The sequence below is a fragment of the Bactrocera tryoni genome, chromosome 1, assembly GCF_016617805.1.
Source record: "Bactrocera tryoni isolate S06 chromosome 1, CSIRO_BtryS06_freeze2, whole genome shotgun sequence".
Classification (NCBI taxonomy): Eukaryota; Metazoa; Arthropoda; class Insecta; order Diptera; family Tephritidae; genus Bactrocera; species Bactrocera tryoni.
The window spans coordinates 3,220,564-3,364,742 of NC_052499.1; the positions used below are offsets into that span (position 1 = coordinate 3,220,564).

Here is a 144,179-nt window from a genome sequence, read left to right on the forward strand (position 1 = left end):
TGCAAAAAGTTAGAAAATCAAGCTGTCTTCATCTGTTCTTGAAATTAGTTTGATACAAGCTTTGTCTAAACACCAGTAAAAATTGCTGACATTACCGCTAATAGTATCAATTTGACCTTTAAGTCCCGTAATCGGTTGGCTTTTAGCATTGAAATATAATTTATTCAAATCTGTATCGATAATGACTTTTTAATAATGCTTATTATAATTAGTATAATGACAATGCGATTATTAAAGTGGGCTTTAAACGCCAGTATATCCAAAAACAATTTCGACTCGCAATTTATAGAACTTCTAAATACTTTTTAATAACGATTAGATACTAAGTTACGAATTTTAGAAATAAAAATATTATTCTTCACTAAAGTAGTTAATGTTTTTCAAGAAGCTTTCTGAAACGCAACCTTAAACTACCCTAAGAAATATAACAATACCTTCTGAAATACGAAAAATTAGCAATTTTCGAATTTTGAGGATATACATACATATGTATGTATATATTATTAATCAGATATTCAAACAACTTGTGCACAGTTTTCATCGACGTATTTAATAGATAACTAAAAAAAATAGTTTTATGTGTCCTCTTACGTTAATAAGTTCGAAAATGTAAAAGCTTTCCCTTGTAGTATTCGACTATCTCGAAGTCCGTGCGGTTCTACTTTACATCGCACCACAAAAAGTTGATGGGCGTTTATTTTTCGCCCGTAATTTCAATGCACTAGCATATAATCAGACTCGCCATGTCCAATTATTATATTTTTAATTGTGTTACCAGTTGTTTGTTGTAGTGGTGTTACTGCGCTGCATGGCGGTATCAGCAGTCATCACTGCTGCTCGGTTGTCGTGTTTTGCCAGGTAATTACCTGCAGCTAATTGAATTCAACACACTTGTCTGTTGTAAATCACATATCAGATATGGATTTCTGTTTGCCAACAATGCAAATTCTCTTTCACGCAAACACAAGCATACTATACATGCGTATGTATGTAAATGGGTATGCGTCGAAATCTATACGCGTGGAATCACGCTCGATTAAACGGAGCGCTGCACCCCACAAAGAGTGTAGGACACTGCCTGGCTGTGATATCCTTAAAGCCTGATGCGAGCACAAGCAACTGCCAACTTGACAGCTTATAAATATTATTCAATGGTACTGTGTGCATGTACACCAAGCGACAGCTTAATAGAAACGCTTGTACAAAAACTTTTGGTTTCGGTTGATAATAATATAATTCCCTCAAAATAGTTTAATTGCAAACATGTTTCTTTATATTTCTGTTTTTTTTTTTTGTTTTGTTATTTTTATATCGTCATCAACGATTTATGAGTCGAACACAGCTACTCATTATAAATTTTGCTAAGGCGGGATGATGTAATTTCTAAGTATCGTTACTGCCCATTTTGGATATGTCACATTGCTGTCGTTTAGGCGGGTGTGGCTGAAGACCGTAATTTGTCGATTCCAAGACGTTCTCAAGAATTGGGATTTTCAAACCACAACCTGTCGGATTTTGGGAAAGTATTTGGGATCCATTGAAAATTGTTCTCACTCAAAAACTGAAGCCAAACAGAATAGTCTATAAATCCAGTTAATTTTATCTCAAAGTCAATGTTCCCTGCTTCACAACCCGCCATATTTATAAACAAAGTTTCTCAAGGATTCATATCTTTAAGAAGCCTTTACAAGGCTACATATTTCTACTTCGGTTAGGCATTTCTCTGCCTTTATTTCTGCAGTTTGTTCAATGGAAAAGCTGGGATTTCACATCGAAATTCATTTCCCCACTTTTTATTTAAGATTTCTATGGACACAATTAACAATTAAAGTCTCTGAAAAGGATGCAAATAAGAAGTATATCATCGAGACTCTTCAAATGTCCTAAAACTTAATATACATATTTTCTCTCGAACCCAAACTCAAGGATAAGTGATATATTCGTAAAAATGTTAAACACAACACATTTCTGTGCAGATAATGATCACTAGCAAACTCTTTATATCCACCGAGAACGTGCAGTGCGTCGATATTTGAACTGCGTCCAAACTCAAGCTAACATTAATGTACAATGTGTCTCTAATTATTGGTCCGTATGTGTATTTACACAATTTTTTGATTTTACTTTCCATCCTTAACATATGACGCTGTGACGACAGTGCTGCATCACAACTGTAGTGAGCAGCAGCATGTTGCCACTCAGGCAAGCCACCATTAATATTTGCACAGTCCACCATTTAACTGGCAGCAAGCAACAATAAACGCTGCAATTTTCATGCGCCGCTGCACGACGTTCTGTTGCTGACAGCAAAGTGTTGCTGTCGTTGTTTGCTGCTGCCTCTACGGACACGAGTGAGCGCCACACGAGCACGCGAGCGCCAAACTGCACTCACACAGGCATCGTAGCCAAGTTGGCACAATAAGCTGGCGAATAGCTCACCGCTGCCGTTAGTTACTCTCAGTTTCGATTTGAGTGCGAAACGCGTCGGTGGTGAACAAGAAAAGTGCGCGCATTCGCTGGCCTAACTCGACCGCCCTTTAAAAGTTAAATATTTTGAGAAACAATAAAAATTTCTACAAAAACTTTGAGTGCAGTGAAAAGGGGAGAAAGAAGCAGTAAACCACAGCGGCGGCAAGGCTTCATTATAACCGTTTGTGTGTAATTTATGAAAAAAAATTAAATAAAATAAAATAAAAGTAAAACAACAAAGGATATTAGAGCAGTGCAAGCGCAGCTGTTGAACAGTGTTGTTTCTGTTGTTTTTTTTTTTCATGTGAAAAATTAAAGTTCGGTTGCTATTGAAGTTCTGCGAAACGAGCGCAGCGAAATTAATGTAAAAATTTTATGTTAAGTGTAAAAAACGAGCGAAAAATAAATTCTAAAAACAAAGCAAGCAAAGCAGCGCAGCACAGCAGCAGTTGCAGTTGTAATTGAATTTGTGTGGTAGTCTTTGGCATCAGCAGCAGTTGCAGCCGCATTCCCTACAGTCGCTGCATAAAATATAGAAGGAAAAGAAGCAATATTGCCTGCAACAGCAATGCAGTTGGACGCCTTTCGAGCAACCGACAAGCGACGCATTTGATATGCATGTATGTATGCGTGTTTGTATTGCACACTTACACACACACACACAAGGTTTCGATCGCACACGTATACTTACAAAGTCACTACATTAAAGTGAAGTTTAAACAAACGTTCAAGTAACGGCATCACAGTCCATCTTACGGACGTGCCAACACCAAAACCAACAACAGCAACAGCAACAAAATTCAATTCGATTCAATTGAATTCTACTTTGTTTTTCTTACTTTCAACTCGTTCTCAGCGCTTAATTGTGTTGACTTTGTTGAAATTGTTGATTTTTTTGCTTGCGCTCTGCAGCGCAGCCCCCATCTTTGCCCCCATCCATTGCTCTTGCACATTGCCAGTGCCGTTGAACTTGCTGCGAACTGCGTTTCCTCGAAATATGCTTGCATGCGTGTGCGTGTATATGTGCATGTGTAACGAGCAAAGCTGCGTATATGGATAATTGCCCAGTTTTTCTTTCGTCCCTGTGGCTTTTTTGGCATACACTTTTTTCTCTCCCTCATGCTTTGCAAAACATTTTAAAATTCCTGGTGTTATTAGGAATCTTGGTGCAGAAACACAAATATTTTGTTGCTCAGTGCAGCTCAGTATGAGCACAAAGCGATTCCATTTGAAATGAGAAACTTACAAGAGTGCAATTTTATTCTGAATTTGTGTTGAACTCAACAGAATATTAATTAAAAACTCAATGAGTTTTTAATTTTTGACTATTTACATATTTAAAAATTGTAACTTTGACTAATTTGTATTAGGTCTAGTAAACAAAACAGTAACTTAAAGGCTTTGTTTAGTTCGATAACTTTTGATGTCAATTATGATAAGATTCTCTTGCGGCGAAACCAAATCATTCGAATTAGACAGGAATAGATAGTAGTCACTTTGCGTGAGATCTGGACTAAAAGCTGGATACATAAGAACATTCCATCCAAACTCCCTGAAATTACGGCGAGTCACAATCGATGTGTGTGACCTGGCGTTGTCCTGATTGAACCCGATTCCTCTTCTATTGTTCAAAGCTGCACACTTCTGGGTATCTACCACCCTTCAGACGGTCTAATTGTTTACAGTATATGTCCGAAATACGAGCTTCGCTGTTGGAAAATACCTCATACCCGATGATTCACTATCAATCCCACCAAATGCACAGCAAGCCCTTGACTGTCAATCAATCCTGGCTTAGCCACCGCTGCAGCAGGAATGCGCCATACCAAGCTACTTCTGGGAGGGTACAATCTTGCAAGGTTTAAGGAAATGATCAACCTCCCCCGATACAAATTCCGCTTCCTTGTCGCGCTCTATACAAAGCACTGAAGGGTTAGGAAGCACTTGTCCAACATGGGCATAGTCTCTTGCGCAAACTGCCGGTTCTGCGACATAGAACAGGAAGCTCCGGAACACCTCATTCCGGATTTCCCAACAATTTGCAGAAGCACGCTCGAGGCCCTACGTTCCATCTGCATGGACAGGGATCACATCGAATCAGTCGCGCCCAGCAGGCTCCTGGAATAGTTCGGGATGCTGGACCTTTGTGACCATATGTGATATAAAGGAGGGCACAATGGACCATAGGTCGCAGTACAAACCCTCAATTTTACTATTTGTCTAGCCTAGACATTGTCCATTGATGTGTGTTTAATCACTGGAAATCGATTCGTCTCTTATCCTTCTAACGCCATATTGCGTAACCCTATCGCACTTATACAACTACGCGAAATACATATTAAAGTCATTAATCGGAAAACTAATAGATTTATTTTTGCAGGTCGGATAACAAAATCTGCCATACAAACTGAAAAATCAAAACTAGTAAAGTGTTTTCCTTTGGATGAAAACCATTGGCTGGTTACGTCTTTAGATTTACTTAAACACATAGTTACTAACAGAAATGCACCTCTGTTTTTGTTTTAATTTTGTCATATTCCAAAGAAAATTTACCTAACCAAAGCAATATCCAGAAATTGTATGTTCAAAGTTCAATAATGAGTTCTAGTCAAAATATTTCTGAACCTTTTTGACGTTGTAAAAAATTTCCCGAAAAACAATTCTATCTGAATCACTCGATATTAAAGTCGAAACTTCCGTACCATTGACCAAACCATATACTATCTCTTTCAGTCCATTTTACATTTATGTATTATTCAAATTTCTAGTGCGCTCTGAATGGTAGAGAATATTCCCACTACACTTTGCCGGCCAACAACTCATCAAAAATCAAAGCCATGTATTTCATAAAATAACTTTCAACAGCAAAGTGCCAACACACTTGACTGGCTGCGCAGTGATTTCTTGATACGCCAGATTGCTGCTCTCCCCTTTTCTTTGTCACACATTATTGATTGGTTGGCCCTGGTGTGGACGTCGCTGTGCTTCTTTCCATTGACTTTATTTAAATAAAGTTAATATTTGTTTTTGTGTTTTATTTTTCCTTTTTGTTGCTTTTGTTGTACATTGTGTTTGCGCTTCTCACGTTTAAGTACTTTTGTTATTATTTTTTGAAATTTCGCTGCGCCTGCAAAATGCCATGGAATTTTGTGGGGGCACGTGTGGACGAGTTCATTTAAATGTGTGGGCCGCCTTAATCTGTGACAAGACTAAAGAGCTCATTGCCTGACGCTGAACAGATACCTATAAATATATATAATATATATATATATGGTTTTGAAATTCAGCGGAATTTTCGTTGTGTTGTTTGTGTTTCAAAAGTCTAAGCGAACACGTTCCTTCTTCAGCCAGTCGGCCAGGCTCACTTCCCACGCCACTGCATGGCGCCTCCGCTTTGTGCTATCGATTTGCTAATAATAAATTTGTACTTGCTTTTATATTGTCGACGACAGCACTCTTTATTTTACGCTGGTCAAACTTTCCTTTTTCATTTTTATTTCCATCGTCACGCTTTGTTATTTTAGGGCAATACATTTGTGTTCAGCCATCAAATATTCAGTGTGATCGCGTTTTTCTGTCAATGGCGCTTGTTAAGCGCTCAAACAAAGCATGAAAATTATTGTAATGTCGAATGAAAACGAATTTTTTATCTATCGTCTGGAGCCAAATTATTTAATTAAAAAGCTCATTGATTAGTTTTTTGCCTTTCTAAATGAAATGAAAACAAAGTAGAGCGTGCAGTCGGGGCAAAAAATATGTATGTATATGTAGTATATATTCAAAGCCTCGTGAACTAGATGCATTGTATAACATGTATCGATAAAAGCATATTAGATATTTTTATGACGACATTCAGGGTCACTAAATATACGATTGGGCCGGATGATCACCTTAGCATCAAATATATGCATGTGAAAAGGTTCCAATTATGGATCATAGTTTTTATAATACAATACAGATCACTAAAAGGTTCTTGTTTATTTTGTGTGGTCTTAACTGCCAAGCTTTCCAGTTGTGAGGGAAACGAAATTTTATTCCATGAGAATGACATACTTGTACGTTGCAAATTCTTATTGTTAGAGGTAATTTTCCTCTGATTTACGAAAATTAATGTTTTTTATATTTTTTACCAATCCACCAACGTTTAGCAAGTTACAAACGAACATCAACTTTGATAAAACTTCCGAGGAAAAATATTTAATTATAGTGGCAATGACATGCATCGCCATTTCATTTGCTTGTAGATTTTTGAGAGATTTCGACTGCAGCTGTTAATTAGTTTTTCACGAAACACAGTAAAGGTTTCAATTCTGATTTGAAGCTTATTTAACTTCTTTGATAATATATCGGTAGCTAAATTCGGATGAATTCAGAGCCAAAAAGTTGGTGGTACCCACCAATATAAAGAATATGAGTTTAACGAAAGCAATTATGACAAACAAAAGCTTCTATAACACATCTTTATTATCAAAAGTCCAAAACGAAACTTAATTCTGATAGTTAAATGACTATATCCTACTCTAATTATTATATATTTAGTTTGACTCTTTGTATATGTATGGATATGTGCGTTGAGAGTTTCAGTTGCCAGCAAATAGCCTAAAATATTAATGACATGCCATATATGTATGACATATGACTGACACGCCTGCAAAGGTTATTGTCTGGTCTGTTGGTGGCAGCATAATATTAGAGATGTAATTAAATATTTGTTTATTGCTTCCAACACCACACCAATATAACTGAATATCTTTACACGTGCATATGTAGGTGAATATATAACGGTGCACTTTCAAATCGTCACACATTGTTGCCGCACTCACTCTTGCAACACGATTTTGTAAAGGAAGGTATGTAATTCTATCCAGCAATGTAATGTCGTCTTTGAATGACTTTTATATCGTCAACCTGGCAGTTGGCGAAATTCTACATTCACCTACTTGTACTTCCGGTCATTCAACCTTTCTTTCTGAATATGAATATGGTCACATACATATACATATGCATGTATGTATATATAAATATTTGACTAAATATGTTATATATATGACACAAGCCATTAGCAACCGATAATAATGGAATTTTTAATGAATAGCTCACGATTTTTCGCAAACAAGCGCTATTTTAATAATAATTGTAATTAAATATTAATTAAGTTATCAATTTGTCAGTATTGTTGGACTTTGATGTTTGGTTAGTTAATTAGTTAGAAGTGCATCCAAATAAATCATGATTGTTATTAGAGCATGAAAAGTAAAGGAGCTCATTTGTGTAGAGTACAGTATTTCTATTGGTGAAAATACGTACGTAAAGTCAGTAAGGTCCTTCTTTCGATAAAACTACAAGCAATATATTACGTATATTAGTAAATTTAATCTCTCTCCTCAATATCTTCAATGACATATATTTCAATATATTGGCTTTAAAATCGTCAGTATTAGATTTACTTCCTCCCTGTATTTACAAGTCGTAAATCATTTCAGAAGGAAAGTCTTATGCTAAAAGTTTCATCATTTGGCTCCTTCTGCGTTGATACAGCGCTGCCAGCGTGATTTCCAAGCATTGAAGGCGTCACGGAAGGCATTCTGCTTGGATCCCCTCTGTCGTCTCAGAGTACTCATTTTTCATTAGCTTTTTCAGGCAAGGAAACAAAAAAAGTCCAGGGGGGCTGTAAGGCGGCTGCGGAAGCGTTGGGATGCCGGCCTTGGTTAGGTAGCTGTTCACAAGAAAGGGGTGTGAGCCGGAGCGTTGTCGTGGTCCAACTTGACCCTTCGTTTGAGTTTCTTGAGGACTTCCACGTAAAACTTGGCGTTGACGGTTTGTCCAGGAGGAACAAATTGATGGTGAACGATGCCTTTGATGTCAAAAAAGACAATGAGCATCGTTTTCACTTTGGATTTGCTCATTTTTCCCTTTTTTCTTCTTCTTCATCAGCAAGCTCTTCTCGGCCCTCCACTTCTTGCTAAAGCAACAACTGTGTAAGCCTGCTTGATCATATCAAACGTCTCTGTCACAGATTTATCGAATTTCACAAAGAATTTAATTGCGTCTATCTGCTCTAACGAACTGAATTTTCGGCTTGCACCACTCACAGAAGCACGTCGCGCGAAAATGTTTGTCCTGACTGTCCAGGTGCTCGGAGACAACTGACCAGCCGATCCTTCGTTAGCTAGGAATGCTCTCGACCGAATCGCACGGTCCGAAGTGCAGTCGTGGGGGATGAAAATCAGTCCTATTACTTTCCGGACAAACCCTGTAAAACCACCAACTTAGACTTAAAGATTTTGAATATTACTTGAAGCTTTTTTAATGACAAAACTAAACTTCGGTCTTAAGCATATCGCGGAGCTAATGCTATTATATAATTGCTTTCTAAACTGGTCTAAAGCATAGAGAACATTTTCATTATCACAGTTTTAAAGCACACTGGAGCAAGGAGCGTTATAAATTCGTTTTCACTTCGACATATAATCATTTACCAAGCCAAATTGCTTTGATCTCAGCGGCACGAGCTCAGTTATGCATATCAGTGAAGTTGTTTGAATGCAACTATATCTAAATTACTGCGATTTTATGAAAAAGCCGCAACATTAATGGAAATCTATTAAAAACAGCTCAGCCAGAGGCTAGCATAATATACACACAGAGCCCAGCTCTGCTCCTGACTTGCATAAATCATTTTCAAATTGCACGTCTCCATCAACCCATTATTTTGGTTCATCCATCTGTTTTGCCGACTAAATGGGTAATTTTAGTGCCGATTCAGCAATTAAATTTGAGTCGAATCTGGCTACTGTTGCACGCCCGCCAGGATGCTGTGTGAGTCCGTTAAAACAACAAACGCCATGACTAAACAGCTTAGCCAGCATTGCATCGACGGACGACCACCAGAGGTGCAATTGTGCGGCTATGCTGAAATGCGACTCCCCGCTTATTGTTATACAGCGTAGTATTAATGGACTGCGAGAGAATTAGCAAGCATTTAGTTGATGTATACAATCAGCCTGGTATATACTTACATATGTATATACTTTATGTATGTATCGGTTTATATGGGCTTATGGCTGCCGCCGGCTTAGCTGGGTTGTGTCGTATGGGTGGCCAGCAGTCTTTTGCTTGTCGTTTCATGGTACGCTTGCGTAATTGGTAATATCACGCTAATTAATCCACATCGTAACGAAAAGTTTTTTTCAGAAAGTGTGTAAATTTGTTTGAGGCAGAGGTTATTGTATGTACGTAAGTACTTTTTAAATTGGAAATATGTACTTTGCATTTTGTGCAATTATGGTAAGATGTAACAAGTAATTTGCGTGTTGCCGCAGGACTCTAAGCATGAACTTTAACTTCCATATTTAAGTCATTTAGGAAGTGTGCTCGTTACGGAGTTAATGTACAGCCCGGTTTCGAAAATATTGATATTTAGCCCTTTTTTATTACATGCCATGCTCACCGAAATATTCGATCTAAAATTCACTGCTGGAATGAGGCAGATTATATACGCTAATAGTGAAAATATGGACCGATTTCAGCCAATTTTGCAAAAGCGTTATACAATACCCCCGGGTACCAAGTCAGCTAAGTTTTAATACAATATTATTTTACAATCGCGGTCGTTCGGACTGAGACAAACTAAGGCTAAATTATAAGAGCAAGATTAATATATCCTAAAATATACATATACATACCCGATGACATCTATATAAGGATACGATGAGTGATTGCAGCAAGAGCCGATTACTTATGTCTACACATACATGTATGTATATGTTCATATGTACAGAAATACATACACACTTAACTAAGCCACTTTATTGTACACCCATTTTTTATCATTTTTCGGTATTTTTTATTTTTTAGACTTCTTAAATTATGTGAGAAAAATTTTAAAACAGCATAACGGCCGAATTTCCTTTTTAGCAATAGCGGCCTACTATTTCAATTGAGTGCTAACCAGCATGTCTCTCCATTTCGGTGCAAAATGCCATTAACAGAATGTCCATAAATGTTGTGTGCGGAATATTTGCGCGTTCGATTCGTATTTGCACATAGTTAATTAAATTTGATTTTTCATATATATATATATATACTGGTTATTAACCAGTTATAGTTTTGTAACTCTTATCAAAGACTATGTTTTAGTCATAGGTACGTTCACTATGGCTAGAATATGGCTCTCAGTTTGCTCCATGGCGTGCACAGATACTAACTTATGACTTCTCCAAAACCTAAAAACTAGAAGAAATCAAAAAAATTCTCACAATTTGGTCGGCAAACTTTTGAGGTCGTTGTACTGGCACAGGCGTTAATTGATCAATTACCTGCCGTTTGTTCGATTTAAGCAGTAATTTAGATCGATTTACCATCAAAAATAAAAATCTTATTTAACTGCATTAATTTTTATCGAATTCAATAGAGTTGGAATGCAACTCTGCGGGTTGCTGTCCACACTGTAAATTTGGTTGTGTGCATTGATAAAATCAGTAATCAGCTGATGAATTTTAGTCATTAGAAAAAAATACAAAATGAAGAACACAAGCAAGTAAAGTATTTTTATTCAGTATTCTTTGGCATTTAATCGTAGAAAGACTTAAGTCTGAACAACGTTTACAAATCGTTCAACTTTATTACGAAACTTCACGTTCGGCTAAAAATGTGCTCGAGCGCTTCGCTCAATTTTATGGTCAACATAATCGGAATGTACTATTCGCAACACCATCTTGACCCAGCATTCATTATTTGATAATTTCGACCGAATAGACCACGTCCAGCACGCAGCCAAGAAAATATAGCAGCCTTAGCTAAGAGTGTACATGAAGACCGTGGAGAGTTGATTCGGCGCTATTCGTAGCAACTCGAACTGACGTCCGGCGCATTTGATGCCGAGATCTTAAAATGAAAACGTACAAAATACAGCTTTTGCAAGAACTGAAGCCACTTGACTTTCCCAAGCGACAACGCTTCGCTCTATAGGCTCTTGAAAAGTTCCGAGAAGATCCGACGTCTGTCATTCGCCAGTTACCAGTCGAGATGCTCGAACGAGCCATCGAAAATTGGACTTAACGGATGGATAATCTGAGAAGTAGCCGTGGCAAACATTTGAAAGAGACAATCCTCAAAAAATAAATGCCAAAGAATGATCTTTTGAATGATAAAAAAAAACTTCCCCTTTAAGTTTGAAGTTTCTGTGTTTTTTGGGCGAATCCTTCGTTTGTTGTAGTTTGGTTGCCAACTAGTTTTTGATACATTTTGTTATTTTAAATCATGAAAATTTTTAAATTAAATTTAAAATTTTTAATTAAATTTTTAAATATAAAAGTGTGTTTACCTCAAATTTCGTCATCAACATTCGGTGTCATTACGTGCATAATGCCTTTGCCGACACTAATTACATTCGAAGTCAACACTTTGGCCCGCTGAGAGCCGTTTGCTTAAAGCTCTTGGCTGCTTGTCAATGAAGGTTTAAAAGCTCGTCGATTTTTTGTCGTCGCTACGATTTTGAAGACTTTCGTATTAGAATTATGTTTAGTGGAAGTGACAGCTAACTACAATATTGTTGCTGTTATTGTATAATACATTCTTCCACTTCCTGTAAAGCGTTATTTTGCATTTCACCAACCATGGCGTTTCAACTTTGTGCAGTTGAACGGTTAATTTGTTATTGTTTGCATAATACACAGTTAACTCAGTGTGCTAGTACGTAGTACGTGCTGTGACAGTCGCCTGCTCGGGCATAGGTAATTTATTTATTTATGTTTTCCTTCGTTTTTTGATTTTCTTTGAACAAACCATGCACAAAATGACGAAAATGCAGTTACAATCTGCATGAACTTGGCTCGTTGGCCAACTGGCCCTGGCAGCAGCAGTAAACAACACACACACAAAGTGCCACACTACAACACTCACAATCACATTGTTGTTGTTGTAGGTGGTAGTCACACCGTCGGTATTGGTAACAATGCCGGCTTAGCGTGACGAAATGACTACCAGTCGGCCAAGCAATGCTTCGACAACAAGCCAACCCAGTTGCATGCCCCAAAAACCGTTGCAAGAACAACAATCAAGCCATAATCATGGCAATAAAAAACACAAAAGGAATAGTAAAAATTACTTTATGTTGGCAGCTTTGAGTTGTTGCTGTTGTTGTTAATTTGTATTTGTTATTCACCAACGGAAAATTCATAAACGTTTGCATAGTAAAAGCCATCGTTTATTTGTAGCCTCCATTGTCGGCGCCACTCCACTTTTTATTGCTCAATACATGCTTCGCCCGCCGTGGTTGGTCGGAATATGCCGTTTTATATTTTTTAAACCCTCACAACATTTTCCATAGAGTAAAATAACTTTGTTCACTGAACTATTGTTGTGAACCTCATAAAGTAATCCAGATGGATAAAGGGTTATATACAAATATATTATCAAAATTATCAGAATGAAGGTAAGAAAGTTAACGAAATTCGTCACGCCCAAATGCATATATAACATTACTTCGATCTGCTGATGATCAATTTTGAATGATCCATTGTTATACCCTGAATAAAGTATATTATGTTTTCCGAAGTTTGTAATACCCAGAACAAAGCGTTAAATACCCCATAAAATATATATGTATTATAAATGATCGGCATGATGAGCTGAGTCGTTTTATCCATGCCCTTCTGTCTATCTGGTATATACGAAATAGTCCTTCAGTTTTTGATATATCGACATGAAATTGTGTTCCTGTCCTCTTCTCATCAATAAGCTGCTCATTTGCAAAACAGTCGATATCGGACCACCATAGCATTTAGCTGCCGTACAAACTGACCAATCAAGTCTTTGTATAAAAAACTTTTTCATTTGACGAGATATTTTCACGAAAATTAGCATGGATCATTGTCTAAGGCAATATAGCTGCCTTACAAACTGAATATTAAAAGGAACATTTTGTATTTGTGAAGGGTATTATAGCTTTGGTGCAACCGAAGTTAATGTTTTTTTCTTGTTTTGTTGAAATTTAATCCAAAATTGCTGGAGTACTCTGAATAAATTGTGGTTAGAAAATGTTTTTATTAAACTACCGCTTGCAGTTTGCAGTTTTCTGAAAACTTGAGAGTCTCTCTTTTTTGCGAAGAACATGAAGAACCACATCACTAATATTGAGAATAGCTCTTTCAAAAATCCTACAGAAATGTAAGCCTGAATATATTTGTTTTTGTTTTGGCCCCTTCTAATCTTAGCCCCGCTTTACTTATTACCCTTTAAAAGCATCTGCAGCCATAGGAATCATCAAAATTGAAAATAATTTTCCACAAGCGAATAATAAAATATTGCTGTGTGCGAGCTTGTAGTAGCAGCTATTGTATCCCAAAATTACGAAAATTTTAACTAAATTAAACGAGTTTTCAGCGCAAAAAAGCGAAAGAGAAATACAATTTCCACGTTTTCCCGCAACAGTTATGAAAGCTACAATTTCGGAATTTATTTTTATAATTTGTTTTATTAACGTTGGTTATGGCTTTTAAGGCTTACGTGTGTATGTATGTATGTACATACTTGGAAATCGTAATTACAGTTGTTATTCCGTGTCACTGCTTGCACCATGGAATTTATATGACATATGTAGGTGTATACATATCTAGGTATGTAGTACAAAAATAGTGCAGTTAGTTCTAAATTGCTTATGGACAATATTTTTTTTATGATTTCCATGAAATTTGAAATTAGTTAGGGCAGGTGGGTGGCGGAAAAAGCGAGGGTTAGTAGTAAGTTTGATAACTATTAGAAAAGCCACTCTGCACTTAGTTGATAGATGGTAAATTTATTGATTTTGCGTTAATCCGTATTTCAAGTTTTTATACAAATATTCGATAAATCTGAACAATCGAGAATTTAAAGGTTTTTTCTGATGTGTTTTTCTGTTTTGTATTTATTCGATATTTCCTAAAAAGAGTTGGACTTCACGACCACTTCTATAAAATATTCTTCCTTTTGGAACCCCAAAACTAAATTTTTAAAGCGATTTTCGAAAATGATCTCAGAATATAGAACATGCAAGATTAAATTAGGTCAGCACAAAGAGTTTGAAAATTTGCATCTTGTAACTATTTTTTTCTTGTAAAAGGGGGAGAATGCAGTCGGTTTTTAAAGCATTACACAATCTGTTTCCAATTCGTCATTTAGCTGCCCGCTTCTGCTATCTTGAGTTAAACTGAGGCAAAAGAGTGGCTACCAAGTTTTATTTTGCATATTTTAGATCAGATATTGTTCCGTGGGTGCACGATATTTGCTTTCGGAAATTTTGATACCGTCACGAAGTTTGTAACACACAGAAGGAAAGGTCGACAACCCTATTAAATATACATATATGTAAGTATAAATGATCGACATGATGAGCTAAGTCGATTTAGACATGTTTGTCAGCCTGTCTGTATATATATGAAGTAGTCCCTCAGTTTTTGAGATATTTTTCTGAAATTTTGCACACGTCCTCAACTTTACAAAGAAGCTAATCATTTGTTGGAACCGATATCGGACCAATGTAACACATAACAGCCACACAAACTAAACAATGGGAATAAAATGATTGTATGGAAAATTTTTTCATTCGAAGAGAAATAGACAGAAATTGCAAGGATTATTGTCTCAGGCAACGGTGCAATATCCGAAGTAATAGTTTAGAACGAGTTATGCTATAGTTAGTATAGTTATACTAGTTGCCATACACACTGACCGATCAAAATCAAGTTCTTGTAAGGAATTTATTTTTGTCAAAGGTATTATACAGCTATGTTTGCTTAATGTTTTTTCTTGTTTTTATTTTCGGTAGAACTTTAAATACCTATTTTCAGCCCTTGAGCTATCATAAAATACCGCTACATTAGCAAAATGATGCCGATTTCCTGTCTGCAGTTCAAGACATGAACATAATCAAGCACATAATAGTTGTTTTACCATAAAACACTATCAAAGCTCATATCACCACATAACCATTTAATGATCATAGATAAGTAAGTTTTGGTGTTCACTTTGAATTTGACATTAAAACAAACAATACTTAACAACTTAATTCACAGTCGGCTTGAAAAGACCGAGAGCCAACGGACCACACCGTGGGAGAGGAAAAGGCTATAAAAGCACGCAACATTGACTGTTGAAAAAACAACCGGCATTAGGCTTGATAGAGCACTGATTGCACTGTTACACTGACGGCCACAAATAATGAGAATCTTGAGAAATGTCAAATTTGATAACTAAAAAACTAAAGTACCTTGCTGTATAAAAAAAAACGGATGAGAATATTCGTAGGCCATGATTTTGTGCCACTATAAATTTATAAATTTGTAGCTTTGCACAGAAGTGGAGAAAACATTTCTTGCGACCAAGCTGTTGCTCTATATTTTTAAATCAGAAAAAAATTCAGTTACGTTTCAGTAAAAATATATTATGTTTCAAATCGAATTATTCGATGGAGTAATATTTATTGAAATTTTTAGGTTTTATAATTACAACACCGCCCTGAGAATTTCGAGTTTAGAAATTTAGTAATACAGGTCTCTCTAGCATACGAAATATTTTGAATTAAAAATACGTATAGACGCTGTCAAAACTTAATCTTTATTTTGAAAGACTTAATTTCCAAACCGACCGAAAACTTAAAAATCAAAATTTATCATTCTTACTTCGAAAATCTCAGTATAAAGTTTCTAAATTGGTTGGTCAAAAACCAAAATGTTCGTTGAAATAAAAAACATTGATCAGAAGCACCACTTGGTCAACTATTTTTTTTTTTAAGTTTTGCAAACTCGCTTTATTATATTATATTAAAAAATGGGAAGTATTTTGTAGAAATATGAGAAATATGGACTTAATAGTTGCAATTGAGGCCATCAGTTTCATAAGCCTGAAAACGTATAATTTAGTAGTGATTTATCTATGAAGGAGACGCAATTTAGGCCTAGAGTTTCCTCAGCCTGAAAACATATCATATTGATTCCTTCTTATATGTACATATGTATGAAGGTTTCGCCCATTAAAAATTTGTTGCCTTATAAAAACCTTATTAAAATGTAAATTATATAAAATAGTATCAGAGCAACTTTAAGCAGGGTAGGATGACCAACTTTCTAGAATGCTGAAAAATATTTAGTTGGATTTATATTTTTGAATAGATTTCAGCCATAAAATAATAATTCTTAATATCTTTGCTTTATAACTCATTATAAGCCACTCAAGTCTACAAAAAGAACCTGCCGTTATTTATCTGTGTCCACCAGTGTAAAAGTAGCTGAGAATAGCAAAAAATTATTGCCATTCACGTTTTTAAAGCCATTAATTTTATGGTCATACATTTTGACTATAAAAGCACTCAAGTGATAAAACATCCAGGCGGCCGATCCGCCGGTTCACTGCATGTTTGCTTGAGCCAAGCCTCAACCAGTGCACTTACACAGCCATAGGTACAAACGCAACAACAACACAGCCCTGCAGAAGCGCAAAAAAGCGAATTTGACAATTTAAAGAGTAATTTTTGTGCAATTTCATTTACCAGCGATTGATAGTTTCACACTTTTACTATTTCACTATTATTTATGCGCCATATCCTGTCTAATGCACGAGCAGCCAAACCGGCGAACCGACTGCTGTGACCAGGAAACGCACGAGGGGCAACTTTTTATGGACTGGCGGCAGTTCGGAGCTCTCAGAGCGGCCTGTGTGTTGGCTCGATGGGTACATTAAGTCGTTGAAATTAAATTATCGCGTGCATTGTTGAGACGGTTTTTATTGCACGGTTTTGCCTGTTTTTGTTGCATTTCGGCGAATATAGTTGCCAATTATATAGCAACAAAGAGCATTGCCACTACTGCTACTGCTACTGCACAACAGATGGTGGTAATTAAGTGTTAAATAATAGCGGTGGTAAGCAAATGGAAAAAGCAGAAATTGTCAACGTTTAATTTGCTGTAATTTCATAAGCAAAAAGTCAGTCCTCGCAGAGCATGACAAAAAACGCAAATATTGCGATTATAGAGTAAAAACAGTGCGCATGCTGTAAATTGATGGTAAATCATCGCGTTTCGTTGGCACGACACAAAAACATTCACGCAAACGCTGTGCAGTGGGCATTAGGGTGGCTCGATTCCGGACTTTTTTCGATTCGGGTTTTCTAATAGTGCGGAAAAGTTGCCTTAGTACTCCTTGATTCCAATGCAACTTTTTGTTTTGAGATCGGATTGCATCTTCAACCCCAACTCCTGCCTTGAAATTTCGGAAATTCGCCTAAAATCGTCAAATTGTCTACCCAGCGCCTGAAATACGCATCTCATGGCAAAATGTATAAAACAAAAGTTATTTGTCACGTCATTTGCTACCGAAATGGTATGTGTGATCATGGCCGCAGGACGAACCGTTCCCGAGATACGAGCGAAAAGGCGGCGCGCCACAGCGCAAGGTGAAAATTGTTGCAGCTCTCAGCTAACCTGTATTGGTCACCCAGAACCCACCGCGTGGAGGTGCCTGCTCTTCGGGTTCCTCCCAAGCCCAACCCAACCAACCAACCATATGTCAGGCTTGTTTTAGTCTGAATCTGTGTAAAATTTATTGATAAAATCAGATTTTGTACTAAACTTTGGCACTTGTTGCCTAGATATCAGTGTAGAGCGTATAAAACGATCACGAGATTGGGGGCCAATAACTTTAGAAGATGCCTCTGTCACCAGTTAATCATATCGTAATAATTATTAGCTTTGAAAGTCAGGTTTGGCACTTTATTACATCTAAACCTTCCATTTACAGTGTCAGACTCTGCTTCTCTGGCTGCCAGAAGACGGTCAAGGGCCAACTTTCTGATTGAACTGTTGAATCTTATTGAGAACCACAAAGGTGAGTAAACTGTAAGTATGTACTTGGCCAAAATCTTTATTTCCTTTGTTGGTTTGTCAGTAGAAATGTATAATCTCAGAATTCTGCTTGCACATGTTACCTGGATACATTGACGCTAAATCTGAGGAACATTGACCGGAAATAACAGCTTCTGATATTTTATAGAGATAAGCTTGGTCTGTGCTAAGTTGGATCGGATTATTAACCTCAGAAGGTAATTGGTAGGATGGAAAGCTTTCAAATTTGACAACAGGCAACTTCTCACAATCAGGGAGCAGTTTACCTATGTCGCCAGAGAATGTATTTGGACTTTTTGAGACACCATCTATGTGTTCGAAAAGAGCACGAAATGGAAGTTCGTTGAAATGTAGAAGACAAACAACCCACTGTAATGGCCTACCTATTCTTTCTTCTAGTTTCCGAATGATTCCACCTTTCCAACCTGTGTTCGTATTGGTGCCATCAGCACCGACAACTTCTAGATGTTCCACATCAACTGAATTGTTTTGTAAATGTTGCCATATAGTTTGCGTCTCATCCTCAGCTGACCCGGAAGCCCATATAAAGAGTCAATACTTTCGATGTTTTGGAGCTTAACTCCAACACTTTTTTTGCCGGACTAATCTTGCATTTCTCAGTGACAAAGCTAGCCTGATCCTCTGTTATCAAACCTGCTTTTTTGGCATCCAGAAAAGCAGATGAAACAATCAAGGCCGCTGCTCTATCACTTACTCCAAATCTTTGGGCAGCTAAAGCAGTGTGTTCTAATACTAGTGTGTTTTGTTTGGTTTTAGAGGATGGAAGAGAAAATTCATCATCAGCATCGTTTTAGGAAGAATCCATGTGCGACGCACCTACATTGTTGTCGTCTGTATGAGAGTCTGGCTGATCTGAATGGTCACGTGTTCTAGCTGATACTTTTCTGGTAAGTGTTGATGTTGAATGACGTTTTGAAAGCTTTTCTTTACGTTCATTTTTCTTTGTAATCTTTTTTGTTTCGGGTAGATCAACACTTCCAATGCGACCAATTCTTCTGGTTCCCTGGTCCAAGAGAAATGGTTGTTCATTGATAGGAACTTTCCTTTCCTTTGGACAAGTGCAAGAATAAATGCATTTACAAGCAGCGATGTCAAATAATTTTCCAGCAGAAGAGACAAAGTCGTCTCTTTTAGAGCTCAAACCTATTGGGTTCCTTAAAAACATTTGTTTAAGAGTCAGAAATCTATAATAAAAACTATCGGAATAGATGACTTTTTGAAAGTATTTTCAACCTTTTTTGCAACTATTTCTGTAACCTCTTTACTCCTAGGTTCATAGTTGTCGCCTCGGAGTCGCCCTATACGAAATCTTTCAAACTGATAACACAAATGAACATCCTGGTAAGTAGGTAACTGGGACTCATCAGAGATTGTACGGATATATGCCAAACACAGGACATTTCTGTCTAAATTTAAATTTAGATACAGACATTTTGAGTTCTGTGTTCTGTTGAGAGAATATAAGTGATAGCACTCGGCGAAATCAACGACAAGAGGGAAGCAACTCGATGAAAAAATATTTGTTTGGAAACCTATCCGAACGTGTCCTTTGGCGTAGGTGAATGAATGTGAGTGATAGCACTCGGCGAAATCAACGTCAAGAAGTGTGGCCGCAAGCCGATTTTCACCTTGCGCTGTGGCGCGCCGCCTTTTCGCTCGTACCTTGGGAACAGTTCGTCCTACGGCCATGATCACGTATACCATTTCGGTAGCAAATGACGTGACAAATAACTTTTGTTTTATACATTTTGCCATGAGATGCGTATTTCAGGCGCTGGGTAGACAATTTGACGATTTTAGGCGAATTTCCGAAATTTCAAGGCAGGAGTTGGGGTTGAAGATGCAATCCGATCTCAAAACAAAAAGTTGCATTGGAATCAGAAAGTACTAAGGCAACTTTTCCGCACTATTAGAAATCCCGAATCGAAAAAAGTCCGGAATCGACCCACCCTAGTGGGCATAAAGGCGCAACCGCTGCTTACATGCACACACTTAACTCTAGCAGACTGCTAGCGCATGCAACAGCAAGTGAATAGAAAAGTGAAGTCTAAATATATTGAATGTATATATATATATATATATATATATGTACATATATACAGTGACCCCTTGTGCAACATTTATTAATAACAAGTCAATTGAAAAGTCCGCGGCGCTACTGCAATTAAATCCATATGATTTTTAGTTAGTCCTAACCTTCAAAAGATGCGTGTATAAATTTGACAACAGTCAGTTTGTGAATTATATCATTTTGAGTGAAGCAACTTTTGGGTAAAAAGGAATTTGGCATCTGGATAAAATATTGCTTTTTGAAGGGAAAAAATACAGTTTAAGCAAACACTTGGGTTGATGACGAGTTTCCGGACAGTGCCCCAGGAAAATCAACCATAAAGGACAAACTTCAAAAAAGTCGACAAAATAACTTTGGGTGAACGTAATAGGAAGTTGTTTGAGATAGCAGGCACTCTAAAGTTATCAACTGAGCATCTACATCACATCACTCACTGGGTATGAGAAAGCTCTGTGCAAAGTTTGTGCCGTACGAGCTCACTTTTAACCAAAACCACGACCAGTTGATTATTCGGAGCAGTTTTCGCGTCGATATGTGAAAATGGATGAAACATGAATTCATCATTTCACCCCGAGATCCCATCGACAGTTACAGGATTAAACCGCTCCAAAGCGTGGAAAGACGCAGCAGTCGGCTGGCATGGTTATGGTATCTTTATTTTGGGATTCGCATCGAATAATTGTTTTTGACTACCTTCCAAAAGGAAGGACCATCAACTGCGACTAATACATAGCGCTTTTGGACAGCCGAAAAACGGCCTCATTCAAAGTGGTAACGGCCTCATTGAAAGTGCTGTTCTACCAAAACAAAACACCATGTCACAAGTCACCGTATTCTCCAGATCTCCAGCAACTATTTTCTGTTCTCAAATCTCAAAAGAATGCTCTCAGAGAAGAAATTTTCACCTGCACCTTCTAATCCTTTAGAGTCAGATTTCATAACACATTTTTGTGGGCATCATGTAACTATGATAAACTGTAAAAACACCATAATGTATGACAGCAAGATAGTCGGTTCTAGGTAGCCAGAAAAGATCCGGACTCTCCATTCGACAGCATTCTGCTAAAATGTGTGGACAACATTCACTTTACACTTCCTAACTGGTTTTAATATCACTAAATAGACACCCGCTCCTTTTAAAATAGTTTTTAGTGAAAGCGGTCGTAATCCTCAGTTGAACAATTTTCACGAAATTGTGTTTTCATGTAATAAAGACTTACCCATTTATATATATGTACGTACTTCTGACGTTTCATAACACATCAATTAAAAATTGACAGCTATAACATAAACCCACTAATTCCATTTACTTGAATTTATTTTCAATTTCCAGATAAGCCCTCTGACAGCCAAAATGCGGCGGTGCCACAGTTGATTTTTAGATGAGCCCAATAGACAAGCGGAAAACACCAGGCATAAAGTAAATTGCAACTGCAAATGTTCAATTGAGCAACCGGCGCTGCCAATCCGAAATAGCCACAAGCTCTGCGAACGTTCGGCGCCTAAATTAGGTTTGATATGTAACAATGTCGGTGGTGACGCTAGAATTGCATTGGAAACAATAAATAGGAAATCTCACACCCTTAAGGGGGGGAGCGAAATGAATGTTTTATGCAACTAAAGCAACACAGCAATCGAAATCGAAAATCCAATGTCAATCAACGTAACAGAACGACGCAACGAACTCGAAAACGCCCAGTTAACTAACCTATACTTCGCTGTCCGCCAGGTATCTACAGATATTTGTAATACAGAGGGCGGGTAAGTAGTGCAGCGGCTTAGCAGGCGAATTAAATCGAATTAGACGGGAAGCACACTGCACAACTTCGGGCAGCGACAATTGACTAACACCACGGTGTTTGATCACAAACCAGCGAGCACATCGAATGCAATCAAATTAAATTGAGAAAATCATTGAAAAAACAAAAACAATATATGCATATGTCGATAATATGAAAGGAAAATATACAAATTTGAAACAAGAATAATAAAAATAGGCAACTATCGTAATTAATAAGCCAAAACAAACAGCAGAAAAAACAAAAACGTCACAATAACTGTCCGCCTCACATCAGCACCTCCGCAGAGCCACTGACAAGCGCCGTCACGCAAAATGACATTTAAATTATTTCGCCGCGGCTCGGCGCGTTGCTTCGGTCTACTGTCCGCGTTCATCACGATCTTAATCTGCCTCTACTACATATCCATTGGCCAGCAACAAGACGAAGCGCTGCAGTCGGGCAAAGACACGACTGTTGCGCTGAGCAGCGGATTCGGCAGCGTAGTGGCGACCAGTTTGAATTCAGTGCCGCAGCAAATGCACAAAGTGAATGTGCATAATGCCAAAGTCAGAGGTATGCGTGGCGATGGCGAGGAGAAGAGTGGCGCGCAGAAATCTGCGACTGGTAGTGGCGCCAGCGCAGCGCAGTTGTCGGCAGGCACAACAACCATGGACGGCAGTGGCAATGTCGATGCGTATAATGGCGTCGACATGACCGCAAATGGCGCGCCCACCAAGAATCCTGATTGGGGTGATGTTTGCTATGTGATGGATGAGAGTGACACGAATATCACAACGAACGAGGAGTATGGGAAATTTGATTTCCAGGTAATAAATTACACTTAAGTTTGGTATTCGCACGGAAATTTATTGTACATTCAAATTTAAGTAACGAGCGCGCATGTTACCGGTCTTGTTATGAAGAAAATTTAATTAGGTTCGGAATATGTCATGTCATATGTGGACTGCATTGAGTTTTGGGCTCAAATTATTATCAGATATACAGCTAAAGCCTTCCAATTGCTTTAGTGTGTATAGTATAAGCAGGTGCTCAGTACTGATCATATATGAAGGGTTCCTGATCATTGAAATGTATTATCTGTAAGGGTTACGGTACTAGAGACGCAGCGCCACAAAGTGAGCCTACTTTTATCAGCTAAAAATTTCCAACTTCCCTTTGACTTCTCGAGTACTTTTTCATTAGATTCAGATATCAATCAGGGAAAAAAGTCTACAATTGAGCTTCGTGTTGTTCCCACATTTTGGGAATATGAACAGTTTCCTTTTATATACAAATTCGGTGAAATATAATATGTCCAAAAATATGTGAAGAAATAAACGTATAAAAAGGGAATTTCCTTTGGAAGCCAAGCTTATATGTATATCCAGACAGTTTTGGTTAGATTATTATACCTACATATTTCATTATTTGCAGCCTGAATGGATTCACACAAAGGAATATTGGGATCGTGGTTTTGAAGAACGATTTGAGGCACAAAAGAAAGACTACAAACGACCGCCATTGAAGGTTAGTAAGTTGTTGCGCCTCAGTAACTATTTGAGGTTATACTATAAGTGCTTTAAAGAAAATTAGGTCACAGATGTGTGGAAATGGTCCCTTAATTTTTTTTCCTTTGCAGATCTTCGTCGTACCACATTCGCACAATGATCCCGGTTGGCTGAAGACTTTCGTTAATTATTTCCAATCTGATTCGCGACAGATACTTAATTTGATAGTAACAAAAATGCAGGAGTACACCGACATGACGTTCATTTGGTCCGAGATCAGCTTTCTACAACTGTGGTGGGATCAAGCGCATCCGACGAAACAGCGTGCTCTGAAAAAACTTATCAAATCGGGACGTTTCGAAATCACAACCGGCGGTTGGGTGATGACCGACGAAGCCAATGTGCATCTATACGCCATGTTAGATCAGCTTATTGAAGGACATCAGTGGTTACGCAACAATCTGAATGTTACACCAACCGTCGGCTGGTCAATCGATCCCTTCGGGCATGGCAGTACAGTGCCGTATTTGCTGTCTGGCAGCAACTTCGAAGGCGCCATAATACAACGCATACATTATGCCTGGAAACAGTGGTTTGCGCGTCAACAGAAGGGCGATTTCATGTGGACACCTTATTGGCAGCAACGCGGCAAGGCACCAACGAAGCGTGGCAGGTTGTTAACACACAATATGCCCTTTGACATATACTCGATTAAGGGTTCGTGTGGTCCACATCCATTTATATGCCTAAATTTCGATTTCCGTAAAATACCAGGCGAGTATACGGAATATTCGGTGAAGGCGCAATTTATAACCGATGACAATGTTGAATCGAAAGCGCAAGTATTGTTGGAACAATATTCACGTACTGCTTCGTTATTTCCGCACAATGTAGCGCTTATACCAGTCGGTGATGATTTCCGTTACAATAAGGAGCGCGAAGTGGATCAGCAATATACGAATTATAAGAAATTAATCGATCATATAATGGCCAATAAGCGTCTCTATAATGTTGACATCTCTTTCGGTGAGTTTGGGTTTTTGAAAATTTAGTTTATATTCTTCAACAATTAATTTTAACTTAAAAAATAAATTACTCATTATTTTCAATTATTTTCACCTTCAAAAGGCACACCACGTGACTACTTCAACGAAATTCGTCGTCGCACCAGCTCCTTCCCAACGCTCAAAGGTGATTTCTTTGTATATTCAGACATCTTCTCCGAAGGACGGCCTGCCTACTGGTCCGGTTACTATACCACACGTCCGTTCTATAAGCTGCTTAGCGCCGATTTAGAGCATAATCTGCGCTCTGCCGAAATACTCTTCACCGTGGCTTACAATACCGCACGACAGGTCCATCATGTGAATGCCATCAAGATCTTCGAGAAGAATTATGAGAAAATGATACACGCACGTCGCAATTTGGGACTCTTCCAACACCATGATGCCATCACAGGCACATCAAAAGCGGCGGTAATGCGCGATTACGGCATGCGTCTGTTCGAAAGCATACAAGATGCGGTCAAGATGCAAGAGTCTACTATTGAAATGTTGCTGCAAGCGGGCAGCGAGCGTCTTAATTTCCTGCTGAGCGAATTAGAGCGTGATAACTTCAGTAAGCTGGCGCGCAAGACTCCCATACCAATCAGTGGTAATGGTATGGTTGATGAATTTGATGACTTGAATGCAAATGCCGGCACAGCTTCGTTTGTCATCTTCAATTCGTTGGCGCAGAAACGTTTGGAAGTGATTACGTTGCGTTCGCCAGTGCCGAATGTTAAAGTGTTGAATGAGCGCGGCGAGGAGATACGCTTAATGCAAATCAATCCAGTTTGGAATATAACCGATGTTTATGAGATGGGGATGGGTGCCGGTGTGGGTACTAATAGCGCTATGGGACGTATACGTGTTTCTACACGTCAGTATGAAATCATGTTTATAGCCGAATTGGATGCGCTTTCACTTGCGACCTACAGCCTTGTGGTTGTAGATGAAAAGAACTTTAGTCAACCGACAATGGCGACTATTTATTGCGATGGCTGCACAGATGGGTCAACGCCGAACCCACCTAATACCAGCACGAATTTCGTGGTCAAAGCCAAGCCATCAGGTATAATCTATATTTTTACCTAAATAACCAACTTAATATTCATGCATCACTTTTAGGTGACATACAACTCGAAAACAATTTCATGCGTCTGCTCTTCGATGAGAAGACTGGTTTCCTCAAGACCGTTACGCGTAAGAGCGATAATGAGCAAGCGCTCAAGCCCATGCAATGCGCTATAAAATTCGCTGCCTATCGCAGTGCACAGTTCCACTCAGGCGCCTATCTCTTCAAAACCGATCCCGAGCAAAATGAAGCCGAAAAAGATGTACTCGATCAGTATGAAGACGTGCGCATTATTATTTCATCGGGTCCGATTGCTAGCGATGTTACGGTTATTTATGGTCCATTCTTGGCGCATACAGTACGCATTTTCAACACACATACTCACCTAGATGCAGCCATGTATATTGAGAATGATGTTGATTTTGAGCCGCCGCCAAAGAATCGTGAAACTGAGCTATTCATGCGTTTCGTCACAGACGTAGATAATATTATAACAGTAAAACGTGATGATGTGCTAAAGGAGGCGGATACTGTAGCGGAACTGCCGGTGTTCTATAGTGATCAAAATGGTTTCCAATACCACAAGTAAGTCAGATAATTACAATTTTTATAAAACAAGCTTTTAAGTTTCCTTAGCATACGCTTCAATCATTATTAAATACTTAATTTGAATTTAAATTTATTATTGTCCGTTGCAGACGCATTAAAGTGCCCGCAATCGGCATTGAAGGCAACTACTTCCCCATCACAAGCGGTGCCTTCATACAAGACGCGCGCGTCGCTTCACCCTACTGACCACACATGCACAGGGTGCCGCCTCCTACGAACCGGGCCAATTGGAAGTGATGCTCGATCGGCGCACACTTTACGACGATTATCGTGGCATGGGCGAAGGCATTGTGGACAGCCGCCTCACACGGCACAAATTTTGGGTACTCATCGAAGATATGCCAACGAAAAATGAAAATGCCTACCAAATACCCAGTCTATTGGCCAACCAGCTAGCGAACGGCCTACGTTATCCACCGAACCTGTACTTTGTAGAGACATTTGATGCGCCAGCTGTACAACTGAAACCGAAAGTGGCATTGCTCGATCATGGCGCGCTGCCATGTGATGTACATCTGTTAAATTTGCGCGCGCTTTCCGAAGAGCAGCTGCAGCTCTTCCCATCGACATCGGCTTTGATGGTGCTGCAGCGTCAAGGTTATGATTGTGCCATTGGTCAAAATATCGATATAACGCGTGTGTGTGCTGCATCGGCAAGCGGTCTGGGTCCGGTGGGTTTCAATAAATTGCATATTGCGCGTTTGGAGACGACGAGTTTGACCGGCACGCTGCATGAGAGCGAACGCAAGCGACTGAAATCGTTTGCAGAGATCACACTGGATCCCATGGAAATGCGCACTTTTAATGTGACGTTCAAATTTTAAATTACAAATTAGTTAATTTATCTATTTATTATTATTATTTTTTTTTTTGTGAAAAATTCCTTTAAAATTTAAGTTGTGTGATTTTAGTGATAATTTTAAGGCGACTTTTCGGCAGAATTCGTATTTCGTATTTTATTTTTTTTTTTCGTTTTTCTCTAGGTTCATGATATAATGTGGTAACTGTTATTTATATATTTTATTTTAGAATGTATTTATTAAAATTTACATTTAACCGCGATAATATTTCTGCAGGAAGCCTCACGCAATTGACATTTCCACTCAACTTTGAATACAAAACTGCCTTTGACATTTCCCTACTTATAACAAAACAAGCAAAAACAACAACTAGGTTTCAGAAGCACATTTATTGCATTGTATTGCTAATAAAATTAAATAAATTTCAGAAACTAAAATATAAAAATGTCAAACAAAAAGTGTTTGTCAATTTTTCTTTAAGAAATTATTTACTTTCCTTAGTAATACAATGCGATTTCATAGTACTTTGTTACCCTTTTAAACACTCGCAACCACTATAGTACAGTTAAAGCAAAAACCATTCCAGCAGCTATAATATATTTCAACTATTTAATTTCTCAAATACGCTTACAATAGTTTAGTGAAATATTTTAGCAATAGAAAGGATAATTTTCTTACTTACACAAACAACAAAATTTTTTGTTCATTATTATGTACTAAATGTTTTTTAAAACCAAAAACTGTTAAATGAAAGCTTAATCGAGCTTTATTGATTACTGTAGCAATATTTTTTTTGCTAACTTGTACACAGCTACCTGTTAAACGGTCCCTCGCCACTTTCGTCTTTTGTCGAAGACACCAGTATTTTTGCATTACTTTCAAATAAATAGTTTAATTGTAATATTATATGATAAATAGCGTTTATTACCAGCTGATATTCATTTTGCGAACTCATTGCTTTCAAACATTTATGTTTAGCATTATAATTTCTTATATTATATACAATATGCTAAGTCATGCGGGGTTCACTTTTTCCTTCAAGCGCAGGCTATTTTTATTTCACTTACTCAGGCAGCTCTTAGTTTTCATATATTTGGAAAAAGTAAGCAGCATTTCAGCATTAAAGACAAGATTTGAATGTAAAAAACAAAATCGGTTTTAAATAACGGTAAATTATATGCAACACATGCGAATATAAAACAAAAATACCAAACACTTAATAGTTAATTTTAGTGAAATGCACGCCATGCACCCTAGTTAAGTTAAGCAGTTAATAATGTTTAGGCATAAGGCAAGAAAACATGCTAAGACACCATACTTAGTAAGTATTTATGAAGGTGATGGAATGTAATGGAATGTAATCATGCATTGACAACTGATTGTTGCTCCTTTTCGTTTACTTGTCATTACGGCTTTGAAATTTACTTAAATACAAGTACATTTGCAGTTTAACTTGAAAACATTTTCAACCAAACAAATAAAAAAACATTCAATAACAGTTCTTGAAGCCAGTGACGCGAGCTTATTAATGCTAAAATGTCGTTACTTTGCAGTAATAATTGAGTAGTCGAAATTTGGACGCAACAGTTGAATGTGTGGAAATAGTCTGATATTAGCTATCGAATATGAGTGTGTATACAATAAGCTTAGATTTTTATATAGCTACAAATTGATTTAAGCGTTTTTCTCATTAGCGAATTTAAAAAGTTGTGGCGAATATTTGGCAACGATTTTAATGAAAAAAAATAGAACGGAAGAAAAACTTGAAGAAAAAATTAGCAAAATTAAAACTGATTTATTTTATTTGAAAGAAAACAAAATTTTTTCGCTGTTTTGCAGTTTCTTTTCAGACTGAGTAGCATAAATGTACAACAAAAATAAATTAGCGTTTAATTTTATATGTAAGTAAAAAGTGTTTTGTTAATTTATGTGTTTTTTTTTTACGCTCTTCTCTGCATATATGTATGCATAAGTGGTGAAAAATGGAATTATATTTATATTTTTATGTTTGTATATAATATATGTATATATGTATGTCCTGATTATATTCGATTTTGCAGCAAAAAAACAATAACAAAAATCAAATATATTTTAATTTTAAATAAATTCTAAAATGTAATTGAATGTATTATATAATATTCTGAAAAATTTTAACGAACAAATATTTTTATATTTAAATTAAAATATGGCTATTTTTGTTTGAATCTTAATAAGAGAAACTTTTGAATCTCACATTTAATTCTTATAAACATTTTTGAGCAACTTAAACGAAACCCTACAATTTTGTGCATTTTATAAATTATAAAAAACGAACCAAACTGATTAATTGAACCGTTTCAAATGTACGAGGGCTATGGTATGAACCCCAAGGGTCCATAATTGAAACTTAACGGGACTATCTATCACTAAAGAAGTTCACTAATAAATCAAAACGTACAAAATTTCCATGTTTGTTCGATATTACACACTGGCTACACGTAAAGGGATAAATTCATGAATCATGGATAAATTTTTGGAAAAATATTTGCACCTCGGCTTTTCGGGGCACAGTCGATTGGAATTTGTTTTTTAATTAATACCTCGCCATATAGCGGATTCAAGCACCACAGAATCATTAAAGAAATAATAACTTTTGATTGAAGACAATTTCAAGCGCATATTAAATCGCTGGCAGAAACCTCGAAAGGAAAATAACCTAATTTTACAGATATTCACGATTTCTATTTCATTTGGAAAACACTAATGCGGGTTATAATGAGTTAATAAATTATAAAAATTTATAAGATATAAGGTATATAATGTTTTTATGTTTATCTAACGCACAGAATTAGTGGGTTTATTCAGTTGAGACACCGCGTTCTAACCAAATTTTTATTTAAGATCAAAAACCACTATTAGTATACATAGGCCTTACTGTAGTAATCATTTATAACCTGCAAATTTATGTTCTCAATTTAAGTAAGCCACTGTACAATGGGTAGTAAAAAGAAATAACGAAAATAAAATATATTGATTTTAATATAGTATGTAGTTATTGCAAGTTATTATAACCAAAACAAAAAAAAAAACAAAGACGCGTATAAAATTGTAAAATCACCTAAACAATTCAATGCACCGAATGTTGTAATTACTTGAAGAGAAAAAAATAAACGAACAAATATTGTGTATTAAATATTATCAAAAATTTTAGAAATGAAATATGAACTAGTATTAAGAGCTAGCAGTGGAATGTTAAGTATTAATGAAAAAATAAACATAAACTGAACGGTAATTGTCCGTCGTAGCCGACGTTGCGGGAGAGAAATGTATGAATTGTAGTTACTATAATGAATGCCTAGAATTATACATAAATTAGTAGCGAATGTGGTTATTGAATAGTTAATTTAAACTGATGTAGCATAAAAGACATTGTACTCTTATTATTAAGTAAAATAAATTATACTTCACATGTGTAATATTTGTGAAGAGGAATGCATTGAAAAGTTGGTATTGTATTCCAATAAAAACACACGGAGAATATATGTATGTGTATTTCCAAAATATATAAAAAAAAATATTTAAAAACCAAGAAAATTGACTTTTGTCTTTTTGATGATTAAAAGAGATAATAATTTTCTCCTGACTTGCTTAAGGGGGTCCTCTTAAAATTTCTTTAAAAAATCGATTTTTTTTTTATTGTACAAATCGAAGGCTTAAATTGTCTAGAATATGTTGGTGAAATGTTTTTTCGATCCGTAAATTAGTTCCGTCGCAACACGACTTTGAATGGAACTATGTCCTGAGCATTGACGGACGCTTTGAAAATTTGACACGCGTTTCCTCGAAACAAGCTTTTTCGAATCTGCGGGCATTCTCGTTTTTGTACCATTCAACCAATTATCTTCGCGTTTTGCCCGCCTAAAAGAAGACAAAATTCTCCGACGCTGTAACCTAAAAAATCGCAATATTTTGATTATGAACGATTTTTTACAATAAGTCAAAGTGGAAAAATCATGCGAAAAAACGATACTTTATTTTCAAGTGGCCGCCATTTTGTTTCTATAACGAATTTTTTCATGTTTTTTAGGTTGGGACGTCTCTACAGAATGTTATCATTAGGATTCGTTTGAATTTGTGCTTGTAGACAACGAACTGCGGCATGTAGCGTGCCCCCTAATGAGGTCGGTTTTCAAAACACCTTTTGCTGGAGCCGCCATTTTTGACACCCGACGCTCAAAAATTCTGATTTTATAGATGAAACTTGAATAAACATATTGCAGAATATCGCACATGTCTAAGTCAGTTTACTTCTTCAAAAAAAGATCAAATATTAGGTACTTTTTGCACAATTATGTAAGAGGACCCCTTAAGAGGTATGACCACGGAGCATCGAGGGCATTAGTAAAGAAAAAAAATGTTTAAAGAATGTTGCTATAATATTTTTAATGATGCTATAATAATTTGTGTAAAGTTTTGCTGAGCGTTTCTCAACAGACGAATGTCATGCAATATGCATTGTGAATGCGAATGCGAATAAGTCCTGTCTATATTGGATTTGTCAACTACGCCAGATTTGCCTATAATTTTGCACGTTTTGTGTAGCAATCAATTTCATTTCAGCATTTTCGAACAACTTTTTGTCTTTAGACGTTTCAGCTCTAGTGTTTGTGTCATTAACGTAACTAAGTATATAATCGAGACGTACTAGGAAAGTTTAGCCGGAAGTCTCGTCACTACCGCACCTTTATTCATTTTGGATCTATCGTTGTATATTCAATACAACGTGATGAATATAATATATAGTATATCTACTAGTAGATCCGACCACGCGGTGCTGTGTATACTTTTTATACTATTATTCATATAATAAAGTATTCAATACAGTGAAACTTTTAGTTATGAATAAAGGCGAAAACGTTTTCATCGGTATAAGAATCGAAGGCATTGTATTTGGGGTTTAATTTTGAATATGTTCATACATAAAAATTTCATTGGAAAAATAACGAATTTAAGGCTGCTTTCTCAATGTCTGGTTACCAGCCTTTCTGTCCAGTTAATAGAGTTGTCCGCTGAAAAGATTGTACTTAATAAACATCAACAAATTGTGAGACCGGCAGAGACAAATATCAAATTAAAATGTATTCAAGAATGTGTATTTAAACTTAAAGTCACTATTTACATATCTGATGATATAGAAAATTAAAGAATATGGTCATCTTACATCATATTTATATGTATATTAGCATAATTCAAACATAATAATACACATATTCATATCAGCGGCTAATCGGTCATCACTTCATACATATTCGGACCCTTCTTCAGCAGGTAACCCTGCAGGTTCACCATTTCCACCAAATTGCTAACGCCACACGAGATCCCGGCTCGTCCCGCCATATCCTTAATTTCGTCGTAGTCGAATATTCGTCTGCCCAATGCACTGGAACGCAACTGCAGCATTTGTATGAATTTCTTCACCGTACCCCGTTGACTGGTGGACGCGGTAGCCGTGGCTGGATTTCTATCGACATAATCGCTCAGCGCCGTATCCGCTATACTGTGCCGTACGATGCAGAGAACGTCACGTACGTGAAGTCTCGTAACTTCTTCGGAGAAATCGACACGCGCACGTGCTTGTGCGAGACGGATTAGACCCTCAAGGTGGCTGAAATAAACGTAATAGGTTTAGGTGTAATTTATTTAGCGATATACTTGTACACATTTCTATAGTAATGACAAACCGAAACCGAAACTAGTTTGAATAGCTCTCTAGAATGCTGAATTAGTAATTCTTGCGGTCCTTGTTAAAGCTTATCTTCTTCGACGTGCGTTTAAGATTGTTTTCAATGAAAATTCATTTTTTTATGCTCAATTGGCGAAAGGCGAAACTTTTTAAAGGCATTTAGGCATGTTTATATTTCTGTTAGTAAATATTCTCTTAAAAGACGAAAAAAATATCAACGAAATCAACACTAAATTTTTTGATAATTTGACTATGCAAAATATCAACAGGCCATTCAAGATAATTTAATTGAATATTTTACAAAATTAGCATCTTGAAAAAATGCTGATTCACCATAACAAAATAGTTAAAACAATAACAATGAAAACTAATGAGTACGAGTTTAAATGATAACACGTGGTTGCCGAAATGTGCGTGTGTGTAACATGAAATAACTGTGCACTGGGAATATATCAACACTTTAAATGCTTGTTTATTAATGAAATATGTATGGGAACCCCTCTTTACAACCGTTCTTCTTCAGCAACTTTTCAGCTCGCAAACTTAATCTTTAATCATACCAGCAAAAGCTTGTAGGATAAAAAAAGAAATTCACCGAAGACGCCAAGTGGCTTCTCGATCTGTGCTGACGAAGATGCTATATAAGATGAAGATACTATTTCGGGATTCGAGAACAAAAACAAATTTAATCATCGAAAATCGCTTTATTGTTTTTTTTTAATTTTTTGTATTGTTTTTTTAAATGTTCGCCATAAAGATCTATAAAATTTTTCATGCCTTTGAAACAATTGTCGAAGCACTTTTTCCACTCTGATTGAGATTCTCAAAAACATGCATCCAAAACGCCATATAAACGCAAATGCAGTTATTTCAGTCGATGTGTGAGAGTTCGCATTGTCGTAGTGAAGAAATTTGTTTTCCTGGCAATATTGGTTTGTGCACAGCATCAAAGGTTACCGGAACAACGCAATTTGGATCACCTTCACGAAGTCCGTCTTTGAGTGATCTACGACCTCGATTGAAATCACCATACCATCGATAAACACTGGTCCTTGATGGAGCTTCATCGCCAAAAACGGAATTAAGCTCTTGATGAGTTAATCAACGCCGAAAGTCGTAAAAAATAATCACGCGACAATGTTCGCGTTTAAGAGAAGAACATTTTAAGTTACTGTGAACAGCACAAACAGCGCTTGTATGTCAAAACGTTCTGAGTATCTATAACATCAAAATTATCAAACTTTACGATAAAGTTGTGAGTTGCCGGATTGCAACTTTAGGGTTGCCAGATCTGGAAATATAAAAGGCAACCTTCGTAAAATTGGTAGTGATTGTTTTATATTAACTCTGAATTGAGGATCTGTTTTGCAAGCGAGAATAAACTGATTTGGTTCCCTTTCTACTACTACTACAATATTCTCCTAAATATTCGAGTTGATCCCAGTAATAGTTTCGGAGATACAGCATTGAGAACTTGTGCGCTCCAGGCTAACTAGGCCAAGTGCGCCATCTTTAAACGCGTTTTTCTCGATACTGTGGTTTTGAAGTCGGTTGGCAAGATTTCTAAAAAACTACTCAATCGATCTTAATGAAGGTTAACACATGTTTTTGAGAAACAATTCCTAAAAAATCGCGAAATTTTAATTTTTTTTGTAAAATTGCCTGCCAAAATTTTATTTTTATCATTATCATATTTTTTCACTTTAGATGAGGAGTTTAGGAGTTTAAAATATTTTGTTCCAAAAATTTCAGAATTTCTTTGTTAATAGTGTATGTTTGTAACAATAAAAAATTCTAATAAAATACTTCTTTTTTTTATATGAAAAAAAAATTATGAAAAAATACTTTTTTTACCCAAGTAAACCCATATAACCCCTTTAGAGTAGTTAAAAAAAAAGTTTAGCTAGAAAAACACTTTCATTTTGAAAGACAAGTTACCAGACAAGAACATTCTTGGATACTACTCACAGCACAACTTTATATAAAGATACAATTAAGTCATTACCTAAAAAAAGGCGCAAATTTATAAAATGATTGTGTTAAAAACTGAACTACCATACAACTACATTCATGTGTATATATATAAGCCGCTTATTTTTGGGTTTTCATATTTAGATTTGGGGATATACAAATTTGCATTGATTAGCGCTAAAAAAAACCAAAAACTCGCCTATTTTTTGTTTTGGTTTTCATAAAAGCCTCACGCATGATAATTAACCGCTTTTACCACAAATCAGCTTGGTGCGAACAGCATCAACACATCAACAGCAGAAGCCATAAACAGCAGCGGCGTGTAATATTTTCGCCAACAATATCAACTGGTTCGATGCTCATGAATACGTGTGTATGTATGTCTGTAAGATTAACATGGCTAGAAGCGACAGAACGCAACCAACCTCAGCTAGACGAAAGTTGTCGCCTCATCTCGTGTGCTCATTCCTTTTGTAACAGCCGAAGCACGCGGTCGCCCTTCCCTGACTTTTAAACAAAACCGCTAGAATTTAGTGGGTTCATTTATTGTGAAAGTAAAAGGAAGTGTTGAGATGTGGGGGTGCAAATAATGGAAAATGAAGAACAAAAAATAAACATATAAAAGTGCATATAAACGTTATAGTGAAATTAAGAAATTGTGTATTGAAATAAAAGAGAAAAACAGAAAGAATAATATTATAAAAATTAAATTTAAATATGGCAATGTTTTGCAAGATATCCTTGTGGTTTATCACGCTGGTATGTTGTCTTGCGCGGTTGGCAAGTGGCTACGAAATGAATAGTAAGTGGAACGGATAATAATTTTACTAAATCTCTCGGATATGCATATAACTATGAATTTTAATCATTATTTGCTTCTTCTTTTTCGTAAATTTTTTTTTTTCAAAGTATTTTTAAAGTGAAAATAATGATTGCAGGACTCTTTTACACACTTATTAGTAGTATCATTGTCAAAAAAAAATATGTGTGTGTGTTTATACATATGTGAGAAATGTATTCCGAAGCCGTAATATTAAAGCCAGGTAATATTCAAAGCGTTTATGCGACCTTGAGTATCCAAGAAGGAAGTGTTTACAATAATCAAAGAACCCAAGCGTGTATGTTCATATGTACAGCTATAACTACTACATATGCAAGTGCAGCTGTATGGGCAAGTTTGTTGCTTAAGTCTTTTGTATTTTAAACGCACTAGAACACTAGTTTACAGCCATTTTGCGACTGTGAGGTTCGTGGCTGTTTCTTGCTAAACTTGGGTTGCAAAAGCCGATAATAATAGATAGAATTTGCTAACACATAGGATTTTTCGTGTTGCAGTCAAGTGCTGTAGCGTTTAAATCATTTACTAAAATTACCAAAATAGCTGTGATGAAAAACTTTTTAACTCAAATTCGTAATCAGGATACGTCCAATGCCCCACAGAGCTCCTAGCACATCAGTAGCAAATTTTCCCTTCAGATTTGTTGAGTAGTGGCGATTCTTTTATACTACACATACATATGTACATATAAAGTACGCATATGTGTTACCCATGCCGATTTACATTTATAAGGCTATAAAATTTCCATTCGAATTCTTCCCACCAATTACAGAATATAAGCAATTTCTAGAATTTCGTAGGATGTCTGATACATACAAAAATACATATACATAGCTATATTTTAAATACACACATACATATGTATGTATATATATCACTTAACAGCTCCTTGCAGAAGAAATCGAATGCTGAACTTGAACTCGTTTGCCCTTCTCTTTAATGTAGCAAATTAAATTCAATCAAAATGCAGAAAATGCAAAAATGGAAAGTGATCGAAACGATGGCATTGGAAACTTGTATCATTAAACCGGTAAATGTAACGGACATTTATTGTGAGTCAGTGGCAACAAGGAAGAATACTGTTGAATATAAGGATTGCAAAATATGCAAACAATAAGCAAAATAAAAATCAAAAAATAATTAAATAACGAAAAAAAAATTTAAAAAATATAAAATAAAAAAAGAATATAAAATAAAAAAAAGTATTAAACAAAAAATGAAAAAATTGTTAAAAATTGCTGCCAGCATTTTAATTAATTTCACCTTCCTCTTTATTCAAAGTCATGGCCGAACTTATTTACTGAAAGCTCATATGACGTATTACACCTGCAGGAGAATGCTCAGCAGGAACTCTGGTCTGAAATCGAATATAGTCATAGGGAGTGGAGTACTGGTTTGGTGGCCAGCATTAAATAAACAATATAACAGCAGAAAATTATATGGATTCAAAAGACGACGGGTTTAACGCAATGTTTAAGTCATGTCCTAATCTAAATAAAGCAGGCTATATTCTCTCAAGGTTGGGCTACAAAAGTGACTTCCAGGCGAGAATAACCTCTAAACGTGAATGGAGGAGAGATTAAGTAAGGGAGAAGAATACTATCTCAATCTATAAGGACGGGTCGAAAATGGACTGCGATGTAGGGATGCGGCTATACTCCGAAAATCTTGATATCTCTCTATCTTTCCGTCTACCAAACTCAGCAAAAATCTTCCTAGCGGAAGAGCTAAGCGTAGAGAGCGCTTGTGGAGTTCTACAGAACATTCACGGGAGGATACAGAAAGCGACCATTTACACAGAATGTCAGAAGCCTTTTCATCGCCGAAGATCAACAGCAGCTTAGTAAACAAAGCAGGGAAAGGCGTTAAATTCACTAGCATTCAACGAAAATACAGACAAGCTGTCTCAGTCAGGAGCCTCTGTAGATGATTCCGAGGCAGAGACAGTACCGTTTCCGCTAAAAGCGAACAAAAGGGAGCCAATTTGAACAAATGGCGCAAAACAGATGGCAATATAAAACCATATGCATAATATAATATAACAGCACCTGCCATAGCGGCAAGCTCGAAGGGAGTGAGAAAACGATTCTACACTTCCTTTGTGACATAAATTAGAAATCGAACCTTACATCTTGTATACCAGTTAGCTTTAGTGTTGAACGCCATACTCACTAAAGCTCGCATGCCGACATGAAAAGCTCTAAGGCATGCGCCAACTACAAAATAATATTACCACAAATAAGTTGCGATATTTTGGCAAATGTTTATTTTGGAACGTATTTTATTTTTATATATATCTTCTATTATGCCAAAGACGTTTCGTAATGTCTGTTAGATGAAACCCCAAAAGCTCAAAAACTGTCACATCAATTCAAAAACAAAAGACGCACACATGTCAAGTTCGTTGTAAGATGATTAATAAGGTTGTTGATCTTAAATATGACTGTTGCGATGGAAAAACAATGGCTTTTCGAATGACTTATGTAATGTCAATGGAAAAATATACAAAATAAATGTTAATATTTACGAACAAAAAATGCTCAACTTGAGCCGATTTAACAGATAGTCATATCACTATGTCATGTGTCACACCGATTTCGAGCACAGTAATATTTTTGTCAAAATTTATAAAAACCGTGTCACATTATTTAGGGATTTAGGCTTTTGAAATAACAGTTTTAAACAGCTCACATTTTTTTTTATTTAAAATGGTTACGTGACCCAACAGAACACACATTTTAGTTATACTCACATTGGAGTTTTTTTAATTCTATAAAATTTTAACACATTTCGCTCAATACCAAAGATTTTCGATAATCAGTTATTTACATTTTCCATGCAACTTTTTTGTACTAGAAAAAAAGAAGCAGCGTATTTTTTAAAGATTTCAAGACTCACTAAAGTTAAATAAGTCTTAAGAGCCAACTTTAATTTTTTAAGTGACTAACGAGTGCCCTTGCAGATTTCTAATATTATTTATCCATTATGTGTATTGTGCATAGGACATTGAAATTACGACTACAATAAATTAACGAACTATTTATCTTCCCACGCTAACTTGCAGTGACCGAGTACTTTAAAATGCCGAATTTGTATGACTTTGACGATTACGATCGTTGTTTAGAAGAGTATAAAAGCCAACAAACATATTGCTTTGTGCGTGCCGAGGTGCTGCCGCAAGACGACTCGGAGGCTTGGCGGGCGATCACCGACATATCGAAATACCACAAACATCACTTCGATCACAGGCACTTGTACTTTGGTCTATGTCTGCGCTGGTGCGAGGAGGACTTGGCAGATGTCAAAGCGGATGTGGTCAAAGAACTTTACGCTGGTCTACTCACCAACAACAGCAAGGTATGGCTAACTAAGCACGTGATTGAACTTTTCGAGATTTCATTTATTTGTTATTTGTTTTTGTTTTTTTTTTTTTTTGCCTACCTTTCCTAATTTGCATATGTAATGTCATTAGCATATCTTTATTGTTACTCACGGGTAGCTTGAGAAAAAGTCGCAAAAGCTGTCTGGCGCGTGCTTGGCTGCTGGGCGCAGAGCATTTTCTGTTTTTGCTTACACTCCGTGCTTTACAAGCATGCTCGTTTTTTGTTACTAAAAGTGTAAAAATGAACTAAATTAATCGATTGAGATCCAGAATCAGATTGTTGGGCTTCACAGAACATTAACGCACAAATATTTGAATTTTAAATTTTTGTTTATGTGTTAGCTGTGTATGCTCGCCGTAACGGTAGTAGGTTGTGAGCCTTAATTTCAAAGCGTATGTTGCCGAGCGGTCACATAGTAAAAAGGGAAGATTGTGGAGAAACCAGTTGATATGTAGATTTCTTGCAGAATCATGGAATTAACATTTAGTTATGTATCGAAAATGCTGTTTTTATTGCTGATTCAGTTTCAAAGTAAAATTTTAAATATAAAAATATATTTCGTGCTTAATTACAGCTCAATACATATGTTAATCTGTTCAGCGCCGAGGGGACGAATCGCCAGCGATATAACACCTTATTGAACCAATGCATTAATTTGAAATTACAACAAACACATGGACTAAAGGCGCTGAGCATGATTGAATATTGCGAAACCAATTATAAAACTGTCGAAATGGGTGAGTGATGCATTACTAGTGTTATTAATGTCCCAACTGAGCAAGCTATTATGTAACAGTTCATTGAAAATGTAAACAGATATTAAGGGATATTTCGAGTGCGATCACGTAGTGGCCGTAAGGCATTCTAACATTTCCGTATAAATTTCGCTTTTAGCAAAATTACTGTATATGAAATGACTATTGCACTACGATTTGCAATAACAATTGAGATTTAGGCATAAAAACAACAATAATGCGAAATTCGCCTGAAAACAGTTATAATCGTTATTTTATTTATATGTATGCAGATACGTGGAATCTCACCTTCTACACAACCACTTTGGTGTTGATTTTTCTGGTAGCCGCCAGCAGTTTATTCGACTTATACTGCAAGTACACGCCTGGGGATAAGGAAATATCCAAAGAGGATCACTACAAAAGCGCGATAACGGGACGAGGTAAGTCTCTTTTCTCACTTTGCTTAACAAACATGAAGTTTTTACTTAATTTAAACGCAATAGTGAAGCGTTTGTGTGTGAGCTTCTCAATTGTGCGCAACTGGTATCGGCTGAATCAGGAGCCGGTCGGCAAATTGGGGCGCGATCTGCGCTTTCTGGATTGCTTCAAATTCTTCTGCATGTTCTTGGTGGTTTTCGCACACACCAATTGGATACTGTACGAAGGCGCCATGAGTAATCCACAGGACAATGAGCGTTTGCTGCACACAGTTGCTGGCACACTGCTGATATCGGGCGGTTTGATTACGATCACTTTCTTTGTGTTTAGCGGCTTGTTGCTCACCATCAATTGGATAGAGTTGACGAAAAATAAGAATGACTTGAGCAATCGAGAGTATGTGGAGGTGTTTATTAAGTTCAACATATTTCGCTATTTGCGGTGAGTTGTGAAGGCGTTAGGTGTGCTTGAATTGACTTTATGCACTCCTTAATTGCAGTTTGACCGTACCATATGCTTTTGTCATCTTATTGAGCGGCGTGTACTTTGAAAATCCTGGTGGGCCACTTTGGCGACACATTGTGGAGCGCGAGCAGCTCGCTTGTCGCAAAAATTGGTGGGTTAACCTGCTCTATATCAATAACTACTATCGCAATAATGAGAAGGTGAGTAAAATAGCGGGAACTAAGACTATGTTCGCAAGAGGACTCTTTTGTCGCCCAAATCTACATTTTTTTGGCGACGGAACGACGAGAAAAGACGAAGGAAACGCGCTGGGGTGACACGCTTCATGTTGTTGTGCATAACAGTGCCTAACTTGAAATTATTTTCAAGGTTGCATTAACGCTCGGTTTCAACGGAATATTTACATTATGTTGCAAATTTTGAATTTTATTATCAATTTTTGTTTATATAATGTAGAAATATGTATACAAATATTCATAATATGTGAGAAATGTTTTTGAAAAGGTTGAATAAGTGTAAAAATTAGCTAATCGAAAATATTTTTGTGCACTTCGTACATGAAACGCACAAGAATTTCAGAATGTGATATGAAAATTGTCCGACTCAAGTTTTTGGACTCGCATCGCTCGTGTGAACACGACACCAAGGGATAATTTGCCGATAATGAGCAACAAAAGAGTCCGCCTCTGAACGTAGTCTTATTAAGAGCGATTATGAGGATGATTAATAAACATTTTAGATAAATTAAACACATTAGGGTTGGTTACATAACTTGCAATATATTGTATAAAACTTTCTACATTACAATTAAAACTCATCCTTCTTAGTTCGCACTAATCATGCTCTCTTTTCCCTGCCTACAGTGTATGCTCCAGAGTTGGTATCTGGCTTCCGATACTTTCTCATTTATGATATCATTGCTCTTACTGATTTTGGCGCACAAGTAAGTGTCGTACAAATCACTTGATACACAGGAAATTATACAAGTAATTTTTTACGCCCACAGATGGCCGCACATGCGCAACTGGCTGTTTGGCTGTGTTGGCGGATTTTTCTATGTGCTGCCCGGCTTTATAGCATACTTCGGCGACTACGATCCCTTCTTTGTGCCATCGCCACAGTTAGTTCAAAAATTTTATAAATTATTCCATTTATTTCTGTATATTTCCCTCCCTTAAACAGAACGCAAAAGGACTCGTTTATAGACGATCGCGAATTCAGCGATTTCTATGCGCCGTTTCACATGAACTTCGCCTGCTATTTTTGCGGCGTGCTTGCCGCCATCGCATATAGTGAGATTTCGGAAAAACAATTTAAATTGCATAAAAACAAATTGTTCCAATGCCTTTGGTACGCCCTCATCCCGATTGGTGTGCTATGGTTGCTATCGGCGCATCCCATTTATCAGCACTACTACGAGGAGCAACCACGATTTTGGAACAGCGTTTATGCTGCCATACAACGCAACAACTGGGGGCTGGGTCTGGGCGTATTTGTTGTGGGCATGGCTTGCAAAGTTGGCGGTAAAGTCAATAGCTTTGGTGAAGTTGAGAAGTAAAGTAGAATTCATGAATTCCAATTGCAGGTTTATTCCGCAAGTTTTCTTGTCTGCCTATCTTCCGTATTTTGGGACGTCTTACATACGGCGCCTTCGTAATACATATATTCGTGTCACGCGTTGTGTTGGGCACTTTGAGAACGCCGCTCTACTTTGGCACTGGCGTTATGGTAAGTGATTGCAGTGTTTTAAAATATTTTTATTTTAACAATTTTATATTTTTTATTTTCAGTTCTACTTTATACTCTCCACTATGGTGGTTTCTTATCTACTATCTCTGGTATTGGCTGTTTTGGTTGAATTGCCCACTTCTGCACTGCTGAAGCTCATGCGTTGATTTTAAAAATTAATTGCGCTTGCCACAGTTGCCCAACTAATGGAAACAGATTGCCAATAATGGTTGTGCGAAAGACTTATCTCATAAAATCAATCTGCCTATCACTTGTATTACTTAGTTTGACTAAGGAGATTTTTTATTTATAAATATATACATATATTTTTAATATTTGAAATACTTTTGTTTAGTGCAAAGAGTTCAATAACTGAGTAATATTACATAAGATCGAAAACCGAAACTTTTCCATTATTGGTTAAAAAGAACTGTTCCCCTTTAGATAAAACCCTGTTATTAAATGGGTTTAGCTAGAACAATCTCTATTATAGTGAAATCAGCTTCCAATAAAAAAAAGGAGTTCTTAGAATAGCAAAGCATTGCGAAACAACTTAACATTATTTCCAGGACAGTCGGAGCGAACCTGAATCGAATTTAATTTTTAATCGGTCAAAGATAATTAACTCGGCAGAATCCATACCCACGACGATCGGCTCTACATAAACGGAACGGACCCGGAATTTTTATCCAGCAAAGGACTGTCAACTCGGTAGAATTTTGTCACTACAACTCTACAGTAGTCCTTAAAATTACTTAAGTGTTCACATACATATGTATGTAGAACTTGTTAACCGAACCTAACCTCAAATTCTAATTTTACATCAGTTAAGTAGAAAAATTATTAAAATCTGAATTACCTTGTTGATACACTGTAACTTTGCTCTTCGTCTACTTTGTCACGCAAGCTCATATAAAAGGTTTTAAGCGCTTCGGCAGCTTCAGCGTTCAATAAAGGACGCAATTGTTGGCGTGCATATGCTGTAAGACCATCAGATGTTCACAATTAACCCGTCAAACAGGAAGTCATTTACTGCTAACTTACCTATGAATTTCTTCAGCAATATGGGCGGCAGCAAATCTAGTTCCTCCTCTTTGAAATCATCGTATTTTAGCTTTAAACGCGCACTTAAGTCATATTGCTCATCATCCAATTCCTCATCACCCAGTGATAAGTTCATGGAGTTATTCGTTTTCGGTTTTCTGTCGAAGCGTTGTGCAATCGCAGCATTTTTCTTTATGCCGTCGTGCATTGCTCTAATGTGATCTGTTAATGAGGTGTCCAAGTCTTTGTTCGACTTATCCAATAGCAGAAATACTAAGTGAAATTGCTGGAGTAATGCACTGCTCAAACGTGTGTTGTCGGTGAGTAGTCGCGAGTGATCGTAGTGACCACGAAGTGGGTTTGCGGCTGCAATAACAGATGTCGGCATAGCTATAGTTGCATATAAATTTGAGAATGGTAGTGAGACCATTTTCGACTGCATTATTTGCACTAAAGCATCCTGTTGGGAAGCTAAACGATCTATATCATCGATGGCGCAATGGCCTGTTTTGGAAATAGTGAGTGCACCCGAACTGAGAATGTGATTTGTACGACCTTGAAGTGCGGTAGTTAAAGACTGTGTGGCGGGAGACCAATGTTTGCCACTGAGGAAAGTGCCTATGAAGAAAGAAATATGCAATATGAAAGATACTTCTGTAAGAAAAGTTTGAGAAATTGTAGTACCTTTTTCTGAAATTTTTGCAGACATCTCGAGCAAATGGGATTTGCCAATACCAGGATCACCCACTAATAAGACGTTAATCTCAGACTCTTCGTGTATTTGTGAACCAGCGCCACCAAAGAGTGATAGCAAAATACCTGCTTTCACTATCTCTTGTCCATGTAACTCAGGCGCAACTGAATGTGATAGAAGCTTAAAACTATCAGGCTCAGAGTTTATCATGGAAATTGCATCCATATCTCGCTGAGTGAATGTGTGTCCCAAATGTTTTACTTTCTTAATGGAAACTGCTTTCATGTAGATTTTACTTGTGGTTACAGAGGAACGTGGATTTGCATTCTGCTCGTCGTCCAATGTACGTATTTTAATTATGCCACAAATAATGACCTCGTCACCTGCTACGAGCGTATCAACCAAATCGTATCTTAACTCGACATCAAGCATGCTTGATGAATCGTATTCTCTGTCAATAGGCGCTTGTAGATTGGCCTCCTGAAGTTGTATAATTTGCTGTGGTGTGATCCGTGTGTAAGGTGAGGAACGCTGTTCTATAAAATTCTTCTTCGCGAGACAGCCTTCTCTTTTGCAGCTATGCGGTCGTGATATGTAAAATCCTATTGTAAATCAAAAATAATATGAATTATTCAATTTATGGATGTATACGTTGTTTTTACCGGTTTGTCTCATTGCTTGCTCCTGTCCACAGCGCGGACATTTATATGCTATCCATGTGGCCGCCGCTTCTACTATGCCTATGGCAGACACAGCTCCGCGTACACTGCATAAGTTCCCTATCATCGTTCTATTCAAGTGTGAAATTAAATTAATTTCCGCAAAACCGTTCGGTCGTACGTATATTTTTCGTGGTAAAGTACAACGAGGCACATAAGCGGTACTGCTACTGGCCAGCTGACTGGTTGCACTATTTACGGCAGACATTGTTACTGCTTTGTGCATGGCGACGGCAAATGTTGCTAGAGTACGTGACGTTCGCTCCAGCATATCTTCTTTCAACTTAGGCCAAACAGTTGTAAGTGCCTTGTCGCCACAAACATGTATTGCCTCCAAATTAAAGTACTTTTCGTGTTGTATTTTTTTAAATACATAAGTCTCTTGATTTTTTATAAAATACTCTTCAACTGCTTTAATACGATTTGCTAGCTCTGATGTTTCATTATAGGGATCTTGTGGAAAATATAAATGCCAGCCGGGGCAATATGGGGGCATATCCGCACGAAAACTTTGAACGGTGTTTTGGATATCATCAGGTGCAGCATAGCATTCTGGCCGCAGAAAAGACGAATCTAATACTACATTCGGTGGGTGGGTAAAATAATTATTTTGCATTGCTCCGCGTCTTTGCCCACGGCAGCCTGAGTAATTTGCACGAGCCGGTGCATCAGTATTTCCACGTCCACCAGCTGGTATCGTACGTCCGTTGCGACGAAAATAAAAATACGGACGATAAGCACCTCCACCTCGTCCGCGGCCGCGTATAAAGCGTCCTGTAGGTCGCGCGGGCGGCGGATTCATTTTTTACACTTCAATTATGTGATTTACTTTAAAAAACAGCGATTTAAATTCGATATAAACCCGCGCATACCATTTCTTACAATTTAAACAACAATGTTACCATATCGTGGAAATCACATATGTGCAAACAGCTGTTTGTTAATTTCAACTTGCGCCTGATGATAGGCAACATTATGGGCACAAACGCGTTGCCAATCACCTATTTCACATAACGAAATTGACATACACATTTATATCATAAACATAAGCACATATATATGTATGTACTCATATTTTATGTAGTTAAGAAGCAAAAATATGTATGATTGTTATATATGAAGGTATGTACATAAATATTTGAAATTAATTATTTTCTGTTATGTTCTTTGAAATAGAAAAATTAAGCAAAAGAGTGACAGTTACTTTCACATACTACCACCTAATTTTTGCCACTAGCATCCAAGGAAAATGTACTTTTTTGGGGTATAATTTTTATTCTTGCACCTAACATTCACCTCAATGGCAGTTTAATCCAACGTCTACCTGGTACATCTGTACATGTAAGTGATTTTACATGAGCACGTACATATACATATGTATGTATGTATATCATGTGCGTTAGTTTACATTTGAAATAAATATACTTAAGTAAATATCAAAGCAAATATGTATGTACATATATGTGAACGTCCCCGAAGTAGGCTAAGAATGAGCCTCTATTTTTAAGTTTGATACACAGGCTTACAAGTAAATTTTTTATTCTAACGCTTCATAGTGTGCGATGTTGAATGAATTCATCACTACTACAACAATTATTTCACTTTAAATGCAACTAATCCAAAAATTTGAGACAAGTTGTGGCAAAAATAAATATTCTAAACTACCCTGCAAGAAAAGAAACTGATTTGGAGACAGAAAAAATTAAGGAAACCTTTATATGAGTGTGCAATATGAAATATATTAATTTGTTATTATTTTTGTATTAATAGTAGTAAACAGTAAATAATTTACTTAAACTAAGTCTCTTGCTTTTTTGGACGCAAACTTTATCAAATAGGAATATTTTATTTCTTAATCGTAAAAATACATATGTATGTGCATACATATTATGTTTGTGTAAATATGTGTTTATAAATGTAATAATTAATAAGTCTAATAATTTTCACACTCTACTAACAGTACCGGAGAATAATTTGGAAAAGGATATGATTGGGCGTAACCAAATTTCAGAGTGAGACTGCTGAATAACTAGAACGGAAATAAATATTGCTAGATATACAAACATTGTACATATGTATGTACATACATATGTAATCAAAAAGGCGCAGCTGAGTGGATCGATGATTTGACAACGCTCAGCGTTTTCTAAGTTCCAAAATTACCATTTAACTTCACAGGCACACTTATGGATATATGTAGCTCTTAAAAGTTAAAAAATTACACTAGTTAACAGTAATTTTGCGACTGTGATGTTAGAGAGGCTGTTTCTTGCTAATTTTGGGTGCTAAAACCGAAAATGATACTAAAAATTTCCTTTCCACCTCGATTTACTAAAATGACAAAATAGTCGAGAATAGTGTAATCAGACAGGTTGTTAAATGTTTACAATTAGCTTACGCTGTTATAGACGAGTTGTTTCTTCTTTTCGCTACGTGGCGCCAAATTGAGGTCCTTCTCCACCTGATCTCTTTAACGGAGGTGAGTTCTTCCTCTTCCTCTGCTTCCACCGGATACTGAATCGAAAACTTTCAAAGCTGGTGTTTTTGTGTATAACGATATCAGCCATCATCATCAACGTACGCCAGCAGCTGTGTAGACTTATAGAATATTGGTACTTCTCTATTTAGCTCAGCAGGTCATATTACTTTCTCCAGCAATAGGTTGAACAAGTCGCACGATATGGAGTCTCCTTGTTTGAAACTTCGTTTGGTATCGAACGGCTCGGAGAGGTCCTTCCCGATGCTGACAGAGCTTTTGGTGTTGCCGTGTTAGTTTTGCGGGCATACCAAATTCAGACATAGCGGCATAAAGGCAGCTCCTATTTGTGCTGTCAAAGGCGACTTTAAAATCGACGAAGAAATGGTGTATGTCGATTCTCTTTTCACGAGTCTTTTCCAAGATTTGGCGCGTGGTGAAAATCTGGCCGACAGTAAGTTTTTGAGGTTTAAGCCACTGGGCTTCAGTCTTTCACACACCACTCTCGATAAGACCTTCTATGTGATATTAAGCAGGCTTATCTCACTGTATTGGCGCTGATTGTGGTTGCCTCTGCCTCTTTGTTGTTCTTCAGGCGGGTAATTGCCATTCAAACCTCATTATAGTCTAACAATGGAATATCTATTCCATCGTCATCGATGGTGGAATCGGATTCGTCATCTCCACATGTTACACTTTGGCTGCCGTTCAAGAGACTGGAGACGTGTTCTCTCTATAACTTCAGTATGCTCTGGTAAGCTCCGGTTTTGAAACCTTTCGTTGGTCGCCTCCTCTTTTCGTAGAATTTTCGAGCATTACCCCTGGCGGCCAGCATACTGGTTTGCAATATACAAATACAGATGTACGAGTACATATGTATATACAGACATTCATATATCATATCATAAAATATAGTTATGCGCAGTCACGTAATAATTATGTTTATTAATCAGCGCAATCAATAAATGTATAGTGGAAGTTTTCTGTTACGAGGGTTGCAACTAACATTCCTGTCTTTACAAAAGATTGAAAAAATTCACTTAGATTAAAATTAAATTGTATTAGCTTTTTTTTAGATAATAACTCTTAAATTAATAACTTTTGCATTAATTTTTACTAATTTTGAAAGTTCTGCGTTCAACTTGATTAAGACAATTTTGCAATATATGATACATTATGAAACCACAAATTTTACTTTACTAGTTTGTTTTTGAAACTGAAGGAAGAAATATGCTATCTGGCTGATTTTAGAACTCTCGATTGTTGCTTAGTTGCGGCTTTATATGCTTCATTAAAAATCTGGGGAACACAAAGCATTCAACGTTGAGTGAACAGTTACAATGAGAAAGTTCATTTGACCATTTTTTCAAAAGTGCTAAGAATATTTTTTTCTGCTTAAATTTATAGCAAAATAAATAAAACTTTATAAAAAAGCAATCAATCAGATCCTCAATATACTAGAATAGTCCGATTTTCGAACAATTGAAAGCAACCCTTGTACATCCTATCACACCGTTTATTAACATCCTCCTCTGTTCCTGTAGCCTCGGTTATAATGGATTTCATTCAATACATTCTATTTAGGCTTCTGTAGTTACTAGTTCGCAGCATTTATAGAATAATTCCAACAGCACTTTGTGCTACAGAGGGTGTTTCATTACGGCAGTTTGCTTTGAAATATCAAAAGCACAAGAAGTAATGGCTATAAGGGTGAGCTACAGCTAAGTCGCAGTTAAGCAGCTAATCTAACGAGACACGATTGGCTCCTCGCAGACAGGATCTCAAGAACCGAACGTGGTCCAGTGAAGAACTGACAACTAATATCCAGTTACCATTTACTCTTCTTAACTAAGGAGACACCCTTTATGCATAAACTTGCATATTGCAGTGCGGCATTCAAATGACGGTGCTTTTTTCTTCAACTATTTTTGCATTTATTTATAAATGTTTTATTGTATTCGGCATACAATACATTGCGCACAAACCTATGCACGTACATTCCGATATTTGCGTGAGTAGTGATGTTTATGGATGTAGCAATTATTTGTATGTATGTATGTGTGTATATCCATAAATCTCTCTGTACGCGTAACTTTCGTTTTTAGCAAAGCCTTGTGGCGTTGGCAGCGCACTTGGATGCTGTTGAGCTGTGCCCCGCCGCTTGTGACTGACTGCGCAACAGTCATGGCAAAGTGAAAAGCAGGCAGCAAGGCAGCAGGAGCAACAAACATCAACAGCATGGCTTATAAATACTTGCGTACATACTTACATACATACATACCGAGATAGGCGGACGGGCAAGTAGTCAGACAGCGCGTTTGGTTGCGCTGCCACAAAAAGGGTTCACACAAACACTCATAAAACATTTAGTAAGAAACAAAGTGAGACTTTTTGCCTCAAAGTGCATGGCAAACGCAGTTCAATGAGCAGAGTCGCTGCCATGCATTCGGCGGGCCAACATGTCGTATACGTGTTAATCGAATTTGAATTGTGCAATAATTAAAGTGAATTATTAGCAATTACCCTCGACTACGGGGCTGTGTGCGCGTGTTTGTCTAACTTTCGTAAAAATTGTTTCGGCGATTTGTTAATTTGAATTTGATTTTGGTGTGCGGTTATTTGCAATGAATTGAAGGTGCACGATTGAGGAGACCTGCTAATTGACGCTTTCTCTGTCAGTTTACTAAAATATTAAAAACTAAGCGAACAGCGGAAAGAGCGGAAATAGAAAGGGAAAATATGAAGTGCAACCATAATGTGTGCAAATTTTTTTGAAAAGAAAATATTTTTGCCGAAAATTTTAAATATCTAAAATCAAAATCATTAAATTTCAATTTCAATATAGAATAAAATCCAAAAGTGACCAAAAACACAAGGTTTTTTGTATTCGTCGCGCTACTGCAAAGTCTCAAAAATACTAAAATTGTTATTTTTGTGCGCAGTTGCATTGATTTTGCCTTTGAGCAAAGTCACCGTGCCACAGAGCATTGTCATGCAACGAAGCTGCACTTGGCTCGCTTGGCGCAAAGTGCTTTTGTATGTATGTATGATTGCTAGTATGTGAATATGTGTGTGCTATAAGTGCATATTAAGTGCTTAGCAGCCTTAATGTGCGACGAGCCGTATACGTGACCCTTTTGCCGTGAGCCACTGCGCTACATAATGAGATGGAATCAACTCAAGATTATTGTACTGTATGCATTGTGAGGACGTATTGATCTTGATTGAGGCATTTCAAGTCTTTTTATTAATACTCAGATAATTTTGTATACTATACAGATAATTTTGCGGTATGAAAGCTTTAAAATCAAATAATACTTGTGTTTGTGGTTGAGTTGAAACAATTTTGAAAACAAAAATTAAACGCTTTTTAAGCAGGCAAAAGTTGTTATTTGCAATTTGTTTTTTCTATTTTTATCTTTTTTCTTCCAACTAAGACAATTTTGTTTATTCTACTCTCCATAATGACACTTTTGATTTTTTGTGTGGTTCACAGACCTTTCTTAACAACAACAGCACTTCTTTCTCCGCAGTGCCTAACCGAACTTTTATTTTTCGAAAACTGATTTTATTGCCACTTCCGATTCTACTTTCGAACCAACAACTCTACACTACATTGTAACTTGCTTTCTTCGCTAATTAGCGTTTTTGCCTTTCTCTGCTGTCATCATAAAGCAATTCGCTCAAAGTCAACTGGAAACGTTCATAAAGGCAATTGGCATTATGCCAAACAATCTGGTTTAATTCAATCACAACGAACCGCTTAGCCTCTTAAGGCTTGTTGATAGATTCATAAATATATTTGAAGCGGCTTATATGTGCATAAAGTTAAACCAAATCCGCTTACAATCCCATTCACCTAAAGCAACAACAAAAAGCGTAGCCGCTTGCGGACATTTACTGGACACATTATCGCTTTGAAATGCTCGGAAGTGCCATTGGAAACTTAATATAAATGCGAGGGAACAAAGGCGCAACAAACTTTTTGAAATTAATACCAGTTGCAAATCAAAATGCATATATTCTTACACACACACATACACGTTCATAAGACGCCAAAACAGCCAAGAAAACAAGCATAAGCGCCGGTACGTTGAACATACACCAGTCTCCATTATTTAGTCGCCACGCAACAGCGGCAAAAAAAATAACACGCAGGTCGCCAAAAACCGGCAGACAGGTTGCCGTCATCAACAGCTCAGCAGACTGAAACGTCCAGCGGTTTTATGTGTGTATGCAGTTACGATGACGGCTGGATAAGCAGTGGTCTTCTGCAAAATATTTCTTTAAAGTAATAAAGAGTTTTTTTTTTTTTAAATAGAGGCCAAGATTCATAATTATTTGGCGCCTTGGTTGATTAAGGCATTTCCGTTGAGAAGGGTGTGATGAGGGACTTTGTTAGTTTTTTTGTTCGAGAGAGAACTTTACCTCTCAATTGAATATTCAAATTAATTACTTGTTGGTAAGGCATGTCTCTATTAGTTCCAGTTTGATACAACTGCAAAGTTGGGTCCAAAATAGAAGCTCATAAATTCAAATAAAGAAAGAAGAGGAAACTTCGTCAAGCCCTCAGTTATTACTGAGGTTATTTGCCTGTCATTATTATCTCGTTTGCCGCCAAATGGAGATTCCAAATGTAGTCAGTTCCTTCTCCTCTTGATCTTTCCAATGGAGTGGAAGTCTTTCTTGTCCTCTGCTTCCCCCGGCCGGCACTACTTTCAATCCTCTCAGAACTGGACTGTTTTCATCCATTCGAACGACATGACCTATCCAGCGCAGCCGCTCTCTCGTGATTCGCTGAACTACGTAAATGTCGTCTTATATCTCGTACAGCTCGTTCCATCGATTGTGGTATTCGCCGTAAATTCACTTACAATCTTGTTTTCTAACTGAAAGCACTATTGTCCTTGTTAGCGGAATTAATGTATATTTATATTTGAGATAATTAATACTTTATTTTAATTTTTGATATTTTCATGTGAATCTGTAAAACATCGAAATGATTTTTTTTTTAATAATGCAGAATTTTCACCATGTACCTCTCCTTATGCGAAACTAACAACTACAAATTTTATAACATTTCTTTATAGAAATCGAAAGCACTGTGCTTTCATACGCTGCGCTGCGTGGTCAAACTGATTAAGTTGACACATACATATATGCACATATATACAAATATGCATGTGTTTGCTTTATTTTCATGTTTTCAATAGACAGACCGTTTAATATTCAACTTCAATCATTTTTGCTGAAGCATTCAAACAACTATTAAACAAAAATTAATAGGATACTTCCTTCCTCTTGCAATTTGCCACAGTCGAAAAATGAAAAGTCATGAAAGCCACCAAAGCCATGAAAGCCACCAGAGTCATCGCAATCATAGTCATGGCTGTCAATGCCGCCATGCAGATTTTTTTTAAGCAGAAACACCAGGCCACACCACAATTCAGTTGTCGGTGGATGTCAATGCTTTGCCATTAATGAATTTGAATTTGCATTATTGTTTTCTCTAAATTTTTGTTGTTTTTGTTTTGCATGAAATAATTTGGATTTAAGCGAAGCGCAGTGGAGTGAGATGGTCAAGCGGTTGTTGTGGTATTGGAAGTGAATAATGGCACATATTTATGCAGGAGTACAAGTATTTATGAAAGCATATTTGACTCGTGTTTAAAAGCACGAACTTTTTGAACTCGCTGCAATGCCCTTTTATTGTGCTCAAAATGTTTGTTTATAACCCCCGATTAAATCTGACTTTGAAAGCGGTCGCAGAAGGAGCTCATACCTAAAATTCTTTTGTTTCAATTTCTAAAGCCATTTTTTAAGATAATGAACAATAAGCTAGAATGTAGTAAAGAATAATTTTAAAGTCGAAGTTATAAAATTATATTAATCGGTAAATTTAAAGTTCAAGTGATAAAACTTAATGTTTAAAAGCATTAGCATTTTGCTTCCAAAACAGAACCTTTCCTGAAGAAGTGACTCCTTGCTGTATTTTGAAGTTAAACTTTTGGTTCCAGTTGCTTTTTTGTATCAAAAATTTATTGCTGCTGTTTGTATATTTTAAAGCCAGTTAATGAAATGTTAATGCAACTTCCATCTGTGCGAACATTTCAAAATCTTTTATGTACATATCTATAAATTGGAAATTTTTTCGTTCCCTCAATAACTTTTATAAGCCAAATATTGTATTTTACTCGTATCTTCGGTGGAATATTCTCAGATCTTTCAACTTTTTCTGATTAACCACATTTTTAACTAGAAATTTTAGACACCATTTTTCCCATTTTTCGTTTTCAATGCGGTGGCAAGTTTATATTGTTTGAAGCGTGGTCTTTACTATAGCAAGAATCATGTTTATTGGTTGCGCCAAGAATTCCGTATGAGTTAAAATTCGGATCCAAGATCCAAGCACATTGTTATCTATCACTCGGAGTGGGACCTACGATTTAAGGTTATGACCGGCTTCTATTTGAAAATTATTCCAAAAATCGAAAACACAAAGCTGGTGAAGCTATTACAATAGTAATGGGGTAAACTCTTTTATTTAACTTATTTAAGGTTTCATGAAATTTCAGAATTCCACACATATGTATGTATTCGCCGTAATAAGGGTATGTTTTGAAAATAATGAAATCAATAGTAGCGTTTGAATTCGTCCACGTAAATATCCGCTGAAATGTTTTGAAATATATGAATCAACATATAGCTATTAAGCTATGTATGTAAGTATATTACTTTACTCTCTTCATTAACACATCTTTCACTTTTCGCGGTTGCACACAATTACTTTCCCTTTCTTTATGTACAAAACAATCACTTACTACAGATATGTTTATCACCACGTACATATTATTTCATTCACACTCGCACTCACACAAAAGCACATAAACACATACACGCGAATGCATGCTGCATGAAAACTTTGAGCTTCTATCAATTTATTGTTGTATTTGCTCTTACTCATATCACTTTACGACTTTTGTAATAAATACTCGGACATGTGACTTTGTAGTACTCTGACTTCTACACACACACACACAAGTAACAGAAATTGTTTGAACTCGAAGTATATTTTGTAGTTATTTCCTCTTTGTCGTTGCGGCTTCGAAATTAATATACAAACAGACACCTTGTTGTTGTTTATAACAAAGTGCAAATTCTTCAATTACTCAAAAGGTGTTATTCACCTTTAATATTGTACAATCTCATTTTATAATTGGTGTGTGGCAAAGGAATTATGATAATTACTAATAATTAGGGAAATGGTGAAATAAATATGCTTGACATTCAATAAGAAATTGCAGTTGCTGAAAAATTTTTTTTTTTGGTAGGCAAGACTCAACCTCTCGAACAGGTTGATAATTCACGTAATATGTAGAAAAAGCATATTATTTATTTTAAAGCGTTGACAATTTGTTTAAATAAAATAAATATAATTTGTCTCAATTCTTGAGCATTTCAAAATTGCACAAAATTGGTTTGAAATTATTTGTTTCTTTTGCCGCACAGATACACCATTTAAAAACAGAGTATTCGACCGGAAGTGCAAGGTTAGCCATTAATCGGAGCATAAACTTCAAAGAGTGCTGTCAGTTATCTTGCCACCTTGTCATGCGGCAAGTTAAGCCAGTTATGTGGCAAATCAGCGGAAGCAGTCGACTAGAGATTAGCTTACGCACATAACTTGGATTTCTTGTGGCGAGAAAGTGTCGCCCAAGTTGCTGAATATGCATGTGCGGTGCATATGAGCACACACAGTTGGCTCAATTGCAATGTGTACATGTGATTATGAGGCTTATGTGCAAAAATAGTGGCTATGGTGGTTTACTATATCGAGCAATTCAGCTTATTTCCTGCCTTTAAATATAGAAACCGCTTTTTCTATAATACTCCTGCAGCTTGATTTAGGTATTTGTTTAGCTTATTTCTAGTAAGGGTGTGTCTTTGCTAAACTATTTCCTATTTACTAGTAGTTTTATTGGAGGTTCGAAATTATTTTTGTTTCGACCTCGAACGGGAATCCCGGTTCTAAAGCTACTTTTACTTGTTCTATATTATGAGCTTCTAAAACCGAGTGAAATCATTAACGAGGAATAGTACCAGCAACAATTCATCAAATTGAAGTCAGAGATTATTTTTCCATCCTGTAAACGCTCGGGCTCATGTACCAAGGCCGCTAATGACTATAGTTGTCCCCATCTCACCATAAGTCTTTCAGTATCAGTTTACGCACAGCTCCGAAAGTTTCCAAAACAGCAACTGATTTTGGGCGACTTCCACGAAATTCGTCTTAGTGTGATCTACGACCTCGATTGGATTCACCATTCTATCGATAAACAATGGTGTTTGATGGAGCTTCATCGTCAAAAATTGGTTTAAGTTCATCTATACACTCTTGATGAGTTCAGCCACGTCGAAAGTATCGAGCTTCTTTTTTTAGCCAACCTTTTTAAATGGCTCAAAACTGTTTGATGATGAAGTTCCTTAGCGATGTGATGACTGCTTATGTGACGGTCCTGGTCAATCTTTTTCATAATTTCATCGACTCTTTTAACGATAGGTCGACCAAAGCGATGTGCATCTTTTACATCGAAATTTCCAGAACGGAAGCGAGCGAACCATTGTTGTGCTACACGAACTGATACAGCATCGTCTCCGTAAACTTCACAAATTTAACTGGTGGCATTTTTCCTCTTTTTATACAAAAATTCAAAATATAGCGAATTTCTTTATTATTTTCACTAATTTTTGAACAGCTGTAAGTTTTTTTCAATTCCCCAGAATTTCATTTTATTTTGGATTAATGAAGCTTGAAATCTCACCCTTCCAATACTATATGGTACGACACAATGTGATCTATTGACAAAATACGAAAAGATTTTTTCGACTACCCAATATACTAATTATACACGATTTGAATTGAATACAGGGTGTCCCAAAATTAACGCAAGTTAAAATTTGTCGCCATTTATGTAGTAACGGTTAACGGTTTGACAGCTGAGAGTTTAGGCTTAGTAAAAACGGAGCGTTGCACGTTAGAACAACGTGCCTTCATTATTGTACAACATTTAAAAAATAATGAAACCTTGGCGGCCCCAGTTCGAAAATTTCCTACAAAATCTCTATCTTAACTTCGTCTATATGAATATGTTCGAAATATTTGTGTGTATTGCTGTTAGTTCATACAATTTCAAAAAACCATGGGAAAGTCACATAGCAACCCATATTGCAATAAACTATCGCGAATGTGTCATCGCAAGGTCCAAACGCTCCATTTATCGTTCAGAAGCTGCTAATAATAAATTGCTTCCTCAATACAACCCAACAACGTTTCGAACAACACATCGCTTGATCGTTCGCTAATTATAGCATTCGCGGTGCGCGCATAAATTACACGCTATAAAAAATTATTATTAATTGTTACACTTATTTAATTAGTCAATAAACAAATCAAAAGTACGATAATCGTCCATGTGACAATTAGTAGGCCAAGTTCAAGCGTAATGCATGAAAAATGCAATGTGTTTGTAGAAAGCTTTGAAATATTTAAAATTAGAAGCGATAAATTGGTTACGCTGATTTTTTTTATGAAAAAATTTTAGCGAATTTTTTATTTTTTTGGATTTATGGAAAATTTTTCATTCCATGGAATCTCTGTCGTTTTGTGAAGTGAAGCGAAATTTTTAAGTAATTTCTAGTGTTAGTAGTTGACATATTGCACCCACACTCCCAGTAATATGGATACTATGCACTTAATTTTTAAACACTCGTCAATAATTTACATTCAATAAAAATAACGATCTTCTCTCCATCTTATTCTAGTCTCTGGTTGCCTTCGCTGTCAAACCACGTTGATCAACTCAGTACTAGCGATCATTATATGCTCTGATCGCATTTCATTTAGTTTGCTTTTATCAGAAAAGCATTTGAAAAAATTATGTGTATATTAAATTAAAATTCTTACGGCAATATGTGCATACATATACATATATGAATATACAAATGTCATGTGATAGTTGTGTGCCACTGTTAAGTTTCGCTTGTGTATATTTTTGTATCTAAAAAATCTCCTTCGCAAGCTCAAGGTCACATCGCAATGAAAATAAAAATTAAACAAAACATCCGAAACATCTACCCACAGCTTTAAATTTGACAAATGAACAAAAGAAGTTTGAGCTGTTTTCGACGTTTTTTCTCGACAAAAACCTCTTTTATATGAAATATTCGCGCGCTTTTGGCAGCTAAGTAGGTAAAAATGAGATTTCGAATTAACAGAAAAATATATACTATAAATAGATTAATATACACAGTTGCTATTGTCATCCGTTAATATGTATGTATGTATGTGTGTGATTATGAATTTGAATTTGCGTGAAATTTTATTATTCACAACAGTGCCTTAAAAATATTGCTCAAATTAGCAAGAAGCTATTATACTCATTTTTACGATTCCATTCATGTCTCGACAATATTTTGATTTATTTCATGCCTTTTGAATCCTAAAAGATCTGAGTAAACACATATATAGGTAGTTAGCTGTATATACTTATATACAACAGTTACATGTATCGTATCTGTCTGGGAAAGTACAAAATTATATGTATATCTTTTAATGGAACGTTGGTAGCTGCCGAAAATGTTAACATTGAATACGTGATTATTATTGTTTGTGTGATGAGTAAAAATTTAAACTGAAGCATGTGATTAAAGTTGTTATAATAGCGATGATTCTTTATAACGGGTGTTAAAAGTAGAGGTACTTGCGATAAGTCTCATTTCTGACTCAATGTGTATGTAAATAAGCGAAATTGCCGCATTGGGGACAAAGAGGAACCTGAAAAGATTCAAGAGCTGCCATTTTTCCAAAAAAAAAACAACGGTTTGGTGTGATCTGTGGGCTGGTGGAATCACCTGTCCATATATCTACAAAAATGATGCCGGTGAGGACGTAACCGTCAATGACGACTGCTATTGCGCCTTGATAACCGACTATTTATTTATTTGAATGAAATTGAAGCTCATGAACTCGGTGACATTTGGTTTCAACACGACGACGCTACTTCGCACACATCGCATGAATCAATGGATTAATTGAGAAAACACTTCGGTGAGCAGATAATTTCTCGTTTTAGGCCGGTCCATTGGTCACCAAGATCGTGTGATATCACATCAACCGTGTTCACCATTGTAGTAACGGATGGACGATCTGAGACGTAGTCGCGGCCAACATTTGAAAGAGATAATCATAAAATCATATCATGAAATAAATGCAAGAGGATCAAGTTTAATAACTAAAGAATGAGTTTTTATCATAAGAGATCAAGCCTACCATTATGGGGAATATACAAAAATCCGCGGCAAACTGTGCGTAGCGTCCTATACTCTAGCCAGTTGTCTGTATACTAAAGTATCATATACATATATAGTATCATTATATTTATAGATAGTCGAAAAACTCTTATCAAAGCATTAACAACTGTAAAAACTGGCGATGTTTCTCTCCGCATAGAAAAAAGTAAGATCAACATCGATGAAAATCTTTCTAGATAAGAATCTTTCGAAATGAGCACGAACCAGTTTTGCAACCTGTTCTATGCATACATACCATATGCAAAGTGCGTTCAAAAGTAAACAGCGCCATCTATATATCGACATCGATTTATCGCATTTTGACCGAACATTGGTGTGTGCACGATTTGTTCCGCACAAATTGACTGACGACCAAAATCGATCAATCATCGATCGACGTTTGTGACCGATTATTTGACCAAAAATCATATTTTAACAATTAACCACTCCGCGTATTAACCTGATATGGCACCGTACGACTTCTTCTTTTTGGGAAAATTCACCCATGAAAGGAAAGCGTTATGCAGACTTAGAGACCATTCAAAAGGCTTGCACCGGCATACTGGCGGCCATACCGGCCAACGAGCTAAAACACTCGTTCGGCATGCTTTTGGACTGTGCAAAAAGCTATTTTGAAGCAGAAGGAGACTATTTTGAATAGAATAAATTGATTTTGCCGAAAAAACCATTTGTTCTTTTTTTTTTAAGTCTTATTTACTTTTGAACACACCTTGTGCTTTTGATTATTAAAGAACATTAGCGAAAATGGTTTAGTTTATTGAAGAACTTCTTGTCAGAACTAATCTTGGCTTATTGTAATTTTCTAATTCTCCACATATGTGTATACAAACACATACTGGCATATGCACATTGGCTTATAAAAATATTTTCGCTATTAATTCGTTGCCATGTAAGTGACTTTGCCTTGGGGAACAAAAGAACTAGAATGTCAAGAACCTGCTCATACACGAAGGTAGTCAACTTTGTCATCAACTGCCACACACATATATATGGTTGATATATTAACGCCTGAATTATTTGCCATTTAAAAAGAGCCGGTGAGTTCGGTTGCTTGACACTTTTATAAGCCAGTTTCTTTCATTGGTAATTAATTTATTTGTCGCTTGGAATTTGTTCAACTCGCTCACGAGACGCTGACACAAATAGTCAAGATTTCTTCAAATACATTTTGTGCTAGTATTTGTTGCCGCTGTGGCTTTTATTCATTCACTTTTTATCCAATGTTCATATTCCAGATTATCAAGAATTAAAAACGAATTTTCGTATGACAACATGAAATAAGTAAACTTAAAGTGACTCGAAAATGACTCACTGAAAGTTTGCATACGAATATAAAAAGTCGGTTGAAAGTGAAAAAATCCATTAAAAGTAAATGGCAATTAAGAGTTTTGTTTCAAGAGTAGATGGTAGAAAAATGGTCAAATAAAAAAGGCTAGAATAAATATTAAAAAAATATGTTACAAATTCGCTTGAGAGTTGCTTAAACAAAAACGGTTATTTTATATAATATTTTATCAAATAATAGAATTAGTCTAGCTGGACTTCAACATATGTTGGTTATGGTCCCCTAAACCGGGTTAAGAATTCATTCCACCAAGGAACTAATGACCACAACCAAGGTAAGCAAATAGGTCCCGAGGTCTATAACTGCTTTATTTCGACACCTACTGATGAGCACAAGTCAGTTGCTGTAGATGGACTCTTCATACTCCTTTGCATTCATAAAAAGTTAATGACCTATATTCGAATTTGGTGGCATCATGAAATAGATGAGTTTGTCAACTGGTCATCTAGTTCTTGTGATTTAGTTCCATAAGACTTTTGTTTGTATTTATGGCGGCAAGTCAGATCAATGGTTTATACCAATGGCCAGGCCCTGTGCAACCATATTCCAATTTCTTATTGACTAGATATGGTCAGTAGAACTAATAAGATGATTGTGAAAACACTAGCGTGAACACCGCATATCAGAAATTCTCTTCAAATCTAAGTCTCATAAGATTTGAAAACTAATATAGTCAAGATATTGCGTTAATAATTTTATTTTTTATTAATTTCCACAAAGTTAGATGCCTATACCAGCCCAAAATGTATACGTATAACACGATTCAGGGTTTACTATCCCTCTGATGGTAGTTAAGCACAGAGTCTCCCCAGCCACTGTGATAGTCAAATGGCAATATTTGAGTGAAAACAAATAATTTCTTTTTAGCTTAATTGTTTTGTCAACAAAAGCAACCTTGACTTTCTTTAAACATTTTAAAAATATAAATACATTATACTATATATAGTACAGTACTCGCAGTGTAAGAAGTCTCAATTATACACAACCGGTAGAAATCAGCAGTCCATAAAAATATTTTCTTTTATTTATTGCTATTATCATTTTTATTATTGTTGTAGATTTTCGCTTTCCTGAAATTAAAGTTCAGACAACTTTACATTACATTTTTCCTCTTTGAGGTTTTTTGTGCGTTTTTTCAACTTTTGACAATACGTGCTATTCGAATTGTTACTCCACATACATACATACATAGACGTACATATGTACGCATGAGTACATATGCATATGCACAGAAAGACAAAAAAGTAAATATATATCTGACAACACTTTCGTTGTACTACCACAAGTAAAAAGTTGTAGAAAGTTGATTTGCCTTGCGAGTTTCAACGAAATCATTTACAAAATACCAGGAACAGCTCGCGAGTATGAGTGCAGTTGTTTACTTTAACTAACAAGCAATTAAATAATAAGTCAGCATTCGATTGCCAAAAATATTATTGCATAAATATTATTCATAAATGGTATTCATTGATAATTATTAGCTGTCATTGGCATTTAGTAGCACGAATTGGCTAGTTGAAGAGCAAAAGTGACCACTTAATTACTTAACCTTTGGTATACACACACGCAGACGACACACATGAAAACTTTATATGGTGAGGTCATAAATAAAGCACAAATTGTATATTAATTAATGCAAAAATTAAGTGCTACCAAATTTTTAAATGAATACGGCGCATTTTATAAGTCCAATTTCAATTATTTAATTTTTTTAAATATTTTTAAAAAATATTTTTCGAAGAGTTTCTATCTAATTTTAAGGAAGAAAAATTTTATTACTATTTTAGAAGTACCTATAAGGCTATATTATATAACCTCGATGCATCCAAAGATATTTTTGAGGATCAGTTGTTTCGATCAGCCTCTTTTGGGCATCTGGGTCCATCGTTGTTGAAGCTTCCATAGTCTGTACGATTTTTACTAAACCACTAAGGAATGATTTCAGCCTGGTATAGAGTATTTTCTTTTTTTTAATCAGACAACTCTTCTCAGTCATCAATAAAATATTGATATTTCTTTCTCAGAAATGGTGTTTTAATAGCACGTAACGTTATTTTTCGAGTGAAGTTCTCTCATAGAGCAATTTTATCCAGAAATTTCTTACCGACAATATTCGATTTCAAAGGCTCAAAGCTTGTCAAAAGCTCTGATGAGTGTACATATATTTCTTTTATTGAAATTCGTAGATATGCACTTTTTTGCTCAGAGAAAGCTTAATTTGATGCTTTTTTAGGTATAAAAAATTCTCCTCCTTAATAAATGTGGGCAGGAAGCTTTTAAAAATTGCATGGAAAGAAATGTATAGTAGATTATAACCCATCGGAAACGAAGGATAAAATGACAAACATTAAATAATTTACGAGCAATCTGAGGTCGAAAATTTAGAGTTTTCTCAGAAAATGCAAAACATACTCCACTAAACAGGTGAAAAATAAGTGGAAGCTGTTTTTTTTTATTTAATTGACGTATTATTTTGTAGTAACAGCAGTAAAAAATACAATTTTGGATCGTTTAACATAGCAATGTTTAAATTTTTTTAAGTAGAGATTTCGATGGATATAAAAATTATCGCTTTTTTTGAGGTTAGAATTTTATATTGAAGATTAGGGTCTTTCTCGATATCAAGTTAAATTAAAAGTTGCTCTTAAATATTTTAAATAAAAAACAAACTGCTTAAGTGGGACATAAGTAGGTCAGTTTCGTGAAAAAAAAACTTTTTTTGCACAAGTGAAAATTAAAAAAAAGCCCAAAGCTTAGTTACACTTAGTTCACCTTGGTTATTTAAATTTAAATTTTATGAACGAGTTCATGTACAAAAGTATAGCTCGTTTCATTATTTACAACATTGCCATGTAACTTTTTTTTATAAGATTATTAGATTGCCCGGAATTTGAGATAATCCACATTTATCCCTTAAACATTCAAATATGCCCCTGCCCTTCCTCTTTGCGACGACCTTTCGTTAGTATTTTTCCTTTAATTTCTTTCATATCATCTTTCTTTCCCAATGGGTGATGCAATCCATACTGTCCATCCTTGGTCTTATGAGAGAAGGAAGAAAAAGCTTTGAAGAATAGTAACGAAGACCTCATAACTAGAAAAACTTTCTTCCCTTAGTGGCTTGCATTTATTAATCTTTTGTTTTTATATTGAGAATTTAAATTATAATTTAAAATAAATAAAAAAAAATCATTGTATTGTGTAGTCGAAAAGGTCTTGTCGTATTTTGTTAATAGATGTCGTTACAGTCGTATATCTCCAGTGTTACCAATCACAATGTGTCATACCATATAGTGTTGAAAAGGTGAGATTTTAAGCTTTTTTTACACTGATGGAATAATATCTCTACCCAATATATTTTATTGATAGTTTTCTTATTTTTATAATCATTATTTTTTATGAATATATTTACTTTATTATTAAAAAATTACCTTCAATTAGGCTATTGAACATTTAAACTAGCTTGGAGGTCAGACAAAAAGCAAATTTGTTGACTTTTGTAAACGGTTTGTACGCCAGCGTGCAAAGACTTAATTTCAATTAACAAATACACCCAATATGTAAGTGAGTGCGGAGAGCTCAAGCGGGTCACTCGAGACTTTTGTAAAAAAGTTTAAAAATACTTGCAAACAGCAGACAAATAACGGCATTGCTGTGTGCCATTAATTTTTTACGCATCAATGGTCCTTAACGGTAATCGAGTTGGTTGCAGCTGCGCATATTTGAATGATTGACTTTTTCTTTTTGACACTTCGAAGCTTTTAAGAATTGCTGAAATATTTAAATATTTACAAAAATTGTTTTTTGAATTTGGGAGGCATTATCATCAAATTGTGTATATATGCATATCTATATGTATACATTTATATTAACAAATTCATTATAAAACAATAAACATGCCGTAATTGCCTGCTGTGCTTTGTGACGATAATGGTGTTGCCAATATTTATTGTACAATATTGTAATTGCTTGCTGTGGTGCCAGAAATTGATTGGCAACCACTTTCAGCCATGCAACGCTTTCCTCATGTCACACACACACACACACACACAACCTATTGAGTGCATTGAGAAATAAGTAAATTACAAATAATCAAAACAATAGTCAACAAAGCGAGAATGTGTAAAAGGCGAATGTGGGGTTAAAATGTACAAACAAAGGCAGCAGCGGCCTCAGCAGCAACGCATGCGCACAAACCAGTTACACACGAAAGTAAAAGTAAAGCGAAGTTAAAAATCATTTTGCTTTTTGTCGCCAGCCGCGATTTCGAATATGCGCGATGTATAAGTATATAGTATGTCATTGATATATTGAGACGAATGTGTTGCGTATGCGTTTTAACGCACTGTACCGCCCTTGCACCCACACAAGCGCGTACATGTGCGTCGGAACGTCTGTGTATGTACATAGGTATGCTTACAAATGAATTTGAACAATTTGAGGTTGGGCACAGCTTCACTCACAACTTGTAGGTCTCATGCAAAGGTACCGATTTTTTGTTCAAACTTTTTTCATATAAAATATTTACCAGCTGGATATTTTATGTACCACAGCTATTCACCTTTTTTTGACCTATTAAAGCCGAGCTCTGAACCTTAAAGCACCCGAAAAGCGATCAGCCACACAATTAACTCAGTCTCAATGAACAAGTTTTTTTATTTGTATGCACCCAAACAAATAAAAAGCCAATATAATCAAATTTCTAGAAAAAAAAAAATATTTTAGACGCAATGTTGGTACCTTTAAATTTTTATATAGCAGTATTGCAGGTAATTTTCTGGACAAAAAAAGTAGCCAGAATGTTGTACGTGTGGGAACCAAAATGACTTTCAAGCAAAATTAAAACCAAAAAAAGTTTTTTTTTTTAAATATTAGTCACTCTCATTGCTGCATTTACCTGGCATATCCGGAAATCTTTGTTTTGTGGTTTAAGAAATTCAATCTTAACCGGTTAAATCAATTCTTATCTGAATTGAAATTTTCGGCTATTCATATTTTTGTGCTTTTTGCATTAGCAATGTTTGTGTTCGCAATATTTTGCCATATTTTTAATGTGTCCATTGTGATTTTGTGCTTGCTCAAACACAATAAGAATTCACATTTAACACAAAGACATAAGTATGCATGTATGTATATTTCTATGATAGCATAATAAAAAAATATTATTTCAAATTCAACGGCTATTAGATGATTAAAAAATGAAACAGAAGTGTGAATAAATAGTAATATAATTTTTTAGGTAAAAATTAATTTAAAACTCGTTATTATTTTGTACGAGATCGACGATTATATAATAATAGAAATATCAAGAGAAGGAATGTGGGGTAAGTAAGTCCGCTAATAGATGCATCGTTTCGGGTGTTATTCACCATGGTACTGGCGTCACTATGATAGTTGCTTTAGGAATGGACCCGAAATTTTATCGGCCATCATGGTAACATGATTGATATTATTTCGGAAATGTTTTTAGAGGTTGCAATAACGAAAATAGTTATGTTAAGTTCAGTTCAGAGTACAGTTATAAATATTTTTCAGAAGACTTAAATATCCTAAAGCTACATCTCCACATTCACAATTTTCCTTGCTCTAGAAGAAATTATGTACTCGTATAGCGGGAGAACAAGGAGACGATAATAGAGAGACAAAACAAATGTATTGCATGGACATTTTGATATACTTAGCTTAGTACCCTAGGTTAGGTTAAGTTAGTTAAATAGGCTGATTTCTCGTGAGGCTACGAAAAGTCCCACTTACTCAGCTAGAGAGGCTTTTTGGTTATTATGCTCAGAACCCCTAGGTATAAAACAAAAAGATCGTTGCATATTGACAAACGCCTAGAGCTTGCGTTTGGCGATCAGGTGGCTAATATCAATTCTGGCCGGGTTCGTAAAATGTATAACAACCTAGATGCGTCAGGAGAAGAAATACTCTAGATGTTTCCGCTTCATTTTTGTCATTGCAACTTTGACAAGTTGGGTTCTTCAAAAGCTTTAATCTCACTGCCTGAGTTCCAATGAGACAGTGTCCTACTGGATGCATTTCATTGCGTTGTTGCGAGCCTTGCGAAGAGATAACAGTTCAATGGACCTTCTGCATTCTACCCTGAGCCGGAAAAATTATGTAAACCCACAAATGCTGGTTGCCGACCAACTATTGCTGAGCTCGCGCGAAGCCCAAAAACCCAGCGACAGAGGAAACGAATACAAGGAGTAGCATACTCCTTCGCATCCTGCTATAGTTTGGGTATGGGTGTCTTTCTTGCAAGCTCATCGGCTTTACAATTTCCAACAATTCCGCTGTGACCAGGCACCCAGACAATTCTTACACGGAGTAGCTTGATGCTACTGCTAATATGGTCATGCATTCCTTGACCAGCTTTGAGCTCACTGTCAGCGAGCTCTGCTGTCGGAGTGTGCTGTACCTTAAACGAAAACTGACAGTCATCGCTGTAGAATAATATTTTAAGAAAGCTAAAGTTACAAAAAATTACGCTTCTTAAAAGAATTCCTTACCAAAGGTCATCAATCAACTTAAATGAGAGAAATTTCACCTTTTTATGCAGTAAATAACTTAATAGACAAATGATTCTGATAATGATTCTGATATATAGTACTCACACTATTAAGTTCCATCAAGCATAACGGAGAAACTCGAAATATGCCAAGAATGGAGCAAAAATTGTAAATTCCATGCAAATTACACATTATTACCAAGTATTTACCTAACTACCAGTCCATGCACCCACCAATAGCGCAGATACGCACACGCCAGTTTACAGGCAAAGCCCTCGTACGTGTGACTGCTTGCGAAAAGTGAGTAGAACAGAACAATTTTTGTTGGCTGGGGCGCGAAAGAGTTCGCATAAGGCACCGAGGTTGGAAGCGTAGCATAGAAAAATGCTAAAAATTATGCAAAATGGTAATAGGCAGCGTTACAGCCGTTCCCCACAGTTAGTGCCACCACAATGCATCTTCACTGCGCTGCAAGTTGCATGCCACAACGCTACAATTGAATGCAGAGTTCTGCTTCTTCGTATTGTGTTTTGCCTTTTAGTGCTGATGTTGGCGGCGAAGGTGGGGTTTTGAATATGAATATTTTGAGATTATTTTCCAATGCTTCACTGACTGTTGTGCATATGAGTAGAATGGAACCTATTATATGTAGATGTATATGTATGTATATGCATAGAAACCGACCAATCATAGTACATATATAAATATGTGTTCGTACTCGTATGTATAAGTGACGTGCATGCTTATGAAAAAATATTCTACATTTTCACTTAGCTATACAAATTTATTTAACCAATATTCGCCACGACTAATTCTTTTTCTTCTATCTGAGAGATGATCACTTTCTTGTCAGTTTTGGACTTAAATAATACTGGTTAATTAAAATAGTCTATATAGCCTTCAAATTTGATATGATGATGATTTAAGGAGACCATGCTACAATGTTATTTAGAAAAAATTATGAATTATTTAATTTGAAAAAAAGTTCTGAATATACATATTTGAATTCACACATATTAAAAAAGTAAAGTTAGGGCTTTCGATGTTAGATATATATTCTATAGGCGATTGAAGCTCTAGATTGGTTTAGAAATGGCAACTTTTGCCACTTTAAACTCACTAACAGCAAAGGTAGAGCCTGTTTGGTTAAACAACCCTTTGTAATACTCTCTCGTCAGAGTAGAAGTTTATGTTCTCCATTCTTTCTGCATCTAAAAGTCAAATCTCAAGTAGATTTACTATCACACAACTTTTAAAGAAATCACAATCGCCTTACTTTCATCATTTTTCATACATTTTTAGTTACTCTAAAGCGATAATTGACTTGTTTCCATCATTATATTATATAATAAGTATAAAAAACATTTCTTGTATGGCAAAAACTTTGCCTGGTGTTGGGACCAACCACTTTTGTAGACATATAAACCGATAATATTGGAAACTGTATATTAGAAGAATAAGAAATATCAAATATTGCACATAATATTAACTCTTTCAATAATAAATCTATAAGTATGTTTTTGAAGTCATATCTGTTATAAAATTATTCACCATATTCGCCATTCAACTGCTTATATATGTAACTTTTCCGACAACCAAAATTAACAACAAATGTGCATCATTAAAACATTTGCCTCGCTCGCGAACTAATTAATTGCTATTAAATTTTGCGCCAATAACAACTCCAATTAATTATGTGTGCCGTGCCGTTAACTTGCCATAAAATTACAAAAAAAAAAAATGGCTTAACTAGCGAAAAACAATTAAAAAGCCATCTTCATGCGCACATAATGGAGGCAAACGAAAGATTTAAGCACGAAACTCGGCGCCTGCATCGTTCATTCATCAAACGCAACGGTAAAACAATGCGGATTTCGCAATATTTTCACGCGCAAATCGGTTGTCATTGAAACCAATCGATTGCGGCTATTTCATATGTGCGATAATGCGCCGATTCTCCATACATATACATGTGTGTGTGCTTGCGAGTGTAGTCGAAGTGCCAGACAAAGCGCGGAGATGAACGCTTCATTTGGCAACAGCGCCAGCAGCAGCAGCGGCAGCATTTGCTTTTACTTCGACTTCGTTATTGCAATTGTGTTGTTGCTTTTTATTTTGTTGTTATGTCGACTACCCCCCACTCTAATCACGAGCGATGCGTGAACGTTCACCGCTTCTATGCACTGCATACATTTCATTTGCGGTATATACGAAAGAGAATGCAAGTGATTTTTGTCAGTCGCGCTCGCCGTTAAGGCTTGCCGAACTGTCCGAATATGTAGATCACCGATTCAGAGCGGGCTCTTTCGTCAGTTTTATATATGAATTAAAGTAAATAAAAGTGAGACACATATAAGTTTCGACGGCATATTTGCTCAGCCGCTGTTGGTGAACCTTGTTGAGTAGCGCTTAAACTCAACAACATGTGCAGTTATTCACCACTTGGTGGAGTGAGAGCTGGTGAGAGCGCCAATGCCTGAGTAAGCCGCTCACCTCATCGCTAGTTTGTCATTTTATTGAGTGCATTGGTTTTGTTGTTTTACTGCTATTTTCTTGCATTGTTTTCCCCACATATGTGTATGTAAATATGTATTTTTGCAATACAAATAAAGTAAATAATAGCACTGCAGCGCAGCGACAATCATTGAGCATCGCCTATAACGCCATAAAGTTTGTGCGGCGAAAATGATGTGTGTTGTACGTGACTGAAAAGCGAACCACAAACAAAAGCAAAAACAAATACGTTTTTTTTGAAATTTTATTTCTAGTTTGCTTTGTTGTTTCTTTGCATGAGCGTAAGAATCTAAGTTATTTGTTATTTACTCCTACAAGTGCTGGGTGCGAAACTCACCACACCCCGATTTCAACCACAGCCAATAAGCCAAATACCAATAAGAAACAACAAAACAACAGCAACAACAAGCCATGAGCTGCGTGGAAATTGTATATATGGGTGTGTGTGTGCGAGTGCGAGTGTTTGTATGTATGTGCGTCACTTTATGAATCTCAACTCATCTGTTGAAGGCTGCCCGGCCAACTCTTTAAGCTGCTCGATTTTACTATTTCGTGTTTTTAGTTTCACATACACTTGGCTGACTAACTGGTTTTACCAATGTTGAGGCCTCACGTCTTGGCCTGTGCCGCAGCAACATCAGTTTGAGTTCGTGTTTTGGCTGGGACGGGTGAAAACGCCCAGCGCAACGCATAGTGTGACGGGTAAATGTTCAATGTTCCAACTGCATTGGTGCATATTCCAAATGAGTGCCGGTGTTGGATTGAGTGCTTGCAATTTTTCAATTATTGCATAGAGATTGTGTAAAATGTGTTCAAATTGCTTTGGATAACAAATTAAAAATTAAAATAAATTAAAAAGATAGTCCAAACAAACAAGGTTATGCGCATAACAGAACATTCATATAGATTTTTAGAAGAAAATTATTTAAGTGCTTCAAAAAATACTCTCAACTTAATTTGAAACTTGTGCCTAAAATTTAAAAATTTCGCTTTGAAAGTAATTAAATATTCTTAAATAATTTTTCCAAAAGAAAATATAACAACACAAACTGTGCTGCATATTCGGTTCCGTGTCTCTAAAAAATATTTTTTGTTCGGGTTCCCTTATTTCCTCCATTCGCAAAATTATTCCAATGATTTGAATTTGAAATACACACAAAATACCATAATTCCATCTTAAGCCAACAACAGCAATAACAATACCTGCTATATATGTATAGAAAACTAAAAACCTAAACCAAACACAGCCAACAAACTAATCAGCCGCAACCCATACTGACGAACTTTCATAGCCTTAAACGGGTTGTGGCCAAACAAGTTCTTGAACGCGCCTGTCTGCAAGTCTGCCCTGCTCTGCTCCGAGGTGCTGTGTTCTGCATGTGTCAGGCTACAGGTTACCGCTGCCAACTCATTTACATGGCGGGTATTTGTTATGCACCAATAACAACAACAGCAGCAGCAATTGCTGAAGCAACAAACGCCAAACTTTACTTAAGTGCAAGCCAAATGAGAAATTAGAAGAAAAGCTTCTCTAAGCAAAAATATGTTAAATGAATGAATAAAGTGAAAACTTGCAAAAAATAATGCATTCCAGACATCTAAAATTATTGAAATGAGAGATTGTGCTAAAAAAAAATTTCGTGGTAAAAAACGATGATTTTAAAAGTGACGTCATAAGGCAGATCGTGCCACGTAAAATGATAGCACAACAGAACGAACACGTGTTCATATTTATTTTTAATTTTGCGGTTATAAATCGTAAATTTTCAGCCTTTATCTGCCAAAGATATCATATGAATTTGCTGTTGGAATAAATGTTGTGGTCAATAATTTATTTTTAAACAAAAACTTTCTTTATAAAAATTAAACAATTATTGTGCATATGTGTATGAAATCAAAATATGAATATGTATCTTATACAGAACTATAATGCCGTTAATCTGGCTACAGTCTGTAGCCATTTTTTAAAGATTATGAAAAAGTTATAGTTTCGGAGCATAATATGTGTTAAAAAATAGCTTTTGACTTATTTACTGTTCAATACAACTATTAAAAATATATATTAAAATTACCTCATATTTTGAAAAAGCTTTTGCCAATAAAAATGTGCATGAGTTTGACAAGTCTTTCGATTTTCTTATTTCAATTTTAAGAATTGGATTTTTAAATATTTGGTGTTTAGAAATGGCATGATATCAAATAACGGAAAATTGTTAACAGTGGTAAAATAATTAGAACTTCATATCAAGTTTTTCAGACCTTCATTCAACTATCATTTAAATAAAATAATACGGAAAATACTAACATTTAAGCCAGAGAGTAGCTGATTATCACAAGACAATGGCTAAAGATTTTAAGTTAAAATACAATATAAAGTTAAAAAATACATTAGTCATGAATTGACTTAGAAAATGTTTACATAAGTATAGGCATGAAAAAAAGCATGGATTATATAGCAGATATACTATATTCATTATATGAAATGATAATAAATGAATAATCACATTATTTTGTTCATCATCATTGCTCTTGCATCAAGCTTATGGCATTCCGTGTTTGAGCGCCTGAGTCTATGACGACATGTTTTGAAAGTTCGCATGTAAAATATGCTGTTAAACTGTTGTCTCTGGTATACTGAAATTTATTTAACCTAGTAACTTTTCCACTTTCTTTCTTTGAATATTTTCTAATGCAAAAGTTTATGACATCTTGAATCTAGGCACCTATTCGCAATATGATGTATTTAAGCTAGCAGAAATAATGGTTTATTTTAAAAACTAATTTCACCTAGATAACTAATAGACGCGCTTGGTGACCGAAGGGGATTTTTGCACATCGATTATTTGCACTTAATATCATTAGCCCTTTATAGTTATATTTACAGGCGTCTTGCTTTTTCCTCCCCAAGCAATTTTTTATAGGTAAAATAAACACCTTTGCGAAGATCTCAAGCTTCTACCATTATGGTGAAAACATATGCATTAGTTTGAACATTTACTTTCGACATAACATCAAGGCATATTTAAAAATAAATTTAAAGTCAATTTAGCATATGAAAAATATGTAGGTGAGCGGTAAAGATATATATTTTGACTAAGCAAGCTGTTCATATGATTTTTATCAAAAAATTCGCTTAAATAGTCTAGACCCTAGTTTCTTTTATCATCAAGACTTAAACGATGCTAAAAATGAATATAATTAAGCTAAGAGATTATACCGCTAAAGAGTTTTTAAGAACCAAGGGCCTAAAAATAAGATTTGGCAGGTGTAAATTATCCATATAAAGACAGAATGTTCTTTTATGCTACATATTACATTTGCTGAAACATTTTCATAGTTCATATCTACAGTATAACAGAAAACATAAAATTTTTCCTAAAATCCCCAACTTTTTTTTTTAATTTTAAGAAGAAATGTCTATGTTTTTCTCTATTTATAGCTGTATATATCATACAATATTTTGCAGTTTTAATATTATTACTTTTTGTGAAAGAACGAAACTGATAATTGTACTTTCTTGTTATTTTTCGATATAAAATCGACCACTCTCCATTCTCTATATAATTTTGTGTGCCAATTATTTTTGTTGCTATCGGTTTCTAGTAATTACACTGATCGCCTATCAACCTAATTTTAGTGTAGCACTATATAACGGTGTTTGGCATAGTTTCAGATAAACTATTATTGTTGTTGTTAATTTGGTACGCAACGGTGGTGGTTATCTGAGAATCGTAATATAGCACAAAAGCTATTAAAATTTCATCAATACTTTGATCACCAATAGACTTAATTAAGTAAATGAAGTGCTAAAGTGTGAAAGGACAATTGGTATGCGCTAAACTCGCTTAACTCCACTGATGGTAGAACAAAAGACTTAAGCGAGCAACTCGTTGCTGACTCTGAGTTTGCCAAAATTTTATTAGAAGTTGAAAATATATAATGATTAATCAGAATATCAAATAAAAGTTTAAAATTCTTAAACAAATATTTCAGAAATTTAAATAAATATATTTACATATATTTCCAGTTAATTTGCTTGACAAAAATGTGATTGTGAAATCCAAAACCTGATTTCCCTTCTATGAAAATTGTGTCAAAACGATAGCCGCAAAAAATTATATTACAGTGACCTTAATTGGGTGCGCTGAAAAAATTAAGTAAAATACCGTTCATCTTCGCTGAGCAATATACAACGCGAAGTGATAAAATCAACGCTCCCAGCAAATCGGCGAAGTCGTCAATTTTTGATTAAATAATAGCCGAAAAATCGTAAAATCGTCGAAAGCGCACTCGCACCTTGTTGAGGTGCATAAATAACAACAACAACCAATCTTAATAAAATAGTTAAGCTGCATTGCTGACGTAACAGGGAAGTGCAATCGAAACAAAATTGAAGCGAACGTAACAAGTAAAAAGCAAACAAAAAATATTCATTCAAACGAATTAAATTAGCGCACAAAGAGTCTGAGTAAAAGAAAAAAAACACAGCAAAATAGATTGCATTGAACACACACAAACGCACACATATAACACCTAATCACAGCGAACGCAAAAAATTCCGCAAAAATCCGCAATGTATGCGCTCTACGGTAAACGAAGAAAAAGCGCCAACAAAATGCCAGCAACAACAGCTACAACATCAGCAAAGCATTTGCGTATATTGCTGCTCAGCGCATTTTGTGCATTACTTTTGGTCGCCGCACCAGCGGCCAATGCTCAGGAATTGCCGAGTAATGATGCAAATGTACTTGTAGCCGCCACAACTGTGCCTAGTAATGAAGCTGCAATTGTAACAACAATGCGCGATGAGGCCACCACAGCACTGCCGGTAATCGCTGCCGCGGAGTTCGAGACTGGCGTGAATGCAACGTCTTTACATGGTGCCGAGACTGACATGAAGACGTCTACAGATGCCGTGGAGCAATCCACTGACGCTGTGTTGAGTGACGTGAGTTCAACGACTGCTGCCTCATCATCCACTCCTGCTGTTGCAACAGCAACAATCACAACAACAACAACAACAACAACGCCAGCATCATTACACGATGAGGCACAATTGTTAACTACGACGGAGGCCGCAGCCACGATGACGTCAGCATCTGCGGCAACAGAAGTGGGTGCGAAAGAGGAGAGCACTAATGCGGCGCACAAAATGCATGTTGTTGGTAAGTTCTTCGCATAAATTATAATAATAATAGTAATACATGTGTATTTTGTGGTTATTAGAAGAAGGTTCTTAGAATATGGTTTGCTGCAATTTGGTTGGATGAGGAAATTCTTATTTTTTTCACATAGCAAAGTGCCAGGGCATATTACATATGTGTGCGCAGAGTGAACATTATTGGGTATAGTATATTTTAAGTGAGTTATAATAGCGCTCAGATGAAATTTTGAACTCATAATTAGCGCTTGCATTAAAATATAGGAGTTGCGCAGCAGGAGTGGGAGAAATATGAACTTAAGAAAGACCATTTCTTACGAGTATTATAGCGTAATCGAGCAAAATTTTGGTAACTTTGACATCTTAACTATCACTTACTGCTAGTTGAACTTAACAAACTTCGAAATATATATAGAAACGGACTATATTTTAGGTATATGTATATAGAGATTACAAAAAAAATTAACAATGGGGAAAAATATAAATTCAGCACTTATTATGATGGTTAAAAGACTATCCAAATACCAAAGAATCAAATCCCCAAATTTCATATTTTAAGGTTAATTTTTCGATTTAGACTAGTTTCTGGCGTTCTGATGTGTTCATAAACTAATTGATAATTTTATAGACAATATTATGTTATGCTTCGTAAAGTGCAATTTTGTTCACTTTTTCATGAAAGTGATATCATTCCTACCTAAAAGCCATTCTTATTGCATTTGACTTATGCAGAATTGTTCAAAAGACCTTTCTTAACCAGAAAATAAAGTTTTATCGGGAACTTTTCAAATAAGCTGATACTCTGTTATTTTGAATTTTTCAATAAAATCGACAATCGCGTAAAAAAAAATTTTTTTATATGTGAATGTAGACTTACAGCAAGCGTCAGCTATAAGCTACGGAAACGTTGACTCGCGCACCCATTGCTAAACGAGTGTGAGTCACTTTCGTTAACTTAGAATATTGACCTTAAAATTAATAACAGGAAAATGTTTTTTTTAATTTCTCGGGGAACTTTCAATAATTAGCTGTAAAAAGTTCTCCTACTTTTCCGCACTTTATGTAAAAAATTCTATATTCAATAAACTCAAATGTTCTATTAAAACTCATACTCAGCAACGATTTACGAATACACCACAATTATATTGAATCTTAGTCGTGAATAAAGCTCCCAATCGCCCGCTTCCTCCATTACAAACGATTTCAAGGCTTAAGTGCTTTAAAATTGGAACACGCATCATTGAGCGGATGCACTCTCGTACAACAATACTCAAGTAGATATTCCGTTAATAATTACCTATGCATACATATATTGGCGCTGAGTCTGAGGAGGATATCAGAGAAAAATGTTAAAAATAATAATGAAGCTATTCATATGTGACTTATATATGTGTACGTGTATATGTATGCATGTATGCATGTGTATTTGTGGCAATAAACTTGTAAGCAATATGGCCAGCTTGTTGGCAAGAATTTGTTAATAATCTTGATCTTTAGAGTACATAAAGACGAGCTGATGAATGATGCTTTGACCTACTGCAAGAGGCCGACCGCAACCTTCTAGCTTGATTGATTCTTCGTGTTTACAAATTAAGCTGGAATAGGAAATTTGTGGTAAAGTTTGATTGGCTTTAATTGTTGTTAAAGAACGCGGTGTGTTGGCGTTAATTAACAGCCGCGTAAGTGCATTGCTCTTTCGCTCTTTAGCATGGAGTTGAAGGTTAAAAAGCAGGAAATTCCTGCCAAAAACAAATTGCGTTTAACATTGAAATGCAATTATATTATTGTTGTTTTTTTTTTTTTTTGTTTGTAAAATAAATTAGTTATTGTTATAACTGTTTATAGCATTCCACAGACTTTAAATACTTAATTTTCCCAATTTTTATATCAAGAAAACTTTCAGTATGATGAAACTCTGCTATTCATTATGTATCATTTGGCGACTTGTAAACTCAGCACGCTATCGCCCAGTTACTTGCATTTACTTTCGAAAATCTTACACCAGCTCAAATTTAGAATTTACTTTGCTTCATTTTTGCCATCTCTATCAGATTAAGTTCTTACTCTCACATTAGTGGCCGCAGCTTTTGCTCCACACGCCATCAACGTGCTGAGTGAATGGTGTTTTTCATTCTTCAATTCCCACCATGAAGCCATTAAAACTATGAGTATCTGCACAGCACAACAACAAAAACATACAATAACAACCGTTTAATTGCTTTAGTCGCGGCATGGAGGTCAACTGCTAGTGGGTAATTATGGCTATAACTTAACTTTTACACCGACTAAGTTTCTTGACTTGAATTTGTAGTTCAGTTCGGAGTTCACATTTGCGGACCATGTAGATATTGTTATACTTTTAGATAAACAAATTGGCCATTAGCTTCATTTAATTGCTGGAAAATTTGCACTTGTTCTTTTTTTGAACATATTTTATTGGGTAATATTGTGAGTGAGCTTTAAGTTATGTATGCAGAGGTTTTATGTATCGAAATTATGGTTCAATTAATATAATTATACAAATAAATAAAATGTGTAATAAAAAAACTGAAATCTATATATATATAATACACGCCCGGATCTTAAGGAAGTTGATACAACTTTTTTAATCGAAAAAGTCAGTTAAAGTTTTGGTATGGCAATTATATATTCAATTATTTTTTAACCAAATAGCGATTCTAATAATAATAATTAGGGAAGCTCTATAATATGAAAAGCTGTCGCAAAAGCTCAAAAGCTGTTCAGTGATGATTTCAAATTTACGAAATGTTTTTCATGAAAGAAAAACCATGCCTAGGAAAGCTTTATAAAATTAAAAGCTCTCGCAAAAGCTCGGAAGAAGTTCAGTGATGATTTTAAACGCACGAAATGTTTCTTTATGAAAGAAAAACCATGCTTAAGGAAGCTCTATAATATATAAAGCTCTCGCAAAAGCTCAAAGGTAGTTCAGTGCTAGTTTTAAACTTACGAGATATTTTTAATGAAAGTAAAAACATAAATAAAAAAGCTCAACTGGGCTTGGTGAAAGCTTTATTACTTAACACGAAACTTATTCCCCATTCTATTTAAGTCGATCTAATTTCATAGTATCGAATGTAAATTGTCTGTTCAAATCTTTATAATAATTATTTCTGTGACATAAACTCAATTCTCTTCAATTAAATATTTAGCACTGGTCTAAGTAGAATACGACTTACAATGGCTTTTAATGCGCAAGAAAATTACTTCCTCGTTCGGCGCGTTTATGCCATAAACTATGTTTATTATGATAACTGATTCAGGTATTGCATATATAAACATATACTTATGTCAGCCAATTCTAGCGCTAGCTGGTGCTAGCGATGTTTCATATCTCGCTTTTAATTTCACGTTTGCCAGCTTTAATTGGCAACTACATAGATATCGGAACATAACAGCAGATCATAGAATTATATTAATCGATAAGCTATTACATATACACACACACATATTGATAATATACATATAAACACATATAAATTCCCGTAACCTGCGCATAAACTAATTTCCACTTAAAGCTTGGATTCCGAACCTCGGTCCGCTTTTGATCGCTTTCACGTACACAAGTCCACACTCATACATGCATACAAAGTTATAACTCATCTCTGAAGCTGTCTGCGGTGTTCGCCTAATTATGTAGATTCATATATATATGCGTATATGCTTTTTAATAGACAACCGTGTCTTCACCAGTCACTGCTGTCTTTCTGCATGCACTTTTCACATAAATATTTATTGGCCGCTTAAACTGCATAATCTAGCGACTTCACCTTCTTTTCGCTTACATCTCTAAATATTTATGCAAATCACACCAAATTAATTTTATATGCAAATCGACCCATAAATAAATATCAAAGATGGCAAACTAGAAACGCTGAAACGCTGGTGCTTTGTTACGCTTTGACCGTTATACGGTGAATGTACATGTATGTACATATTTGTGTCAGTGGTAGTGTGTGCGCTACTTTGCACCTCTATGGACTTTTTTCATTAATTTTATGCAATCAATTTGAAATTAGCGCCAAAGACTAATATGTTTATTGTACATAAATATATATGTATGTATATATTCCATATATTCACAATAAACATATTATCCTCATATACTTAACATTTATTTATTGCATAAATCCTAAATACCAAAAATAAATTTTAACCTCATATATTTAGCGTAAGAACTGAACAATTGAATGTTTAGCAAAAAAGAAAACAAATTATAAAAATTCGTTAAGAAAACATTGAAGAAAAAGTACTTGATGATGATTACCTTTTTGAATTAAATAAATTTTTTTAGCAATGAAAATTTTGAAATAGTTTAGGCTTTAGAATATGCTGAACTTAAACATATTGAATTTTAGTGAGACGGTTATTATCTACATTTCTCTTCTCCGATATTTCCGTGGTTGATTCGCCGGTGCAACGTATTCATTTCAGGTAATTTAGTTCGCATAATATTTAAGCAAACAGATACTTTACTCTGAGTAAATTAAAATATTGTTATGCTGATGAAATTTCCATCGATTTTGAAGATTTAAATGGCATGATTTTTGATGGCTTTCCGATGATACTGTTACTACATTTGTTTATGTAAAATCGCTATGAAATCCGGAAGGGCACCATTTCTATCATTTACTGAATGAAAGCTGGCATAAGTTGTCAGATTTTCCTTTAATTTTGGTACAATAGGGCTTTCCAATAAGGTTGATATCATTTCTTTAAATTGTTAAGTAAATTCAAATGTTCTTTATTTAGTGTAAAGTACAGTGAAGTGCAATCGATACAATTAAATTCTGTATAAAACATCATTCAAATGGCCTCCACGACTTCTTTTGCAGGAACGATTTCGATTATTCTAGTTTTCGAGTACGTTTTCCACTAAATCCTGTCGAATGTCATGAATAGCATATTCAATATTAACTTTTAAAGCTTGAATAGAGTCTGGTTCTTTACTAAAGACCAACGACTTCAAATAATCCTTCCAAAAGTAGTCTAATGGTGATAAATCACAATTTCTTGGAGGCTATTCAGTGTCAAAATCTTTAATAATAATATTAACGTCACAATTTCTTGAAATAATCGTATATCCAAACTCTTCTCGCAATATTTCGATTGTTGCACGTGCTATGTAGCACGTAGCCCCGTCTTGTTGAAGCCAGATGTTGTCAAGTTCAACTTCTTGCAATTGCAGCCATAAAAAGTTGGTTGTCATGGATCTACACCGCTCTCCATTGACAGTAACGGTGCCAGCAGCTTCATTTCGAAAGAAGTAATAACCGCTGATCCTAATACTCTAAAAACGATTCCAAAGTCTCAATTAGGAGAATGTAATGGTTGTTCAAGAATAATCTGTGAATTTTCCTCGCACCAGAGTCGACAGTTTGGTTAATTTACCGCACAACTCAGATGAAAGTGAGTCTCATCAGAGAAGTTGATTAAAAAAAAAACATTAGCATTTTTAAGTTGTTCCAAGGCAAAATCAACAAATTCACGACGTTTATGGTGGTCCCATGGCTTCAGTTCTTGAGTGAGAAGAATTATATACGGACGCAAGCTCAAATCCTTTCTCAAATTTCCAAAGGTTATGGTTTAAGACAGTCCCAATTATTGAGAACGTCTTGGAATAGACGAATTGCCATCTTCAGCAACACAGTATTTTCTATACTTAGAGAGTTTCTTTGTCTTTTTGGCTCTTGAATATTATGTAAAGAAAAGATTTCAACAATTCAATGAATAGCGGGCACAGTTGATTATTATGACCACAAAAGTGCACGAAAAGTCGCAATGCATAGCATTACTGACTTTTGAAATCCTTGTATTGTCGAGCTATCCCCAGTTCTGCATGCTTTCTTCTTGTGTCTTTAATGAAAATTCACTTAATTAACTTAAATAAAGTCTCAGCAACATCATAAATACTTTTGTGTTATACAAATAATATCATATTTGATAATATTAACTTTTTCATGCTATGCTTATTAGCTCTAAATCGATTTTTAACTGCAGTCTGGCGGTGTGTTTATGTTTGAATCAAATGCTTATACAATGAGTGACCGCGGCATTAATCACAAAATTTGAGCGCACGGTGCGAAATGACAGCGTCGAAGCAGCTTTATGCAGAAATTAATACTTTTCGAATCATTATTCATGCGCACCACTTTGTTTGAGCCAAGAACTAGTTTTTCAGCTATAAAAATAAAAATTTTATTAATAAAAAACGTGTCTGCAAAGTTCAAAGTTTCGCATCAACTTGTGCATATATAATGCATATGTGTGTGTGTGAAGAGTGAATGGCTAGCAATAAAATTTATATCTGTCCACTTTTGCTTTTTGTTTTAACGCATATTCAAATACAAATAACTCTAAGGCAAAGACAAATACAAAAGGCAACGCCGAGTCGAGTGTGTGCGAACCACTTTATGTGAGACCTTGATTTAGTTTTTGGCCTTTGCAGCCTTAATAGGCGTGCTTTCATTAATGCGCGAGTACAATTTTGCTTTTTAAGTTTTAAGAATGGCTTTACACATAGCTTACTTTTGCAATTATAAATATTTAAATGCTCATTGCTCTAGATAAAGCCACACAATCTCTAACATTTGACAATGATATTTAAAGTACTTACCATTTGAATATAAATAGATATGCCCATTAGAAATTCGCTATGGAGTCGTTAAGTTATTCTTTGCTTAGATAACTGTTAGTGCATACACACAAAAGCGAAAGTCTCAAATGTTTTCTGCTTTAAATATTAAGCTCTGGCAATGTCTTTGCCTATAAACACGCTGGAAAGTGTGCACATTGAAGTCTTCAATTAACGAGCTTCAATTAGTGTTTTCGAAAGTGTTAGCGTTTAGAAACTTGTAAAAATGTCTATTTCGAGTGACTGAAATACTGTTAAATTATACACTTATTAATTGTTATTGAATAATAGTTTTCATATTTAGTTAATATATATTCATTCACCTCAGAGCTGGTAACCGGAAAATGCAATACCCAATCAATATGAATAAGCATCGTGTTGCAGTTTTTAGCAGTACGCCTTAACACGAACCCAGCAAACACGGCATAAATCCTATATCCAGTTATAGAGTTTATCAACAGTTTTTCCTCCAACACTGATCACCAACCGACAGTCTATGGCAATTTTCTGCTTGGATTCCAGCCATACAAAATCTCACAAAAATCCTATAGGTCTATTGTGCTGGTTTCTAACCCACAAATCTTTCAAATAACTTCAATTTACACACTAAAATAATTTTTCCACACATTTGAAAATTGTAAAATACGCAGAAGCCAAAGATATTAGCCAAATTAGTCAAATTGAGAGATCAAGATAATAGTTCGGGATTATACAATTTGCTAATTGACGTAATTAAGGTCAACTGAATAGAAACTGCAAGTAATTGAAAACTAAATGAATTAAGTGCAGTTTAGTGTCCCCTTAATTGATTTAGTTTCCAATTTAGTTGTAGATAATTTACTAGTTTCCTAACTTAGTCCATTGGCTATTTTATTGTAGAAAATTCGCAAATGGACTAAATATTTTTATTTGATAATCTTTCAACTGGAAATTGTTCGCTTTGGCAATAAACTACTAAAAATTATGATTTATCTTCGCTTTGCATTACAAATATAAAGTTGGATGGTTATTTCCCTCGAAAGAAGGTAACGGGCAGGTAAAACCCCGTAACAATTTTTTCCTATCACAATCTATTTATATCAAAGGCATTGCAAACAGATATAAGAAAATGTGATTGCATTCAGCACTTTGGCATTCTAAAACCTAAAACGCTGCTATAGCCGCTCGCAAGGACGTACGTGAGCCAATGAAACTTGAAAAATAAATACAACACATACTATATACGAAAATATGTGAATTTCGTAAAAATGCCGATAATTCCTTGAAATGCGTATTTTGCAATAAACTTAAATACATTCGAACTCGTCATACTGGCAATCCCCACGCCTTTTCGACGCCTCAACAGCCATTCAGTGAGTCATTAAAAATCGCGAATATTTAAAATAAAATTACTTTAAAATCACTGCAGGTTTCACGGTAATTGCATGAAACGTTTTTCTTTCATTTTTGCTAGCGATTTTTTCTTAACACACACACACATTTGACAATGCAAAGCTATGTATGTATTTTATACGGATAAGTAACGAAATAAAGGTCATTTCTGTGCAGGCGGCTAATCACACTATACATTTTTGGGAAAATAATTGCGCTGCACGACATGCACGAATGCATACATATATATTTATATGGAGGGCGAAGTAACTGCGTGATAATTCGATAAATCAATTGGTTTTTTATTGGCGAAAATTGTTGGCAAAAAGTATGAATATTAATATATTTTGTAAAATATACTTTTTGCTGACATAAGCAATTATATATTTTAGCATTATTTTGAATACATACTCGTACTAACATTTTTGATTGTTGATTGTAGCAGTCTTTTTTTATTACTAAGCACAAATTAGTTTGCAATGCACTAGCAACTCCATTTTCCATATGTGCAAATATATCTACACGATGTATCTATCATTTTTATACCCTGAACAGCACACTTAACACGTATGCCATTAAGTGTGTAACACCCAGAAGCAGTGAATATACACTCGTGGCCACGCAAAACTTACCACAATAATTTCTTAAATTTTACTTAAATATTTCGCTCTTTTTCGTTCGTTCGGGATTTTTTTCAATTTGGTTTTTATTGTTTTTAGTAAGCATAATAAACTAAATTATATTAAATAATTATAATTGTAGCTTTAAATTTATTACGTTTAATGAGTTAAACACAAACTAGTCTTTCTGTGCTTACACAAAAGCGACCGATTTTATTGTTTTTAAAGTAATACCGCGACTAAACTTTCGTTTCAATTAAAAAAAGAAAATAAAATATTAATTACAAATATAGCGTAAATAAAATTAAATTAAAAAAATAAAAAATATTTTTTTTTAACGCATGTAAATTTCTGCTTACTAAAAACATAAAAAAAGACAAACTGAAAAAAATCCCAAACGAACGAAAAATACCGAAAAAAAGTTTAAAAAAAAATTTTGTGGTAATGCTTGCGTGGCCACGAGTATATGGAGACGAACTAGTTGCTCAGTTTTTGAGATATCGCTCTGAAATTGTGCACTCCTCCTTTTCTCCCTAAGGAGCTTGTCATTTGTCAGAATGACCGATATCAGACCACTAACTATATCATATATCTGCCATACAAACTGAATGATCGAAATCAAGTTATTGTATGGAAACTTCGTGCTTCGTGCAGGGTATTCTATGTAGCTGTACAACCGAAGTTAACATTTTATCTTATTTGCACTCCATTTTTTCAACTTTTACAGCAAAATGAACTTTAAATTTTCTCAGCTGACAGTTTTAATTTTTATGCAGGGTTTTTTGCATATTTAAAGGTAATAAAACTTATAATGAGAAAATAATATATTTTAATTACAATTTTTTATTTCTGTGTCTGTGTTTTTGCACAATGAGATAAACATTAAGAAATATGTATGTACAGCATTAAATATTGTTTTTAAAATTAGCAAAAAAATTTTAATTAACAAAATGTTTTCACATACTTCTTAAAACAGCCTTATAATGAATTTGGAACTATGTCAACCTTTAGATTATATAATGGACTTTCAAAGTGTGCGATTTGAACAAAAATATTATATGTTACACACAGTTAAAATGGTTAAATACGCTCCCCCAGTCCTTATGTGGGAAAAATTACAAATTTCTTACTTAAAGATTTTGAGTTTTTTTTTTGATTTTCTGACGTAAGAATTTTGATTAAAATGAACCAAAAATGTTTGGTTCATGACGTTTGTTAATTCTAATACAAATTTGTTAAGCTCCGCCCCTTCAATTGAGGCTGACTTTACTATCTCAGGTCTACGAAGAGCAGCATACCGGTTAAAATATCAGAAAGACTCACTTAAAACATTATCTTACACAAATTTTAAAAGTAATAGAAATTTTTCACATCGAAATTGAAACCATAAAATCTCACCTTTTATCAAATCCATTGGTCACAAGGTGTGCTGTTAGACGATACAAAGTTCGCTGAGTCAGCTTGCATGGTAATTAATCTAATTAATTTTCAGCTTTGCATAAGCTTCTTATAAATTACTATGTAAAGCACATAACAGTACATATATATATTTTGCGTCACTTTTTACTCGTCATAAACGTAATTTGCTATATTTAGTCGCAATTTCGTAAATAGTTTGCAGACATATCAACTCTTCTTCTTCATTGAATGCTTTCTTCATTTGCGCGACTAATGAGGACGACAAGTGGCTTTTAAACAACTTTTCATCATCTAATTATCAGAAAACATTTACAGCATCTTAACTGGTATTTATTTAGCAAATCAGCAACAATATTGCTTTGATTGCGCTGTCAATTTGCCGTTAGTGCAACTGATGTTACGTAAACGGTAATTTGCTTGCGCTGCAATTAAACACAATATTTACCGCTTGCTCACCTACTAATTGCATTGCTGTACTAGTTTATTTCGATGTCGCATGCCATGCATTGGTTTTTGAAATTATATAATGACACTGTGACATGCGTCTTCGCTGTTGCAATGGTCAATAAATATGGCGAATATAATTTCTTGTCTAGTAAATCCGTGCTTTTTCTATTAAATGGTTTCGAATTTGAAAATGTGAAATTTAATCTATACCAATAATGAAGAAGCGTTCATTATTAGGTAACGGTGGTTCACACGTAGACTATTATGTCTGGCTATTAACGATTATTAATGAATGTGTTGCCAACTGTGAGTTTTCGGAAAAAAGTTAATTGTCAAAATATACTTAAAAAAATGTAAAAATCATATGCTTACTTTGACAGCTGGTTGGAGGAATGACCCTCTAGGAAATTATATACTGCAAAAATCTCCTATATATAAATTTATAATATAGCAGATCTTCTAGGAAATTGTTTACTGAAATATGGTCTATATCTGAATTTATAATAGGAATGACTTTAAAGGAAATTGTATACTAAAAAAATATTTTATGCTATAAATTCCATAGAGGAGATCTTAAAGCGTACAATTTCCTAGAAGGTTATTCCTATGTTCCTTTTTAACAAACATTTTATACTCGAACTGCCAGCGAACATTAGTGAGGACAAATACATGGCTGAAAAGACAAAAGACGGAAAACTGGGTCCCTTCTTGTATAGCTGTATACTCTCAAAATATCGTAAAAATAATAATTTTGAAATCATGAAAATTAAAAAAAATTTAATTGGTCACTAACTCAAATATGGGTTTCGTCAGTTATGTTATAGACATAAACACCTTAATTGAGACTTGACTTTATTTTGACAAGTATTTAAACTTTGTTTTTATTTATTTTAAGCTTTATTGGGCCATTTTGTGCTAACCCTCTGTCAGTGTATGCATAATCATATTCGTTACAGTTGATGAGTTTTAATGTGAAACTCCTTTTTATCTGCGTGTGAACTATCTTTATGTGTATGCCTGTATGTAATCTTTGTTTTTGTATGCTAATTCAGTCTACTTTTGCTTTCAAAGCTATTGCTTTATTAGCGTTGTTACAAATTATGCTCTGCACTCTTTACATTTCACGCTCCAATGTTCTCATTTGCTTGAAATCTGTCGTTATGAAAGCAGCGGTTGGGTTTACATACTTATCTTTTGAAATATTTTTAAGTCTTAAATGTAGCACGGATTTCATATTAAAGCAATTTAATAAAGTCATTAAAAGATTTCTAAGCAAAGGGTAAAGTTTGTTAAGTAATTTGAGCGATAGAGATTAACAAAAAAGTATTTATATGTATATGTATTAAATACTTGTATTTATATATATATATATATATACATATATATGTATTATATATATTGTTATGCATAATAGTAGTTAAATGAATAAAACACATTTTCTGCAGTCGTAGAATTCACTATAGAAAGAGAAATTTGATTTAAACTGACTGGTGTAACTTCAAATTTATGTGAGCGGGAAATCTCTTTGACACAAATTGATGTCATCAATTATGTACGTGGTTGAGAGCCGCCCAATAGCCCTGCCGCCGCCAAATACCGTCTCAGCATCATTCAAGCACATTCCATTTCGCGCTCAGCACTGGCAAACTTACTTCACTCGCCACATAAATTTCTTCAGAAACAGCTATTCGCTTTGTACAGTGGAGTGTGAAATTCTACAACCACCCCGTCGACCAACAACACAACCACTTTGACTTATCAATGACCGCGAAAACAACTGGTTTCTTTGTCTCTATGCTTGTTGCTCTTTCCTATTGATTTTCCTCTAGCTCATCTCGCGCCGCTGCTGCGGTGTTAATTGCAATTCCAGTTGTTTGGCCGCCAGAAAATGTCGTAAATTATTCGTTTGGCATTCTGACAGCTGGGAAATATATGCACGTGTGTATTACCTAGTTGCTACAAACTCGCATGGCTGTTTTTCAGGTAGTGGAAATCACGATTTATTTCCTTATTTTCAATTTGGCATTCTTTCATACACCTGGTTTTGGTTGCTGCCTGCTCATATAAAAGCGATTTTAAGTATTTTCGTTTTGTTTAGATTAAATCAAGCGTTAGCCATTAGAGAAAGTTTTCTGTTTAATGAGTGCTCAGAGCTTGGGCAATTGATGCTGAGTTATTTAGTATTTTTAGTACAAGTGAGCTTAGAGGCGGAGGAAGTAATTAAAGTCAAATTGTATTGGTCAAGTTTTGAAACTATTTTTATACTTTCTAGCAACGTTTTTGGCCCGCCCTAATTTCCAACCGGTCTCAGAAATATATGTTTGAGTACTTGTATCTACATTTGCACAGCTATTTTTAATCTCTATTCGTGGATAATAGGTTTAATATGAGATTCTAGTGTATAAGGCGGTAGAGAGCTAACTTTTCTTCTAACAGAACTGCTAAGGTTATTTTTTAGATTTTAGAAATCATACTTAATCAATAACAATTATTTTTTTGTTAAATTAATTTCAATTTTCATTTAACTTTATTATAACTGTTTCCTTCATATTGAAGAAAGAGGTAGTATCTGCTCTCTAATTATAATTGGCTTACCTAAGTAAGTGGTTATGGTAACAGGTCAATTGAAGAGTCCCGTCCTGAGACAAAGATGGCGCTACTAGAATGAAATCCATATGATTTTTAGTTAGCCCTAACCTTCAAAAGGCGCGTGTATAAAATTGACAGTTTTCATTGATACAAATTTGCTTTTTGAAGGAAAAAAATACAGTTGAAAGGAAAATCAACCATGAAGTGTGGGTATGCTAAATTAAGAGGTGGTTTTCTGCTTAACGAACACCGAGGATTTCGAACGTAGTGGATGCCCAAAAGAGATTGTTACCGACGACAATATCAAAAAAGTCCGCAAAATTATTTTGGACGACCGCAAAGTGAAGTTGCTTGAGATAAAGATGTCAACTGAACGAGTACATCATATCACACACGAATACTTGGGTATGAGAATGCTCTGTGCAAAGTGGATGCCGCTGGAGAGCACTGTTGACCAAAAACAATGATGGGTTGATGATTCGGAACAGTTTTTGGAGATGTTCAAACGTAATAAACTTAAGTTTTTGCGTCGATATGTGACAATCGATGAAACATGGCTCTATCATTTCACTGCGAATTTCAATCAACAGTCGTTTGAGTGGACTGGACACGATGAACCCGCTCCAAAGGTTGGGGAGCACCATCAACAGCGACTTTACATAGCATTACATAGCGTTATACACATCGTTTGATGGGCGAAATCGCCATGAAAACGGGCAACTCGTGGCTATTAAACAGTGTTGGAAAGACATTAAACCGAGAAGAATATGACTTTCGTTAGATTATTTATTAAAAGAAAAACGAATTGAAACAATTCCGCATTTCAATAATTTACGCAGATTTTCACGATATACATATTTCGAAAAAGGTTAATAAACGCCAGCAACATCAAATGATTAATTTAATTAAAATCACTTTAACTAGTTAAAAATAATTTTCTCTAATTACTACCATGCTCCGAATAATTTTCCGATAAATATTGCTTGAAATTTTGAATTCATAAATAAATTTTTTATTATATGCGCACTACCGGCAACATTCCGATTTGCAATAGAAAAACCAAAATCAAATCCAACTCAAGACAGTAACGCCTATAGCTAGCAAAACAACTGAAAAAAGGCAGAGAAAAAGAAAACAACAAATCAATATTAAATAATTACAACAATGAAATGCGATGGAAACATGCTGTGTAGCAACACTTCACTGCCACATCATGCCGCAAGACACAGCACACGCGTGCATACTTCAAGTCATGCTGTTGGATCATGCCGCTGTTGTTGTTGTTGCTGCATGTTGTTGCTTCGCATGCTGCTGTAATATGTAGCGGTGATGTAATGATCATAACGCATGTCTAATAAATAATACAAATGTTTGTAAGTATAGGTGTGTATGTGTGAGTGAGTTGTGCAAATGAAGTGTTCGCATATTGTAATTTTTCTTTAAACATTACTTTATTATGTTTATGGATTTTAATACAAATACAATGCATTTGCATTAGCATTAACAGCAAAGTAATTAAAATCGATATTTATTGCTTTTTTTGCTTTGTTTTGCGCATATTGACCTTTAACAGTTTTTTTTTATTTTAAACGAATTCGTTTTATTACTTATTTAAAAAATAAATATGAAATATTTTGGATTGTAAGCAATTTGTTCGACACAAATAAGTCAGTGTTGCATGTTATGATGACTTTCGATTTATTTTCAACGATTTGACAATTTCTTTTTTTATAATTTTTTTGAAAGTTAATTATTTTTCTTTTAAAACTCTTCATAAATATGCAGATATTATTTAAATGTCGAAAAAATTACATATTTATATTGAAAATTACATTTCTATGTGTAAATGAGAATTATATAATTGTAATATATAAAATTTCCAAAAAATTATAAGAAATGCAAAACTAAGACCAGTCATAAAAATTATGAAAAAAAGTTAAAACAAAAAATATGACTTAATTTTTTAACATTTTTTTATTGGCTTTTCAATAAAACATAGTTATTTGAAACGGCCAGTTTAAAACAAATCTCAGTCTGAAACAAAATTGCTTGAGTGCACCAAAATATTATTAATTTCAGTCTTCAAATAAATTCCGAAAAATATTATTTTTTATTATTTAATCCAAAACAAATAATAAACACTTTTAAATAAAGAAAAAGACAGATAAATAAATATTGAAAATATAAAATAAAGTAATATATGTAAGCGTCGTTCAGCTTCTTTGCTCTTACTCTTCAACATAACATCTGATCTAAAGCTTTTCAAGTGCTCATACACAATAAGCACTCTTCTCAACTTTAATATCCACTTAACAACAAAACATTACTCAAACTCTTTACTTGCTCAAAATATTTGAAGCTTCAGTGCAAGGCGATTTCTAACAGCTTCTAGAAACATCTGCAACATCACACGAACATAATCTTGATTGCAGTGAAGCAGCCGCGACAACAGCATTCATTTTAATACCGCAAAAACAACAATTCAGTTAACAAACACCTACACATATATTATGCATGTGTGTGTATGTTGCATGTCTGTTGAATGTTAAACCGCCATGAAAAGGTCAATTCTCCAGCTCAATTGGAATGTGGTGAATAAACAGCCAAATTGAAAAAAAAGTTGTAGTGAAAAAGTAGTTGTAATGAATAAAAAGTATTAAAAAAATCTCAAAACAACAAAAGCAACTGAACTAAATAAAACAAGAAAAACTATTCAACTGCACGAACAACAAATATGCGGCGCCACAAAAGCCAAAAGAAACATAAATTAGTGTCAGGCGAATTGATGATTATGATGTTGATGGTAATGACTTGGAAGCATGATAAGCGAAGATCATAAGAAAGAGCGCTTCATGCATGTGGCAAACTGCGTGCAACATTATCTAGCAGCCAAAAACAACAAACATTGTTGCTACAATGATGAGCTGAGAAGATCTATTGCTTAACAGGAGAACGCATAGCGGCTATTGACGCTTTCAATTAATGAGCTGGAAAATAGAAGCGAGGCATGCGCACAGAATGTAGTAAACAAGTGGACAAGTGAAGGTTAGCATGTGTTGCACTTGAATGCGTATAGAAATGTGCATGCAAAGCGCTGGAATTATGTGCCAGAGTTTTTAGTGGTGCGGTGACTAGCAAGTTTGTTGCTTAAGTCTTTTGTTTGAAATTTTTTTTACTTAACGGTATTATCTCTTAAATCTAATTTATTATAACTTATTTATTTAACTTATTTATTATAACTAATTCTTACAGGGCGGATACTTTGGTTCCCACTAAGAAAATTCTATTAATAAACTTAAATCATTCATTTTATTATTATTATATTCTTAAAAAATAACACAATTTATAACAAGTATTTTGTTTTTGTTTTCAAATATTAATTACCTTCGCAACTTTTTAAAGCTATTTTTCATAAATAGTTGAGACATGCACCATTTATCAAAGCTGTGTCTTGACTAAATTGCAAAATTATTATTTCGTGTCGAAATTGATTGTTATATACAAATATAAAACGTGCACGACTAATTTTTCTACCCAATGCTTATTGAAAAGTCTGCTTTTATAACAGTACTCTAGATTTACCTTTAAATTTTTTTTACTTTTTCGCCTACAAAATGTCACAAAGTTATGTCATCCTCAATGACGGCTAAATTTTCGCCTTACCCACAGATGTCATTCACACCGCATTTAAGAATACGCAATGCCACACACGCCACATAATACTACATAAATTCATAATTAAGTACCGCTTCGCATTGAATTGTCGCTTTCTTGTTGACGCCCACACACGCACACACACTTTCTGAATTTCCGTAATAAGGAAAAAGACCGTAAAGCAACATAACGTAATACCCATAAAGCTCTAAAGCTTGTCACCACACACTGTCCGCTGAATGCTAACGAATCAACGACCCAAATACGATACGAATTTGGACATAGTTGGACCGTTACGAAAACTTTTCGTCACAAGCATGTGTAGACGAAATACCAAAAGTCGCGGCAAATAAGCAAAACGTATTGGGGTGCAATATTTTTTGGACAAACTACAGTCGACAGTGAATGTGCAGTTGTGCAAATGAGTCATTATTGCCAAATACGGACGGACATATGTAGCTGTGTAGCCGACATGCGGATGTGCGTGTGTGACCGCGCGAATGTGTTGCGGCGACAAGCTGCGCACGCGAATTACGATTTAATGAAACTCCGGTTTACCGTACTGAGCGGCTTGCCGTCCAGTTTATAGACAAATACAAATATTTAAAAAATACTTGTCTTTTTTTGTGTGTCGACGAGTTTGACAGTGGTGGAGTCGTTTGACGACGCAACTCGCGCGTTGACTTTGGTGTTAATAATCGTAATTAAAAGCGCAAATGACATGACTGCATGCTTATTTCATTTATGCATTAAAAACTTGTATACGCTTGTGTTTGTAGGTGTAAGTGTTTTTCATGTAATGCTTAATTTGCGTGTCCAGTTGAATTTTGTACAAATATTTTATTAAAATTTGCTTCTTTTTTCTTCTTATTGTATTTTATTTGCTTCAGTCACTCATTATCTAACTTGCAGGCTTGAGCGCTCGCTCTGCTTCTTGAGTACAGCAATTTGTTTCTGGCTTGAAGAGCACACACACGTAAGTATTTGCCGCCGGCGTTTTTGTCGTGCTTTGGTGTTTGTTGTCGCATCCGCCATTGTTTTCGGCATCATCAAAAATTATGAATTTCTTATTGTTGTTGCATTGTTAGTTACTTCGTGCCACTCTTCCGGTCAATCGATGAAACATGAAAGAAAAGCAAAACTGTAAAAACCCAAATGCTAACAAGTGCGAGTGTGTATGTGTATGTACATATGTGTGTTTGTACGTGTAATTTTCTTTGAAATATGTAAATGCGTGCATATTGACTGCAAAATAAAACACGCTTGAGCACATCCGTCTCAATGCGCCTTTTCGTTGTTTTCTTTATTGTGTGTTTTTATTTATTTTTTGAGTCTGCTTCGACTTTTGCTTTTAAGCGGCATTTGCTTTACTCCTCTTATTTCTTTTTTCTTTTGCTGTCCATCACCCTTTGAAACCAATGCCTTGCCTTGACTTAAATGCTGAAGTGCAGTTTGAGTGAAGTGCGGAACGTGCGCTGCTTTCATAAATAGCGGTACCACACATTCAAGTACCAATAACACAAAGGACCTGACTAAGTATGCAACTACTTATTCTGTAATTGCGACTTAAACACCTTTCTGAAATAAGGTAAACAGTGAGAAGAAATTCATTAAAGAAAATTATAACTTAAGTAATGTGCTGCCTGAGCAATCCAATTATTAAAATCATTAAAGTAAATTTTCTAGAAAATAACGAATTGATAGAACGAAAAAGCTGAAAATTTGCGTATTTTCATAAAATTAATAAACAAAAAAATAAAATTAATAAAAAAATGTGGCAACTACTTTGGTAATATTTTTCAACTCTCACTTTTCTTAATACTTTTTGTTTTTTTTGTTGTAATAATTGGCTAAATTTAGAAAACTTTTTCAATAAGCATACGTATTTAAGGAGTTACATTGGGTAAAAAACAGCTCTTTATCAAATTTTTTTTCTCATATAAGAAATTAAATATTTTATTAGAACTTTTAATTGTTACTAACATTCACTATTAACAAAGAAATTCTGAAATTTTTGGAAAAAAATATTTTAAACTAAGCCATTGCGCCGCTTGAGAAAATATTGGTAGTCGAAAGAGTATTTTCGTATTTCTAATCACAGTTCAACATATTTTTTTCATATGTATTTGAATTTATTTTTTTTTTTGGTTAAGTGAAGCTTAAAATCTCACCTTTCCAACATTATATGGTGTGACACAATGTGATTGGTAGCACTGGAGATATATGACTGCAACCACATCTATTGACAAAATACGAAAAGACTTTTTCGACTATAAAAAATATATTTCTCGTGCTAAATTTTTTCTTTTTTTTTTACTTTTAAGCAGCAACTATTCTCAAAAACTTTTTTCTGAAAAAATATTTCTTTCTTTCGTTTTGTGTCATAAGCAAGTGGAAGAGATTCCAGCATTTAATTTATTTCATGGATTTAACTGTAATAAACGAATTACTTGTTAAAAAAAGAATATTGGAAAAGCGAAAATTTCAAAAATATTTGCCAACATAAATTACCAACTAAATAGGTTACTGTACTTTATTAATTTTTTGGCCCAAAAATTGTTTAAGATGTGGCAACTTTCCTCATTAAATATTATATGTTTTTCAGACCTTGCTGCTTCAGTGTTGAGTATTTATTTATCTCATAAAAAAATTGTAAAACTTCTGTCAACCTTTTTACGTTTTTAACATTTCAGTATGTTCAGTGTATAACTTATGTTATTCACATTTAAAACTTCAATTCTTTCTTTTCATTGCTTCTATTTATATTTTTACTAAAATGCTTTAATCATTGCTTCATTGCTTGTAAATTCAACGCATTTAGTTCTCGCCGGTTTTATATGCAATTTATTCCAAATTCGTTCGTGTCTTTAGTCGTTGGTTGGTGTGCATGGGTGCTTACTCACACATTTACTTCCTTTGAATAGAAATTGCAGTTTGTGTTGACTTCACCTAGAATCTGCACTATACGAACCAATATATAAACTATATAATATGTTTGTATATAAAACTGAAGCAAGGCGAAAGGGCTAAGAAGTAGCTTTCAGCAGCGCACTGCAGCCAACGTTCACCGGGCCATTCGTCCGCAAAGTCTAAGTGCCGCTAAGCCGCGTGAGGGTTATTGACATGAACCTTGAGTTCTGTGTGTGCGCAAATAAAGAGTGTTATTTTTGCTATAATTTTACTTATTTCTTATTTATTTTCATGTTTATTTATGCATTCTTATTTTCTTTTTGCGATTTCTTGTTTATTCCATTCACAACGTCGCTATGGCACTTCCTTCACTGCACGGCACACATTGCGATTATTTACATTCTTACATATGAATGTGTGCGTGTATGTATGAGTATGTTATGGAGTGATCAGCTTAGCAGTTGTCTGTGGTGTTGGCAGTAATGGCGCAAATAGCGGCGTCCACAAATTGGTGAAATTTCATTCAATTAGAATGCCATTCTTGGTGGCTAAGCAGTTGTTGGCGATTTGCACACGCCTCGCTCTGCTGACAGCGTTAACAATATGATTGCCCACTTAGAGAGTTACTTTTTCTACTTAGCATTGGCAGATTTGAGTATATACAAATGTAGACACATAGAAACTAGTGGAGAAAAGTAGTAGCAGAAGAACAGTGAGAAAGTGTTTCATTGAAATGTATGAAGAATCAAAAGAGTTTGGCAACGAACTTATTCTATACTTGCTCATCCCTTATAATTGATGGTCTATAACTCAAATATATAAAATATAATATACGTTTTTTTATATTATAGAATATTGCATAATATTCTACGGAAAAAATAAATTAATAAATTTTTAATTGTTTACTTTTTTAATTTTTAATTAATTTATTTATTAATCAGTTCTTTTAACATATTTCTTGTTTTTCAAGCTTGCACATTTTTTTTTTTTGATAATCTTTGTGGAAAAAATATATTTAACACCGCTAAGAAATCGAAATGAATAATATAATATTTATATATGTATATAATTTTTAGAATTTTATTATCGCTGTGCTGGCAAAATTAATTACTTTATAATTTCTTAAACAATTTGCTGCGCATAGAAACGTAGTGTTAAGTAAGAGCTGCCATTCAATTATTACGCCATATTTTGTTTTGACATACTAATTGCTTCTAGCACTGTTGTTGTAGTTGTTTTTAAGTTTGACTATGCATTGTGTTTATTTTTATTTTCTATACGCCACAATCTTTGCGTAGCCGTCAAATTAATTTCCATTCACACCCATTACTTATGCAATTCATTAGTGAGAACTCACCTTCCCTATACAGCTAAGCCTAAATATGATATATAAAGTTTATACTCAATCATTAGCCATTAGACCACTAGTAATAATTGAATTTCAGGTTCAGACGTATCTTCAAATATACAATATTTTCTCGATTGGGGCACGCTACAAGACACATATACAACCTTGAGGCTTCACAAGGGCATAAATGTGTACTCAGTATACACGGTACATGCTTGTATATAATAATACTGTCTAAATATATATTAAATCTGCACTTCAGAATACTGACACACGTTCTTTTGGTACGATAGGAGGTGATTTTGATTTATGACTGGCTGCAAATTTTTACTGCCAAACTCGTCTTTTGTACTTGGCATACCAAACTTGGTTGTTTTAGATGCAGTGGCTTACATGTTTCAGCTACTTTTGCAGATTTTCATATTTTAAACAGTTCTAAGAACTTCAACAATGAGTCCGACAAAATTTTTTGCTCTTCAATTATTTGAAGATTTTTATGACTTGTTGGTACAAACAAATATTTTCTTTCATATAAAATGAAAATTAGTGTTTTTGTATAGTCGATTTTACGTATGCAATAATCTCATGATCTTATTTACTCCTATTCAATAAGTTAGCAGTTTTACTGTGTGTGAACGCTGCCGTGTAATCAGTGCGAATGTGGTTTATAAAAAACAAACAACATAACATAAATGTAGAATAGATTAAATATAATATAAAAAATATAAGATAATTACATTTAGATTTTATATTGGTAAATTTCAACAATTTTTGTACACAAACATACTTTGAATGTTTTTAAAAACTTTTCTTTTACCCTTAATTATGGCACAGCGCTTTTATTGTACACACAGTTGCCATTCGTCATATTTATTTATAAAAAGTATGGGAGTTTTTCTCCACTCAGTCATATATTAGACATAAGTATATATTTATATAATATACATTTATTTATACATATATAGTATGTAGCCCGTATTGTTCTTATATCCATGTACCTTCATTCAATCGCTAACTTTCAAAAACGGTGCTTAATAAATATTTCCGCGCATTATGCATTACCCCGAATTCCTAATAATGAACTTACTTTAAAAAAGGTTACTTCTAAGCTACATACAACCTCAGTTTTATATAGGCAACCTTTTCGTTCACACCGTTTTTTCTTTACCTTTTGCTTCTTTTCGCTTATTTAAGCTCTTCTAAGCTGCTGCTTTGCCGTTAATCTGTTCTTTGCCATCATTTAACTCGACGAATTCGCAACACGAAAATTAGCCGTGAATTCGACAGAAATATGTATATTTAGCATTTAATTTGATTTGTTGGACACAACGTCTTTTAATGGCATTGTCATTGCCCACCTTTTGTGCTTGAGCTCATAACTTAAAATTTTTTATTTATTGTGTTCTAAGGAACTATGAGTCATGCAGAACAGCTTTAACCGTTTCTTCGTTTGGCAGGTAATTGTGGATTTGAAACTAACGGCTTTTGAGTGTGTAAGCAGTGATATTTGACGAAATAAGAAATTAATAACAAATCCGTAAAGAAAGTTTATATAAAAAAGAAGAAGAAGAATAGTTAAAATAAAGTAAAATGGTATGAAGTACTCAATAAAACATGGCAGTAATATTTTTTTCAACTTTAAACCACAAAATTTTATTTCTTTAAAACTTGCCTGATATGTATATGCATATCTTGACCAATGGGCACTACTATTTCAATGCTCGCAACTGTATATATGTATTTTTAGTAATAGTCAGCATACATTATAATTAAATTTACGTTTTATCGACTGTTCTTACTGCTGCGAGTTGATTTCTTTCGCTCATTTTGTAGATCTCAGTTTTTACTTATGAAGTAGTTAATGAACCAACTCAACATAATTTAAGGGTTATGTTCAATAAATAATAATAAAAAAATATTGTATAAGGATTCAAATGTCAGAGAGATTGTTGGAATTACAATAATATTGACGAAAATTGTTGTCTTCGCACAGAATTATACCCATATAAGAAGTATAAAGTTTATTTAAACGAGTTTGGATTTTCTTTTATTGTTCTAACGGACTAACTTACAACCAAAAGCATATTCTTGGGGTCGAGTTTTGTTGAAAATTTATGCCAGAAAACTCTAGAAAATTTTTTATGCAATTATTTCATCAATTATATAAACCACTCGAATATCAGGGACTAAAATAAATCTCATTGGCATATTTATTAGCTTCCTAATTTTTAACCAATAAAATTTAATACATTCGAATGAAGTTATTAATTAAAATTAATAATAGAACTAATAATCTCTTTTAATGAAAAGCATTGCATAACTGTTAGTAACCGGATTTCTGGTTATTGACACCACTAGCACAAATAGCTATTCTCCGTGATTTGTCGCAGTTTTATCTGCCAATCACAATGAATGCATGTTTTCCTCTACTTTCCTCTATTCTTCTGATATTTACATTTTTTTTTATTTGCGCTCATATCAGTTTGTAATCTCATTGTCACGTTCCAGAAAGAAAAATAAAATTATCTGCTAGAAATAATCATGATTAAGTAGAAATAACTTTGCATTTATCAGCGATTACAAATGTCAACGAGTAAGGAAGAACTAAGTTCGGGTGCAATCGAACATTTTATACTCTTCCAGCTTGCAGAAATCAAAGGCAGGGTAATACCTTAGAGTGTAAAACGTCTACCAAAGTACCGGAATCCAAGCAATTTTATTTATGCATACACTATATATAATCATAAACGATGACTACTTCTCTTGGACTTTGCAAGTGAACTCCATCTGGTATCTCAATCGACCAAACTGGTCTGTGCGTGGCTTACCAGATTAGCCTAACTTAACCTACTCATATACTGACCGACATTTGCAAAAAATGTACCTCCCATACAATCACCAATCATATGGAGTACAGTCAGCCGAATGTTCAAAAATCCTGACATTAGTGTAATTAGGGATAGATAAAGTTTTGGCCTAATTTTACCTGTTTTATACACAAAGATATACTGCTATGAGTAGAACAGAGTCTATCATTATCATTGAGATAACTCACATATTGGCTGAGAACTAGTCTGAATTTCAATCATATATCCCAAACATTGATCAATATAACCGTTATGTGAAAAAAACTATTATACTCAGTAGCATCATGTTGCCAGAGTATAAAAACTAAATGTGATTATGTGACAACAATTTCTGCCTTAACCATGCAGAATCTTTCTAAAACACTCATAGCTAATATAATAAGATTTTATGACATTTTCGTGGAAAAGCTTCCTTGCAATTTAATGTGATTTCAGTTTTGATTTTATTTCAAATTATTCTCAAAAAAAAGTTTAACGCTTCAATTTACCTCATTGCATATTATACTAAAAGCGACGCCCTCATGGCACCAGCAGCGCAGTTAAACACATTTTCATACATACATATGTATTATATATTATATAGATATACTTACATAGTGTTTATAGATGTATGTATAGTAAGTGCATGTGCCGGCGCTTGCGTTTCTCCCGCGTGCTCGGGTCGTGCCCACTCAGCGGATGTGTTAAAAGCACGTTCCAAACACGCTTCTCCGCTTAGATAAATTCGTAAAACATAGTCATGAGTGTGTACATATGTATGTATGTATATATTATGCACATACGTAATTCACGCATTTGGCTTTTACTGTTGTTGCTCTTCGCTTGCTGTGTTTACGGGCATGAAATGTAATTAATTATTTGCGCGTTGAATTCTGGTATTCTCGGATATTTAATGACATGGAAAATAATTAATTCTTTAACAAATAACATTTTTATTTCATGCAACGATTTGCTAAGCAATTAAGCATAATTTTTTAGAATGTCGTCAAATGTATTAATGCTATGCTATTACAGACCTCTTATACAGTGTTTCTTGGAAAATCTGCTAAGATCAAATATGTGTGCCTATTAACTGCCGAATTCGAACAACCTTTCTAACCATCAACCGGTTTTGCGTTAAGGACCTTTGGTTCATATAAAACCTCTGAGAGCTTAATGTTTAGTCAAGCGACCCATCCAACTTTTATTCTGATCCAAAACCACAGTAATCTCATGCGTGTTAAAGAGATCCTACGCGAACGGGTTTTCAAGAGTATTTTCTCTCTTTCCTATAGTCTTATATCTCTCTCTCTCTCTCAATATTAATTTATCACTGCAGTCACCACTTAGTTGAAACCTTTCTAAAAGTATTTCAACATTCTGCATAAAAATTAAAATGTTATTATTCTCTTTAGTGAATTTCCGAATTAATTAATATAAAATCCTCAACTTTTTTTCTTCTAGATTCTGACGCCAATTCCACTGTAGCCTCATCAACAGAGGTTCCGCTTCCTGCAGCAGAGACCACATTATCGGCGCAACATGACGACGCTGCTGCGCCGAGCACGGCCACGACGAACAACAGTGCGCCTGCGCCACCATCCGGCTTACCGGTGACCACAATAGAACCGATCGCCACTACCGAGCCAACGACCACGCCCACTTACGAATATAGCAGCGAGCGACAGGCAAAGGAGCATAAAGAACATGATGTCGACATTAGTGCGCATCAAACTATTACAACAACAACGACTAGCGCAACGCCCGAACTGAATGAAGCCATCGTAGTACCACATGTATTGGCCGAGCATGCGCATCAGATTATCGAAGAGGAGAAGGCTGAGCACAATCACAATCACACACACTTGACCAAATATGAAGCGGAGCATATACAACACATACACGGACATCATGGACACGAACACACACACGAACACGAACACGAGCACGAACACGCGCTTGATCACGAGCACGTACAGAGTGATGATGACGATCACACACATCATGATGAACATGCGCTACATGACCACATCGCTGAAGAGCACTCGACGGAGCATGTGATCTCCTCAACTGCGAATGACATTTTTGCCGAGAACAAAGAACCCAGTCAACCGTTAGACATTCAGCCTGTTGGCGGTGTCAAGAGTGAAGATAATGAGCATGACGCACACAACGAAGAGAAGATAGTGCACACGCCCGCTGAAGTGTTGATCAATCAGATATCACATGAATTCGAAGAGGACAAGGACCTGAATAACTTTCGCCATCCGGCAACTCTGATCACTGCCAGCAATAGCGATGAATCGATGATGGCCGCAATGATGGCTGCAGCAATGCAGAAAGAAAACGAAAGTGATAGCACAGCTGCAGGTGCTGCGGGCGACGCAGCCGGGGCACAACACGAAGACGATCCATATCACGAGCATATAGTCTCCGAGCAACACGATCGCTTGGCGGAGCAAGAAGATTTTAAACTAATTGCCGAGGACATGAGCAGTTCCACAGAAGCGGCCACCGAGACGACAACCAAATCAACTGGAGAGGATGTTGCGAAAACGATTAGCACCGAAGAGAGCAAAACAATTGTTATGCCAGCAATGACTGAGTCGAACTCGACAAATGAGGAACGTGGACGCGCAATGAATATTGTGCACGAAGATGCTAAAGAAGAAGTGTCCGCAACAACAATAAAATCTAATGCCATTGAAGAACCAGTTGTGGTGCCGATGGTTGAAGGACAGTCTCACGATCATATTCATACGCACGATTATATGGACGCACAAACAACGCCAACAATAATGCCACGCGACAGCATGGAACACAATAACAACAGCGCTGAAACGCACAACAACCATGACGAATCACCATCAACACCATTCCCACAACATTTCTTCTATCATGGCGAGGGTCGCTCTGTGGGCGATAGCATTTCGGCGGAGAATGATGATGTGCCATTGAACTATCATTACCACAACTTTGTGACCACAGAACGCGACAACAACAACAACAACAACAATAATAATAAAAGTGTTGTGCATAAGAGTGGTGCTTTGGTTGACTTAAGTGATATCAACATGGACGATGACGATCAAATGGATATGACGCACAACGCCTACGAACAACAACAACACCAGCAACAAAAATATGAACAAAATCAGCCTTTGGCAAACAGCCCAAACAATCATAGCGCCAATGACGAGCTGCAACAAGAGCATGAACATGAACATCAGTTGAAGATCACCGAGGTTACATCACCGGTGGTGGGCGCGGCCGCCATGCATCAAGACTGCACCGGCAGCGATGACAGAATGTACAAGGTAAGTGATGCATGAGTGTGTGTGTACCTTAAAACTGTGTGGTGAATACAAGGTATCTGCAACAACAACAAAAACAACAAACGCTGTAATATTATATTAGAGGCGTAAGAATACCGAAATTTTAATTATATAATATAATGTTACATTACATGTATGTATGTATACTTTAGATAACGTGTGAAAATGCTTGATTTTCATATTTTATTTATTTCAAGTGCGTATCACTCCATTGTCCACAACTTATGTAACTTATTGCTAATGTTTTCCCTTATCTTCTTTGTTTATTCGAAGTTAAATACTCTTCCGCCGTTACGTTTGGTCACATTACTAATCAATGCGCGTTCGGACGCTCCAGTCGATAAAACAATAGTGTTTTACTTTGAGGCAAAAAAGCCCGAATAAACTGCTTGGCGTTTCGCAATCTGCTCACGATTCCGAAAACCAGATTTTTCACTTTCTTCTCGCGTACCAGAAATCGAAAACACACTGAACACATACATACATAAGTGATCAGGTTTATTTTGACGATATTCTCTTTTTTGTTGTACTTTATGCACTTATTAAATTGCGTAACATTTTTTATTCGGCGAACTGGCGAAAATCGCTGAAGTTTTTGTTAGGGAACCGAGTTTTTTTTTTAACATCATAACGGTATTTAGTTCAATACAGCTGCAAATGTTGAATTCAGTGCTTATCACACACGAAATAAGCAGTTTGGTTTATAAAGCACCGCCATTTTTTTATGGTGGCATCTTTAAAATAACAGTGAGAGTAAACGGAATCCATTTTAGTCTTCACCGCCAGCACTTTGAAGCTTATATTATTCCTTTAATCATTCTAAGAACTCCGAATCAGACACATAAGCCATTTCATCAGCTTTATATGAAGCTATTGGCACTACTCTATTGTTAAATCCTTTTCTTTTTTTGACAATCTCATCGAGATATATGATTTAATAAAAAGCCTCAAGGAGTTTTTGACAACATTGGCGATAACCCAGCTAATTATTTGCTATTAAAAGATAGCTATTCTATCACACAACCTGACATCAGAACACTACCGCTATGAATAGTCCACAAGTCCTTAATGGCGTATCTTTTTGAAGACAACATAAAACATAAAGAAATATTCAGCTTTCACCTCTCAAGCCAATATTACAAGCTGATATAAAAATCAAGCCAATTTTCACGGGCTTGGAATATATCCTATATGGTATATCCACTTTTATCTCAGAACAAGCCAATCTGAATTCCTTCGTGTATGCACCCTTTGAATTGATGAATCTGTTGCCGAGACTAAAAAGCTGTTTATGCTTAAGGTTTTGGGTTTGAGGTTTATTTAACAATATTAACTACAAGGATGTTGTATTCTGAGACAAGATCATGGACTATATGATCGGTAAAATATGGATGAACAGTGAGAAATATTCAGAAAATATATTCGAAACTATATTTAATATAATTAAGATCTAATTTTAGAGGTCAAACCAGCAAACATACCATATAAGACACATATTCACTAATTAAATGAATAAAGACAATACCAGAAATTGGAGAAATAATGATGCTTACAGCTTTACTCAAATTAAGCTGCAGAGCTAGGGTTTCAGTGAACTTTTACGTATTTATTGAACTTCATACCTTCAATATTCAAAGAAAGTTCCAAGAGATTTAAAAGCTTTGTGATCGGCTTTAAGCACTTTGTCGATGTATGATGGTTTGCTTTTTCGTTTTTGGGTACCTTCGTATCTATTCCTAAACTAACCTAATCTGGATTTCTCATCCGAAAAAATTAAGGTTCTTAGATTTTGCTAACGCTTTTTTGCGATTTTAGTTTTTGATGATGTATAAATTAGTATGATATGGTTCATATTAGCGTCTAACAGTTCGCAACAATGCGCTGAAACCCTGAAACCTTCGCAAATGTTAAAACTGCTCTTTTCAAACAAATGGCTCGCATATAATGTAGAGAATTGGTAACAGCTAAATAAATAATAATTACGTTCGATATTGTCGAGATATCCTTCAGTTCGATATATGCGGTTTTAAAAGAAGAAGAACCTTTTATGCATTACTCACATATAAGATTTCGGCAGCTATGCAGGAGATAGTATGAAATCTTTGAAATTTGAGTTCGAAAAATCATCTGATTTAAAGACGGGTTACAAAAAACTCTATAGTTATATAAGGAACTCTATAATTTGATACGAGTATTTGATAAATTTACACTAAGTTAAGCTTTTAGGGAATTTGAAAGAAGTATTCTGTGAAATGTGTTTCGAATGTTATGGATGGACTGATATGAGAATGGCAAATATTATATTAGATCCAACACTCTTTAAGTCAAAATGTGAGTGAACCCTCTGAAGCTTCGGCGACTTGTACTTAATCGTCGAATGAATGTGCTATCGCTAGTTTCCTGAAAGTTTACAATGAAGTAACAGTTGGTGTTAAGAGAGAAAACGAGAGATCACCTCGCAGTAACTCGTCCAAAATAACTATAATTTTAAAACAAACATACTTTGAATAAAATCAGTTCAATTGTGTTATGAAATTACGAAGTTTCATATTAAGAAAGTGCGTACGCTGCCACATTATACGATACAGATATTAAATTCGCGTTTATGCAATCGAAATTTCGATATCCACTTAAGGTGTCGCCAAGCAGTCATACTTTTCGTCAAAGCTTTAATTATAATATTTACAATGGTCTTATAGTTTACAGTAATCGAGCTGCCACCAAATGGTACGAAGCGCCACTCGCGCCCATCGCAACCGACAGACCAGTACCGGCAACAATACACATGCACTTGCAACTATAAGTGTGCCTGTGTGTACACATTTGTAAGCACTCAAGTGTGTGTGTGTTGCCGGCCGGTACTCATTAAAGCGTTGCATAGCTGTCGGTGCGACGTCAACACGGGTTTTTACCTGCACAGTCTGCTTGCCATAAGCGCTTACAAACATACAAACAAACATATGAACGCATATTGTAGTTACGTGTGCACTTACATATGTATATATGAGCGTGCGTTTGTGTGTGTGTGCACATACTTACTTTTCGCTTGGCTATCTGTCTTTTGACTTGTGTATTTTATTTTGCACTTTCATTGATGCCTTTACGTATACCTGGGCTCTGTTGGCTCCGTTGGCAGTGTTGGCTCAGCTAATGAAAACGAAAAACGAGAAAACGCAATTTAAAAATCGAATTTTACTTTCACTTTTCAAAATGGTCTGCAAATATTTTCATTTATTGTCGTGTTGTTTGCCCACTTAAACGGCAGTGAAGCATTCAGTCGCTTCGTGACGCATTTCGTGTCAATAGCTGCGCTGCTGGACATGCACATGCCACAATGCGCTCGCCGACCACCGCGTTCCGCCTGCCACACGAGAGCCGCATGCGCGTCTGCGCCTAGCAGGTGCTTTTGTGTATTTGTTGTTATTATAGTTGTTGTTGTTGGCCGGTCTTGGTGGCGACGCAATGCGAAATAACTTTGCATAGTCAAGTGTTTGATTAAAAGACTGGCAATGGGCGTGGCATTGCGAAAGTGTTGACCTTAAATGGCTAATTTTCTCTGTGAAGTCTTGTTTACTTTTATTGCTTAAACCTCTTTGACCTTTAGCATACTTTATTGGGATACAGTTGTGTGATAGCAACGGGTACTCTTAACAAATAATTAATATCATTGGCCAATTGAGATATATAAAATATTTTAAGCAAAAAGTAACTCTTCCATAGGAACTTTCCAAAGGAAAATGTATTACAAGTGCTTAAAAGACTTACTTCTAATAAAAGAGGTCTTGAATAATTACTATTTAGTTATTGTTATTGTAGTGGCAGAAAACATTACTGAAGTAATTTGGAGAAATGCGTCCAGTTTGATAGTCCTTGACCGGTTAAAATCCGGGTCCGTTCCGGTTACGTAGAGGAAGAGAATTAGTACATAGTTTACCGCCTGACGGCGCCACTATCGCAAAAGATTTTACTTCTACATGTTTGTAGACTACTACTGTTAGCTGAATCTCACTAATAGTTTTATTTTCACCAACAATATCGCGTGGTGAAGTCAAAGAACTCTTAGGTATTAATATAGCAACTCCTCTCATTCAATGCGCCCGTCAAAAATTGTCTGAACGAGTTTTAACATGGTCTAATGAAGTTTACTGAAGAGCTACCTTTCGGTGGCTACCATTGAGAATAACGTGACATAAGTATACAAAGTCGTATTATCAACAACTGAATGTACGGCAGTTAATACCGTAGGCATCTCATAGAGCCGCATGACAACTGTGAGACAATTTCTCAACGGTTTTTGTCACTTTTTATACGCATTTTGACGGAGATTCGCCTTTTTCGTGGCAGTCGAACAAATAGATCCATACCAGTACACACTTGATGAATTTCAAACGGTGATACTGAAGGCGGGTACTGTCACATTAACCCGAAAGTAGTTGGCTATCGTTTGATGAAATTCCTATGATGTGATCTAACTACGTAGACTGTCATAGAGCTCATTGAGATCCTTCGACGTCGAAGAATAAACGATTTCATTACTTCATTGGATCACCTAATAGGTTAAATTTGACAAGGAACTACTAACCCATCTACAGCAATCTCTGGATTTCACTGCGCGCTGATTATTTCTGTTTCCCAACTAAGAAAGTCATTCGCAAAATTACTTGAAAAGGTTATCACCACCACTGATACCCACTTCGCAGATATTCATAAAGCATATTCATTACACATGTGGAAAATACTGAAGCATAGCCGGGTAAATACTTATCACTTATACTTACGTGTACTTATCGAACCGCCCTTGTATATATGGGTAATTTAATTCACATTAAATAAATTTTTTAAAGAAATATTTACAATTCTGATACTTTTGTACTAGTTCCAATTTTTATCTTACCCAAGTATTAACTAAATATTATTTATAGATTTTATGTATCATTAAAGTGGATTTGCTTCCGGCACTAAAAATTTTATTTTCCAAATTACTCTATAAATACATAAACACCTTTCTAGTGACTTGGCCAAGCTCATCTATCGATTTGCTTCCCGATGCCGGCCTGATGCCGGTAGTTGTAACACAATTACGGAAATCAAAATCAAATGCACATTTGCATTGTCGGTATGTAAATATGTTTGCTTGTATCTTGCATGAGGTCTGTAAATAGGTAAACGGTTGCGAGGTAAATAGGCGAAGACAAGTTTTCTCTCCGGCAAATGCGGAATCGCTCGCCACCAGACAACCTTCCGAAAAATGCAAAGAAAGTCGTTTGGAAAATCAAATCCACAAAAATTTCCGCTTGCATGGCAATTTGTTGAGCAACTTTCAAGCGAAATGTAGGTGCTGCACATGGCCACAAAAGATCCAGTTTGCATTTGGCAAATTATGGAAATACATTTTGAAAAAAAAAATTTAAATAAAACAAAAATTTGAATAAAAAGCAAAATCTATAATTTTTGGCATTTGTGTGCAAAAAGTGCAATTTTTTTGTAGCAAAATTGCAGCTGAATGCAAATGCGAGTGAAAAACTAACAAAACAAATGGCAAACCTGCAATTAAAAACATATGCAAACCAAAATGCATTGCAACAAAAGGCACGGCTTGTTTTTACTTCATTTTGTTGTGTTTTGTTTTCAATTTTTTCATTATCTTTTTTTTTGTTTTTGTTATTTTGTGTTTCTTTTTTGTTTGCTTTTGTTATTTTATGTGCTTGTGCCGCAGCCTTAGTGTAAAAGTCCGTTGAAAAATGCGCACAGGCACCCTAATATGGTTGCGAGTGGAAAAGTCAACCAGCCACAAGCAAGCCTGCACAAGCAGACATACCTATTTATGCATAGTTACCTCAGCAATCAACTGCTGCTGCAGTCACTAAGGCGGCAATAATGGCTCTACGTGCAGCTGAAAAATATTTGCGCGCCTTGCCATTATCTACATATCTGGTTGTTGCTCCACTTTTTAACCGAATAAGCAAGTAAAAAAAAAACAAAATAGAAGTTGTAGGTCTCAAGAATTTGTAAACAATTTTCAAAGTTAACATTAAGCCCACCAGCGGCGTTTTTATATACTTTTAAGTTGACATAAGCTAAGTATCTTCCGTTTGCTTTTGTTGAGCAACACGAGTGCTCTTACATTCATAGAGCTTTTATTTATTCTTATTCATCGTTGTCGGGTATAAATCAATCAAGCGCTGGTTCATCGAATCCAAAAGCAGGCCTCACTCGAGAGTATAATCCAATCTATGGATGGCTGATTTACTTGCTCAAAGATTTAGCCCGACGATATAGATAAAAAATTACTTAAATATCTGTTCAGCATCTTAACTTTACTGTAATAAAGGCTGGAGTAGCAGTCATACTCTTTGAAACCATTTTTAGTGTGATTCAGCTCGGAATGGTAAATACTTTACAATCAACAAGGAGCTGGAGGTATTGAATTTATATATACAGTCGCTTTAGTTTTCTCGGATTGGAAAGGGTTATTGTAGTCAAGTAGATGCAGACTAGAAGTACATTAGTTTTTCTAGATTCTATTATGTGACTGGCGCATGATGAATCGATAGTCAATAGCAAATATCCTGTGTTTAAATCAACACTTCAGATTGCATCTACACTTTAAAAATCAGTTATTTGAAAACAAAACTTGTCACTTAACAATGCAATGATTATCAAACAAAATACCGAGCAAACCGTACAAAAGACTTAAGCACGAAACTTGTTGCTTGTAACAATTAAAATATATCCCTGTACTCAGGCGAGTCCAATTCATGAGAAACCATTTAAGGTATTTCCTTATTAGCCAGCCAAACAAACAAAGTGAGTAATATATTGTACAAAAGCAATATATATATTTATATGTAAGTATGTATGTGTACGCATGTGTTCAATTAAATGTGTAAATATTACCGCAATACAACTGCTTTTCAATTGCGTACATAATTAATTGATTGCCGAATATAAGAATGACTATTGACGTAGAGTTGTTGAGTCAACCCACATAACGGCTCAAAGCGCCTACAATGCATATACATGTATACTAAAGTGTTGCGTAAGTAAATTGTTGTTCTATTGTTGCTGAGTTATGTGTGAAATTATTAATGCATGTGTACAGTCTTACCTGGATAATTGAATGCGGAAAAAAATATAAATGGTTGATAATTTAGCAAATATGCGCTTAAATGCAAAGTACAAAGTTCCGAAGGTGGTTTGGGCATAAGGTTAGTCATAATACTGTGATATTACGTAAGAGTAAAAGAAATATTAATTAATTGTATATGCTTACTGGCTAATCAAGTAAAAGCGAAGTATTCATGTATCAGAAGAAATTCTTGTTTTGAATGCAATTGTTTGATCCATCCGTTATATACAATATCTTTTTCACTTTGTGAGTTTTAAATTATTATTTTTTGTTGTGAATGATGCGGCTGACAACATTTGTCATCAAATAGATTCCATATAAGAGCATAAATAAAAAATTTTAATAATACAAGGACAACTAACACACACTTCACATATTTGGAGAGGTCGGGAAAACCTCAATTGAACTGAAATCTGTGCACATAGCAAGTTCAATTTATTAACGGATACTCAGACATGTAGTTGATTATCGCTGACGACTTCCACCCAGCGAATGACAAAACCGTCTTAAGACTTCATTATACTGAATTATTGCTGATTTCTAGCCGCATTGTTGGAAGTGGCTTGGCAGTATTGAGCAATAAAATTTTTTGCTAAGCAAATGTATCCTGAAACTCAGTTATACATTGACCTGCATATAATTCACGATTTTTCTTACTTTCTTGTTTGAAAATGTATAGCGTTTTCTCTAAAGAAGCATTCAAAAAGCCCTTTTATGTGAACTTAACTCTAAATGGCCATTGGAATCATTGTAGCAATTTACAAATAATAGAATTATTTCAGTGAACGCCCTTCAAGGAATGTCAAACTGTGTCTTTCTATTAATATTAACGATCACTGAACAAACCACGTTTAATTGAAAATGAAAACCATATTTGTCACTAACAAAAAATTATGAATAACAAGCACCCACCTCAGCACCATAAGGCAGCAGATACATTAAATGAAAGAAATAAAATTTATATACAGCGAACTTAATATTATTATTTGATTCTAAGCGGTTTCAATTTTTCTAATTCCATACCATTTCACACAATCATATAAAGCACACATCTCAAGCTCTTTCTTCTACTTATTTTGCAGAATGGCGAAACAATGAATCGCGGCTGTGATGAGCGTTGCACATGCAATCGCGGCGAATGGATTTGTGAACCCCGTTGCATGGGTAACACATTCAAACTGGTTGGCGGTGCGCCACATATGGATGTGACTCACTGCCAGCAGGTGGCTGTGGATGAATGCTGTGCGACCATGGAATGCGGTCTCTTGCCCACAATGAGTGCACCAGAATTGAATGCTGAAGGTGGACTGAATGGTGAGTGTGGCGAAAAACTGCTATGCTTTACTAGTGAGGAGAAGGGGTTTTTTATTATTAATTTTTTTTTTATATTTGGCGTGGCTGTCTTAGCAGTTTTGCTTTCATATCACTTTCATATCGCATAAGACAATCTAATGAAATTTATACTTCCGAAAAGTCAAGGAATTTTTTTTGCTTTTATTTTATTTGTGTAAAGTTAGAAAACATTTTGAAACTGAAATTGCAGATAATGAAGAGTTCACCAGCAGATTAAAAAAAATACGTTTTCTTGAAAAAAAATTTCGTTAATTGTTTGAAAAAATCACAAATCGAAACAAAAGAGTCAAAGAGTACAAATTTTATTTCTCTCAAAAGCGATTTTGTGCGCAAAATTATGTAAAGCGAAGACAAGAAAAATAAATTCTGTGTTAGTTCATCAATTTTCAAAAAGCATTTTTTTAACCACCTCCTCCATTCGATGTCGATTTTAGCACCTACTTCCGATCTCAAAGTGCTACATTGCATCTGCTTTTTACAATAACAATAAACTTTAACGGTAATTCACCTGCTTTAGCAACATAACAATTTTTGCAAAACTAACAAAAGGAGAAATACAAAATCAAGAACTCTCACAAAGAAGACCAACAACAAAAACGCATTGTCGCCACAGCTTGGGAAGGCCATGCCATAAGAAACACCCAAGCCATAAGCTCGAAAAAACTTTAAAATCAAACAAGTGCCATTATCTCATATGATTTATTTGCCACATTTTGCTTATTCAAGCTTTGTTTGTTCTTCTCATTTCATTTGCTATAAAACAAAAACAAAAACAATAAACCGAAAACACATGTGAAACCACAAAAATGCGCTAAATTCATCAACAATAAAAACAACAACCAAACCCAACTGAAATGCAACGCATAACACGCCACCTACGGCTGACAAATGCAACAATAACAAAAAAATACTACATATTTGCACACGTCCTCAATTCGCGACACGCAGCCTCCGCACAAGCGCCGCGACCCGATTGCCACTACAAAGGCAGCGTGTACAAATTCCGTGAGCGTCTCGAAATCGGCTGCGAACAGATCTGCCATTGCGACGAGGGTGGCGTAATGAATTGCAAATCGCGCTGTCCGGAACGCAATCACACGCGACTCGACAAGTGTGTGTACGTGAAGGATCCAAAGGACATCTGCTGTCAATTGGAGCTGTGCGATGTCACGCTGGACGATCACGAGCAGACGGCCTCACCGCCGACGGCACAAAACTCGATTGGCGACGAGCAATATGGTTCCGAGGAGGCGCGCGACCTGTCCGGTGCCGGTGGTGAAGAGGCGCCCGATTGCGAATATAAAGGACAACACTATCACGACGGTCAGCAGTTCCATGACGGCTGCGAACAGTTGTGCATTTGCACGCAAGAAGGTGTGCATTGCGCCAAGCTGCAGTGTCCATCCACATTCGGTTTGGATCTAATGAATCCGCATTGTTTGCGTTGGGAACCGGAACCGGCAAATTTTGAAGCGAAAGCGCCCAACTGCTGCCCGGAGAAGATGCGCTGCGTGGATAATGGCACGTGTAACTACTTGGGTCACACCTTCGACAATTGGTCGCCCATACCAACCAATCTAACTGGTGAGTAGCATAACACAAATGCGCACACAATCACATGAATTAATATTTAAATTTTGCCAGCAAGCAATTATCACTAACCACATTTTTTTGTTTTTTCTTTCATTTCACATTCATGCCACGCTCTGCTCATTGTGCCGCTTTCGTGTGACAGGCTGTGAGCAGCACTGCTATTGTGAGAACAGTAAGGTGGAATGCCGTCCGGCCTGCCCGCCAGTGCTCGCACGGCCGCCACCCGATTTGCCTTGCCATCTGGCGCAGGCGCGCATTTTACCCATACCCGACGACGAATGCTGCAAGCATTGGGCCTGCGCACCACTGGCGCCCAAACTAAGCGGCGGTAGTGCTGATGGCGATGAAACGTTGTCCACACTGGCGCCGCCCATGCATGCCTTCAATACTGAAGGAATTCACGGTAAATATGAAATATTCGTAAAAGTTTGCTTATGAAGGAGGTACCCTTAGAGGAAAGCTCAAAGTGTAATGAAAGCGATCGCTAAAAATGAAATTCGCTAAAGTATAGGCATTTAAGGCGCGTTGATTGCATGAGAAGTGAGGTTGCCTAACACTTTACTAATTAATTGGCGGGTTTTTGTTCTTAACTGGCGGTTAAGTAGTCGCTAGTGCCTTGAGAAGCTGTTGGGCGGTTATTTGATACTCTTTTGCTTAAGTATGGCCTACCAAATTTTTAAAAATATTATCAGGGAATTTAAGTTACTTAAAATTAAAAGCAAACGATAATTAAACATAGTTTTAGAAGCTTGAAACGTTCTTCAGATTCCATAAAAGGACTTGTCATCCTCGATTTTCCGAGCAAAAGAATTCGCGAGCGTTTACTTTATAAATTTTTGCTTTGCATTGGTTGTTGATGTGGCCTTTACATCGTTCATTATGATTTTTTTTAATTCTAATATCTTTTATTTTTATTTTTCTTTTATTTGTTACTTCTAATGCGCTTCATAATGGCATGTGCACTTACATATCACGTATCTAAACGCAATCTCTAAATCTTAAAACCAAAAATCAATAACATCATGTGAAAATCTATTGCATAATATCAAATCGTTCTCTTGTAAATAAACAATATGCCAATGTCATCAATATCATACTCGTTTAACGTCATAAAAACCAACTGTCTATCTGTCGCATTTCATCATCCCGAACAGCAACATCCACCGAAGAGCCAGACAGCATCGGCGGCATAACGGCACACGTCTCCAGCGATAAAAACGATATTTATCCGAGCAAAGCACATGAGAAACCCTCGGGTCGACCCGGTGACGCATTCTATCCCACCATCGATGGTAAACCGCCGAAGAGCGCCTCGCCTTATGGTGATACGCGTCCCGAGAAACACGATAAGCACGAGAAGTTTGTTAAGAAACCGGTTATTGTGAAACCGCAGCAAAATGAGGTTAAATACGATGTACATGAGCCACAAGATGAACACGACACCGTGCCACCCGGTTTCATACCCATACATTTAGGCCGACCTGGCGGTATTGGCAACATTGTAAACTATAATCCGCATGCACCAACAGCCAGCCAAAATGGTCCCTATGGTTTCTACAATCCAGCACAACCACCGAAGGACCGCTTTGATCCCTATAATTCCTACGAACCGTACGATATCAGCCCCAATGGCATCGCACAGGGCAAACCACCCGCCCCAACTAGTCAATCGGATTTGTTTAATATCTTGGGTGCAGGACCACCAGCCACACATCCATCAGGCATTGTGCCTGCTGGAGGACCGCCTAGTCCACCGCCCGGTTTCAAAGGTGCACCAGCCAATTTATCGCCGCACGTGCGCATCGAGCACATTTTGCAGCACTTGCAGCACACGCCCGTACAGGGTGCCTACATCGCGGGCTATGGGCATGGCAATGAGAGTGGCGCCAATGGTGAATTGCCACAGCAGCAACTAATACACCATCAACAACCGGGTCCACCACCGTTGCATCCACAATATGTGCCCATCGTGCATAGTGGCTTGCCACCGCCACCACCACCACATGGTATTGCGATTGTCGATGGCCAACCGGTGGCTTATGGCGGTTTTCCAGTGGTCCCTGGCCTGGGACAGCCACCACATAACCCCCATACGCATCCAGCAAATGTGCCTGGCAACAGCAATACTAATAATAATAGCAATTTGCTGCAAAATCAACAAGCACAGGAACAAACGGCGAGTGGTTCCACCACTTTTGCGGCGACCACCAGCGCTGTGGGCTTAACCGCGCAGTCCACCAAACACGGCGTGCTACCGGCCATTGCAGCCACCGCAGTGCATCCCAGTCAAAAAGGTTGATTCATAGCCTAGCCTTAGCCATAGTTCACACACATACACGCACAAATCCTTTAACATTAAACATGAGAATCTAGTACATTTAGAGCCATTAACTCACCACGGTAATTGGGTTTCGTTTTTCCACTGATTATCCCTTTCATCTAACCCTTTCGTATTGACCACTGCGATGTACATAACACAACATAACACGGTTCACTGAATCATTATATATTCTTTAAACTTTTTTAAGTAACGTTTTCTCTACTCTACACTTTCCTCAATCTTTTATTTTCTCAAAACTAAACTTTTTACTAAACTAACTAATAACATCCACTAAAACTCTAAAAAGGGTCGGTGGTAACATGTTAACATAATAAACAGAAACAACTTTGGTAGGAATACAGTGTTATACACCTACGCAATACATCCGATTATAACTCTTACCCAGTAAATATTTATATTTATCTATGTTTTGAGTTATGCCCTTTTAAGCATGACAAGTAGCAACTACTTGCAACATTACATTCTGAGTAGCAAAATTTAATTACCTTATCTCTCTTTCGCATGTTGCTCCACGCTAGGCTTCAACAATCTGCAAAGCGGCATTGAAGTTCTCAATCTGGAAGCCATCGATCCACGGACCATACGCATAATCTTCACCGTACCGCCGACTTATGTTAATCTGCACGGTCGCGTTGAACTGCGTTACACAAATGGACCCGGCAACGATACCACTACTTGGGAACAACAAATCTTTGCGCCACCCGAAGATCTGATTGCCACTTCACAGATGGAATTTGATCTTCCCGGCTTGGAACCGAATTCGTTGTACAAGATTAAGATTACACTTATTTTACGCGATCTAAACTCACAACCGACAAGTCCGATCTTGACAGTTACCACACCTGCCGATCGCACGATTACACCGCCACCACAAATCTCAGATTATCGTCCAGATTTCAAGGATGTGTTCAAGAATATCGAAGATCCAGAGTTGAATGTTAGCGAGACAAACTCTACATGGTTGCAATTAACATGGAAGAAGATCGCCGATGAGCAACTCGAATATGTTGATGGTATACAGTTGCGTTACAAAGAGCTAACCGGTCAGATTTATTCATCCACACCGCTGGTGCATCGCACACTCACCAGTTATACAATTGAGAATTTGCAGCCGGACACTGGTTACGAAATCGGTCTATTCTATATACCTTTGGCGGGACATGGTGGTGAGCTCTTGGCTGGTCATATGATTAAAGTGCGTACCGCGCCTAAGGTTGATGTCTACAACTTTGATGTTATGGTTAATGTGACTAAGGTGAAGTCGCAGAGTGTTGAGGTCTCTTGGAACGGTGTGCCATATCCGGAAGATAAATATGTAAATATTTATCGTGCTATCTACCAGAGTGATGCTGGCAAGGAAGATTCAAGCGTTTTCAAGGTAGCGAAACGCGATAGTACCACGGGTACGCTGATTATGGACTTGAAACCTGGCACTAAATATCATCTCTGGCTGGAGATGTATCTAACAAATGGTAACATCAAAAAGAGTAATGTAGTGAACTTTATGACGAAGCCGAGTGGACCTGCGACGCCGGGAAAAACTGGTAAGTGTTGCTTTGGCTTGGAAAAGTAGAAAGAACAGAGTAATTGTTATTATATCTTTCGTATTGTAAAGTATTTAATGCTTTCGAAAGGATGCAAGTATTCTTTGCGGATCTGGGTAATTAATATTACTTTTAAGATTATTTTGAATTTCACCAGCTTCTATTCAACGAAAAGGAGCTCGTCGGGCACCCTAAGTTTAACGTACCGATGAAAAACGATTAGGATGTGCATTTAAATTTGTAGAAATTACTTTACTTTATAGAAAAGTATCTTAATGTTTAATGTTAGTTTAACCCTCTGAAGGCTCTTTCAAATCAAGTAATTAGTCAATAGTGTGATCCGTGGATCGAATTTACGAAAATGAAGTTATAAAAGTAGTAGTTTTCACTTGTAGAATGCATGTAGTTCTCTCAAATTAACTTAAAATTTAAAATTTTGACAACGATTCGAAAAACGTCTATGATATGTGACATAATTTCTTTCAATTAATTATTATTTTAATTCAGGAAAACTGCTCACAGCAAGTGCCGGCGGTGATCAACCAGCCGGTGATTATTATGGACCGCTGGTAGTCGTGTCAGTGGTTGCTGCCTTAGCAATTATGTCGACAATTGTGCTGTTACTGATTTTAACCAGGAGACGAGTACATCAGACAGCGTCCATAACGCCACCACGAAAGAGTGATGCGGCCTATGATAATCCTTCGTATAAGGTGGAAATACAACAGGAGACAATGAGTGAGTATAAAATTGAACAACTTCAACGAAAGTATAAAAATAAATTATATAAGAGAGAAATATAAAAATTTATATTTTAACCCGTCGCTGATGACTTACATAAATAAGTTATTAATTCCAACGGGTTAATTTATAATTTTTGTTTTTATTTAATACTTTTTCTTAAAATTTTACTTTTTTTATTAAAAAAAAATATGTTTTGTTTTCGGTTCAAGGTGACCCTGAGTTATTTACAACGGGTTAATTTATCATTTTGGTTATTATTTAATAATTTTCTCTTTTCTTCTTATAGATCTGTAGCATTTCTAAGCTCCACAGCTGCGTGCGAACTTTCTGTCCAAAGGCCAGGCCGCCAAAAAGCTGCGAATCCTAGTTGTATTAGAAATTAGGAATACATTTTTACATTATTATTTGATACAGTTTCTTTTTTATCATATCTTAATTTTATTCTATTTTATTTTTGTTTAAGTACTTGCGATACTTTTGTAAATATTTTGCATTCAATACATATTTTTGTTTTTTTTTTGTTTTTTACGATTGCTATTATTTTTTCTTTTGTCGTCAATTAATATTTTATCTAGTATGTGAAACTTAAGTGTGCGTTCTCTTTGAACTTCGTATGAAAGCAGTGCCAACAAATAAGCATATTCACGAAAAAATATAAATTAATATTGCACTTGGCATGCAGTTGTCTAATAGTTAGCATTTTATAAGAAGCAACGGTAACAATACTTAAAAATTATAGTATTGTGTAATGCTGTAAAAAATAAAATACATACATATATTCGTTAAAAGCCATGAAAACAAAATTAATATTTTTTCTTTTATTACTTTTGAGTAAGGCTTTATTCCTTTTCTCGTTTTTAAATTTTACAGTTCTTGTTTTTTTTTTTTTTGCATTTTGTGTTTTTTTTTTTTCTTTAAAGCAGGGCTTGCTATTATCTCGTAACGTATTTAAGAATATTTTTGTATGTAAATAGAAAGTAAAATAAAAGAAAACAGCTCAAACGGCAAGCAAAACGTTTCTAATGCAATTTGTGGTTATTATTTTTTGTTGATTTTTCCAAATTTTGAATAACAGTAGTTTTTTTTGTAAATTATAAAAGTACTAAATATATAACTTTCATCACTCGGCAATTTTTTTTAATTCTAAATCGTTATGTTCCAAAAATTAAAATAAAAACTCTTATATGACTAAAAAATATTTTTGCTAAAAAACCTAAAAAATATGTGTGATTTTTTGAAGATTAAGTATGGTAACACTGCCTAAGCACTAAAATATTCACGTAGTCTTCAAATATAAAACACAGTGTTTACATAAAAAACTGCAAACAAAGTTTTACAAAAATTTCATTTTACATTACAAACGTTTTGCAATAAAGAATTAGTTTCTTGCAAAATAAAAACACATATCTATATATGTACTTATGTATTTATTAAAAATAAAATACTTTACTTTTCCCTTTATTTCTGTTTACTCATATGAATGTTTTCAAAATGGCTTTAGCTTTACTCATGCATACCTGGTTATTATCGGGAAGTATCTACATAAGTATAATATTAATACGAAATTACTTATAAAATAAACTACACATACAAACGTGCGCCCATTGCTATTTTTTGCCGAAAATTGTATGAGCCATCCTAATAATCCAGTTGCAATAGCCAGTGACAACATCCGAAAAAACATTCAGAAGAGCTAACAAATTATAAAAAAAAGCAAAAAATTATCTGCAATAAAAACAACTTTTGTTGAGCGAAAAACAGCTGAAAGTTTCATAGATTTAAAATGTTAGCATATAAATACTCATAACTAAACAATTGCTTGTATGTACATATGTACAGATGTATGCAAAGAAATGTTAAAATATTTTGAAAACATATGATTTGTAAAGAAAACTGTTTGTCAAGCACAGGAAACCGAAATTTAAAGTATAGATTTAAGTTTATATTGAAAATGTAAAGCCTGTAATAAGCGATATATACTTTATGAAATAAATAAAGTCGAAAAATATATACACATAAATAGTACATGCTATTTTTCTTCTACTAATTATTTGTTAAGAAAATTTAAAAGTTATGTTTCCAGAACAAATGGAGTTTTGTTGGTAAATTAGAAATTGAGATTGAAATTACAGTAAATTGAAACACTTTTATTGCCGTTGCCACGTGTACATCATACGTACATTTCTATACCCGCGTCATACTCACTTTAAATTCCACATTACTGATTATAAATCTCGTCTTCAAAGTACTATTGAAATTCAAGTAAATATTTATTAAAATGCATTATGGAAATGTCAATTGATTTGCAAGCATCACTTATCGGCTACTAAAAACATACATTTAATAAATATTACATTATTTTCATAACCTACACTTACATTGACTTCTTGCTTTTCACTTGTGTATGTAAATTAAAAAAATAAAAGCACACATACTAGTAGTAAGTAATTAGTGGAGTTCAAAATTTTAAGTTTTTGTCACATTCACAACATCTTTGCACTGTTCGATAACACTATTCTGCTCGGTATCACTACTGGAAGAGGAAGACGCCGCGGTCGATGACGAGTCTGTAGCATCTTCACCACTTTCTGTGCCGCTCTCTTCATTGGTGTCGTCAGCGTCTTCATCGTCAATATCTTCATCTGTATCATCGTCGACTTCGTCCTCACTAGTCGAAGTGTTACCCAAATGCATATCTGTGATCAATTCCTTCAACAACTCAGTCTCGATTTCTCCCAATTCCAAACGTAAATGCTTTTTCGATACATCAAGCAGCACATTTTTCAGATTACGCGCTAAAAGCCGCAAATGCGTGGGACCACAACGATTACTATCGGCTACATAACGTATATAATCTTCAATGTAGTACTGATTAAAAATCTGTTGGTTATAATCGCTGCTGGCGAATAGTGCATGCGTTTGCAATAGCTGTTTCAATACCCATGCAGGATTTTTCTTCAAACCATCAATGGCATCTTGCAGACACAAGCGCCCTAAATCGTAGTTGCGATACAATGGATAAATAAGTGAGCGGCGTAAAAAACTAACAACAACATCTTTAATGTTTTCGAACGGTTCAAAGTAACTAAGCGTGGCGGAGAGAATGCTGCGCGTCCAGGCGCTTTCGCAAGTCGGCTCATTCGATGTGGAGCTGGAAAGTAATTGTATCGTTAATGTGTGTGGAGAAACTGAAAAGCATTCAGTGTTACCGTATATCATAGCAAATTGCTAACAGTATGCAAATCAGGCCGCAATCCACATCCGACTGTTCGTAGTCGGCAAACAGCGCTGATTCTTGCGACTTGCGTGTCAAATTGTGTAGCAGGCATTCTTCATCGCGTGTTAGCTTAACATCTGGAATATAGTTGCATATCTTAAAGTAATATATACTAAACAAACAAATTTTAGAAACTACACAATATGCTTCCAGCGAATTCTGCTTAACTACATTACATTTTCATCCAAATAAATACGGCTAAGAATTTCACCACAAACAATACATATACACACCTTCATAATTATTGTTGAATTTCATAGGATTTTCATGACCTTCGGGCACTTGCAGCTCAACGAAATTCAATTTATACTGATCACGTGAAAAGTTTTTCAGCTCGTCTATTTCACGGTCAATACTACGTTGTAGCGGACTAACTGTACGTGGTTCTGGCATTTGCGCAATAGCAGATCTATCGTCCTGTTGTGTACAAAAGAGAGTTCAGTTGAAAACATATACATTGTCATTCCTCCAATGAACTTACAAATCCTGTAAGATCCCCCTTAAACCTCGCTGCAAAACCATAACCAAAATCTGCTACGAATTTCAACAGTTCACCACTTTTATCCACGCGCAGGAAGCAGTTGTCGGTAATGCGTTTCAGTTTCCACAATTCAATATTTGGTGGCGTTACGCCATCCGCACACGTTTTCTCCGCATCACTCTTTTCTGGTGGCGTTTTTTGGTCCTCAGTTGTACGCGGTAAGCAGGGTAAATCTACTTCGTAATTATTTGTTTGGGTATTAAAATTGATAACAAAATTTTTCATGTCTTTGGTGTCGAATTGGCGCTCCGGCAAATGGAATCTACAAAAAAGTGTAACTAAGTAATTTTTAATATTAATGAAAAGTGTGTACCGGTAGAGTCGTGTATCTGCGAATATGTAGAAATTGTGATCCTCCACAAATATATCACAATTGCGTCGATTTGGCGTGCTAGTTTGTTTGCCGTCACCATCGCCGGCTTTGGTGCGCCTATTCTCCACTGGCGCAATCTGTAGTCGACAGACATTTCCGTCGATTGTGTGTTGTATTGTCTGCTCAAAAGTCATTGCTATTCACTAAAGAAAATACTAAAATTTTAACAATTTTGAAAACTTTTTCCGGAAAAAACGAAAAAATGTGTCCAAAATCTTAAGCACATTGACTTATTTATTGACAGCGGATAAATATTTACGAATGTCAGTGTGAAAAGCAACTATGGCGAAGTAAATTAAATGTCGTGTTGCCAGATTTCATTTATTTGAAAGTTTCGAGTTTTTGACAAAAGTTTCAACTTTTCTGGCTAAAAGAAGTGCATTTACAACAATTCGTTAATTTCATTGCCGTGGACATTTTTAAAATCGGTACATGAACTTGTTATGGCATATTAATTTTATAAAATGTGAGTGTTTTGCAAAATGTAAAATTCGCTCTATTACATTCTGCAAGAAATGTCGAACTATTTAAATGACAGCCGGCCGTGGTTTGAAATAACCGTAGGGTTGCCATTCATGTAAGAAACAATATTTGTCTATCCGTGCGATTCTGTAACTTGAGACAGTCTCAAGTCTCTAAATTTGAGATTTTAAGTTAGAAACAATTTTTGAGACTTGAGATGATATAGTTATTCTGTAAGTGACAGTCACAAAATCTATTACATTTCATTATTCAGGGATGTTTTTACACTTGAATGAAAATAAATATGTCGATAACAAATATTAAATTTTCTATAACATAGTCAAAAAACATAATTATCAATGAAAATAAAAATATATGTTGACTTTGTTTCATAATATTTACGAAATTTATGTAAAATTGATTTATTTTTAACCTTTTCGTGTTTGAGTTGCTTACAAAATGTAAAGAAACGACAATCGATTAATATCTATGATGATCTCTATTCAGTATATTCAAAATGGCAGACAAGAGTTATTTTTAGTTTTGTGACCTGCTAACTACCAGGTCTCAATATTTTGAGACTACCGCTAGAGACTGTTCAGTGAATAGTAACTAGTCTCAAATTGAGACTTTGCCTCAAAATGTCTCAAATAAAGACTAGAGACTTGTTACAGAATCCCTCTATATGTATTAATAGGATAGACTTTTTGTATTTAACACAAAAATATCATAATTGATGATGAATTTGAATGATTTAAGATCTGAAGCAGCATTCAGTTTGTATGGTAGCTATATGGTACAGTGATCCGATCATAAATGTTTCTTCGGAAATTGTACCATTGCCTTAGGCAATAACAGAGTACAACAGCTAATCTGGGGGGTGAGAAATTCCAAGTCAGGGTGATGGTACTAGGTCAGTATAGTAAAACCCTCAAAGGGTTTGGCGTTCGTATGTGTCAGTTTTTTTTTATGACCTTTTAAATTTTTTCCTTATCTTGATGTTTTTTCGCTTAGTTGTAACATCTTGGCAAAAACGTAGTTTAACATAACCTCCTCCTCCAAGTGAGGAACGCCTTACCAACGAATAATTAAACCATGTCAACCGCATTTGACACAAACGCCCCACTGGCCACACCTTTTCCCCAAATCAGCGATGGCAAAGGTCTAATCAAATCAATTTATTTATTTACAAATTATTAACGTGGCAAAATGTTAGCGCTTCTTTGATTGCTGTTAACACCCATAACGGTACAATGACGCGTCACAATTGACAAATTGTCTAACACTCTCTTACAACAACACATACCTAGTCGCTTATGCACGTGTGTTTGTTTGCAGGAAAGCCAAATAATCATAATACAAAACGTAAAGGAAATATGTATGTTGTTGTTATTGCTTGAAGGCGAGTTTTAAGTGGTCTTCTCGGTAGTTGCTGGTTTGGAATCATTGTGTAAATAAACATTGACAGTCATTCTAAAACATATAGACATGTGCAATTATGTAACTGTCTGTTTGTGTAAGCGCGTATGTATGATGCGAAATGTTAAAGACTTGCTTGAAAAATAGTTCATAATACAGTGAGCACTTGACTGATGGTACTTAATGCTATCTCAAATGCAAGCTCGCTTTAAATACCGAACTACTTGTTCTAGTTATAGTGGAGAAAAAAGAAGTAGCGGCTACTTCAATGTATATGTAAGTATATGACTTTTTGGATCTGATCTAAGTCTTATAAATTACGTCTTTAACCCGGGTAAGGTCGGTGAACAGCTATACCATTCGATACCATAAATTTTCATGGAAACTGAAACTGCAAGAGCAGATCATAATAGCATTGGATAAGGATTGAGACTCTGAATCTTTATAGCTCAACGTCCTCAGCTCCATCACTAATTCAATGTGATGATGGGAACACCGTTGCCAGGAAGTATGAAGAGTCCTTAAACTATTGGAAGGAAATCTTTGTTGATACACAATCAACATCCAAACCCTTGAAGCATATCTGAACACACTCTAAGCCAAGGGTCGATCGCTGCAGCCGTACAAGATAGATACAAGATTCGTGAATCCTTTTTTTCGACTCTGATTCTGTTGTCCCGGCCGGCGGGACCACTATACATTTTTTCATACCAATATGCCTACCATACCTATTCCATAAGCAACCTATCTGAACCCAGAGCTCTATGGATTCTCTGTGGATTCTTAGGCTGGGGCCTTTTCTATGTAATGATGCGAAAGTCATAAACTTCTGGAAGTTAAAATACGAATATGACTTATAGAAAACAGTTAGGATATGTCTTTCTCGCTTGGAGCAGCTTTTCTATTTCGCTCGGATTCTATCTATTCTCCTACTAACACGACTGTCAGCGAATACTTGGCATATTATTTTAGGATTTGAATGTACCGATTATGACATTATTATCATCATATTTCTTCTATAATATGCCCTTTCAGCAGGGGATACAAATCTTATCTTTCTATGCTTTAAATAAACTAACTGTTCGTTTCATATTCTCCAAAACCCTGGGTCTTATATTCAAAAACGCTGTCAGTTATTAAAACTCCATTGTTCACACTAATCGCATTTCACTGTAATCTCCACCGAACAGTCGGTACACTTAAGTCCCGATGACGATTTTTCGTGGACTTATTAATGAAAAGTTGAGAACCTTTGCTTTGCCATTGAAGTGCAATGTTCCTCGACAGGATAACCGCTTTCTGACCAACCAACCAACCAACCAAACATATGAACGTATGCAAATATGTCTTATAAGAGGGGACACGCGACAATGATTGACAAAACTAAAATAGTAACAAGTATACATATGTCTCTTGACAATAACCAATAACAAAGGCTATGTAATTGGAAAGGACGACTCGCTCGCGAAGGACGCATGCAACATGTGTGTACAAATGCGGGTGTTGACGAGCTCAGCAGAAACTCGAGTAAGAACCTAAAGTGAGCGCGGCTATAAAAACCAATTGCAACTCAACGCAGGATTTCAGTTGAGTTTTAGCGCGCCGCTTTTAAGGATGACGGATCTACGCAGCGTTGATGACACGCTAGAGTCCCCGAGATCAAGAATCTGCCATTTGTACAATGACATCAACTCAACACTAGCCCCAGCTAATATGTCACACAGTGTTTGCCAAGTATGTGGCGATCAGAGCTCGGGTAAGCATTACGGAATCCTTTGCTGTGATGGCTGCTCGTGTTTCTTCAAGCGTAGTGTGCGCAAAGGTACCCTGTATACGTGCATCGCCGCAAAAGGCAATTGTATTGTGGATAAGGCACGCCGCAATTGGTGTCCATATTGTCGTTTGCAACGCTGCCTGGCCGTGGGCATGAACGTAGCCGCCGTGCAAGAGGAGCGCGGACCGCGCACTCAAGCAGCTGCGGCCAAACATGGCGCACCAAATTCGAAAAGTTTAACGCTGACACGCTGTGCTTATATGCACCATACGTATCGTCCGCATTATGCAACGCTGCAGCAGAAACCACACGTTGCGGCGCTGACCGCCGGCAATGCGGTGAATTTCCAAATACTTGCACAAATCCTAGTCACTTGTCTGCGTCAGGCTAAATGCAATGAACAATTTCGTACACTAACCCCCACGCAGCAGGAGGCTATTTTGAATGTCGTGTGGAATGAGTGCTTTGTGTTGCGCGCCTCCCATTGGTCGCTCGACATAACGTCTATGATTGATGCCTGCGGTGATCCGCAATTGCGGCGTGTCATCGCTGAAGCGAAGCAGCTGCGCGCCGATGTGATGGAACTGAATTTCCTTGAAACCTTAGTACTTTGCCGGAAAGGTAAGGGGTGGTGATGATGCCAGTGGTGCCGATATTATTGAGTAGGAGTTTATCTTTGGCAGAGATTGCCTACATATTTGTTAAATTGCAGAATTGGCCCTGAGCGCGGAGAATGCAACGCTGCTGGAGAGTCATGCAAATGGCGCTTTGGTTTCGCTTGCCCGATATACCATGCAACAAACGAACTGGCTGCGTTTCGGCACGCTGCTGCTGGGTTTAAGGCAATTGACCCAACGCTGCTACGACAGTCTGCTCTCATCGCTTTTTCGCACAGTTGTCAGAGACATTGTCAAGAACTTGTGAGTTTCATTGTGTGTGAGTGTGATTTTCATGTTGTTTAGAGAGTTCGGATTTAGTAAACAGAAAATTCCTCACTTCGTCAAATAAACTATAGTTAAAACACTTAATAAGTAATGTAATAAAGAATATGCAATTAACCAAACTAAATAGTGTTACTAGATCTTTTATATTGGTACTATAAGCTTCTTCTTACCACAGCATTTACTACTGGGGTCATCTGTTCCAAGTATTTACTCAAAGTATTCTCTTGGTTAATTGGAGGCCCCGTGCTGAGGTGCGAGTGAGTTAGATACGTTCCATAAATCTAAGCGTGCTCTTCGGATGATACCTTACCCACCTAATATAGCAGTTAGGGTTGCAGGTGAAGGCTATTTACGAGGAACTATGGCTAAATTAGGCCGATGTTTGGCGGTAAAGACAGAGCTTACGGAGGTTTTAAGTAAGAACTTGTGCGCTGTGAATGTAGGCTTTGTTGTGAACTTTACTGCGCTTTCCTCTGCTTAAAATTAGTTGTGCGAACTTTAAAGCGGCTTTCAAAATGAAGTCGGCTTCTTGACAAAATTTGGGATTTTTTTCGCAAAACTTACACAGCTGTATTATTAAAATAAAACTTATTAACACCAGCAGTTCATTCAGTTTGGTATTAAATGAGCTTTCCGAGAAGACGATTTTACTGTGATTTCATCCAGCTAATGTTTTCTACAAGAGAAGGCAATTAATTTTCTACAAGAGCGTATAACTGCTGGCGTGCGCCGATGACATCGATATCATTGGCCATAACAACTACACTGTCAGTTCTGCTTTCTTCAGGTAGTGAACGAGGGCAAGACGAAATATAATCTGCCATCAAATTAACAGGATAGGCGCCCGCATCACTGTTGGCAGTCACAACTTCGAAGTCGTAGATAATTTCGTCTATCTTGGAATCAGCATTAATACCATGAGTCGACGTTACGAGTTTTCGAGAGAAAGGTTCTGCCGAAGTTTTTTGGTCCTTTGTGTATTGGCCACAGCGAATACCGCAGTCAATGGAATGACGAGATTGACATAGTTCAGCAAAATAGCGGCTGCGCTGGCTAGGGTATGTCGTCTGAATTGCTGAAAACACTCCAGATCTGAGAGTATTCGACGTCGTACCCGCCGGGCGAAGCAGTTGAAGATCTCCTCTCCGTTGGAAAGACCAGGTTGCGAAGGACTTGGATACCATTGAGATATCCAATTGACGCCAAACAGCGAAAAGAAAGAACGACTGGCGCGCTATTCTAAACTCGGCTATAACCGCATAAGCGGTGTTTATGCCAGTAAAGAAGAAGAAGAATTTGGAGGTGCCATCTTCATAGATTTTCTTTCATTTTGGCTCATATATCATTGGTATGATATGGAAACTTCCAGTTGTCAGCCTTGAAATCTAACCTAAAATCGTTTCTTGCGTTATTTCTAGACCAACACAAAGTAATTACTTATACGACCATGTTTCATATTCGTATTCGCCCAAATCAATGGTGTAATTACAGCAGAATGACAATGCACGAGCAGCTTATTCCATGATTCTGATTGAGGCGAACGAACCTTTCCGTATTGGCGACAGAACCCAGCTGTATAAACTACAAGTATATGTATAACGATGGCGGAAATTCGTTGCTTAATCCTTTTGGGAGCTTCGCACAAGGGTGACAATAAAGAAGGCTTTACCATTTCGTTTTCAGGATGTGTACCAAAATATCCAAATAATTGAAAGATTTCTATAAACTCCTTTGTTTTTTATTATAATTTTATTTCGGACTTATTTATTAATCCAATTATATTCAGTTTTAGTTCGGAAGTATTTGAGAAGTTTCAGTAAATTTTTGTTACACATACATACATATAAACTCATACTAAACATGTTTGTTGTGGGTTAACTCAGGGCAACGGGTATTGATCTCTTTTGTCTTTTAAGTGTTTCAAATTACTTACAACTATTTAATAACGGGTTTGGGTTTCTTTTACTCTCTTGTTATTGTAAAAACTCAGTGGTATTAGTTTATGTCAATTAATTTTCTCTTTATAAACCTCATTACTCATTAATTGAAAGTACTTTCATTTTCATGTTTGATATTGTTTGTATGTAAATAAGTTTCTTGTTTCATTATCTAGTAAGTTTGTACCGTCTTAGGTATTTTCAGTTACATCTTTGGCATTACATTCTCAAAAGCTATATAACACGCCCCAAACGCTGCGAAATTAACAATTGTTGTACTTCAATACAATACAAAGCTTCGTCCAATATATAATTCATTATATATATATGGATTGCTTATATGTATCTATGTACTTTTCACATTTTTCTTGTATATACATATAAAGGAATGTACTTGTAAACGTCTATATGCATCGTTTATGTATTTACTTAATTTGTTATATAATTGCTGGTTTTCTAAGTATTCAGACTACACTTTATATTTATATAACTACAAATTACATTACAATTACTAGGTTTATGTAGTAACAACGATTGTCTCTTAAAAAAATAAACGTTCAAGTCGAAATGTTCACAAAATGTATTCTAATTCTTTGAAAACATTCAAAAACAACTACAAATCTTTAAACTCTTCGCAAGAATGTTTTTCAAGCACTGAATATACAATTTATACGAATTTTGACTTCTCTTTACTAATACAAGCTATTAAGCACACTAAAGGTCTTTATATAAAAATATAAAAAACAGCAATAAGCTCAAGAGAAGCAGTTGCTTCTTTATTACGGAAGAGTCGGTAACAAAGACCACTGTTTACAGAGCTAACGAGCCCATGCTTCACCGAAGTGATACTCCAGAAACTCTAGACTCATGCTCACTTTTGACTAGATTTCAAAATTCTTAAAAATAACAGATAGTTTCAGAATCCCTACCAAACCAACTTAACAAAAAAAACTAATTCTTGCGAATATTTAAAAAAATATATTAGTTTTTTTCTTAAAAGTTAACCAAAACATAATAATATATAGGTTAGATTACACACATTCTAAGACCCATAATTCATCCACATCACTCACTAGCAACACAAAGCAGATATTAAAGGCAAGACCAGCAACGAGTGATCGTTGACGATCACCAAAATAATTACCTCGAACCGAATAGAAGTTCTTTTTCGAGCTTTGCTTATTCCCATGGAAGAAATAAACTCTGTGAAGTCGTATCCTTATAAATAACAGCTTCGTTTACGACGACTCAGTTCGCTTTCAATGACTAACAGTCAGCTGATACAATATTTAAGTGAAATTCTGTCAGAGCTCAGTCGATTGAACATTTGATTTCTAACCAGTTTTCTGATGCTTCTCAAAATTTTTCTGAAAATTATTCGAGGAATATAGTTGAAATATTTCACTTTCTTATTGAAATATGTAGCGATTCCCTTCGTTCTGTACTTGTTTATATAAATATTTTCCACTGGAACCTCTATCCGAATGTACGAAAAGTACCACCTTATATCTCTGGAAGCACTTCATTATTGGAAAATTCCTTTAGAAACGGCCTGCCTTATTAAATAAGACTCTAAAAGACCATTATAAAGTTTCTTGTGATTCAGTGTTCTATAGATGGCACACTAAAAAAGATTTGATATCGCTCGTCTTACATGAACTTACTTGCATAGATAAAGTTCCCATAAAAACCACTACAATTGCCTATATTTTTACTAACAATCTTCCATCCAAAATATCATACTTAATAAAGATCACATTCCTTATGGATTCTAACAGATTTGTACTGCATGGAACTTAAGTTTTCATCTACAACAACATACGTAAACTGTCAGTAAAAAGACTGCGGAAATTACGAGTTTGTGCATTCTGAGCTGAAGGATCTTACAAGGTAACAAAAAATATAATTTCGACGGTAGAAAATAGTGAATATTGAAATAAAAAAGTGCTCAAAGCGCTTTCCGAAGCATAAGCGTTTTAACTGCTTAACACTATCTGCTTATGGTCCGACTCATATTCCATACGAGCCACACAACCAGTCTTACACGACGTTCAACGCTGAACGCCTTAAACTGTGTCCTACCTGCTAAGTAAAGTCTCTACATTTAATGTCAGTTCATTGCGTCGAATTCCACTCTCCTCACCAGGAGTCGTATTGTTTGAGTTAACTGAAGCCGTGGTGGTTGCCGTCGAGGCATCGGTGGTGGGACTTTCTGTTACAGCGCCGACGCCGCCGCTCATATTATAACCGACGCCGTTTAAGGTGCGCGATGGCGCTGGCGAGGTAGGCGCTGACAGCAATGCAGCCGCTAATGTCGCACTTGTTGGCGGGGTTTGTGCCTCTACCGTGGAGGGTGGACTGCGATTCAGATTACTGTCCAAACTGCTGTGATGTTGTGAGGATGCAGGCGAAAGCGGTATTTCCTCGATTTTCTCCAGATCTTGTGTGATCGAAGTGGAATTCTGCTTGTGTGCACGTGTCAATGTGCCTTTCGGACTACGCGAGGTTTCATGTAATATAGGTATTTCCAACATTGAGGACTTATTCATCAGCGTCATAGCAAATGAACCCTGCAAAGAGCTTTGGTGATGCTGATGGTGATGATGATGTTCCGATTTGGATTGCGTATCATCGCGATCGAGACTGAATTGCCGGCGCAATAGACGACTTGAGCCAGGTTTCGAGTCGAATTTAACGCTACTGCTGTGTACACTACCGCCGCCAGAGCCAGTACCGCCGCCGACGGCGCTGCAAATACCACCACCGCTATACAAGTATTTACCATCGTAGAATTGTGTGAGATTACTCTCGCTAGGACTGAGACATTTGTAATGATTGTACGGTGAACTAAGATCCATCATCTCTTCGATTTTTTTATAGAGGCGCGATGAAGAACCACCTGCCGAGCTCGGCAGACGATTGAAAGTGCCTGGCGTGAGCAAGTTGTCAGGTGAGAGTTCAGACATTTTTCGCAATTGTGGACTGGCGTTAGGTGTTTTCGCAGGGAAATCCGGACATAATGTGACATTCGGACTGATTGTGTTCGTAGAGGTGGAGTCCAACGAGTATGAGTTCGGCAAGTTCGACGAGCAAACGTCCGCGTTGGTGGGTGGCGTAATCTCTACTTTGACTTCGACAGATTCGCCAGCCAGCGAAGAGGATTGACTTGAGGATGGATTGGTGCTGTTGCGTGATTTGTTCGCTTGTGCTTTGAGTGTGATCGAGTTGCGGATGAGCGACTCATCGAGACTGAAACCAATACAAAAGGTGTTAAAAAGCAGAATTAGTAAATGTGCCATATGAAAAAGGGTTAATAATATGTTTGTAGTTGGCTCACAACACTCACCCGTGGGATTCACTGAGTAAGCATTTTCAAGTTTAGAAAGATATTTTAAATAAATGGCATTCTTTATAATATAAAAGAAGGATAGCCTTACCCGATCGGCGGTGGTGCAGGTAACGGTTTATCAAAACCTTTCTTTCCCAACAGCCAAAAAGTGTTCATCATTCCCTTTCCCTTTATCTCAATTAATCCGCGCTGTTCTATCGTATAGCCGCCGCGTGCTTCCAAGCGATCACGTGTCTCCTGCGACATGTGTATGCGCCAAGAGGAACCTTCAGCACAAAAACAAAAAAAAACCATAAACGTTATAACACATATCACATTTCAATTTACAAGCGAACTCCTTACCTGTGGATTCCATACGTGACGCTGTATTCACCGTATCACCGAAGAGACAGTAACGTGGCATTGTTAACCCTACGACGCCTGCACAGCAGGGACCTGTATGCAAACCTATGCGTAATTGCAACGGTACACCGGGTAAATGTTTGACGTTGAAACGACCACTTTGATGTAGCAGATCCAATGCCATTGTGGCTATTTGTTCCGCATGGTTGGGTATTTTCACCGGCAAGCCACTAACAACCATGTAAGCATCGCCAATGGTTTCCACCTACCGAAAGTCAAAGTTACGACTTATCGCTACATATTCTTGCGAATATAAGTAGTCTCATTTCCACATACCTTGTACACATTATAGGCGTTGATCGTGGCATCGAAAATGGTGTAGAGATCATTCAGCAGGTCCACAACCTGTACGGGACTACAGTGGGCCGCAATCGTTGTAAAACCAACGATGTCGCTAAAATATATTGTAACATCGGAGAATTCTTCTGGTTCAACGGCCAAACCCATTTTCAATTTTTCCGCCACCGAACTGCAGGTGAAAAGAGAAAACATTATTCTATAAATAACCAAGGCAAGGCAGTGAAAAAGAGGCGTGAATATAGCTGTTAAGTTATTCACTTATGAATATTATTTTATATTACATAGTTTAAGCCATTGACTTTGGTATCCTTTCAAGGGTACAATTCCTCAAAAATATTTGGGGAGTAATTAGTGTCTGTACTTTCAATGTGTTAAGTCTCCGCATTTTTACTCTCCCTTCATTGTAATTGCGGCAATTATATGAGAGGGAGTTTTGCTCCTTTTGAATATTCTTACCTTGGCAACATGCGATTTAATAACTGTTCAGTTTTTTTCCTCTCAATGTCCAGCTGATCTGTGCGCTCTCGTATCAGCTCCTCCAAATTGTTCGAGTACTTTTCGAGCATTTGAAACATTGTGTCGACGAAGTTCACCTTACGTCCGTGATTGAGCATTTTAAAGCGTTCGTAAACGCTGATAAATTGTTACAGCAAATGGCGCGTATTATGCATGGCACATCGTTAAGGGTGTCATCAACAGCCGGCAGGTAAAATAATGCGTCAGCGCGGCAATAAGGTGAAGACGAAGCGCCAAGTAAATAAATAGAAGAGTGAAACATAACATAAAATCAATATATGCAGAATGTCCACAAAGTTTATTTATAGGCCTGCCTTACTGCTCATTACCAGCAAGTTATGTAAGCAGTAGATAAATAAAGTGTTTGCGCGGTACTTACGAATTAAAGTCGGGCCGCATTTCAGGCTGTTCAGCCCAGCACTGACGCATAATGTTGATGGCCTCTGGCGGCGCCGCTCCCTTCGATACAGATGGCCGTATCAGTGGCGGTGGCTTTTTAATCTTCGCTATTATTTCGTCTGGCGATAGCGACAACATACAGTAGGGCTCACCGCGTACCACCACCTCCTGCATGATGATGCCGAAGGAATAGACGTCACCCATTTGTGTGCCCAGCACGCGGCCATGGTGATGATGATGAGTTTTCATTGAACGTAGCAATTCCGGTGCTGTCCACAATAGTTCTTTAGCGGTGCGGGTGGGTGGCAGCAGATTCTGCGCCTCATAGAACGATGGCAGACCATAATCGGTTATTTTCAGTACCCAACGCGCGTCCACAACACAATTGCGCGACGTTAATGTGCCATGCACGCGCAGCGGTGAGGCGTGGAAGTAGCGCATGCCGCGCACCAAATCCGTCAACAAACTGAGACGAAAACTCCAATCCAATTTGATTTCGTCCATGATGAGCACATCCTGCAGCGAACCGCGCGAACAGTAATCGAACACCATGGCTGTGCGATTCGGATCGGATAGCCAACCTAGTGAGAGGCGGATGGTAGCAGAAAAGATTACGGTACAAAAAAAAACAGTTCTCAAACAAAGTTTTAATTAAACACGAGACAGCAAAAAGTATTTATTACTCACCAATTAAGGGGTTAATGTTCTCGTGTCGCATGCCGTGCGCTATCACCAACAGGTCCATTGCCTTGGCCTTCAATTCAGTAGAGCCGTTCAAAGGTATCTCTTTCAGTTGCACCAAATCGCCATTGTAGCGCGCACGCATGTCTAGCAGCGCGGGATTATGTCGCGCTAAGCTATTTGTGCCGGACGTACCTTTACCGCCATTCGCTGCTGCGCCTCCAGCAGCGGTGGCTGTGCCGGCGCCCGGTATGATTAGGCCAAGATTTTTTAGCGAACCAATTGACCCTTTGAGCAAATCAGGCTTGTCGACTTCGGGGCCCCCGAACTCTTGTAGTTGTTGCAGCCAGCAGCAAAGCATGGCTTCGATGCCCTCATCGACCTTAAGGGAAAGAGAGAGAGCAAACAAATCACAACAGGATGAGTTTGAAAGGGTACTTAAATGGCTCATATGATTTTTGTGAACAAATAGATTTTTGAATGTTATTAGCAAAGACCGATTAGGCAAGTTAGCTGACTTAATATTAAAAGCCACCATAAACAAGGTGAATACAATTTTTACCCACCCTGCGTGAGTCGACTGGAAAGACGAAGTCATCGGCGGAGAGTACAATTTTGTTGGGTCCTTTCGAGAGGCGCTTACGCAGAAAGTAATTCCTGGAAGTATAAAAATAGTTGGATAATTATAACGTAATAATTTTTGCTCTCCCTTTATTAGTAATTACAACCGAAAATGCTATGCTAACGTGCTAGTAAACAAAATCTCCACTTTGAGCTTGAACTAAAATGTCTTAAAAATAACTGCCATCAACTTGAGAGTATGGCGCGAATGCGAGCGCTGCGCCATTGAATGTTGCACTCGAGAGTTTGCGCTTATGTATTAACCTGCCATTTGCAATGGTGCTCGCGTGTTTGTGTGCGTTTGTGTGCCTGTGTAACATTAACTTCATGCTATAAAATGCAACAAGAAAAAGAAGCAAACAGCGAGCTGTAGTTAAAGCTGCGGAATTATATTAATGAACTGTGCTAAAGTTTCACGCGCAGCCATAATATTTCAGCGTGGTAGACCCTCTTCTGTGAAGCAAAGTAGCAGATTAGTCATTAACTCGGCTGCCTGGCCTGCTTACTCTCGCTGTGTGCGACGCCACAACGCCACAACGCCACTAACACGCATACGCGTAAATGTGTGTGTAATTTGGCGCTAAACTTTGCTTGTTTGCGAGCTACTTTTTTGATTTGCTTTGTGTTTTTTATACCTTATTAGGATACGTGCCACTTGACTCCGTGCCACTGGCTCGCCTCTCATTATGTACAAGTTTGTTATCGCTTAGTGGTCCTTTTATGGCTTTGTGTATCATTTAACGCTGTCTGCCTCATATTTATGATAGTGTCTGTAGCTGATCAAAATGTAAGTGAAGTTGTTTCATTGCCTTTTACACAATTAAATAGTAGCTGGATCGCGCTGAATAGCTAAATAGCTGGTATGCATGGCACCAGCGTTTGCTGCTTGATTTCTTAGTTTCGTTTAGTTCGGTGGATTGCGGTAGTAATTGGTCCAAATAAACTGTTATTAGGGTGTTTAAAGAGCGTCGGCTAAGCATTAAAATTAAGACGCTGGCAAATGAGCAGTGACCACTTAATAGCAACGTTTTATGGTTAGTTGTGGTTGCGTGTGTTGCTTAAAGTCCGTATATAAGTATATATATGCATATATAAATATGAGTACTCATAGAGACACTACTACTGAAGTTAATTGGCATAGATATAAGATAACAGATTGATGATAACGCATTGATTTCTAGATATTTGTTTATCTGTGCGTTAGGTTAGGTTATGTAAATTTACATGACTGAGCCCTAAACAAAATGAAGGATCGCCCGTACACTGTTATGTATGGTCTTTTGTGAAGCCATACGAAACATATCTGTAGTTGGATATCAGCTATCTATCGTCGAAACCGCCGTGAAGCTATCACAAATATGCTTAGGTGTTTCATATCTTTTCGCTACTTCAACCGGATGTCTAAAATTATGAGATCCAATGTAATTTTGCCTTGATCTCGAAAAAGCGGGCTATTATAATAGTAATAATTTTAGTTGGTTTTATCCCATCATCTCAACAGCTAATGCAGGTGGCATCCGGTAAAATGTTCAGTCTTACTGCATGAATCCCGATTGAACAGCGTCCAATTATAACTCTTACAGCCACTGAAAGATCTCTTACGATTTACCATGCACCAGAAGGATCTTGCGATTGCCCAGCTGCTGGTAGTTGACCAACGTTTGCTAAGCTGGTCTAAGAAGTCCCGTAGTTTACGTTCCCGTTCTGCAGACAGCCTTACATGTTTTCGCTGATCTTGAGCGCACAATCTCGAATTCGCAAAAATCGCTGCCCTATTTTTGGAGGTGATATTTGTATACTGAAGGAGGCTGCACTGTGCATGTACATCTATATGGCAACTACTTCCGCTTGGAAGATCCTACTGTGGTCAGAAGGCTTAGAGTGGATGGAAACTTCCTCTCACCAAACCTTCCCGTAAGCTTTAAGCCATTCGTAAAAAAAGCTTACCCCAACTCTGTTTCAGCGAATCTTTCTCTCTTACGCCTCCTTTGAATGTATCTGAGCGGAGAAGCATCATCCAGGACTAGGCTTGGACATGGTAATCCAAGTAATTTATTGCATCACAAATACTGCCATGTGTATGCTGCTTGGATCCCCTCTGTCGTCTCAAAATGCTTGCCTTTCATCGGCCTTTTCAGACGGTGTGAGCTGGGGCGTTGTTGTGGTGCAACTTCTAATCGGCTGCGATATCTTGTCGGACCCGATTGACCCTTCGTTTGAGTCTCTTGAGAACTTCTACGTAAAACTTGGCGTTGATGGTTTATACAGGAGGAATAAATTCATGTTGGACGAGGCCTTTGATGTCAAAAAAGACAATGAGCATCGTTTTCATTTTGGATTTGCTCATTCATCAGCGATCTTTCCCCAGCCTTCCAAAAAGGTCTCGGAAACAACTGACCAGCCGCTCGTTGGTTAGCTAGGAACGCCCTCAACCGAATCCAGTCGGTGCGCGCACACTCCGAAGAACAGTCGCAGCGGAAGAAAATGAGTTCTATTACTTTCCGCGCAAACCCTGTATAAGCCACAAGGATAATGTAAAATTTGTCATATAAATAGGTGCATTCCTATACGCTTTGCTGCAATTATATACCGTTAAACAATTAGGTGTAACAAAAAACGAACCAAAATTGTTTCATGTCATTTTTATTACGCGTAATATTTGGGGAATTGCATTGAATTGCGCTGGAAAGCCGCAAACTTCAAACTCTCCCCACTGAAATCGCACTAAATATTCATTTTTGTGGCGATTAAACAAAGTTTTACTGCCAATTTTAGTGCAGTGCGTATACTCGTGGCATTTTTACGCTAATAAAATCCGAAAGTGTGCACATTTCAGTATGCCCATGTGGGCGCAAGTGCGCGCGTGTGTCGCGTGAATGCGTGCACCACGCGTCGTGTATTTACAAATACTTACTGCAGATGAGCACAGATGCATATTCTCCCATATATGGCACATGCATCTACACCCATACATACAAAATGGTGAGTGCGCGTATATATAGAGCTTAATTTAATTTAATTGGTGCCATTTTTAAAGCTTCATGCGGCGCTCTCTGTGGGGTTGTGTGCGGATACATGTTCTGTTGCATATACCATAATAGTATGTGAGAAAACCGTAATAAGTCCATAATACCAATTTTACAACGTTTTAACGTCTACAATTAACTGTTAGTTGACAAACAACATTTTTATTATTTTTTCCGTTTCGATGGATTTTTTTAGAGTCTTATTTTTCGAGGCACGGGAAGTGCATAAAACCTTAAACTCGAGTTTGTGGCACAAGTGAAGGTATTAGTAGATCGGATATTCTCACTCTTTTTAATCAGTCAAAACATTTTTACATTTGTGAGTCTCTTTCGCATTGATCGAAATGATTTCGTACGAACTGTTCAATTTCAATTTTCATATACTTGGCAGTCCTCTCACTTGTAACATCTGTACACTCAACAGGAAGCCGATATCAAAACCCTATGGCATAACATATGGCTACCATACAAACTGAACGATCGGTATCCAAAACCTTTTCATTTCACGGGATATCTTCACAAAATTTGACATGAATGATGAATGTCTAAGACTATGGTGCAGTCCCCGAGCAAATTGTTCAGACCGGATTGCAGTATCCATATAGTTTAGTATCAAAACGAAGTTCTTGCAAGGAATCTTTCGTATGTGTGAAAAGTATTATATCCTCGGTTCAGTAGAAGTTAACGTTTTTTTGTTGTTTTAACTAATAATAAAATAGTAAGAAGGAGCAAGGAGTCATGAAAATGGAGGCTTCACAACCATACTTCAATTGGAACCGCATCAAAAGTTTGCAATAACCTTTTTTTTCTTCATTTATAAAATAAACCTTTGAAGGCTGAAAAAATACACAAAAACAACACGATGCTCAGAAACACTGACAGAGGGCAAGTTTGGGCGTAAGGCGTTGGAGGAACCAAACCAAAAGTTCGCTTATGTGGCTGAGATGAGTGGAGAAGTGAAGAACTTAGTTAAGTCTCGAACTTTGTAAAGCATGACTGTGCTGAAATACGCTTATTAATTTGATACAATTAATTGATAATGCTGTAGCGACTTATGACCTTCAATTCCAGCTGGTTACTATAGCATGATAGTATTTATGCCCACAGTGTTTGCTTAGCGCTTTCATCTATTCACTATGGTGACCGAATGCTCATTAGAGTAATTACTCAGCTTCGCATTGTTAATATTTCATTTACATATGTATTTGCCACAACCGTAATGGCTTAGTGGCCGTAGTTGGGCTTTATTTACAAATTCTTTAATTTGGTTAAATGCAAGCGAATTCGAGCGAAGCATTAGGATTAGGTTTGTGCTAGACCACAATAAATACGTCATAATCAATTACTTGTGGATGTAACTTGTTAATTATGGGAGATTATAAATACATAAGTACAGATAAATTTCAAAGTGCTAAATGGCATTATCACTCGTGATGCTCGAATTTTTTTGAATTACAAATGTTTGAGTACCTTGGGAAAGCGTTGTGATAGTGCAGACTTTTTGAGACAGACTCAAATCACAGACAAAAGTTTCTTAGTGGAACGTATTGCCTACTGTTTAACGCTGACTGCAGGTAGTATATGGCTATGAATCCTCTGAAGGGGTAAATAAATCGGCGAAGAGAATATTTTAAAATTTTAAAAAATTTTATTTATCGAAAAAGATTAAACTGTATTGCTGTATCAGTTCATGTAGCACAACAAGGGTTCGCTCGCTTCCGTTCTGCAACTTTCGATGTGAAAGATGCACCTCGCTCTGGTCGATCTTTCGTTAAAAAAGTCCATGAAATTGTGGGAAATATTGACCAGGTGCGTTCATCGCTAAGGAACTTAACATTAAACATCAAACCGTTTTGAACCGTTTAAAAAACGTTGGCTCGATGTTTGGGAACCACATAAATTGCCTGTGAAAAATTTAATGGACCGAACTAACATCTGCGATTCTTTGCCGAAACGAAATGAAATCGAACCAGTTCTGAAGCGAATGGTAACAGGAGATGAAGAGTGGATTAAAATCGACAATAATGTGCCATGGTCCAAGCGTGGTGAAGCTCAACAAATGGTCGCAAAGCCAGGATTGACTTCTCGAAAGGTTATGCTGAGTGTTTGGTGGGATTGGAAAGGAATCAACCACTATGAGCTGTTCCAACCTAACCGAACGATTGATTCTACTTTTTACTGTCAACAGCCAATGAGTTTAAAGCAGTAATCGTAAAAAATGGTCAGAACTGTTCAACAGAAACGGCTTCGTCTTCCAACAGGACAACGCTAGACCATACACATCTTTGATGACTCGGAAAAACCCGGGTGAGCTTGGCTGGGAAGTTTTGATGCATCCACCATATAGCCCTGACCTTGCACCATTTGACTACCGTTAGTTTCGGTCAATGCAGAACTCCCTTAATAGAGTAAAGTTGACTTCAATAGAAGCCTGTGAAAATTACTTGTCGCAGTTTTTCGCGGAGAAACCGGAAAAGTTTTACACTCATGGAATAATGTCTAGCGAAAAGTGACAAAAAGTAGTTGATCAAAATGACACATATTTAGTTCATTTAAGTTCATTATAAATATAAAGATAATAAAATCATTGCTATGTGTGATTAGAAATATGAAAATACTATTTCGACTACCCTATATATACCATACATGGTGGCAGAATGAGAACTGGATAACTGAAAAGCCTTGGTAGAACTTTCCACAGAGTCTTCAGGTCAAAGTTTGTTGTTTTTTTATTTCTACATAGAAGAGGAAAATTCTGAGGTTATCTGCTCAGGATATAGAAGCTTTGTGTTCCTCTGAAATGCCCAGAGTTTAATCAAACTAGAAAGTTATTTCATATTCCTGGATATGTTGACATCATTTGCGCTATTTGTTTTTGCCGGAAGCACACAAGAAGAAACGTAAGGAAAAATGAAATATTATTTTTATACAAAAAAGAATCCAATACCGGGTACTATGGGCTATTACCCATCGCTTGACGAACAGAAGATAAAGCCATACCTTTTCAAGCTTCGGTATTCATGGAAGCATTTTACATACAAAATCTTTAAAATATAAGGCTATTTGTATTATCAAATCCATTTATTTTCAGTTTCCAAAGTGAGTATGTGGTAACTCAATGCAAGTGCAACCATTTAGTAGAACATATGTATGCGACTAATTGTTTTCACTTTGCACCTACTAAAAAGCCAAACACATTTCGCTAATTTCAACTAAATGGGCATATAAAATTACTGCCGAATGCTTTAAGCACGAATACGCCACTTACCTCATTGCTATGCCGGCAGCCACGCTTGCGGCCACAATAATCAAGAGCAATCCAATGCAAATGGCCACAATTGTCCAGCAGATGGCGCCGCATTGCCAAAGCTGTGCCGTGCTCACCAGCAGCCATTCGTCGTAGCCCGGCTGCACGGAATGTGTAATATAAGTGTTGGAATTGATTTCATGCTGCTCCAGAATCAACAGTGGACGCCATTTGATTGAGTCAATTGATGCTGTTGGCTCCGCATCCGCCGTTGCATTGGTGTCAGCATTGACACCATCATTGAAGTCAACTATAGCCGCATTTGTGGTAACGCTACTTTTGCTGTTATTATTGCGGTTATTATTGTTGGCAGTCGCATTTTCGTGCACCACATCCAATACAATGAAATCGTACTTGGGCATTTGCGCGCTGATAACGCCAGCTGGCGTGTCAATGTCATCACTACCACCAGCGACACCGGCGCTACCGTTTTGATTTTTGTTTCGCTTTGCGGTCGGCACATTCGCTTGCTTTATTTTGCTGGGATTTGGTTTTGTTGCATGCGCCGCTAGTTGTTGTCGCACATTCGTAATTATAAAATCGTAAAAATGGAAAAAGTCTATGAAATTCCGTAAATTGGCAATGCGCGCTTGCTCGGCGCGGGTATGTCCGGTGACCGGATGTATGTGGCATAGTTGTTTCAGCAATGTGCGCAGCTGTTGCAACAATTTGCCGTTACGTGTAGCATTATTGTCGTTGTGATTTTGTTGTAAAAACTGCACGCAATGCCCCGTTACATTTTCGATATTCGGACAGATCTCGACAAAATTCAGCCCACTCAGCTGTGGACACTCATCGAATGCCGCCAAAGTGTCACGCGTCGGCTGCACAGTTGTTGTGCTCGTTGTGGTGGCAGTGTGCTCATTATTGCCTACGAATGTCTCAGCAGCCATGGCCTCTTCGTGCTCCTGCAGCGCACGCGTGACCGAGCTGTCCAAGTGCATTGGCCAATTGAGTATGCTCGCTTCGGTACCCCGCTTGCCGTCGGTTGTCATCGCCTTCCAACGCCGCATTTGCCGGAAATTCTGCACCAATCCAATGCCGTTGTCTTCGAAGGCGACCTTCAAGAAGTAACGGTACTTATCGCTCAGCACTGTTAGTAGCAGCAAATTGGACATTAGTTCGGCGCTGCCGTTAATGCGCGCCAAATTCTTGTAGAAATTATTCTCCGCATTAAAGGACGTGGCCACCACATCGATGAGCAGCACTTTGGTGTGTCGCAGGCCCACCAACTGTGTCAGCAGATGTAATGTGCTGGCATCGTTCATGTCTGCCGTGATGATAATGGCTGTCGTTTGACGCATGCAGTTTTGGAGAGAGAGAGAGAGAGGAAAGTGTGATATGAGCTTTATATAAGTGAAATAATGGCGTTGTAATTATAGCCTTAAAGAAGTCATGTTAAATAGATACTTTTTGCTTATAACATAAGTAGTTATAAATGTGATTATTTTAAGACGACTTTATACCTTATTGTAATAAAGAATATTTTTTAGTAGAATTTCCGGTTTTAAGGTTTTCGCCTAGTTATGTTTTTCAACTGCAATCAATTATTTAATTGAGGAGTAGTATACATTTTAAATATTCTCCCAATAATAATGAATTATAAGAAGTATCACATTAGCCCCCATCGATTTTGAAGAACAGATTCCCGACAACTCATGGCACTTTTTCTATAAAGCCCTTAGTCCGAAAATGGATCGCGTCTCAAAACAAACTTTCTCTGACAGAGCTACGCTGTGCCATGTTTGCGGCAATTGATTCCTAAGGACTATTTTCACTTTCCCAGACTCAAATGATGAAGTCAATATATATAAAGCAAGACCATAACAATAAATAGGTGAATCTACATAGATAGATACACTTTCGAAGAATGAAACCATTTTTTATTGAAAAGTAATGAAGTTCATCTCGGTACATTTTGGGTTTGAAATCATCAAAGGTCATAAGAATCAGTGCAGTCGTCTTGAGTTATAAATGAGAGATACACATTTACACTGGACGTGTTAATTTTAGACAGAAAACTAGCGGTTCATGTTTATACTTTTTGTAAGCTTATTTGGTACTGGTGAAAATATAGTGGTTATAAACACAAGCAGCGCTAATAAAGTTGATGCATATAGATATCACAAATAAAGGCGTTTTCAATAAGGACGCTACAAAAGCAAATCGATGGGAACAGAAAACAACGCCACATTTGCCCACGCTCTTTTGATATTTCACTACAGTAAGGTTTGCCCTTTCATCATGGAAAGATATACGATCCAACAGCGGGTCGAAATTATTAATATTTACTACCGAAGTCACAGAATTTAGTAAAAGTATTTTAATCTGCGACGTCGTTTTGCCTCTTGGCCTTCATCCTTACAAGATCAAATTGATGCAAAAAACATTGTTCCGGATTTTCATCGAAAAATCATCTTCAACGATGAGGCTTATTTATGGATTCGTTGCTGTGAATGAGAATCGTTACCGCTCAATGATAACCGAATATTTTTGCCCCCTATTGGATGATTAGGACTAGGACAATATGTGATTGCAACAGGACGGCGCCTCAAGCCACACAGCGAATCTTATAATCGATTTATTGAAAACCAAGTTTGGTGAACGTGTTATCTCACGAAATGTCCCAGTTAATCGGCCGTATCGGTCGTGTAATTTGAAGTCGTTAGGCCATTTCCAGTGAGACTACGTCAAGTCTATGGTCTATGCCAACAAAGCAGTGACGATTGATGAACTTAGTACGAATATCGAACGTAAAATTGCAGCAGTATCGCCGATTAATGCTTGAAAATCGTCGAAAATTTGGTTCAGCGTCTGGACTTCTGAAGGCGTACCCGGGCTGGCCATGCAGAAAAAATCGAGTTGTATACATAATGGCACTGAATGTATTTTCACAGGATAGGACTTTGTAACGGTCTTATTGACATAGCCACATTTGGGTAAAGCCATTTACCACAATATTTATAGATTGAATGGCTGCAACTTTTCTTTCGTGCACATGATTGCCTGAACCATTTATAGAAACATGAATGCTTTAAATGATTTAAAATTAATTCACTAAAATATGCCCAGCTTTTCTGTAATCATATGCGAAATGTATCAATGACTTGCAACACTTACCTCTACCAATTTTATCCTGTGCACGCAGGTCACGTATGTCGTCGCCGATTTCAATTTTATACGACACATGTAGGTTTGCCGCTATGGCCAGTGGCATACCCCAATTTTCATCTGCAATGAGAAATAGTAAATAAATGGCGTTATAAAGTCAAATGGTCACATATATATTTGTACCCATACAAGTGTGTGTGTGTAGAGCACATCAAATTAATATTATTATAGATTGCAGTGAGGCCGCAGAGCGGAGGCAGCGGCATTCACGTAAAATGAAATTAAGCGATGCACATGGGATGTCACATAAAGGCTTTGTTCAATTGTCGCAATGGGACAACAAAATTTAATTTGAATCAAATTGATGTTGTAATAGAACCACATTCTCTAAAGTGAGGTTATTTTGTAATTTAAATGGAATGTGTTGCCTTTTATATATACATATGTTGGTATATTGGTAGTACTTTGAGCTAGAAAATTTATCACAAATATGTTTGACTCAACTTTATGGTAGTTAAGCTATAATTTACAATGATTACAGAAAAGTTTCTTCATTTTATGCGTAAGAACAAAAATAATTTAAGAGAGTTAGCACTACAAATGAGGGTCGGTCTGGGCCGAGAACATGAAACTTCACTAGTTGACTCCATCCTTTACGAGGTCATGCCAGTTATAATCCCAAGTGTAGACAGGTCGTTATGCACTTGGTGTTTCCGATAGATGCGTGAACGCTCTTGCTTCCGTTGTTCACCCATGGGTCTCAAGTAGAAGGAGTTTTTCGCTGTAGCATCATCGTTCATGCGAACGACATGGCCTAACCAGCGCATTCTTTGAATTTTGATGCGCTTAACTATATCCAGGCCGACATATAGCTCATACAGTTCGTGGTTCTATCTTCTTCGATACTCATCTCTCACGCGGGCGGTTCCAAAGATATTGCGAAGAACAGTTTTATCGGTTGCTCCAAGTGCTTCCTCATCTCTTGTCGTCATCATCCAAGTTTCTGCGCCGTATAATTGGTCGGGAATAATGACAGATTTATAGAACGTAATTGTTGTTCGTCGAAAGATGGACTTGCACACCGATTTCAAAGGAGCAAGAGTTAGTCTGCGCTTGATCTCCAGGCTTAGATTATTAGTAGAATTTATGCTGATACCGATCAAATTGAAATTGTGAATTTTTAATTTATACTTTGCGTGTTTTTCGAATCGGTAAATTATTTTTAAAAAGTTGGTAGTACTGCTAATGACATCTTTGTTAAATTTCACGTCAAAATATTCATTAATGTATGAGATACGCGTCGTTTTGTGAGGCTCTAAAAGTGAATTCTACGATTTTTACTATGTCTGAATTTATTGAGCAATTGGTATTGGTTATTCGTAATCATTTTGTGACATTTTCAACATAATATCGTGCCGTAACCACCGCATTCACCTGATTTACCTTCGTTAACATCTGGCTATTCAGCGAAATCAGTAT

The 144,179-nt window shown here is 36.3% G+C and overlaps 7 protein-coding genes across 10 annotated transcripts in view; 4 read left to right on the forward strand and 3 right to left on the reverse strand.

The window, feature by feature from the left end:
* The first annotated feature begins 2,499 nt into the window (after positions 1 to 2,499).
* LOC120769544 (alpha-mannosidase 2) lies at positions 2,500 to 28,995 on the forward strand. Its single transcript, XM_040096593.1, is given in 8 exon segments — positions 2,500 to 3,089; positions 21,770 to 23,044; positions 23,652 to 23,744; positions 23,857 to 24,751; positions 24,854 to 25,837; positions 25,894 to 26,425; positions 26,539 to 26,615; positions 26,618 to 28,995. Coding segments are annotated over 7 exon segments (3,732 nt in total). The 5' UTR covers positions 2,500 to 3,089; positions 21,770 to 22,549; the 3' UTR covers positions 27,274 to 28,995.
* A 3,359-nt stretch (positions 28,996 to 32,354) lies between these two features.
* LOC120782308 (DNA replication licensing factor REC) lies at positions 32,355 to 45,860 on the reverse strand. 2 transcript variants are annotated; one of them, XM_040114524.1, is made up of 5 exons: positions 44,932 to 45,860; positions 44,260 to 44,871; positions 43,576 to 44,193; positions 43,391 to 43,511; positions 32,355 to 32,893 (listed from the first exon to the last, which is right to left on the reverse strand). In XM_040114524.1, the coding sequence occupies exons 1-5, from the start codon at positions 45,788 to 45,790 to the stop codon at positions 32,512 to 32,514; spliced, it is 2,592 nt and encodes an 863-aa protein (XP_039970458.1). In that variant the 5' UTR covers positions 45,791 to 45,860; the 3' UTR covers positions 32,355 to 32,511. The 2 variants fall into 2 exon arrangements, with proteins under 2 accessions (XP_039970458.1, XP_039970459.1); XM_040114525.1 differs by lacking the exon at positions 32,355 to 32,893 and adding an exon at positions 33,767 to 34,262.
* LOC120782310 (nose resistant to fluoxetine protein 6) lies at positions 35,430 to 42,873 on the forward strand. The gene is made up of 11 exons (XM_040114526.1): positions 35,430 to 35,744; positions 38,845 to 39,137; positions 39,738 to 39,900; positions 40,191 to 40,340; positions 40,404 to 40,779; positions 40,838 to 41,003; positions 41,667 to 41,746; positions 41,810 to 41,923; positions 41,986 to 42,326; positions 42,389 to 42,531; positions 42,594 to 42,873. Exons 1-11 carry the CDS (start codon positions 35,660 to 35,662, stop codon positions 42,696 to 42,698), a joined length of 2,016 nt encoding a protein of 671 aa, XP_039970460.1. The 5' UTR covers positions 35,430 to 35,659; the 3' UTR covers positions 42,699 to 42,873.
* A 4,200-nt stretch (positions 45,861 to 50,060) lies between the features above and the next one.
* LOC120781520 (putative epidermal cell surface receptor) lies at positions 50,061 to 116,724 on the forward strand. 3 transcript variants are annotated; one of them, XM_040113744.1, is made up of 10 exons: positions 50,061 to 50,138; positions 73,233 to 74,370; positions 99,687 to 101,539; positions 109,769 to 110,000; positions 110,988 to 111,623; positions 111,775 to 112,035; positions 114,492 to 115,517; positions 115,589 to 115,633; positions 116,025 to 116,255; positions 116,548 to 116,724. In XM_040113744.1, the coding sequence occupies exons 2-10, from the start codon at positions 73,779 to 73,781 to the stop codon at positions 116,553 to 116,555; spliced, it is 4,884 nt and encodes a 1,627-aa protein (XP_039969678.1). In that variant the 5' UTR covers positions 50,061 to 50,138; positions 73,233 to 73,778; the 3' UTR covers positions 116,556 to 116,724. The 3 variants fall into 3 exon arrangements, with proteins under 3 accessions (XP_039969678.1, XP_039969690.1, XP_039969685.1); XM_040113756.1 differs by lacking the exons at positions 50,061 to 50,138; positions 115,589 to 115,633 and adding exons at positions 69,858 to 69,907; positions 112,787 to 113,926; XM_040113751.1 differs by lacking the exons at positions 50,061 to 50,138; positions 115,589 to 115,633 and adding an exon at positions 69,858 to 69,907.
* A 1,783-nt stretch (positions 116,725 to 118,507) lies between these two features.
* On the reverse strand, positions 118,508 to 120,692 carry LOC120766312 (protein SHQ1 homolog). The gene is made up of 5 exons (XM_040091730.1): positions 120,393 to 120,692; positions 120,020 to 120,341; positions 119,772 to 119,955; positions 119,471 to 119,615; positions 118,508 to 119,412 (listed from the first exon to the last, which is right to left on the reverse strand). The coding sequence occupies exons 1-5, from the start codon at positions 120,584 to 120,586 to the stop codon at positions 118,728 to 118,730; spliced, it is 1,530 nt and encodes a 509-aa protein (XP_039947664.1). The 5' UTR covers positions 120,587 to 120,692; the 3' UTR covers positions 118,508 to 118,727.
* Positions 120,693 to 123,521: 2,829 nt separating this feature from the next.
* LOC120782446 (nuclear receptor subfamily 2 group F member 1-B) lies at positions 123,522 to 125,104 on the forward strand. The gene is made up of 2 exons (XM_040114732.1): positions 123,522 to 124,728; positions 124,820 to 125,104. Exons 1-2 carry the CDS (start codon positions 123,948 to 123,950, stop codon positions 125,029 to 125,031), a joined length of 993 nt encoding a protein of 330 aa, XP_039970666.1. The 5' UTR covers positions 123,522 to 123,947; the 3' UTR covers positions 125,032 to 125,104.
* Positions 125,105 to 126,778: 1,674 nt separating this feature from the next.
* The window catches only part of LOC120780223, a 94,094-nt gene continuing 76,693 nt past the window's right edge, over positions 126,779 to 144,179 (reverse strand). Inside the window, exons 5-15 of the mRNA XM_040112478.1 lie at positions 142,710 to 142,820; positions 139,551 to 140,877; positions 133,202 to 133,292; positions 132,642 to 133,017; positions 131,935 to 132,535; positions 131,496 to 131,672; positions 131,016 to 131,208; positions 130,680 to 130,944; positions 130,426 to 130,603; positions 130,335 to 130,346; positions 126,779 to 130,237 (exon numbers count right to left, since the gene is read on the reverse strand). Coding sequence (XP_039968412.1) covers positions 129,067 to 130,237; positions 130,335 to 130,346; positions 130,426 to 130,603; positions 130,680 to 130,944; positions 131,016 to 131,208; positions 131,496 to 131,672; positions 131,935 to 132,535; positions 132,642 to 133,017; positions 133,202 to 133,292; positions 139,551 to 140,877; positions 142,710 to 142,820 — 4,502 coding nt within the window. The 3' untranslated portion in view covers positions 126,779 to 129,066. The remainder of the gene's footprint in view (positions 130,238 to 130,334; positions 130,347 to 130,425; positions 130,604 to 130,679; positions 130,945 to 131,015; positions 131,209 to 131,495; positions 131,673 to 131,934; positions 132,536 to 132,641; positions 133,018 to 133,201; positions 133,293 to 139,550; positions 140,878 to 142,709; positions 142,821 to 144,179) is intronic.

Excerpts from the sequence above, each read along its gene's own strand:
- LOC120782308 (XM_040114524.1), bottom strand. The coding sequence starts at position 45,790 with ATGAATCCGCCGCCCGCGCGACCTACAGGACGCTTTATACGCGGCCGC. Across the intron at positions 44,872-44,931 it reads GCAAGCAATGAGACAAACCG|GATTTTACATATCACGACCG; the intron begins GTAAAAACAACG and ends GATTTACAATAG. Across the intron at positions 32,894-43,390 it reads AGTTACAGTGTATCAACAAG|CCACCTTGAGGGTCTAATCC; the intron begins GTAATTCAGATT and ends CGTTTATTTCAG.
- LOC120781520 (XM_040113756.1), top strand. The coding sequence starts at position 73,779 with ATGTATGCGCTCTACGGTAAACGAAGAAAAAGCGCCAACAAAATGCCA. Across the intron at positions 74,371-99,686 it reads GCACAAAATGCATGTTGTTG|ATTCTGACGCCAATTCCACT; the intron begins GTAAGTTCTTCG and ends TTTTTCTTCTAG. Across the intron at positions 113,927-114,491 it reads AGTGCATCCCAGTCAAAAAG|GCTTCAACAATCTGCAAAGC; the intron begins GTTGATTCATAG and ends GCTCCACGCTAG.
- LOC120782310 (XM_040114526.1), top strand. The coding sequence starts at position 35,660 with ATGGCAATGTTTTGCAAGATATCCTTGTGGTTTATCACGCTGGTATGT. Across the intron at positions 41,747-41,809 it reads TTACTGATTTTGGCGCACAA|ATGGCCGCACATGCGCAACT; the intron begins GTAAGTGTCGTA and ends TTACGCCCACAG. Across the intron at positions 41,924-41,985 it reads TTCTTTGTGCCATCGCCACA|AACGCAAAAGGACTCGTTTA; the intron begins GTTAGTTCAAAA and ends TCCCTTAAACAG.
- LOC120766312 (XM_040091730.1), bottom strand. The coding sequence starts at position 120,586 with ATGACTTTTGAGCAGACAATACAACACACAATCGACGGAAATGTCTGT. Across the intron at positions 119,956-120,019 it reads AGGGGGATCTTACAGGATTT|GACGATAGATCTGCTATTGC; the intron begins GTAAGTTCATTG and ends TGTACACAACAG. Across the intron at positions 119,616-119,771 it reads ATTCAACAATAATTATGAAG|ATGTTAAGCTAACACGCGAT; the intron begins GTGTGTATATGT and ends ACTATATTCCAG.
- LOC120782446 (XM_040114732.1), top strand. The coding sequence starts at position 123,948 with ATGACGGATCTACGCAGCGTTGATGACACGCTAGAGTCCCCGAGATCA. Across the intron at positions 124,729-124,819 it reads CTTAGTACTTTGCCGGAAAG|AATTGGCCCTGAGCGCGGAG; the intron begins GTAAGGGGTGGT and ends GTTAAATTGCAG.